The sequence below is a fragment of the Streptopelia decaocto genome (genome assembly GCF_964273445.1).
Source record: "Streptopelia decaocto genome assembly, chromosome: 1".
Taxonomy (NCBI): domain Eukaryota; kingdom Metazoa; phylum Chordata; class Aves; order Columbiformes; family Columbidae; genus Streptopelia; species Streptopelia decaocto.
The window spans coordinates 103,784,819-103,928,997 of NC_138663.1; the positions used below are offsets into that span (position 1 = coordinate 103,784,819).

A 144,179-nucleotide genomic window follows, 5' to 3' on the forward strand; every position below is an offset into this window, starting at 1 on the left:
TGCTTCATTTGGAATTTATTCTAAGCTAGATATCTAAGATATTTGCAACTTAGCAACACATGAGATGTTTACTAGAGTGTTCTTGCTTCCTTCTACAGTAAAAATGGATTAAAAAAAAATTATGCAGAATTCTATAGTCATTGCAAGAATAAATGGTCAATTTGCTGATCTCTACAAAACCTGAAGAGTGAAAATTATAAGAACTGAAAATGCTATCCTTATAATTGCTTAGCCAAATATTTTACTACTGAAGAACTGAAATTCAGCTCCTGATGTTAACACTGGGTTCTTGAATAAAAGCATGCAACATTTAAATGTATGTAGCAATACGCAAATTAATGCTAACTTCAGTAAGTCTAGAGATACCAAATATGTCTGAAGCTACATGAACTATATCTCTAAACTTAGACACTGATGTTTGTAAAATGCTGATCTGAAAAAAAATTCCTTTCCTCTCTCCTTATATTTGAGCTAGTTCAGTGGGTGATACCTCTAAGAGTCAAAGTGGCCTCTGCTCACCCTTCCCCTGGTGGAGCTGGCCCAGCCCGGGCAGGGACCCCTTTGCAGCTCTGGTTTGAGCTCAGCTGAACCTAAGGAGTAAGAAACGCAGGGTACAGGCATGTGGGATGAAGGTCTCTGGCCACCCAGAGGCTCTGGCACCTGCGCTTGCTGGTGTTGCCTGGTCCCAGCACTGGCAGCTGGTGAGCAGAGACCATACGACGAGGAGCAGCTGAGGGAACTGGGGCTGTTCAGCCTGGAGAAAAGGAGGCTGAGGGGAGACCTGATCTCTCCCTGCAACTACCTGAAAGGAGGTTGTAGCATGGAGGGGGTTGGTCTCTTCTCCCAAGTAGCAAGTGACAGGACAAGAGGAAATGGCCTCAAGTTGTGCCAGGAGAGGTTTAGATTGGATACTAGGAAAACCTTATTTACAGAAAATGTTGTCAGGCATTGGAACAGGCTGCCCAGGACAGTGGTGGAGTCACCATCCCTGGGGATGTTTAAAAGCCACATAGATACGGTTCTTAGGGACACGGTTTAGTGCCAGTGTTAGGTTAATGGCTGGACTCAATGATCTTAGAGGTCTTTTCCAACCAAAATTATTCTATGATTCCATGCCTGTCTATGTGCGGATCAGTGCACATGTTTGAGGGAAAGCAGCATTTGGGGTCATGCAAGTGACTATGGGAATCTACAAAGGCCTGGGAGGCTGCCCATGAAGGAGAGGGAGGGCATGGAATGATGTTGCCTGAGCATCAAGCTGGGGCAAGGAGTGCTGACCCAGATGCAGGGTCAGGAAGGAGTGCTGACCCAGATGCAGGGTCAGGAAGGAGTGCTGACATGGATAAAATATGAGAGGAGCGTGGGCACCCCAGCACAGAACATGTGAGGTATTGTTGGGGCTAATGCATGTGGCTGAATTTTTAATGTAAACATCATCTTTTTATTTTTGTTCTTCCAACATTTTGCTATATTTTTTTAGTGGCTTTATGTGTTGACAATTCTGAGTGGTATTTTTTGATTCATAGCACAGCTTCTCAAATTAATTGCTTTGAAATGAAAGCTTTGTCTTAATGGAAATGTTAATCTTAACAACAGATCCAAAGATGGGTGGCATGACTAATTACATTATTTGATTGTTTCCAGCTTTGCCATTCGCTTTTTCTGTTGCTGCACGGTGAGAAGACCACATTTAGTTGAATTATTTATCTTGAAAGTTCAGCTAAAGTATTAAGGTTTGGGGATGTTACGGTAATGGCATATGTGGTGTCGGTAGTCAACTTAAAGAAAAATTATTTTAATTCCTTTCTATTTCTGCCTAGTTTGCAGTTCGTCAGTATCATCTGCCTACCATTTGAACTGTCTTATTTAAAAGTCTTGTCTCTTCAATGCATAATGAGTGTGGAGCACTAGGGAAATGTTTTGTGAGCCCAGAGAGTCCAGCTGTATGCTTTCAGATATATGTTTGAATGCTTTTTACAGTTCCTGATTTTGGATGCCTATGAGAGTCCATGCATTTGCTGAGTATTTTTCATGTGGGCTTGGTTTGCTACCGGCTCTCTGTCAGAACACAGGACTGTGTAGACACTTCGTGCCTTTCAGTGACACTGGTGTGTACAGAACAACCGCACTGGCATGGTGGCAGGCATGGCACAGGACCTACAAGACACAGAATCATAGAAGTGCTGCCTGGAAGGGACCTCTGGAGATCATCTAGCCAAATGATTCACTCAGAGTGGGACTGTCCCCACCCCTCAATCAGCCATACCTTTGTCTACCTGAGTCTTCAGCACTCCTAAAAATGGAGATCCCACAGTCTCTCCCAGACCATGGAGTAGGCAACCTGTGCCAACGCTGCACTACCCTTCTTATGAACAGCTTTTCCAGGTGCAACCTGAGCCTCTCAAGCCTCAATCCACTGCCCCCTGTGCAATTTGTATTTGTAGTATGCAGGATTTATAATGGGAGTATTTGTTAAAGTGGAGGCAATGGTTAAAGTATTGGGAAAAAAAAAAAAAAAAAAAAAAAAAAAAGAAAAAGGACTTTGATTATTTAGTATTAAGGAAGTTTATTCCATTTTTAGATGACAATATAATGCAGAGTTGTTGGGTTTTGTTTTTGAGGGAGTCATGGGCTGTTTGGTCTCTACAATACTTAGCAGGTAAACAGTTAGAAAAATAACTTAAGTTACAACCTCCTAACAATGTTCTAGTGCTTGTTAGTCTTCATTCAGTATCCATTTTGCATTGATATAGATTTCCTGAAGGTGCAAAGATTGCAGTTATTTCATATCAACTTGAGTTCTTCATCATTAAAGTTCTTCTGGTGGTCAGGTTTTTCTCACTGTCTATTAGATTACACTTTTGAGGTCTCTGTTTGGAAAGATAAAGATGTTCTTCACGGGCATTAGGAGTATGTGAGTCATTCTTATGTCTGTCTTGATCTACACACAACTCTATACTTCCAAGTTTTTGTATCTCATTACAGAGGAAACAAAGAGAAGTTGGATGCAGCACACTCATGGAAAGCAATACAAATAGTATGTAATATTATGCGCATAATTCATGGAAAAGCCACAGGATATATATCTTCCATTTCTGCATGTTTTCTAGTTACCACATAAACAGCAGATTTAGTTGCTGTTGTCTGTGAACCAGTAGATTAATGGCCAACCAGAAGACATTGTGTTTGATGACATCTATAGTTTTTTGGTCCTTGGTAGGCACAATTGTTAAAAGTGAAATAAAAAAAAAACACCACCACCACATAAAACCTTAGTGTACCCACGTCTTCTAAAATGGTGTTTGTGTCTCTTCAGATGGCTCAAAACCCAGGTTGCTTTTTCCCTCTTCATTGTAAGGGTTCGCCACTTCGCAGTTTGATCCCACTTCACTCCTACTTTCCCTTGCTCTCCTGTAATGAAAATTCATTCTGTATTAGAAGCCCCTGTTCTGTTCAACCCCTTCTGAATCCCCAGAATCCCCTACCATAAATCGTACCATGCTCAACCAGGAATATTTCTATAAAAGGAATTGTGTTGGGTTTAAGGGGAACTATAGCAAACCTACCACATTCTTAGAAACTCCATTAATGGGGAGACATAGAAAACCAAACCAACTATATTGCTGTCAATGCAATAATATTTAAGGAAAATTACATTATTGGACAATGTCCAAAGAGGTTATTGAAAACTGCAGGTGCTGACGGATGTGGGCAAACCCTGCTGTTGGAGAAGTCACTGTACTCCCAGCAGGCCACTCCATCCACCTCACAGCAGAGCTGGCAGAAGCATGTCTATATTGCAGCTCCCCGCAGCCACCATAGTCCAGCTGCCTTGGTTAAACTGATGATGTTGGGGAAATTACATTGAGCTGTGAAAGCCGCCTTGCACTGAAAGGCAGGGAGCTGAACCTTTAGCGATCACTGTTGATGGGAGTGGGATAATAAGCTTTAATTCCTTAACTTGCTTCAGTTAGATGTGGCAGCCCATTTGTAAGCACCCTGATGATTCGATCATCGGGATGTCTCCCAACGGTCATGATCATAGTATCAAAAACATTACTCACTTTTTTCGATCTCTCTGCCCAGTGATGATCAAGACAATAACTCCAATGACAACTAGGCTAATGACCACCCCAAATACAATTAACCAGATGGTGACTGGTGGTTCATAAGGTGTGGCCAGGGTTGGAAGTATGCCCACAAACTCCAGCGTGTTATCGTCCAATCTGAAAGCCTCATTGATCCGTCCCCGAGACATCCTGACATCAAGACATCCGAGACATCAAGAACAAATTCAAAACGTTTCATACATTTATTGGAAGGAAATAAACAATTTACAGTTGTTTTATAAAACTCCAGTGTTCCAAGTTTCCCCTGAACTGCTCAGGTGAAAAGGCTGCACACAAGATACTGCTAAACTCATATTTATTCTGGCATGGCGTGGTGGGGGACAAGCACAGTAACTTAAGCCTTTAAACTGTTGCAGCTTATCTAACATGTTCAGACACTGCATGACCTCCTAAACCCAGTCTTAATGTTTATCAAAATGAGGCAAAAAGCCTTCTGATCTTCCTCTCTCTTTGCATTTTGCCCCTCATTCTCTTTACCCTAAGTTTTTTGGCTATTCATAAGCTTCTCAGTTATGCAGCTTTGACTTCTTACCTGTTTCCCCTCTACAGTCTTCCAAAGTTTTGATTCTTGTATTTTTCACTACCATGAAAACCGTTGCCCTGGTGTATTTTCTATGCCTTTTTTTTCCTGAACTTCTGCTGTTGAGTGCTAACCAGACAGTGACTTTCATAGCTCTATTCTTCTCACTTGGTTCATCAACTTCACTAACTGCTTTTTCAACCCCATCCCATGTTGCAGCTGCTTTTAGATTTGTGCCCTTTTCATTTCCCACTGTACATTACCCACGATCATCTGAAGAGCTGCAGTTCTACTTATCATTTTTATAGCAATGACTTACAGTGGTGTCATACTGTGCTATAAAAGAGCTCTTCATTGACCCGTAAGTGGGAACTAGCTCCTGCTCTGACCTCTTCTTTTCTGTATGATCAAATACATCTGGCTGTCTTTCTAATACATTATTCTGGAGTCCTTGCTATACAACAATTCTTGCACTGAACCTTAACTAATGAGAGGAAGAAAAGGCGCATGCATGCACATACAGTTACTGTGCCCTGGATTTCAGAATATTAGATAGTTCCTGTTAAAGCTTGAGCAATGATATTTCCTGGCAAGCTATGATGCAATTAGGTGTGTTATGGCAGTTTTACAAGCCCCCTGAAGCATTTTACGCTGGCTGTTGTCCAAGACACCATCGGATAGATGGACTGTTTTCATTCTATCGTAACAGTTTCTCTCTTCCCACTATTTCCACAGTAACTGCAGAACTGACTATCTTATCACCCCTTCTGCCTCAGCTGACTTGAGCACTGTTTTCCCTTCCACTCTTTCACCTGGTTATTGGGTTTGCTGTTGGTGGTGGGTTTTTTGTTTGTTGGGTTTTGTTTGTTCTGTTTTGGTTTGTTTTTTCCGGAGAGCAAAATCTCACCTGATGGCATTTTCCACGTCAGCTTTAGGCACAATATCACTGATATTACCTGGCATGCTGACAGTAAGGTAGAAGGAGATCCTCTGTGTCTGTTCCCCCACATGAATGTCTGTAATCCTGAATAAGAAAGATAAAAGGGTTTTTGATTGTTCAGATGACATTAGCTTTAAATTCAGGCAAGTGAACAGTTGTGTTTGATAGGAAATGCCAGGGAATGAGTTTATGCTGAGTGAATGCTTCCTAGTGACCTCAACTGAGAAATGAAATCAGTTTTCCTGTCAGAATTTCTTTTTTCCATGTGCTAATTGGTAACTTGAGATGCAGTCTTCCCTGCACCTAAGATAATCCTTTGTGTAATTTTCCAAATCACATCATCAACTGCAGAACAGTGAATGTTTGGGGCCTTTTGAGTGTTTGTGGCAGATCCCATTAATGAGGTGATGTATGAAGTGCCAAGTGAAAAAAAAAAAAAAAAAATCCTTCTTCCTTGTATTCTGCTGGGAATAGATCCTAGATGTTACATGACTGATATCCTATAAAGTAATACGAAAGTTTAAGTAGATAGCTTCTGAAAATTTTCAAGACACCTAATAAAAAGGTTGTTTCTCTTACCCAAATCAATTTCGGATGATAGATCTTATGTTTGTAAGTGAAACCAGACAATATTAGTGAGACTGCATGGAATTCTAGTGCTTTACAAACAACAAGTTTATCTTTCCTTGACCCAAAACCTCCTGGATATCCAGTATCATACACATATACTGTTATAAATTCTCATTTCACTTCCACCGCTAATAACCCATGGGAGACAAAGCCTTCTGCATCCACTGAAGTTACCTAATTTTAGCACATTACTCCTAAACTCTTGAGTGAAAAGGCAACATGTAACCAAGCTGGCATCTTGCCTTTTACAGCCAGCTGATGCTTTACATTGTTTGCTATCACCTTACATTTGACAGAAGGCACAATTAAACTCACCAACTCATGCCACTAGCAAACCAGAAGCAATATAGGTATAGCCAGCACAATTAAGCAAGCCACTCACTGGAAGTCAACTTCTTGTTTCTTCCTATCTGCAAAGTATTTTCTCATGGCATAGGCAACAGATGACTTGAAAAAGAAGAGCTCGTTTTCATCCCATTCATACTGGAAAAACAGCACAAGATAAATTAATCAGAGATGGTAATTGTATGCCAAATTATCTGACACTAAGAAGTCATTCTAAAAAGAAATAGGAATCGTAATGCTTGGCATGCATTTCAGTACAATTTATTTATGCCATGATAGCACTTCAGGAACATACTCAAATCTTTTAGCTCTGTTAATCTGGGCGCTCTAAAGGACACTAATGAAACAGTCATCCCTGCTGCCAGACAGTGCATTGTGCTGTCCCTCTGCAATCTCTGGTACCTTTATATGGGGCTGACAAAGGTGCGGCAGTCCCAGCACATCTCCCTGCCTTATGAGGGGCAAAGGCACGAGGAGCAACGTGACTCCTACTAAGTACTGTGCATTATGGTTGAAGTCTAAAGATTTCATAGTTTAGATTTTGTTTTAGGCACATAATTTTATTTGCAGACATGTTATTTTAAGGAGGAGAAACATTGGGGTTGGGTTGTTACATGAAAGTGGCTCATTTATTTGCTTTATGAGCAGGGATTTTTATTTCAGTAAAATAGTCTTTGCATGAGTATTTCTGCAGCAGGCATATATTTGTTTTTTTTCGCTGCAGAATAGATAAGTGATATAAAAAATGCACCACCTGCGTGCAGGCTCCTCCCTGTCTGCCTTATGAGTCCAAAGTTATTTGCAGTGGAAATCAAAACCAGCTTCTCTGGGGCAGAAACCATGAACTGTACAGGGGACAAAAAACACTTGATAACACAGCCTAGTCTGTTGTGCAACAGTGTGTGTGCATGAAGGAAAAATTCCCGTTTGAACTCTGTGGCAGTTTTTTTTATCCCCCGAAGGCCTGAGTTTGATTGCGTTTATGGTACCTCAGCAGGAATGAGTATAAATGCTGCCAGTGACAGTTTTACACAGTTCCTGACTTTCTCAAGTATCATTTGGGAAGGTGTGGTAGAAGGCAGATCTGTTGTCACAGGCTTTATGAAATCCAGCTACGTTTTTGAACCCTGTCCTCCTTTGACAACGATATAAAATGAAGAGAGACAAATGTCAAGCACAGAATTGCCAGCCGGCAAGGCAGGTGATTGTCCCGCTCTACTCTGCACTGATATGGCCTCACCTGGAGCACTGTGTGCAGTTCTAGGCAACACAGGATAAGAAAGTTATTAAGCTGCTAGAGAGTGTCCAGAAGAGGGCTACAAAGTTGGTGAAGGATTTGGAGGGGAAGCTGTATGAGGAGAGGCTAAAGTCACTTGGTTTGTTCAGCCTGGAGGAGATTGAGGGGAGACCTCATGGCAGCTACAGCTTCCTCACAAGGGGAGGAGGAGGAACAGGCACTGAACTCTCTGGCTACCAACCTGAAGGAATGTCAGGAAGATGTGCCAGGGGAGGTTTAGGTTGGACATGAGGAAAAGGTTCTTCCCCCAGAGGGTGGTGGAGCACTGGAACAGGCTCCCCAGGCAGGTGTCACGGCCCCAAGCCCAACAGTGTTCAAGAAGAAACTGGACAACACCCTCAGACACACGGTGTGAACTGTGGGGTTGTCATATGCAGGGATGGGAGTTGGACTCGATGATCCTTGTGGGTCCTCTCCAACTCAGGACATTCTATGATTCTATGATATACATGGGACGAATGAGCCAAAAGACCTCGTTTTTTTCAGTCTATGGAGGGTCAGGCCCCAGGAAAGATGCAGGTGACTCAGACCCTCCGCCAGCAGAGTGGCCCCCAGCCCCATCCAAGCAGTGCGTGGAGGGCAGGGGCTGTGCCAGCTCTGGCTGTTCCTGCCAGCAAGGGTGGAAGCTGTGAGTCCCTTTTTTTGCCTTAGCAAATGCCCCCAGCTTTCTCCTGTTTGCAGGGCAGCAGGCAAAGCCCTGAGCCAAAGCACTTCTTGTCACCACAGTTGTCTGTGGCAGCTGGCAGCGTTCACCGTCACAGCCTACAATGCTATTGTGACAGTTTTCTCAATTTTTAATTTATCCTAAACATCTTTAGGCTCTACAGTGCTTTATTTTTCTTTTTTTTCTTTACCCGGTGTTAATCGAGCATGATTCCTATACTGCTGCTTTCTGTAGTTTGCATCTCTGCTGCTTTTTGTACTTAGCATCTTAGCTTTTTAATAATTTATTCATTTCCATAGCATATATTTTGTCTTTTTCTGTCTAAGGCATTTTAATTGTCACCGTGCCGTTCAAACGTCTTCATAAATACCATTACTGGCTGTGTGGATGGGAAATTCCTGGCTTGCTTCTGATCTGTGTTTGAGTACTAACTACCCACACGCATTCCCTAAGCACCTCAGAAACCTACCTCGGTGCTCACTGTTCTTTACAAAGGCTGCTTTGCTTTCAGAGAGAAATTAACTCTGCCAAGTGCCTTTATTCTATTATAGCTTGTTACCTCCAAGATCCCACAGGTGACTTGAGAGACAGTGTAAGTCTAGCATCTGATTCAAAAAACTATTTTCCTTTGTGAAATACATCTAAATACCTGCAGGGTGACAGCTCTCTTTTGCCTAACACCACCTTGTGTGCCAACCTTTTACAGTGTCATCACATGTATGACATTTACCCAGTGGAGAATTTTGAACTAATGTCTGAAGAGCAACCTCATTTTCAAGTGTTGGTCAGGGGACTGACACGCCTGGAACCTTTTATTTTAAATAAGACAGACCCTTCGTGATTCGGCAGGGGGGTCTGTGGCAGTTTCCTTTGGGAGGGCACTTTCTTGAGGCCCCAGATGAAGTAAAGCTGTGGGAGTTGCAGCCTCATCAGCTACACTGGTGATCCAGTGATGCTAGGGCTGCAGCTTTAATCTCATCAACCTGAAAACAATTAGTAGGGTAATTGCAGCAGCACACACTCCGGCACAGCTGGTGTAAGCCCATCCGTGAGTCTGGGTGCATAATTTGCCAGAACTTTGGGCTATTGAAACCTCCCTGCTGGTAACAGTCGGGCTGTGTAGATGCTGCAGCTGCCAACCCTGCCCATGAATTTCTGCCTCTGCAAGAGAGGAGGGATCATTCACTTTCTGCTCTATCCAGTGCTAAAGAGCAGAAATATAAAAATATTTGCTGGCACACTCAGAATGCTTTCTGCTGTCCTAATGGAGCAAAGCAGCTCAAAATCCATCTTAAACCAACAGTTGTACTGGATTCCTGGCTTCTGTGCACTGTGAGCCACGTAAAGCAGCTAAAACATATTGGTCTGTGTAGTCAGGCTGAGATTCCTGTCTGAGTTTCCCCCACCTTTTCTCTGTGCTGGTTCATGCAGGTACCATTACCTACTGCTGGCATACCAGCATTCAGGGTCATGTCCCTGGAAGATCCTAGTTTCCTAGAAGGAAAATTTGTGGGGAGGCAGAAAGCTACTGAATGGGAAAGGTTTCTTGCAAGTTGGTGATGTGGATTCGTTTTGAGAGGAAAATGCATGGCTGGTTCTTCAGAGCTTAGGAACCCACCATTCTTAAAATAAAATCTGTATGAGATTGTTTTACAGCTGCTCAATTGCACACCATAAGACTATGATGGCAAAAGGAAGGCATACAAATGATATTAAGCTAAACATTAACCATAATGACTAATAAATGTGTTGTAATATGGAACCTTCTCATGCTGTTGATATCAGTTTCGAATTGTATCTAACTCGACTCAGCGATCTAGGAAGCTTGCGTTTGAGAGTGTGATAGAAGTGAGAGCATCAATTCATATGAAAAATGAGCCCACAGTATAGCGTCCTTCCTAGTCCAATAAGCTCCGACGCACAGGTCTAAATGATCTGCCTGATGACATACTCATTCTTAGAAAATTACTTATGTTCTGCAAGGTGAAAATGACTATAAGCAGGAATGAAGTGTCTGCACTTAAGCCTTCTGCACTGCCTCCCTGAGATTAGCATAAACAGGCAAAGCTAGAATAAGAAGCAAATCTTCCGCTGAGTGTCTGGGTTAAACAGATGGGCTAAGCCAGCACTCAGTTTAAAAACTTAAAAGCTGTCTTTGGCTTCAATGAGTTTTTTCAGTCACTGTAATACATTTTCCCGGACCAGCTGGTATAATCAGGAAAGCAGATGAGTTCTTGGGAATGAAAGCCCTTCCCCTCATCTGAAACAGAAGCAACTGCACTGCCCATCACAATCTTAATAACAAAGCTGTCTCTACATCAGGGTTGGAGGGCATGGAGGCAGCCAAATATATCAGGGCCTGGAAAGATTACAACAAACAGGCAAACAAAAATCTACAAACAAATGCTGTGAGCAGTATTTCAATATGAAATAAAGAGAATTTGAGAATAGAGAGTGGAATTTAACCCCTCTGCTTTAGCCCTACATTTAAATGGGAAGTAGTTACTCTAATAACAACTTCGGAAGTCATCCACCATAGCCACAATGATGGAAATTAGGAGAAAAGTGTGCATAGAGGCTTTATTTAGACACATCAGCATAGCTGAGAAAAATACAACCATTTTCAGGTATGGTTCCCCTATGCTAGCCCTCCAGGCCTGTCCTGTAGCAGGTAAAATACTATCTATAGCTCCACAGAAAAAGTCAAATCATCTAGCTGAGATGTCTTTCTTAATACAGGTGGGACCACTCCCTGGAGAGGTTTCTGCTGTAAGTGTAGAGGATGTCTTGACCACAAACTCAGATGAGACATCTTTTATGTGATAACCCTTTTGCCTGAGCTGATGCCACTCTTTAGACACAAAAATCAGATACACTCTGCCTTACTTTCTGAGAGCCATTCGCACACCATCTCTGTTACCTAAATAACACAAGGAGTGTCACAGCGCAAACACACTTACCGCCTGGGCCCCTAGTGCTGACTTCAGGCTGATGCGCACTTTGATGGCATTGTCAGAATCTGATTTAAAAAAAAAAAAAAAAACAACGGCCATGTCAGAGTTGCAATGGCAGCAAGACAGTCCCTGGGAAATGCTGGGATAGTTGAAGTTTCCTTACTGGTTTCCCAGCTCTCCCTGGCCAGCTTGGTGGGATAGATCTTGTTTCCCTTCAGCAAACTCCACTGCAAACGTCTGGATCTGAGCTGTCATTCACCCAAGTCTGGCTTTATAGTAGACAGAAAGAGTGAGCACATCCAGAGTACAGTTCTCTCGTCTTTTTCAGGCATTTCCAAAAGGAAATGCCCCTTTTCCTCCATGGAGAATAAGCAGCTCAGATGCAGATATTGGTGTATGGCTAGTTGAATCCCACCATTAGAGACTGGCACAGCACTGTAAGGGTTATGGGGCTCTACATTACTGACAGTGATTATACATATATAACCTGGGTGATTCAACACTCACTGTCACCACAATAGTCTGAAAAATGCATGTTCTCCTCTTTTTCCTCCCCTTCTTTAACTAGCATAAGACAGTAAACAAAATAATTGTAATTTTTCTGCCCTAGTTTGCCCCTTCACCCCCAGCTCAGGGTCCTCTGGCTCCCAGCACCAGTGGCTCCCAGCCCTGCAGAACAGGCGCATCACTCTCAGGCAAGCACCACACAAGTCCAAGCTTCTTTGTTCTGCGCAGCCAGAAACTCCATTTCTGAAAACTGTGACAAACTCCTTGTGTGCTAATTCCTCCAGCTTTGGCTATGAGGAAGCCCATCTGCCTTCCTATGAGTAAAACTTACTGCTTGATGTATATTTCCCACAACGCTGCTTCCCTAGGGAAAAGAGCCTTCAACAACTACAAGAGACAGGGACTTTGCTGGTCAAGGGCCGTGAGGACTAATTAGTGTCTTTAATTCACCCACAAGCCATACGTACATGGAGCCCAGTCTGTTTTCCAACCAACGTATCTGCCAGAATTGTTTTTTTGCAGCCACTCATATAGAGGTTCGAAGTAGTGGAGCAAGGGTGCCGCATTCATGTATTTCTCTCCTGTTGCAATTTCCAGTGCTTGAGTCCAGGGCTTAGATCTGCCTAATTCAAGCAATCCTCTGTGCATGTGGAAGGAAAGGTAATATACGTTATTGCCATGTTCCACCTAGACATATAGCGGAACAATTTGCAATTCGTATCAAAGCTTCCCCTTTTGCTTCTGAATTCCCTCCTTCCTCCCATCATTTCTATTAAGTAAATTAAAAAATTTCTCATTAACAGGCAATTAAACCTTGGATACTCGGCTTATATAAATTTAGGTAATTTGTCAAAATAAACTGAGTCGACATATGCTAGATTTTCAGGCTAAGTTAATTGTTGGTGCAACCTCATTGACCCCAGAAACTTTCAAAGGTAAACTAGGCTTTGTTTTATATTACATGTGAGAAATTTGCTTTGTTACCTCAAATTCTGCCCAGCTGCTGTGGAGTTGGTAATATCACATGTGTGAAGAGGGCCAGTATGGTTAGCTGCCTTGCAAAGTGCCTCCTGAAACTGGAACTGATAGATGGTCCGGGTGTAATACCTAAAGGAAGAGCAAGGAGAAGGAAGGCATAGGTTTCATCAGTCATCTGGCAAGGAAACCCCTGAGCCCTTGGCCTTTGGAAGTTGCTGTGTCAGCTGGTGCTCCTGCTCAGATGGCTGCACAGCAGGGAAGGAGGCCAGCTGGTATTTATAGGCTGCACTAATGCAGATTTAACAAAATTCCAAGATCAAATGCAGCAGAGGAGCCTCAAATCTGTGTGCTGGCACATCACCCAGGTGCAAGTAAGGTTTTTAAGGCCCAACTCTCTGCTCCAGCCGAGCCCTCTAAAATGAGGCAGCTGGGACTCGGAGGGATGTCCAAAGTTAGTTGCTTCAGGGCTGCATGTGCATGGTCCAAGTGACAGCGGTTCAGGGCTCACTGTCTCCCCAAGAGGCAAGCACTTCATACAGATGTGGTCTCACTAGTTTGATGGAAGCACAAAGCTCTTCTGGTCAACAGGAAGCTCAGCAGCCTCCTGGATGCTCAGAGATTGCTATGGGGCAGCCCCTGATGTCCAGAGAAAAACCTTCACTGAAATCAATGACCTTCAGTCAGGACTTTAAACAAAATAAGATTGTGTCCTGAGACTCTCCAGTAGGTGTTTTAGGTAGTCAGGGCTTGTTCTGTACCCAAAATATAAGCCATTAATTAAACACTGAGCAAGGATGGAGCTACCGTATGAAAGAGTAATCATTGGCCACATGAAACAGCGCCGCAGGGTCACAGTAGGTTTCATCATGAGGGACGGGTTCGACAACACCAACTATTTCTCTCCTGAGGATGAAGGAAAAACAGAAAATTTCCATTAATAGATATTAAGGAAAAATAATCTGACCCTGCTCTTCCTCTTTATTGTCTGATATAAATGGGCACCTCTCTCACTTCCAAGCACAAGAAGTATACACAGCTCCCCGTAACCCCAAATGGGCCCTGCTCCACATATGGAGACCCCAGAGAAGAATCTGCTTTGAGACTGATGGTGTCAGGAAGGGATTTATATGATAACAAGGTGTGCAGGCAGTAATTAGTGGTGTGAAATAATCTACAAGAAATGAACTTCACACACGCTTGTGCCCTGGCCCATCTGTAGGCAAGGGCATGCAGAGGTTGGGTGACCAGAAAGGCATCTGGCCTGCTGTGCCACTGGGTTGGAGATGAGGTTTCTCTTTATTTTCCTCTCCTGAAAGCATGTTTCCAGAGCAGTACTATGGAAACAAACCCATGCCCTAATTTCTAAAAATTATAATAAGCTTACATGGAAATATTTTCCATAAATCTGTAGTTCAAGTTCTTGTTCCAGCAGAGAGCTTTGCAGTGTCGCTACAAGAGATGTGATAAACTTCCCTGAACAATTTGTCATTCTCCATTTCTCGGACTTCTCTGCTACTTTTGAATAAATCAAAGCTGACTGATTTTTTTTCCAGTGGGACAGGAGGCTTGCTTGTATCAAGTTTTATTATAGACTTTGTTTGCTGGTGGAGGCTTACCATTTATGCTCATGTTAGAGTGCAGACTCCATTTTCAGTGCAGGCCTGGTTTGGTTTCTTTCTATTTTTCTGCCCCCACATAAGACACCCCAGGATATGACAATTTCCAGTCTGAATCAAACCACTTTTAATTTTGAGCTCCATGGATGTGAAAATAGATTGACTGGTGGAGATAATCTTAAAAGGCACCTCTGGATGTTACTTGCCATGGGAACTATATTTTCTTGACTAAGAAAGGTGGTATAAGGCTCAGTCTGGAGTCTTTCAGACAATTTACCTCCAAAACCACTCTAGAAAGGGTAGGAAATGTAAAGCAGAGAGGTGTGTGCAGATATTTGGTAGATTGAGATCTTTATGTTTTTGAGGCTGGCAAGTATAATGAAATCCACTTTCTACTTGTCCTTAAGGAGCTGAGGAGCACACCAGAGCATATGCCCAATGAGACTTAGGGAAGGGCTGTACTTAAGCTATGGAGATATCTTGGGGCATGTGTCAGAGGGACAGCAATGTTGATCCCGGGATCTGGAACATCTCGTGCAAAGGCCACGGACTGTCTTTATCAGAGAAGCTGATATTAGAAACGAGGAGAAAGTCTGCCAATCTGCAGGGTAAATTACCCAGGGCTGAACGCAGTGCTAATGGGGATACATTGCTTGTGAGACCTTGTCTGCACCATGTTGGGTGTTTCTATCTGACAGTCTACTGAGCTTTGCAGAGAGGCAGATCCTGCACTGTGCGGGGCACAGCACCACAGTATGTTGAGTAACTAGGAAAGGATGGTTTTTCAGGATCATTTGCAAAAAAAAAAATCCTCCTTGTTTCTCAAACTTACTTCATCTCCCACCACCGTTTTGTCCATTCCTGCTTTGTAATCTCACCCCTAAACACCATCCACCTCCACTTCTCCAGCATGTAAGTAAAAGGCATTGTTCCAATAATCGTTAGGGCTTGTTTGAGCAGAAAGTTGATTTCAGTTTCTGAAGAGAGAAGTAGTTAAGGTAATGGTTATGGTAGCAATTAGTATCTGATTCAGCAGCTCAAGTCACTTCCTTTTACAGCTAATGCTTACATCTGGCTTGAATTACAGATTTTCACTAAGGAAAAAGTGGAAGGAAGAATACTAATGAAAAAAACATGAGAAAAGATTGTTTAAGTATTTATTGCATATCGTTTTGTCTCTCTTTCTTTACCCTCAACCACTTAAATAACCTGATCCTTTGGCATCTACATGTCATTATCCTCCACTGAAAACTTACTCAGGCTCTGGGGAATTTTGACCTGAGGACTTTGGTACATCTCCATCCTTATAAGGGAATACTCAGAGAAGCCAGACAAACCACACTCAGTCACTCAATATTCACTTGGATGGGGGATGTAAATCTCAAGGCTTCAGTTTAGTTTGAACTGGTAAATACATACCTTGTTAGAGATACATACAAATTCATGCAAAAGAAATTGAGAACACTGTTAGAGGTTCATCCAAACAGACTGTGAAGATTTTGGGATAAGTTGTTCATTACGGAAGGTAATGAAGTGCTAGCTATTTGTTTCTAAATTATGTAGCAGCTTTATAAAGTAGTGTTCCTTGCTTCATGCTGTGATTTGGGAAAAAAAAATAGTATTTCTGGTAAGGTGGTCGTGAGATAGGATTTTCAGAAGCCTCTAAGTTGCTCACTCAGCTTGCAGGCACTACCTTCTGCCGCAAAATAAGGCCTGCAAGTTTTCACTTAAATATATAACATTTATGCATTTATTTACCTTCATCCTCTTGGAAATTTGGCTCTAGGAGGTCAAGAGATTTCAAGTGCTGAGGAGTGGCTGCAGAAAGTGACATAATTTCACCTACTGCTTCATGGAAGCCCTCATTGGCACCATCTCTGAGCAGGTAGGGCTGCACAGAGTATGCCATGTCGTATTCGATGTGGCCCATCTCATGGTGTGCAGTCAGGAAGTCATCCATGGTCACTTTGGTGCACATCTTGATCCTGCATGTCAGGGCAAAGTGTTTGTGGTTAGAGAGATGGTGATCCAGCCAGCTGCTGCCCGAGCTCTGCCCACCACGACCACAGGCAAATCAGCCTCCAGAGGTGGCAAATGCTCCTCGCAGAACCTGGGCAGCGACATCCTAGCATGGAGTGCAGTTCCTCCTGCACAAGCAAGGCTTGGAGGAGAACTCGACAAAACACTTTCAGCCACCTTGAAATTGAGCTGGGAGTAAGAGAAAGTTGCTGGTTTGTGAGAAACGCTGATGCATATATGGGGTTCTTGGGGACATGGTTCAGTGATGCTGTTAGGTTAATGGTTGGACTCAATGATCTTGAGGGTGTTTTCCAACAAAAATGGTTCTGTGATCCTATGAGTCTAAGCAGCTGCTCTTTGAAACTTGGTGATAAACTCACTGTATGTGTTGGAGTAAGTACCCACCATCCAACTTAAGCAAACGGTAGTATAGAAAAAAACCTTGTGTGTCAGTGACTTCTGCTAATTCATCCTCATGTAGGTACTATTTAATAATGGAATTTCTTCCAAATAGGGTTTCCTTTCACCTTCCCCAGACTGCTGACATGTGAGGCTGGCAGCTTTCATGAAGGCTCTGCTGACGACTAGACTCTTTCCCTGGGTAACTGCAGGGACTGCAAGAGGGGAGAGAATTTGCCCCAGAAGAGGGACTTGTTGTCCCTCTCCTTTCCCAAACACGGAAGAAACTGATGGATTTTTGTGAAACTCTGGAAGTCTGCCTACCACTTCTGACATATCTATTAAACATAGCTAGTGGGGTCTTGGGAGGTTTTCACTTGCTATCCAGGGACCTGTACCCTTGCTGCAGAGCATGCAGGTGTCCAGAAATCCCACTGGTATCCACAAGCACCTGCATTTGTGCTTATTCCTTAAGCCCTAGAACATAGTCATTACTTCTCTAATTCATATAAATAATATGCATATCTCTGCTTAAATTTGAGAGTAGTTTTTAAGTCGTCACAGGAAAAGTTACACAGAAACATTTACAGTCCCACAAGTACCCCTGCTTTCTTGTCTTCCCTCTTACCAGCCAGAAAAAAAAATAATAAATACGGAAAACTTATCACTCAAACCAGCACAGTGCACCTCTAGTGAAAATATGAATGTTCTAGGAGATGGTATAAAAAGGGGTCATAGGTATTGCCATACCTGTAGTCATTTTTCCCCAGATCCCATGCTGTAGGATGGCAGACAACCTTCCTGTTATCAGCCGGCTCTGTGAGCATGGAGTTGTTCCAGAAGCCCTCGGTCATTTCGAAGAGGCCAATGGAGACAAAGAAGGCCTCAGCAGCTTTGAATATTTTAATTGCATCCCATTTCTGAAAGAGACAATGCCAGCATTAACCACTGGTTCTGCACGGAGCCTGTTACAAACACACAGCTTAACACAGAGCAGCTGACTTCATATTTATCTCCCAGCAACTTCAAATCAGCACCTGACATACTGAGAGTAAGATGGTAGTGTCTGCCTTTGGCACTTCTGTAAATTCTGCCGGGAACTGGAATTAATGTTTTCCTCTTAAACAAAATAGGTTTCTGCACTCAGAAGTTCAGCCGATAGAACCTGACCCAAACTGGAGAAGCCCTCAATAAAAGATACAGTGGAGAAGATAAAAAAGATATTCCTGTCACTAGCATGTCAGCTCTGGGATCTGAACCTTCAGCGACTTCAGTCAGGGACAGCTTGTTTGAGGGAGTGGAACTGCATGTCTAGTATATGAGCATGAGAAGACATCTCGACCAGAACCATAAAACCTGGCAAATACATCTAGAGGACTTGCTTGTCAGAGCACATTAGCGTCCAGAATATTTTCGAACATCATTCAGCATTTTTATTATTCTGCATAGCAAGAGCTCTGAATTTACTGGTCTGTGTTTTCACAGAGATTTAGGTGGCAGACAGCTTGGTTGGATGGGAATCCTAAATTGGACACATCCACCAACAAGAGTGAGTCCAGCCTTTGCCCTGATGCTCTGTCAGTATTGCTTCCCTCCTCACGGTGGTGCTTCAGAATACACAAATTTAAGTCTACAAGGGGGTCAGTACTGTAAAATAGGGGTGAGATTAATGCAGCCCTGTGCAAACTGCTTATCAATCAAATTTAGCTATTCCTTCTCTTGCCAGCGTGACATTTGCATGGAGCACTCCCTGTGAGAGGAGGGTAGATTTTGGGTGAAAAGTCACATTTCAAAAAACAAATTCTACTGATCACCTTCTATTTTATAGAAGGAGTGAAGTTGAGGCAAGACTACAGAGACTTATCTTCACCCATGTTCTCGGCCCAGTAAAGGTGCTGTCATGTCTGTTAGCACTACAGATCTCAAATACAGACCTTATCATGCTATGCAGTTATCAAAAGATAACAGGCAGCATTGCAGTTTCCTAGCTGTATCCAAATAAACAAGACTGGCAAAAAAAAACCCTGCAATATGCAAACTATTTGATTATGGTGATGGATGGCAAAGGTCATATTTGATACCAGCCAACTACATGAGTCCTGAAATATTTATATGTACAAAAGATATCTCTTAATGGATGGGTGTCTCTGAGGAAAATAGACTTGGAGCCAAGATTAAGCCACTCAAAGAGGGTGGAGAATAACAGCTAAGGGAAGGTGACACTTTTCTGGCAGCGTGACTGCCTTAGGGCAGCTATGGTTTTCTAGAGAGCAGATGACATGTGGTGTGTAATTTTTCTGCCATCTAGTTTTGTTATATAATGCATATTGCATAAAGGCATGTCTTACCTTTTCGACCATTGCAGAAGTTACATCAATGTTTGGTTTGGCTGGATAAGGAACGGTCAAGGGATACAGATTTGTCCAAAATCTACCCCACATATCACCTTCATAAAAGGGAGAAACATAGAAATACTTTAAATAACTGACTATGTATTGTTCAAAATTGCCAGACAATTTTATAAATTGTGCGGTGTCATAAATAGGGACCTCAATATGCCCAAACAGGTCTGATCCAGATATGAAGTGGAAGGGAGCAATTCTGGGAGGTCATGCATAGGACAAACTCAGATCAAAGATCCTTTTATTTCCCCAAGATCAGCTATTATTGTACAATACAGTTTTGGGACTGATCAGCCCCCTAAAGGACTACTCAAAACTGCATGTCCTTGTTGTTAGTCCAGATGAACTCCATTGTGGTATTCATATACATTACCATTTTGGCAATTTGATGTTGCATGCTTTGAAAGCAAAGTCATGAAACGTAGGAGATTAGGACAAGTTTTGAAAGTGGAAAAAAATGTCATTTCTAAGGAAGACATGTGCTGCAGCAGGTAGGGCAATGTCCCAGCCCGGTGCTGGAGTTTTGAGCTGGGTGCCACCAGATCCAGTGAGGACAAAGACATGTGCTTCCTCACCTGCCTCTGCTGCTAAGCACCTATGTCACCTCTCCTTCTCTTATCTGTAGCCTGTTTCTTAATATCTTGATTAAACAGGCAGATTACTCTGTTCTCATGTGTCTTGAAAGTGACTGTCCTGTGTACAAAGTCAGGCCATGTTGACATACCCAGCAGGTGAGCAGGGAGGCATCCTGTGGAGCTGATGAGCTTGGGGCCGTAGACCTGCTCCAGCCGGTGCCTCACGTAGGCATGCAGCTGCTGGTACAGAGGTTTTATCTGAAAGCAGAGGAGGAGAAGGAAGCCAATTATTTTCTCTTTACCCCACCTGTCCCTCCAAAACAGAGAGCCTCAAAGTTGTCTCTGATGAAATTTTCCTGGCAGGTAAGTGCACCCCAAACCTGTAGCTGAGATTTGCCCCCTGCATCTGAGCTCAAGTGCCAAGTACAGATCCTAGCCTCAGAAGTCCTGCTCATTCAGATGTGAGTATCAAGGATGCCATCTACTCCATGGGAAACATACCTCCTTCCATGGGCCCTACCTGGAGGAGAAACATAGATCTGTAGAGCTCCCTCTTTCCTAGCCTTTGGCACAGTGCAACCTGAGGGGACCAACCTGGTCCTAGAATGGCTGCAGAGGTAAAAATGTCATGTATGCCCCCCAGTGTCTGTTACTGCATGTAGACCGAGATCAGCCACTTTAGAGCAGGTCTCATCTTCCTTCACAACATGTGAACACACCATCACAAAACACAACCCCATGGCCCAGGTGAGAGTTTTTCCTGCCTCTACCTGCTCAAATGTCTTCTCCACATCTTCAACCAGCTGGTCACGGCTGTATTTGTATTCTTCCGGATAGTCTGCTTCATAATTTGCTCTCCAGTAATCTCCGTAGTCAGAATAGCCTGTAAAGCATGGACACATCACACCAGGACATTGCACATGGCACTGCTTAGGTCTGCAGGAGCAGCGCAGCTCCTTGCTGGCCCCATGCAGACGTGCAGCCTTTTCCGCAAAACGCAGTGTCGCAGAGCAAGATGCTCTGGGTCTAGGAGGGCGAGAGCGCTCCTCCAAGGCTGTGTCCCATGGATGTGCAGGTATGGGGTATTTCAAAGAAATGAGGAACGTGCAGTCATGGTTATCTGCTAATTAGGGTAAGTAAGTTCAACCAGAAATGGAGGTCAAAGGAAAATGTCACTCTTGAAAGGAGCTCCTGCAGGCATGAGGGATGGCAGACTGAGCTCAGGCTGGATGCTAATGGGTTCTCACAGAAGGTACGTGCTGGTGGACATTTAATATGGGCCACTTCCTCCAGCAACAAAATTGCCAGGGCAGGTGTAGATACCAGGAGTGAAATTCAACTCCAGTTTTTACTGGGTCTTTCAGTCCACTGAGCTCCATCAAGCCTGGAATAGAAATGGCTCATACCTGAGGTCTCTTCCTTAGTGGTATGGAAGAAGGTCAGAATGACCATTCTTAATGTTCAGGTTTTTTCCTGTCTAACTATTTGGACTACAATTTCTTATACCTGGTGTCTAGCTCCAGCTTTACAGGAGTATAGGAAAGTAGGTGGTACAGATGTATATTGGCCAAGAGACAGATGAAACAGCTACTTCAGAAGCTATTTTAGAAGACCCCCAAAGAAAATTAGCAGCCACCCACCATTGTTCCTTAAAAAGACAGTTCCCTATGGTCTGTGTGGAGATCTCTGATGGGAAGCAGGCTTCCCTTGGTGCAAAATCCTTTCTAAGCACCTGGATGCATCTGCTGGCCCAGGCCTACCAAATCTGATAATTCTCATTAGAGAATAATACTTTTAAATGTATTATACCACTTCTTGTGGTTAGTGCAAGAAGGTCAAGGCCAACAGAAAAAAGGAGACCTTGCCAAGACTCAGCAGTACTCGAAAGTTTTCAAAATCGAGCATGCTTGCCCATAAGTCACAAGCAGTGCAGTTCTGAGTAAGGCATTATCTAACAAAGGGCACTGATACATCAGGGGATTTCAGAAAGGTGCCAGCAAAGACATCTCCCTTGTGCTCCAGGCTGGTGACAGGCCTCTGATCTAGTCATTGGCACCTGTCTGCACTGTCTCTGGCTTTGCAACGTGCACACCATGAGCAAATGATGTACAAAATGCTGCTCATCGATGTGTAAAAACGTATGGGTTTTGAATTCCTCTGCAAACTGTGCAAGACTGTGGTATGCTAGAAAAACAAAATATACAAAAAATGTGATTTACCATTAAGCGTTGCAACCTCGTTTTTAAGTTCAACATATTCTTCGTATAATGGTCTCATCATCCTGCCAACATCAGCTCTCCAGCCTTCCCAGGCCCACAGTCTTTCATGATAATCAGTGCTGTTAGCCATAATAGTGTCCAGACCTGACAGAACAAAAAAACAACAACAAAAAAAAGAAGTACTAGGCCTTGAAAAAGTGGTATCTCTTTATTTTGCTTTCAAAGCAGGCAAATGAGCCAAAGCAAAAGAAATTTTATTAACTCGGAAGAAAACACTTTGTGTTTGATATACTAAAATATCCTATTATTTTATTGCACCCTTTTCTGACTTAAGGTTTTCCCCTTCTTCTCTATAAGAGACACGGAGCAGATGCTGAGTCCTTTAAATCAACCATGCTCCATGCATTAGCTTAAGTTGATAGTGCTCTTGGGACTGGTCTCACTGCAACGTTGAGTGTGAAAGGACTTTGATGATAGCGCAAAAACTTAGACTTTCTGCAACGCAAGCAAACCATAGGTGACAACCAGTCTGTCACACAATGAGCAGCTCTCTCCAAATTTTGTCTCTTAAGGGTATGAGACATTATGTCTCATGGGCAGCAGGCCTGCTAGAGGTCCCAGAACAGCAAGGTGCAATTAGATTATGAGTAAGCTTTAGGTAGCAGAATATTTCTGCTGAAACTACAGCCAGTTCTCCTGCAGTTAGGAGCCACCCTTGGGCTTTTTCTTTTTGAACCCTCAGTATAAAGGACACAGGAGGGACAGTGGTTAGTACCGTACCTGGCTCCAGCACCAAACACTCTGACGGTTCGTTGATTTTACAGACAGTCCCGGTGCTGTAGATGGTACTCATAGTATTTAACACAGTGCTCAGCTGCAAGTTACATGTGAGATAGCCCGTTAGAAATGCACTCTGTACAAAATAACAGCCAATTATGCTAATTCCTTAAGTGCTCTATTCAACACTTCACCCACCAGCTTAACATTTAAGCATATGTTTAAACTCAGTCGAGATTAATGAAAGAATTTGTCTAAATGCATTACTGAGCCAGGACCTAGCCGGAAAAGACAGATAATCTCCCAAATATATGACATAATCTACAGGTCCTTAGTATCCAGTCAGACAAAGCTTGGGATTTAATAAGCATAGACTATCATGAGAGCAGCAATATAAATACAGAGCAGCAATAAAACTATAAAGTTTAGTAATGTGCTTCCGTAAGCATGGCTCCACCTAAACCTTCCAGGTAGGTCATGGTTTTGAATGGCACAAAAAGGGCCCCTTCTGCAGGTGCTCCCAGGGTGACTGTTGTGGATTTTTAACATAGCATCACACTGACTGCATAAATCTGCTTATATTCTGTTACAGAGAAGTTAAGGCTCATGTCTGGGTCAGCTGAAGGCCAAATGCATCTGAAACCATTTAGCTCTGTCTCAGAAGCTATGCTACATACCTCTGTTTTGGGGGTTTTTTGGTTGGTTGGTTTTAATATTTTGGGGTTTTTGCACCTTGAGAAAAACATGCACCACTTTTAGCTTTTGCTTTAGGACTATGCTATTTCTCATTTAAAGCTTTAAATCAGAACTATGTAGAGCTGTCAGTGGGAGGGGTAGTTAATGACTAGCTCCAACTTTATTCCTGTCAGCATTAAAATAAGTCAGCATCCAGAGAAATTTTTGTAGCAATGAAGAATACTTCAATATTATGGAATCCATCAGACTGCACAAAAAAAAAAAAAAAAGAAAAAAAATCACTTTTCAAGCAAGAATCAACAATTTCAGCCCTCAAGGCCCTTTATCTAGGAAACTGCAAGTGTCTAAACAGGCAGGATAATGAAGAAAATGCCTCCTCAACAGAGACAGCATTACCATCAGTGCACTGCTGTGCTCTAAAATAAATACATTTGTATGAACTGTCAGCATTCCCACCAAGGTAATCTGTGCTTCCAGGAACACATCTCATCTGGACCAGACAGGAGGTCCAGCCAGTCTGCTGCTTTTCTTGCACAGTGGTTAACACTACTGATCTTAGCAGAAAAATCTCACGATCCTTCTATAATCAGGACTGTAAGATCCCCTAACTCAACACTGTGTTTCCATTTGATCCTCAAGCAACAGGAAATTAATTTAACTCTCGGGTGTTCGGTTATACATCTCTTTTGAGTCTGCATAGCTGCTCACTGCAATTCTAAATGTAGTTGTTAACCATATATGCCTTTTACATGAACTTGTCAGTGGAAACATCAAATCTTGTTATGAGTCCTGCTAAATGCTGGCCTTCAGCAGCTTTCTGTGGAAGGAGGTCACCAACCCTTTCTGACTTCAGGCAACCCAGGGCACTTGCTGTATAGAAACACCCTCTCTTTTTCACAGTCTGATAATGCATCGTGTGCAGAGCAAGAAAGACTTCCTCCACCTCCACCTTTTTGATTCATTGAATGTCCTTTCACCTATCTCTGCCTGCTCATTGCCCTAGGTCAGGACTTAGCCAAGAACTTACCGCAAGTCCTCTTTTCCTCTGATGACTAATCCAGCCATTTATGCAAAGACAAGCCTGAGGCGTGTGTGTGCATCTGAAATTTGCTGCACAGATTACAGGGCAAAACTGCTGACTTGAGTGGGAACCAGCTTCCTAAGTCAGACACCCCTTCCAGTCCTGAACTGCCGTGATCACCTTGTATAGGTACCTTCTCCATGGCGATACTGGGGTACAGCATCATACCGAGACAAGCGCCGTGCCCTCCCTCAGACGTGTTGTGGAAGGCAGCTCAACTCACCTGGCAAAAATGAGCTACATCCAGCAACTTACTCTGCTATATTTTTCTGGTGACAGCACAGATGACCCTCTTTCTTGGAGAGTCTCGATCTGGAGCCTGGTGAGATCATCCTGGATGCTGGTTAACGGGAAGCTGCTGGCATTCCTGGAGGCCTCGTCGTAAAATGCAGACCATTTGGCCCCTGCCTCGTTCTGAAAGAGGTTTACACAAACCCTGAATTACTCTGTCAAAAGAGTGCAGCAGCCTGATGTACTCAGTGGGTGAAAATATTATTTCCGGGGAGAATTTCATTTGTGGGCACCACCTGTGAATTGTGGTTGAGCACTTGCACTGTGCAGTGAAACAGCTGGAGAACATTTTGGCTTTGGTTTATTCAGACATCCAGACAAACATTTTCCTTTGGAAATAAGAAAAAGCAGGACTGCCTCCTCACACTATGCTTGTTATAATTGATCCAGCATCACCTAGATGTGTTCCTTGCTACTCTAAATCACCAAGTATTCTTCCCTTAGTGCTTTCCTCAACCAGCCTGTGACTCACAAAAAACAGATACAAGCCAGGGTGCAAGAGGGCTGTGACCCAGATGCCATTCCCCAATTCTCCTTCAGCAGCAGTGACAGACAGCAGACAAGATATTGAGTCCTTTCATTATGCAATATGACTTTCTTCTGAAGTTTGGTAAATTAGACATTATGGTTGGGCACAAGAGGGTCTAAACAGGTGTCTAAATTGGGCATGCAAAACCTGAGTCTTCTGAATGAAATTGCTTTTACCACTGCTGCAATTACATACCTTGACACATGGAACTCCCAAATTTCAGTGCAAAAATGGAACCATAAGAACGCTATTTGGATTTGGGACTGTCTTATTCGTCTTTTTTTTCATGTCTTTGTACATATTTTAGCACATCAGCACCCATCCAAAATGACAACAAGAACAATACTAATTAACCTGGGTCCTTGGGACAGTTTAATTAATTGTGTTTGTCACAGAACTTCCCAGGTTGTGGAGAGGGTGTCTGTAACACCTGTTCCTCCCTGCTGAGGCATCAGGAAACATAGATGCCATTTTTATGTTGTGCCTGAAGCGCACTTTCAGGTGCACTTCCCCCTTGTGCAAACTCAGGGCAAGGTCAATGCTCCCAACAGAGCTGTGCCTGGGTTGTCTGGCCCCATGTGTGATGGACCCACGATACCTGATCAGGCTCTGGTGCAGAGAAGTGGTGGCAGATGTAAGCCCTTGGCAGTCCCATCCCTGCATCTCCCCCTGCCCATGCAGCCCCCCTGTGGGAGGGCAGCAATCCCTGGGTGGCTTTCGAACCTCTCACCTTCACAGGAGCAGAACAAACATTCAGCAACTTACTCTGCTATATTTCTGCTATATATCTGCCTCACTACTCATCTCTGGTGAGACCCCACCTGGAGTCCTGTGTTTGGCTGTGGAGCCCTCAGTACAAGAAAGACATGGACCTGTGGAAGAGGGGCCAGAGGAGGCCACAAAAATGGTCAGAGGGCTGGAACAGCTCTGCTGTGAGGACAGGCTGAGATAGTTGGGGTTGTTCAGCCTGGAGAAGAGAAGGCTCCAGAAAGATCTTATTGCAGCCTTTTAGTACTTATAAGAGGCCTGCAAGAAAGATGAGGACAGACTTCTGAGCAGGGCCTCTTATGATACAAGAAGGGGTAATGGTTTTAAACTAAAGGAGGGGAGATTCAGGCCAGACATGAGGAAGAAATTTTTTACAGTGAGGGTGGTGAGACACTGGCCCAGGTTGCCCAGAGAGGTGGTAGATGCCCCATCCCTGGAGACATTCCAGGCCAGGCTGGACGGGGCTCTGAGCAACCTGATCTAGTTGAAGATGTCCCTGCTCATTGCAGGGTGGGTGGACTAGATGACCTTTGAAGGTCCCTTCCAACCAAAACTACTCTATGATTCTATGAAATAGTCCTGCCACTGCCCAGGAGCTTGCAAAGCTCAGTGGGCAAGAGCTTGATAAGCACCCAGAAGAGCATCACTGTGTAAATCTGCTTCTGAACTCCTTGCCCTGAGCAGGGATGGAGAGGTGCCTTAGGAGCAGTGGGGCAGAAGAGGGGGCTCTTTGTCTACAAAAGCCAGGGGAAAGAAGTTAGCTTGCTATTTGATTTTTCCCCAATTAGAGGAATTGGTTGATAAGTCAGAGGACAGGGTTTGTGGCCTAATTTACAAGGAAAATGGATGGGAAGGAGACAGAAAGGACAGTATTCATTAACTCTGCTCCTCCAGCAGAAAGGGAGAAGGGTAAGCAGTAGGTTTATTACCAATGCTACTGAGGAGAGCAAGCGAGAGAAAACATTCTCTTTGAGCACTGGACTAATTGGTCTTTATTGCTGGTATCTCCTCACGTATTTTATTATCATCTCATTAATGCTAGAAGTATTATATGGGGCTTTCATTTCGCATGTTTGGAAACATTACAGTTTAAGTACCTGGTGCCTCAGAAAACATTCCAGATTGGCAATGGTTAGTCATTAGGATTTCTTCCAGCAACCAGTCTCCTTGCTTTAATTAAGAAATACAATAATTAACCCGTGTTTTAATTAAGCTATAAGGCCACAAAGTAGAAGACTTAAACCATTACTCAGAGGATGTTCGGCTTTTATTTATGCTCTGAATTGTTTTTCTCTAGAACTTGAGTTGACTTTAAAAGACACACAACTACAAAAATCAAGGTGTTTTTGTTCATTTTGGAAGGCTCCAAGGTTACCAGATGCTAGGCTGAGGCATGGCAGTATCAGTAACCAGCCAGGTCATGGCTGACTGCTCTTGGCAAACATGACACTTGCTTAGAGACCCCGGTGGCTGCGCCAGCTAGAAGCTGGTGTTTAGAAGAGGGGAGAACTGTGTTGCAAGATAGTGCAAGTACAAATGCTGTGGTCCTTCCCACAGACAGGCATTGACTTTCAAACCAACGTGCTAGACCACTGTACTACAAGTTTAATACCTCTACCAGCAGCCCTGACTATGAGAAGAGTGGTGGGGTTTGGGGAAGAAGGTCCCCCACTGGTAAAGGGTGTGGATCACTATATAAAACCATCAGCAAACATTTAATAGAATGTCTACACTCAGAAGATTGACAAGATTTGAATCCCCCTCCCTCATGTCACAGGGCAGCACCAAGCCCAGGTCCTGAGAGACCATCCCAGGAGGTGCTGGTGGTGTTGGACCCTGAGTGAAGGAAGGTGTCCCTCTCCATCCAGCTCAGATTTTAGGGCCGAACATGCAGTGCTCCCTTGCCTCTTCCCTCTGCTCACTGGGGTGACTCGAGGTGATGGCTAGGGACATGTCCAGCCTCTGGCCATCCCCATGCAGCGCAAGGGCATCCCAGGCACCAGCCCTGGGCTGTAGAGGCTGATAATGGCCCAGGAATCTCCAGTGAGGCATTGCTATGTCAAAGCAAGCCCCTCTATCCTCCTGAAACTAAACCACAGCCACCAAAAAAGTAGCAGCAGAATTTCAGCCAACTTTGGTGGAACCAAAATAAACTAGAAAGCAGCTGTCAGACTCCTAAAAGAACAGTAAAACCCACAGGACAGAGTACTTACCATTTTCCTGGCAGTCTCCTCAGTGATGTTGGTGTCGTAGTTCCATGAGGCAAGGGAGCTTTCATAGCTGATATCTTCTGCCCTCTTGTTAAACTCTTCCAGAAACATTTGGGCTTGTTGTGTGACAGTCTGTGGGCTCACAACAGCAATCAGACCACAGAGAAGCCAGATGCGGACCAACATATCCATGTTTAGGCTGAGAATCTCCCAACAAAGTAGTTTTCCTCACGTAAGCTTCTCTGTCAGGCTCTGTCTCATCAGCCTTCAAGCTTTTCAAGAAAAAAGGCTGAATCCAATCTGCCAGGCCTTTTATAGGTTTTATCTATTGTAAGAGAGAAAGGAAAATGTTTTTTATAAAAAGCCAAATAAACAAAAGTCAATTATTAACTTTGGAAAAACATAATTACTCCTGCCATTTTATGGCCTTCTTATGAAGGGCTTTTACTTTTAGTTAATGTTTCCCAAATGTGCTGTCAATGATACAGCTGGTCACTTTATCTGCAGTCTGCCTGTGTCTTTGGTAGCTCAGAATCTGTGAATCCTTTAACAGGTTAGTGATAAGCTGTAAAAATATTTAGAAACTTCACTGAAACACAAAGTCATGAACCTTATCTTCCAGGCAAGAAGAAACCCTGTTTAGCCTGATATGGGGTATCTGGTTGGGTATTTAGGCCCAAGTTTTAGAAGGCTTTGCAAAGCCCAAGTGATTTGCAGAATCTACCTCATTTTCAAAGTGACTGAGGGCATTTAAGGTCAGATTTCTAAGAGTATTTACTGAACTATCAAAACATAGCAAGACAGTTTGTGAGATCACAGCATCTTGCGTAGAAACCTAATCTTAACTATAAATCAACTGGATCTAAGTACTAAGATGACTAAGACTACTAAGATGAATCCAGTTTAATATCTAAATACCTTTACTAATCTAGCTAGGAACCTAGCATTTACTGCAAATCAATGGGAAAATCAATATCTGAATTTGTTCTGGAAATGTAGCTTGGGTTGAGTGCTATTGATGTGACAATACCTTAGAACATTTTAAATTAGTCTATTTTTGCTCAGGATCACTTGGTTGGGTTTTTTGGGGGTTTGATTGTTTGTTTTTTTGAGGAGAGGGAGCTTTTTGAGATGCAACTCTGCAGCCACATCCACGCAGTTGGTTTCCAGTTCCCGGCAGAGCTTCGCCAAAACCACTATGAGTCTACATGAAAGCAGCAGCAATCAGGCCCTTCACTGTCAAACCCCAAGAAAAGAACTCCAGCCTTCCCATCTGTGACAGGCTGAACATGGCACAGTCTCAGCAGGGCCACCAGCAGCAGGCGTTCTCAGCAAGCAGAACCAGAAACCAGGGACCTTGAGGAAGCACCTTGTTTCAATATCTTCTAATAGCCATGTTCTGTGAACCATGGACAGGAGATCTCTGTCATGCTTGTGCAGTCCTCTAACAATCTTTTTTTTTCCAAAAGAAGGTCAACAACATTCACTCAACCCTTCCCCAGAAGTCACGTTCCCTAAGCTCCATGTTACTTTTCTTGGTGTCATCCAGACTCACCACAATTTGTGCTTCTTCAGCAATGGTGTTGAAATCTGATCATAACAAAAACCTTATCAATGATCAGTGAGTACTGCAGTCACTGTCTGTATCATATGTGCTGTACCTTGTTGAAACACACCTTCTTTCTGGCAAAATTAGACAAGATTGACTCATATTCAGGTTGTGACCCACTCTGGTCCTTTCCCAGTAGCACTGCTACTGGCTCTTCCATTCCTCTTTTAGTCTCTGTACATCTGGTTCTAGGGTGGCACTCACTAAAGCATTTTTAATTTGCCTGGGCTGAAGTCCATCATCACACTGATTTCAGACCACTTTTCCAATTTTATATGCTCATTTGGAATTGTAATCCTTCAAAGGACTCCCAGCTTGGCAATACCCACAAATCTATTAAAAGGCTTTCTCTTCTGACATCCAGATCATATGGGCTACAGCAAGGCCCAGGAGAGCTATCACTTAAAATGGCCCCTCTCCTTGACTGAGAACCATGCAGCATGTTTTTTAAGTAATTATGTGCCTTTTGTAACTCTTGTCTAGCTCATCTAACCTTAATTTGCCAGTGAGACTGTCATGTGGTGAAACGTTGTATGGTTTTTGTGTCATTGTTTCATCTGTTGTCTGTCAGAGCAGAGAATGATGTCTCTTACCACCTTGATATGATGCCTTCTCCTCTGGTAGAGAACAGAGACTATGTTGACAATTTGCTTTAACTCTTATTTTCGTTTTTATGCTGGTAAGTTAATTGTAGAATGACGGGACCCATTACTTTTAGGGTACTAAAACAGGGCTGCCTGAGCCAAAATTCCCTTTTTACATACAGGTGTTCTTTTTTCCCCTTTTGCAGTACTCTGGTGCCTTCCCTGGGGGCAGCCCTGACAGCTGGTGTCTCCCTGCCTTGGTGCAGGAGTCACCTGTGCTCCCCTACTCCTGCCCACATACAGCCCTGAAGCCCCGAGGGGTGCCTGTGACACCCAGGGGCCTCCAAGCTCTGGGATACTTGAGGGATACCCGGAGGGGAGAGAACGGTGTCACTTCATTTCATACAGCAGAGTGCTTCTGCATCTGCGTTTAAGTGCGTATGCAAGCATCGTCAGCTGAAAATGTAGCACAGAGAACTACACTGCAAGTTTTTTGCCTTATTTCTAGGTTTTTTTCTATTGCATACCTAAATGCAATACTTGATATCATATCTGAGGAATAATATAAGAGTTACACTGCACTTTTCTTGCCATTGCCTTAACACGAGAAAAACCTTTAAGCACTGAGGTGAATTAGCACGAAGTTATGGTTTGAAAACCCATGTTACAACAGTGGGGAGCTACCAGACTCCACATACTTCATACTTTAAGGGATGGATTTGCTCCCATGGAGCAGACACATGGAAAACAACTGGATACAGTCTTGTTTGTGTCAGTCTTACTATATGGCAGGCTTTCTGCAGGATGTCTGGGCTCCGAGCTGGGAGTGATTTGTGTAGTCTGAGACAGTGACAGCAGGTCAGTGAGGAGAAGATACATGGATGAGCTGGAAGCACTTATGGGGGTGGACCTTCAGGCTGGTCTGGAAAGCTGGCAGGAACATGGAGACAGTTTGTGCCACAGCAAAAAGAAAACAGCAAACAACTGAGAAAAGGAAGAACCTTGAGCCTTTTCAAGAAATACAAACCTCCAGCAAGGGCAGGTAGGAGGCAGCCATTGGGCATGGGTGACAGGAGAGGAGCAACCAGGAGTTAAAATCTGGTCTTGATCAAATAGGTTGTTGTACGCAATGGCAGCCAGCCTGCTTGGCTCAGAGCAAAGACAACTATGTCAGTTTGCCACCATTACAGTGCAAAGGCTGTGGGTAACCTGACATAAAATCATAGATTCATAGAATAATTTGGCTTGGAAGGGACCTTCAAAGGACCTAGTCCAACCTCCTGCAACGAGCAGGGACATCTTCAACTGGATCAGGTTGCTCAGAGCCCCGTCCAGCCTGGCCTGGAATGTCTCCAGGGATGGGGCATCGACCATCTCTCTGGGCAACCTGGGCCACTGTTTCACCACCCTCCTTGTAAAAAATTTCTTCCCCATGTCTGGCCTGAATCTCCCCTCCTTTAGTTTAAAACCATTACCCCTCGTCCTGTCGCAACAGGCCCTGATAAAAAGTCTGTCCCCGTCTTTCTTATAGGCCCCTTTTAAGTACTGAAAGGCCACAATAAGGTCTCCCCAGAGCCTTCTCTTCTCCAGGATGAAAAACCCCAATTCTCTCAGCCTGTCCTCACAGCAGAGCTGTTCCAGCCCTCTGATCATTTTTGTGGCCTCCTCTGGCCCCTCTCCAACAGGTCCATGTCTTTGCTGTGCTGAGGACTCCAGAGCTGGACACAGGAATTGAGGTGGGGTCTCACCAAAGCGGAGTAGAAGGCCAGAATCACCTCCATCAACCCCGTGGCCATGCTGACCATGCTGGACATGATAGCACAGGCTCATTCTCCTCCAGTGTGCCAGTCCTCCCCTCCACCCTGTGGGTCTGCAGCCTGAGCTGTGGTTCCCAGCTCCTACCTGATACTCCCAGTCCAGCAGTCCCCAGGGTCTGAGTTGTCTGACATCTGCTTAAACAGCTGCCCACAAACATTCAGCTGTACCCTGGCTTTGTAAAAGCATTTTTCTGCCTCATCACTCATGTTGTTTGCTGAGCTGTGCTATGAAACTACAACTGTAATAACAGAGAATTGCATTTAGGGAATGCCTCAATAAGAAACCACCGTGTTGCGCATTGGGCACCACACATCCTTAAAATTGCTTAAAATATCATTATCAGGCTATTTTTTCCAGGCAGGAGCACTGCTTAAGCTCTCTGCTATACTTTGTCATACTGCCCAGCACATAAAAGATGGACAGAAGCATTATTCGGTGACCGATTTGCAGAGGGGGGATATGAGGGGCTGTGGCTGCACAGCAGTGGGGCTGCCTGGCCTGGAGCATCCCCAGGAAGGATGAGCTGCCCCAGGACAGCCACCCCACTACCTGCACAGGGCTGCAGCCGCGGCTCCTCTGCTGCTTGCCAAAGAGCAGCTCACATCAGTTAAATACCTGGCAAATCCTTGTTCTGAGGAGTCCCCACTCCAAAGTGGCTTTGTGGAGGCAGTGGACGGCTTGGGGGTGGCTTCAGCCCCTCTGTGCTTCACCCTGACACAGCAGTAGCACTTGGAGAAGGGCCACCCTGCCACAGCTGCACCTGGGCATGGCTGGGGGGGGGCAATCCCAGACCCTCTCCCTCTTCCTCGTGCTTTGAACTGGGGGCTGGGCAAATAGTCCTTTTAATCCCCAGAGCTGCCTTTTTTCCCACATGACTAACTCTTCTGCATGCGTGACAGCGGTCTCTTCTCAGACAAAAGCCCTCTCCGGTTCACCAGCTGCTCTCAGCCTGCACTGAGATCCCTCTCATAACAGGGGCATTTCAGGAGATCCCTGTGTCTCCTCTCCAGGTGTGGAGCAGAGCTGTGTGGCAGTGACAAGGACAGACATCTCTGCTCCTCTGCAGGCAGGCTCAGCCCATTCTGCTCGTCTTCTGAGCCACCCAGGAGCAGCTCCTTTGCAAAAGGCACGCACCAGCAGCCAGCCTCAGCTCAAGAATCAGCAGTTTGGGCTTAGCTGGCTCTTTCTCCGCAGCAATGAGACAGGGCAGAGCAGCAACTGGTCAGATTAATTCCCTGCTGCCCGGTGGGAACGGAGGTCAAGGCGGCAAGTCCAGAGCACAGAGACTCCCCACCCACTGCTCCACACTCAGGACATCCATCTCAGTGGGGAAGAAGTGAGGGGGTTGCTACCTGGCTTGCGCCCAGCTTCTGCAGCTGGCTTGGCCACGCAGCTGTCTCCCAGTGAGCCTCCCAGAGCAGGGAGAGGTTTGCACCCCACTGGCCCAAGTCTGGGGCCAGTGTCTTGGACGACCAATCCACATCCCTCCACAACCTCCTGTCCCAAGACAGGTTGCTTCACTCCCTGGATTTCAGACTAAAGAGAAGCTGTCAGCTCTGCACTGCTCCTTCGCGCTCCAAGGGAGGTGCAGACTGGTGGCTTTTCCCCAGGTCAAATTGTGTTCAGCATCACCAAGGAGGCAAGTATCCTGTAGATAGGGGCAAGCCCCAGATCTGAAGACCACATCAGGAGCTGTGAAAAGATGTTGACAGTTGCCTGAAGCATCAGGAAACCAAAGTGGTTTTGCAAGGTTTAGGAGAAAGCTTTGAAGCAGAATGATTTTCAGGAAGGCAGAGTAGTATACCAATCAGCAGGTTAAATTAGGATACCATAAAGTGTCATAGCTTGCATTGCTGAAGGCCACAGTCAAACTCAAGACCATATGTTATGGAGATAGAGGAGAGGGAACCATTCAGGGGCACAATATTCTGCATTCCTTGCACCTTGTTCATTACCAGAAGTCACCTTGTCCAACCAATGAAGGGAAAAGTATCAATCCTGTGAAATGCAGCTTTTCATCTAAGCAATCTGTGTTTCTCATTTTGTTTTTACTAAGGCAGGAGTGGGTGGTCCCAGTTCATTTTACAGCAACCATGTGTCTACGCATCAGCATCTACAATGTTGTTTAGATACAACATCATAGAGAACATTAGTCCAAAGTTTAAAATTCCTGTTGGTCCACAACTGATAAAAGCTACACACTGTAATTTGTAACAAATAGAATCTAAATTATAGGAGAGCAGCAGAAGCTGATAGAGAGATACTGCCAGAACACTCTCGCCATTTCTCTCAAGTTAAATGTTTTCTCTTTAGCTAATAAGATGCTCTGACAGCTTCAGATTGCCACCTCTAACACAGTAAGAAGGAAGAGGACAGGCTAGCAAAACAAAACTTTCCTTTTTGATCTTAAGTCAAATTCATTTCCTACTGAAGCTGCTGACTTTACTGAGAACAAAGTCAAACCTGTGCTATACAGGTGGAGTTCTCCTGCACCATTTTACATTGGAGTGAAATGCAAACATCAATCCAGCCACAGAATATCCAGTTAAAATGCAAATGCATTATGGTTAGTGCATCCACAGTGCTTAATGTATTCACAAAACTGAATATACTGACACGTTTGTGCTGGCAAGAATGTATCACTTATCACTGTCAATGTACTTTAGTTTTATGTGATTTGAAAATGAGCAAGTTCAGTCCATCAAATTAGGCATATCTAACGGTGCAAATTTTTCATTAGCAACTGTCCAGTAGCGTAGGAAGCTGCGGTGTCACTCGGTTGCACACATCCCTTCTTGCATGCCACATTAAAAGGAAACAAAAACTGTGTGAGTCCGAAAGGAACTGCTCATAGAAAACCAAGCACAGATTGCTCATCGGTAATGGATTGTGGACAGTTGGTCAACGCATTTTCTATAAAAACTTGGCGCATTGCATGAGTCACAGGTTACCACACCAATGAACTGACCAAATTTCTGAGGGCATTTGAGCCATATTTTTAAGGGTATCTAGAAACATAGACTCTCACTTTTCACTGGGAGTTATTTTAAGTCTTTGTTGCACTTCTGCCCTAAGCATTAAAGTAATTTCTTTTGTTTTCCCACATGTGGGAGGTTAAACATGACAAACTCTTTCTGTCAAGATGTGATAATGCTCCTTGCTTCGTCAAAAACTGACACCCAGTTCTTGGAACCAAATTATCAAACCAGAAGCTCTTGTGCTAATGCGGTGATTTGTATTAATTTAGGAATTACTTCATTCTAACAGTGATGAAGGAACAAGACCTGAATATTGCCGTGAGGCTCCCTGTGCCCATTTCACCCCTCTCTTCTTGTGAACAATTGCAGAAACAGTGAAGTGGCTTCAGCCAAGTCTTCCCTCAAAATGCAAATGAAAGGCGGCCCCTCAGGAAGGCATAGCCAGGAAAGTGTTCTCCATGAAGGTCAGCATGACAGTAGCAAATGTCATACCTGGACAAGCAAAAAGGAGCATATAGTCTTCAAGAGGACCATGAGGTCATCTCTCCAGGCTCTTCAGCACCGGCAGAGCTTTGGGGGAAATACTGGGGCCAGCTGCGAGTACCAGACTTTAAGATGGGCTAATCGGGAGATGTTTGGAGGAGAGTACCACAGACAGACCCTTTTAAGACTTTGTAAACTGTCCTGGAAGAGAAGAGGCAAATGTTGAAGTGACAGAACAAGTTTCCCTCCAGTTTTCTCCAACGCAGACTAAACAACAGCCTGCAACACAGAGTTGTCAGCTTTCCTTAAAGCAAGTGGCAGAATGGCTCAAGTAAAGACTTCAGCATCTGCCCATAGTTTGCAATCTTCCCCAAGTAAATGTTGATAAACAATGATTACTAATTTCATTTACAAAACCAGTTTACAATGCTGGAGGTTGTGCACAGCAAACAGTTGTGTCATGGCCAATGCGGTCCCTAATTTAAGGATGGCATGGCAGAGCTCCCGACATTCTCCACCACCCCAAATGTGTAGCTCATGACTGGCAGTGTAAGAACCTACTCATGCATGATTTGTGCTCATTCTAGCCTAGACATCAATAATCTCTCTCAGGTAAGCTGAACAGAACTGTAACGTCCTTCCTGAAATGTCTACTCGCTGCGGATGTGGAGCTACCAATAAAAGTTGTGGATTTTCTTCAAACAGAACTTCCTTGGCTTTATTGCTTCATTTAATTGGATTTCCTTTTCTCCTCTCTTTTCTCAAATGCAGGTCTTGAAGATGTAACAGTTCAGTCTCGAGCACATCACGTTCCTTTGTCAAAATTCATTGACACAACACTGAAAGCAGAACCAACTGTTTTAAGAAGTAGTTTACAGTATAGTCTATACTGCTTGTTACTCACTTTCCTGTTTATTATCAGGTCATTCGATGGCAGGTGGTTTAGAAAAAAAAAAAAAAAGTAAAAATTACAAGCCGTGAAAGTTACATAAAACATCTGGGCCAGATTCTCAAGGGCTATAAATTGTCGTTGTACCTTCTGCGGGCTCTGGAGGACAGGCTTTACCAAATCAAAGTGCTCTTTGTTTTCTAATAAGATCCTGCTGCACAAAGAGACTAGAAAAGAGATTAATTTCTCCTGTAGCATGGTGCCCTTGATTAACGTAGTTTCTGGCACCTGTTTCAGTGAAAGACCTAATACCAACACTGACTTCAAAGCATTGTTAATGTGATACCTGCCTGCTCATGTATCATTTGCTTCTCTCAAGCCATTTTCTGTCACCGCAGAGGCAAGTAAGATGTATGCTATGGGTGAATCCCACATCATTATTAGCAGAAAAGTACACCAAACTGCTGTAAACTAATTACGCTGCTAAAAGGTGAGCTGGGAGGAAGTCAGTGATTAAATACTTACCACCAGAGTCAGCTCACATCACATAATGTTTTGTTCAATGTCTTTCAATCTATTTTCAAATTGCTGGCCGGTGCTATGGGCTGAACTGAACCTCCACTCAGGCCTTGAGAAGTATGCTCGGCCCTTTTCATATCACGTTAATTTTATTTTGGTATCATATAGTACAATACAGGATAACAGAAATTTTTGATCGGTGGCTCAAGGTTGCTCTTGCACTGTCAAGCTATTCTCACTGAAATCTTTCACCGGTTAATGCCAAGGTGCTGCAGTTACAGCAATCCATGGTCATACTGCGGTGTAGCTATCTGTCATACAAAGAATGTGAAAAGTGTGAAGATTTAGAAATGATGGGATGTGAATTACCTCAGTAAAACTGTGCCTGAGTGAAAGACCTTGGAGCAATGACTGAGAAAGCAATAATAACACTGAACTCTAATCTTCCCTCCAAACGATCTTAAGCACTGGTAAGCTTAATCTTTGACATTCTGGTGAGAAATACATCTCCATGTTGTGGATGGTACTTTTGAAGCACTGAGATATTGTCATTAATAACTGACTTTATTAATCCTTTCCCAGAATGGAGCAGCACACCTTCTGGGATACAAAGAAGACACAGTCCTTGTCCAGATGGACTCACCATCAGGACATGAAAGACAACCATGACAGATGAGACCAACTGAGGCAAATGATCACTGGGTTCAAAAGTTTTATTTTGCATTTAGCCCTCCTCTCCCCCCATCTCCCCAGGCCTCAGGCTTCCCCCACTCAGCTTCCTCCCTTCACCCCACTGCTTCCCCATCATCTCCTCCTCATTCCTCCCCTTCTGTTCACCCCACACCCAAGAGGCAGTGCTGAGTCAAATGGACAGTCAAAAGTGCTCAATACAGCCAAAATCCTGAAGGATTTGTACCCTTGGAGACAAGAAACACTTCAGGACACTGGATGGTCCTTTACAAGCAGCTTTTACCCTGTTTGACCCTGTTCCTGTTGGTGAGGAGTCTGATGAAATAACCCAAATAAGTAAATGGGTTTTCTGATATTGCCTCCAAACATGACACTGGAAAAAAAGACGGCTAACGGTCAAATCCTGCCTCCAGTGACATGGGCGGCTGTTTGGTGACTGCCAATATCATAGTTGCCTTCAACACACTTCCATTCTCTGTGTTCAGATACCCACACATACAGTGCCCCTTTAATGGGGCCCAGTTCTTCTGAAATCAGTATGAATTGTATCACTGATTTAAATGGGAACAGGATTAGGGTACAGATAGCACAGTGTGTATGTACCGCTGATTTCAAAGTAATTCAACAATGCAGTTTGGGGTTTGGTACCATTTGGTACCCTGAACTTCCAGCCACATAAACAGGAAAGACACACAGGTCTGAATGGTCTCTGCTGACTTACCACTGTCTGCACATTCTTATCTGGGTCAGGTCCATCAAGCCCAGCAGCTGGTGTTTCAAACACAATCTTTTCAAAAGCTATCCAGCTGCCACATGAAGAGTTCAGATGACCCTGGGTTCACTATGTCTTAGAAATCTGCTCTAGTTTTATTATTTTAAAATGTCAGGAAGATTTTTTCAAAGAGCTGTGAAATTCCCTCCTAGGTTTAATGAGAGCTGGGCCACTAATCACAGACTGCACCTTTGGAAAATCTGCCCATTGTTGCAACTTTTAATTTCAACATATTTCAAACTTTTGCCGCTTTTAATTTCCAGGTCATGTAATCTGTGACTTTTACTGTTAAGTGAAAAACATTTTTAGTACCAGATTCTTGCTAGTCCTAAAACTACAGATTACCAGCCGCTTTTTAACCTGCTCTTACAGAGACTGTGAAAGCTTGCCTTTTTTCCCTTAATAAATTGAAACTTTCATGCACTAATCACTATTCCATGCAAAGGCATACTGCGTATCAGCAAACAGAGGTAATTTTACAGAGACACTTTTGCATATGGCTTGAAATAAAGCCTAGCAAGAATTGACAATGATAGATGATCTCCCCAGTGGCATTCAGGAATAATGAAATTTCACATTTATATCAGGGAAAAACAAGCAATAGGCATATATAAATAATCATTAAAAGTTAAACACCTGACACAACGCAGGTTTCAGCCCTGTTCTGCCACACATCTTCTGGAAATCTTCAATGGATATCACCTGACATCTTCTCATTTGCTTTGCTCATGAACAAAAGCTTTGTAATGGAGGTTTGAGTGTATGTGTTATCAGCAAAAGGTTCTCTCGAGGGAAATTAAGTGAAAGAACATTTTTCTTGTCTTCATGTTTGACATTCAGGAGTAGTGACGAGATAAGGTAGGCACAGGAGTCTTCAAAAAAACTACCAGATAGCAATGGCAGCATTTCATAAGGACGTGAACCGCTCATCATCTGCTGCAAACACTCCATTAATGTGGCCTGCTTTTAAATCCAGCGTTTCACAAGGAATCCCATTTTCTACTGTTACTGTCCCTTCACTTTTTTCTTCTAAATTTTCTCTCTCTGTTGAGTCTTTATTCTTTCTAAAAACAAGGAAGAGAACATCATTTTATTCTGTTGACCTGCAGCACTCCACCATGATTCCAGATAGAAAATTGCACCTTTAGCCAGAAGCTTATCACAGGTTATGTACTGAAAGGCATCACCTGGTGCACCTCTTTGCTGTTGTAAATACCCCACAGAAGGTGGGAGACCCACAGGTTGGATGGCCTGGTTTGAGTTCAGGATTGGGAATCAGAAAACCTAGAGTAAACATGTTGTATGTTATAAATATTACTTCATCTCCTTATTCTGCAAAATGACTGGAGGGTGCAGAGAGAAAAGTCAGTGCAAAGGAAAAATGTAAAAAATCTCTAAATTTATTTTTGCTTTACATCAGAAAGGACTGCACTAAACACCTAGTCTGACCCTGTTGTGTATGTCAGAGATTTCACCCTATGATGTGGACAAATTAAAACATACTTTTTTTAGAAACAGATCAGCTTTAGACTACAGCCTCCAAATGTGGAGACTTGAGTGTCCTCACTCTCCTCGATCTTCTCCAGAAGTTCAGTACTCTTAATGTTGCAAATGTGCATTTTTAGTTCAAGCTTCATTAACGGCCACCTTCCTACCCAGTATTTTATACTTTTGTTTTCTAGATCAAACAGCTGCACTTTTCCAGGCTCCAGTTCTCATCAAAAGCATGTTAAAACAGTTGCTGAATAAAATAATCTAAAAATACAACCACAAGAAGATGTAATACAGAAATATCAGTCAAGATGTCACGATGTCCCTTTAATCCCAGATTTTTTCTGGCCTTGAGATCTACTAGTTCATAGTTGAAAAACCTACTGTACTCTATAGCCAGCAGCATCAGCAGTTTCAGAGGATAAAAAACTCAAAGGTCAGATCCACTGCTTCCTCCTATCCCGCAACATGTATTGTAACAATCTGACTCAGGACAATCATAACAACCTGGCTCAGTGTAACTGCTAATGACAGCGATATTAACAATAATAAAATTTTATTGGCCTTTCGGAGATTCTTGGCATTACATACTTCCTGAAAATAAACATGGGAGGTAGTAGTGGAAACCTCTGACCCCTGGTTGCTGTATCTGCTCTTACAGTATAAAAAGAGTGTTCTTTAATACAAAAACTGTGGAGGCAGAACATTAAAAAATATACTAAGAAGCAGACTCAAAAGAAATGAGAGGAGTAGGAGATGTGTGGAACTCATTGCCATGGGAATTCAGAGACGCTAAAAATTTCTGAGTCCAAGGGGAGACTCAACAAGTTAAGGGGAGAGAAATTACTGTGGGTTACCCAATATATGAAGATCAAATCCAGCTCAGAAAGGCCCCCAGCTGCAAATTAGGTGCTAGTAGAGTAATAGGGGGAAGCAATGTGTGTGCTTACTCTGTTTCCACTCCTTCCAGAGCAAATGTTTATGGCCTCTGCTGCAGATGGGATTTTGGGGGGAGTGGACTTCAGTCTAGCCCAGCAGAGACAGCAGAGGATGGTCCTGCCCTGGGTATGTGACCAATCTGTTATCAGAGAGGGAGGTGTCATACTGCTGCGATGACAGGAGAACAAACATAAGGCTGGAAGATGTGTCTGATCCAGCTCACCCTAGAGTCTAGGGCTATGATTATATGGAGCTCTTTAAGCTGCAGGCAGCTGCGGCTCAGAATTTTATATGTTGGCAGAGATGCACAGTGAAGACCTCATTAAGAATTTTTTTCAGTTCACGAAATGACACATGAGTCTAACTCATTACTGAAACTCCATTATAGGCCAATCATGTGCTTCTCTACCACCCTGAATACAAAAGGCTTGAAGTACATGCTTTTGGCCTTATCTGAACTCAGGTATTTAACTGGTACTTTAAAGGCCAATAAAGACAAAATGCCAGATTTATGAGAAGTCAACACCATCCTTGAGGCCAGATTTCCAACACAGCTTACTAGGCAACAGAGCTGCTGTTATGTCAGCTCTGGACACTTTTCCAAGAAAAATCATTACAGGACATGCTGAAGTCTTTGACAACCTTGTCACATACTTTGGTGCCTAAAAAAGAGATAAGCACTTTTGAAACACTTTTCTCTGATGTCTGGCACTTCTGAGGAGTCAAATAGCTCAGACCATCCCTGTTACCTGTCCAGTTTTTGCAACAGTAGATGGCAGAAATACATGCTCGGTTTACTCTCTCACTCCTTCACCCCTGCCTGCAGATGCCATTGATAAGAAAAGACGGTTAGAGTTCAATGACAAATGAATCTGCTCTCAGGAAAAGTTAGAAACTGAGGGATAAGTGAAATAAAAGGACAACAAGAGCATGAGAGAGAGAGGATGCCAAGTGACTATAGGCAAGCAGCAACAAGCCACATTACTGGTGGTAGGACAGTAAGAACATGTAGTTTACACCATATTGAGGGCAACTGCTCAAGCTCAGCTGAGTTATTTGAAAATGGAGGGGGATAAATGCTGTCTTGTAGGCCAATATAAAACAGAAATTACTATTTTAGCTAGAAAACTCATAGCTATTAAGCACAACTTATTTGTATTGCATTTATTTGAAATGTTCAAAGACCCCTTTTGAGTTAGGGACTACACAGACACACGGAGATAAGATGCTGCAGAGAGAGCAGGTACAGGCTTCAGGTAGCAACGTTACTCTCCAGTTTTACAGAAGAGGTTGCCTAGGTTCAGCGGATGAAAAAACTCAGCCCATACCACATGGAAGCTTGTGACAGGGCTTAAACTATCCACAGATCTCAAGTACCTGCCCAGATTTTCCCCAACGACATCTCTCATCTATTGTTTGTTGAATTTTGTTTTTTGAAAATATAAAGGGGTTTTGCAAATTCATGGCACTCTTCTGAATGCAAAATATAACTGAAAGGATCCTGGCTAGACTACTAAGAGGTCTCTATGAGTACCACTTATCCTTCACAATGTGTTGTTTTTCTGAAGTCTTTTAACGCTGTTCTTCAAGGTGATAAGGAGGTAGAAAGAAAAAATCTCTGCAACACAACATGTTTTCATATATAAATCCATTGTTGATGTATTTGGGGATGAAGTCCACCATACGTTCAATATTTTTAACATCATCTAGTTGTCAGCGGAAACCTACACTGAAGTCATAATTTTGTGTTAACCTCAGTGGCAGCCTAAATCACGGCAGAAGCTGAACTTCTGTGGCAGAATCTCAGCTTAGCTGAGCAATTTCCACTACTTATGCTGAACTCCGAGCCAACAGAGACGGCAGGACCAAAACCTCACCTACTTTCTGGCCTGCTCCAATATGCTCACATTAGAGAAGCATGAATAGCTTTCTCTTTTTCACCACTGTCTCCACAGGGCAAAAACTGAGAGGAAAAGAGGGTATCTCTCTCCAACCCTACTGCCAAACAGCAAACACCTGGACTTGTGGTGAGATCTGGTCATGATTCTGTGAAGGGCTGGGTACTTTGGACTCATCAGGTCATGAATGGTAGGTGAGACCATGCACTGTTCCATTGAGAAGGCCCTCTTCAGACATGCATTAATCATTATTGTGTCCTCTACTGAGGCTTCTCAAACTGCCACAGAATTTTTGTTTTTAGCCCTGCCAGCCTTTGACACTACTGCCCTGGAAGGGGCACAGTCACTGCCAGCCTTCTCCCTCTTGGTAGCTATTTGGGTAGTCTGTGAGAGGAGGCTCACCTATGGCACACAAAACCTTGAGGAGAATGACAGCAAATGTCTTTGTAAAGCTATCACCTCTAACTAGGTGGCCTTCAGGATTGTATTCTTATAATTCCTATTTCCTCAGTACAGCCCAGCATTCTTATAGCATCTATACTTCACAGCTAAAAAATTTAACCCCTCTTCTCAGAAAAGGACACATGGGTTATCTTTACCTATGGAGGGAGGAGGGGAAGAGCTATACTTTCTCTGAGGCTGATCTGGAAAGCAAAACCAGCCCAGCTGAGTTAACTTGCCAGTATTCAGTTAAAACAGAAGAAAAGCTAAGCCGCTTACTTCTTGCGTTGCTGAATCCCTGCAACAACAAGGAAAAGAATTCCAGCCACAATGAGACAAAGAACAACACCAAATACGATAAGCCAGATAGGCGTGGAGGGCTCAACAGGAGGTGATAAGGTTGAGGTTATCTTCAGGAACTGCAGCGTTTGGTCACTCAGTAGGAAGGCATTGTTGATTCTGTTCCGGTTCATCCTTCATAAAAACACAAAGAACATTACAGCTCTCTATAGATAGATATTTTATAAGTAAAAAGAAGAAAAAAAATAATTGTAATGTATGTGCTGCAAGTCAGGCAGGGCTCAATTTGATCCAACATGATGTTGGTAGGATTACACAGACCTCCACTTTAACACAGACCCTGTCAGTAATTCATAAACACCGACATGCTTACAGGGTTTTGGACACCAGACTTTCATACACATTTATCTAAAAAACTGGGAAATACAGATGAGACTTTAAGTACATTATTATTATTATTTGTCTCTGGTTCGGACCATGTGCTGAATACATAGCAGGTTGTAATCTGGAAGGGTGGCTCTGTTGTACTACTCATGCAGCATTCAAGAGTAGTGGCAGATCTGCCATGCAATGCTCAGATTTACTTATCAATGCCCCTTGATTCCCCAAACTGAACTGTCCCACACGTGATGAGCAGAAACATTTGCTCTTGGTGCTGTAGATTTTCTAAGGCCCATGAGACACAGGATACTATGTGGTTCAGAAAAAGCCACATCTATTGCCAACATGCCCTTCTTCCCTGCAGGATGTAGCTAAAGGGATTTGTACTTAGCACATTTTTGTCTATTATGTGAATCTGTAAGTCTGAGAAATACACTTTTTCATATGAGTATACTTTTTCATATGAGTATACTTTTTCATATGAGTAATAAACCAGCTGCCCTTTAATGGCTATCTTCACCTCTTCACCCACAGTCACCACTTCTAAGCATTTGCAGGTATTTCTGGATCTGAATTTAAGCAGCCTTTAGAGGTTTTAGTAGTATCTTTCATTAGCTTTTTCAAAATGTCAGAAATTTTTGAGAAAATACTTTACACATATTGGTCTTGAGAGATTCTTTTTGATTGCAGTTGTATGATTTACAGCAGCTTTTCTGAGTATACAACTCGATTTATTTGCCATACCGCAAGTATTTCCTAAGAACAGATACATGGGAAATACAGGTAAGATTTTGCAAATTTATTTTCTTGGAAATTATAATGTTTGACTGTCCCTTAATCAGGAAGTTCTTAGCCTTAATGGAAAGCTGGCATTCCTGGAAAGGACAGAAAGCCATGACATATTATGAGACTCATTATATGGTAAGCCGTCTTTGATTTAGAAAAGATTTTCATCCTTACTGATGTGAAAGGATCATTATGAACAGCTGAAAGAAGCATTGTTCACCCTTATCTAATGGCTGGAGTTACAGAATTATGTGCTGAAACACATGCAGGTAACTACAGGTGTATTTTGTATTTGTATATGCATAAATATATCTTGTGTATATTTATGCAAGATCTTGGAACTCATACAGATCTCTGAGGAGGTTTGCCTTCCTCTTTACTCTAGTTTGTAGAGACCCTCTTACAATAAAATCCTGGTCCATGCATAACATTCTTATGTGCTACTATAGTATGAAGAATTAGAATAATGATTTAGTATGGAAACCTGCAATCAGAAGCAATTGAATAAAGTATTGTAGTCTTATAGATCATTTTATTTCTTGTTTATAAGTTAGGGAGGAATTAAAACTTTTCATAAATAGCATATTATTCTTTATGGGGTGACAAACAGCAGTTAAAAACCAAACATACTACAACAGCATCCAATTTCTGTGGCAAACAGGGCACACAAAAGACTCAAATAAATCAGCTTATGCTACTGAACATATCAAAGAATAACAGAAATGCAAAAACCCTGCATTCCAGCACTCTTACAGAAAGCTTCAATGAATAAATAATCTGCTTCGTCCACTAATGCTATGAAGCCATTGATTAGTGTCTCTGTAGGAAACAGTTTAATCTGCTCATAAGCTTAGAAGTTAATCTTTCCAAAAGAACACATACTCATTCATTGGGAATTAGGCATTACACGTCCATAGAGATAACACGAATTTTCCAGACAAAGTTCAGAAAGTCTGAAAACAAAGAGGTCTGTTTTCCACTCCACGCTTGAGAAATGTACATGAGTTATGCTGCTTGTGGGAGTCATTCCTATAGACCCTTTATGCAGGTTTGGTGGACCACTGAAGTCAGATTACCTATTCTTTTCTTTTTCCCTCTTCAACTCCACGATCTTGCTTTTATTGGCTACAGAATGCGATATTTAGTGGAGAGCAAACTGATTTATACCACCTGGTACTTTGTACCAGCCATGCTCAGCTACGCTATCAGCTGGCATTCTAGAAAGAGCTGGTATGAAAAGAATGCGAGTCTAAGATTGTTTAAGCCAAGCTGGGACATAGCCAGCTCTGCCCATGAAGCCTTCACATGAGTTTTTCTCATCTGAAAATTGACTTCTGAAGTCAGATGAACTGTACTTGAGCAGCACCGAAAGGGAGCCTATGGTCATTAGTCCAGGTGTAGACAGGCAAGTGGCACGCAAGGAAAAGTTAAATGATGTAAATCCCACCCAGAAAGAGTGAAATTCTGTCATCTGAGGAAGAAGGCTCTGGGAAATGTAGCAGCTGGGTGAGAGCAGTGTATGTGCCATGCACTGGACAGCAAATTACAGGTAGGGTTCTGGAAAAGGACTAGATTTCACCTCAGGCTCCAGCATTAAGACAGACTCCTTTCAAAGTTATCATCCCAAGGCTCACATGCTTTGCATTCCTTTGAAATTGTTAAAAATCCTTCTAACCTCACATGCATTAAAGAGTACTGACCCCTTGGTGTTTTAACTACTTGGATTAGTTTATCCTTAAACAGGCAGAGTGCTCATTCATGCAAGGCCCAGAGATATAAAGCATCCCCAGTCAGCAAGGAAGAAAAGGCTGCAGAAGCAGCGACTGTACCTGATGGCTGCCTCTACCTCACTTTCAGGAACAGTTGTCAAGTTTTTGGAAGAATCTGTGACCACAAACCAAAATGACACCCGATCTGTCACATTGCAGACCAGCACATTGGAAATTCTGTGGAAAGTTAAAATAAAAACCATAATTAAAGAAGCATGGAAGGAAGCATTAAAAATATTTTAGAATTTCTTAAAAGCTTTCATCTAAAGGGGGGAAAATTCTTACTTTTAAAAAAGTGAACAGTTAATGCTTAGGGAAGAAACAGTATTACCCACTTCCCAATATAATCATTTTAAAAAATCACGCTTAATGAGACCAAACTTGAGTTTTCAATGAATTTCTGAATCTCTTACAAATGTGCATGGTCTCACACATACATTTAGTGTAACCAAATGGAAAAATACGTATTTGCATCTTAATCATCGGGGCTGTGTCAAAGGCCATATAATGGGGCAAATGCATTGATGAACTTAGAATTTTGGGTTTGACAGCTAATACCACAAGAGCCAGGCATCGAGCATTCCCCACATGATTTTCGAGTGAGTGCAGCAGCCCTTCTGCAAGATGCCTTTGTTGGAGGGAAAAGCAATGAAATTGATGTTATTCTTTTTGACAACTTTCTGCACAGAGTTAGGCACAGAGTGGAGGCAACAGGCTAAATGTAGATGTCATACTGGCACTGGCCTATGCCCTTTAGCTTATGCTATGACAAACACTTAACTGTTTTAAAAGAAGATTGCTCAGCTTTATGTGAAGTTAATAGTGGAAGAGCACAGGTAGGCAGCTTCCAATGGCACCATGTAAAAAGTGAGCAAAATGTATTTTAAAAGCTTTTTTTTCCCGATTCTTACAGTTCTTACTAATACTAACGAATGGTGGCACCATCATTAGAAAATCTCATGGAATGGAGTATTTAAACTAAAGAAGTAAAGGCTAATATATTAGTATCATAACAGTGCCTGAGGATAGATGGTGACCCCATGTTCTTCTGTCTGTTCCTAGTTTATTCACACAACTAAGAAACAAACTTGGCAAACTCATGTAATATACAGGAATTGTATAAGGTGACATTTATTACAGCATGGCAACGAACATAGCATGTACCATAAAAGGACAAACAAAGCCTTCATGAATTCAATGACAGACCGAGAGATAAAAATGGGGGAAAAGAATCTGTATCATTAATAAATAACGCAAATAATTTGGCTCAGTATTTAGATTTACTACCCATGTCCAAGCAGTGAGCAGATATTCTGAAAGTCCAGGACCAAGGGTTAGGATCATTTTTATTTCTAGAGAGCAGCTTGGACTTGGTTCACCTTTGCACAAGGTTAACTTGGCCATAGGCACAACATAGCTGCCCTGTCCTGACAGGGCCTGCTTGGAATGATCAGTTTTCAGATACAACCTGCTGTTCTGGAGCAGGAAACCCTGCAGCGAGACAATGAAGAAGAATGCAGCTCCTCTTTTAATTAGCTACAGTGATGTTTGTAATGCTCATTACTAACTAGTACAATTGGTTTTCAAGTTTGGCCTGCCCATCATCACAATGCAAGTTTTACCATTTCCTTTCCAGCCTCTGCTGTTTCTCGGGACAAATCGCCGGCTGGAAGCAATCTCTCCTGCCGCAGAGCTCTGTTTTGCAGTGCCATCTGCTGGCTAATTACAAAGATAATTAAATGAGCTCTGCATTGGCCTGAAGAGCAGGAAGGAGGTAGAAAGGAATGTAAAGGAGCCAACATCGCCGATGAATGCATAGTTTTCATACAGAAAAGACCAAGTTCACTTTTAAGGCAGAACGATCACAGTAGTTCATTCTGGATATTTTGCAGAAATATTGTACTTATTGCTGAAAGCTTCCTTGGGTGGTGTTTTGGGTGGCTTGGGTAGGGCAACCTTTTATTTAACAGAAAACGTACATATTCCATAGAGATATGCAATAAAATGGAAAGCAATGACTTTGCAGAGCTGAAATACCCACTTTTACCTCTCTGAACAACATTAATTTTGTAAATAAACAGAATTTTTATGGATAAAAGAGGGAAGCCATCCTCTGGAATTTGAAGAGATATTCACATCAGTTTGCTAGCAAAAGTGAGAAGATCAAAGCAGATTTATTCCTCCCAAAACAAAAGCAAAGCACGAAATTTACAGGAGGTGGGGAAAGAGTCTACTTTTCGCTGGTGGCTGACAAACTCTTGCTGACTTCACAGAACATCTAAAACTGCACCTGCAGAGGAAGTTTTCCATCAGGAGAATTTATAACAGTAGGACCTAAAGCTTCATGTCACTGCAGTTCTTAAAGCTGGAATTTCTGTAGCACAATCAAAAACTGGTCGAGGTAGAAAACCTGGGTTCATTTTGCCCTACAGGTGCTCATTAAATGGAATGAGTGAGGAAAGCTTGATCCCCAAAGAGAAAAATAAATTTGGTAGAAAAAGACTGGCTGAACATCCTGACTTCCTCATTCTTGTTCAGAGAATCAGAGAAGATCCTAAACCTGGGCTCTTCCCTACAGTGCCAAGACTTTCAGCATGAGGAAGGGCAGTTGGTCATCATTAGGGGCAGTATCTCTCTCTCTCCCTAGAACAAACAGCACTGAATCAAACAGGCAGCAAGGCTCACACTAGGATATGCAAATTTTGCCTCCTTTCTGCTTCCTGTTGTGTCTAAAATCCTTGCGCAATTATACACCTCCAAAATCCGGCTTCACTGCCACCACTTTTGCACAGGTGGAATCTGAATGCTGTAAATACTTAGAGGCTCCAAAGAGAATACTGCTACTCATGAGAAGTTCAAAGGGGACCGAATAAACACCAAAACAGATTGGATCAGCAAGCACCAATGTGGCAATTTCTTTACAGCAGGTACACTTTTTTTTTTCCTGTGTTATTTGCACACAGATTGGATTCACAGCATGCAGAAGCATTATAAAACTATGCCCTTACATGGTATAGATTTGAGAAATGTGACTTCTACATGCACTGTGCTAATTAAGTGTATTTGTAAATAAATATGTAGACATATTTTTATTTCCTTAGCAGGTGACAGACTTTTGTCATGGCAATTATAGGAGACTGCTATCATCAAAACTACAAGATCCTGGTTCTGCCTTACAGCACTATGGCAACAGTCCAAAATTCCATTTCTTTCAATATATGCAAGTGAACACCAGTAAGTAAAGGAAACCCTGATGGCTCCTTGGCCTGAAACACCATCATTGTTCCCTATGGAGATTTAAAGGATTGTTTAGGGGTAAGAAAGAGCTGCCAGAGACCCAAAGGGAGCTGGGTGCCTACAGTGGTCAGCTTGTGGGAGAACCACAGCCCGAAGGTCCAAGTGCTCGTCTACAGCTCTCCTGAAGGCTTCAGGCCTCTTCCAAGCCAGCATGTGCAGCTGCTCCTGCAAAGGAACATTATTTTCTTCCTTCTGAGAACAGAAGTCGTGGGATCACCTTGACTTAACAGCTTTAACTCTAGAGGCTTATTTTGTTGTTCTAAACGGTCACAATATTTTTAGTATCAAAATAGCCTGTTTTTGGAAGATGGACAATGTTGATGAATTCTTTCTCTTGTCAATCCATGAGGAAAACTGCAGCTTGTTTATCTACAAAGGGGGGTAAAATGTACTAAAAACAGATTGTTACTTGACTGAAAATAAATGTGATTACATTCTTTCTGCTCTACAGATCAACTAGTCTCAGGCACAAAAGAGATTTATATTATTTCAAATGGGTCACAGATTAGAGAAATCAGGGTTACTAACACAGACTACAGACAATTTTTTAACACTGAAAGATCAAAGGTTGGCTTATGTAATTCACGAATGTATTTACTGAAAATCAATCAAAAGGTGATGGATAGAGAAGGAAATAAAAGATTTTTATTTCTCCACTGAAAAATAAGTTATTTATCTGTATGAATAATTACTGAGTCATTTGATGGATTGTGTCTATATTCCATTTCACACAAACCTGAAAATTCACTAAGCCTTTCAAACACTAAACACAGCTCCATGATTTATTAAATTTTAGTTTAGCAACCAACATTAGAGAATTTGCGATATAAGGTGCAATCCTGTCCATTCTGCATTGGATCTCCCAGTTACACGAGAGCAAAACCAGCATCAACTGCTGTTTCCAGCAGCACATTCAATTGGTTGTGATTACAGGCTGGCTTTTATGCAGTTTCAGAAGCCTAATAAAAGGTGACTTTGAATGTCAAAAATGATGGCACAGGCTGAAACAATGGTTATGCTTATCCACCAGACAAATTACCTGGGGCCCAATCCAACTTGCTGAAGTTAAAGGCATGTGGTCTCATGTGCGAGTTAGTTGTGGCTGTGAGTTACTGCAGAGCTCTGGGTGTGTTAGAAATTAATGGGATGTTAAAGGAGAGGTTTGTCACATCCTGGTTATGGCCTTGTGCAAAATACATACCATGGCAGAACCAGTATTTGGTTATGTAAAATACTGGTGAATTTTTCATAAGTCTTTATTTTGACAAAAATCTTTAATTAACCAGATGCACAATTTGGGTAAATGTAGATGCTACCACAATGCATTTTGGTTTTTCTTTTACGACAGAGTAATTGATCATTGATCTTTCACAGCTCCCAAAGAAAATCTGTTGGCATTTAACTGTAAAACCTGCAGTGTAATGTAATGTATTTGCCACAAGCTCCTGCTTCTGCCTCCTTCTTCACCACACTGCAAGCCCCTGCTACTATCCTTACCAGCTATGTGAGAGTGCCACTCCTGCGTGCATGGCATGTGGCACTGCCCTCCAGGATGGTGAGTTCTCCCACACCTCCCTACCCACTGCAGAGGGGATGGAGATGGACCACCCTCCTTCCTCTGTTCTCAGTTCCTTCCAGTTGCCTGCCCCGAGGGTGGGGAGAGGAGTGAATTATTTCCAGGACTTCTAGTAAGATGGATGGTTTCGTAGCTTTCCTGCTCTAACATCACAGGCAGGTTATTTGGGGTGTATTGGGAGGTTCATCTAGCTCTCCACCATAGAAGGGGGACCCTGAGGTCCCCTGGGATTTGGCAGAGATCTACAGATATGGAACTCCTCAGCCTGTTGCCTAGTAAGCCGTACCAGATCTCAGAGCTGTAGAGCTGCACTTTGGCTGACATCCTGTCTACACATCAACCCAAAGGTGTCTAGAAATCCTCAAAAAGTTATCAGTTACACCTACAACGTAAACTCCAACAAATTATACCCCATGAGGAAGTCCTACATCATCTTAAAAAGAGAAAAATATGTGCACACCCAGCTGTTTCCAAATATTATACTGATTTCTCCTTTGACAAACTTAACAGCAGGAAATTATTGATATGTGCAATCCCACCTCCAAGCCGGAACACTGACATTATTATTTTTGTCCATAGGAAAAGTTGTCTTGGTAGGGAAATGAATTAATTGAGCATAAATTCTGTGATTTCCCAGAGTGAACAGAGATAACTTCCATCAAAATTTTAACTCCTTTTGTAGTGGTTTGATTTTTTTCCCGTTCCTGCAACAAGTTTTCTAGTGTTAGTTGAGTCTGCAGAGAGCCACGGTGGTTGAAGAGGAAAAAGATCACTGGCTTCTGACACAGGTTTTTTGCCATGTGAAACCACCATGACTTTTTGGGAAGCAAGTAATTTTTAAAAATGACGTGGGACTAAAATAAGTATACATAAGCAAATCTTCATGGATCATATAGTGGATGAAAACTCAGCTAATTCACAAATCTGAGAAAAAACCCTGCATAATCACCTTTAATTAGCTTGTATCTTGAACTCATTTTTAGTGTAGTTATAATTGTGTGCAGTAGCATACTTGGCTGTTTTTGTTAAGCTTGGTGTAATGGCTGTCTTGGTCAAAGGAGACAACTTCTGAGGAATAAAAATAAATCAGCAAGGAACAAAACACTCCTGCTACATGGAAGGGGAAAGCACCTTCTATTTAAGACAAAGTGTGGCAGCCACAGTAACTCTCATGTGACTAAAGTTAACTAATATTATTTCAAATGTGGAATATGCTTCATATGATACTATGACAGTTTGAGGCAGGTGTTTTTTTTAAAGTAAATTAAGAACTTTCTCCTCATTGGCCCACCATAAATCTTTAAGACTGAAAAACAATGAAAAAATAATAGGCCTCCAGAAATACAAGTTTTCTTGTTTAAGAAAGATAAGAACACATTGAAAATACAGCTTACTAAATAGTCAGTCTAATCTGGTATCTAATTTCATAAGTAGCAAGGATCAGAGAAGCCTGCAAATATTCAATACCTCAGGGCAGATTTAATCCCAAAACCAATTAAAGGCTGATTTATGTCTGAACTGCAACATCTGAAACTTCTCGATGTTAGGTAACTCAACCGCTACAACCTTAGGGACAGATACCACCAAGAGAACACAGCACTAGCACAGTTATCCACCTTCCAGTTCTCTGAGTGAGCTCATCCTCAACATACTGCTGCAGCTGTGCTCTGAGAAAATGCTCAACAGAGCTGTTTATTCCAGGATCTGTACTGTGTTTCCTGACCTTGCCAATGTGTCCCTTCGCCTCCTCACAGTATGGTCTCCAGAAGGTATCGTGTCTTACTGCCAGATTCTGCTAGAGTGAATTAGCACAATCCCACTGAGATTCACAGCTGTGTCACTTCACATCAATAGGGACACTGGTCCAAAGATTGAACATTGCTTAAGACAGTGTGATGTTTAACATATATCTAGGTGTCAAAGAAATACACTGGAACTTTTTTTCAAAGGATCTTTTTTTCAGAGATGTGTATAATGATTTCAACATTTCAGTACAGCAGAGAATGGGCCAATACATGCAGCTTTGTTAATATGTATGAGGCAAATCAGAGCAGATGCTTACTGAGTTGTGCTCTTGCTGGAATACCTTCTCATTGCAAAAGCCACCATTGCTTTGAAGAGGTATTCTTCATTAGCATCCCAGGCATACTGTAAAGAGAGATGGAAAATGATCAGTTTCAACACCACTGCTGGCAGTACAAAGAGGGAAAAGAATCACTGAATTTGAAATGCCATACTAATCAAGAAAATAAATTCTCTGGTTGTCCTGAGAAAATAAATTGCTGCCCATTACTTAGTATGCACAAAGGACTTTTTCTAACAGCTGTTATAAAGCACAATATAAAGTGCAAAGAATATTTCCAAAAACTGAATGAATTGAATGTTTCAGAGTGCTGACGAAACTGGAGATGTAAAGTTTCTTGTAATAAAGAATAGGCATATTGCTAGAATTCTTCCCACACAGCTGCACACACAGCCTTGCCTCTTTCGCTGGATAAACCCTGTTAGAGTACAAAGTTTATATCCACTCACAAAGACCATTTGGATCTCCGTTGAAAGTAGTCTCTGGAAGATGGATGTCATGACACCAGGAAACAAAATGAGATTTTACCCTTATTGCTGCACACCATTCTTGCAACAAGAAGACAGATTTAACTATAGTACAAATTACTGCATCACATATGAGACAAAAGAAAGAAAATAGCATGCTTACTACTTCAGTAAGAAGTAAAATACAGGCTCCAAAAACTGTTCTCTGTTGTCTTGAAGAAAAATCGTGCTTCCACAAACTCAGTTTTCTGAGATAGCTTCACTAGATTCCCCTGGGCTTTCATTCACATACACAATTCTAATGACCTGTAAGAACTGCACCTATTACATTTTATAATGAGAGCCTTGACTGAGGCACACTGATTGAATTTCTCCTTTCAGCAGATTACAAAGATTAATAGCTTCTTGGAATTATATTAATGGAGGTTAGAGGCAGCTTTCTTCAGTCAGTCAGTCAGAACACAAATCTAAATTTTAACTTTCAGCATTAAAAAAATCTGCACTGTAATCATCCAAATCAGAAACCCAGCAGTGTGGATACTTAATCCTCTTGACAACTGGACCTCTTTCATGGCCCTTTATAACACATTCAAATACCAATGATGTAGATCAAAAGCAGTAAAGAACACTGAAAATGCCAAATCTTAATTCTGGATTTTAAAAGTCTTGATTTTAGATACATGGTGCTGCATCCCCTCCACAGAAAGAAGGAATCCAACTTCCAGGCATCAGTCCTTATTTTGCTCTGACATCCTGTGGACTGGGAATGTAAGCAAGGAAGAAGGCAGTCATTTAGAGGGCAGAAAGTCATACTGATCATATTTATCATCCCTAGACAAATGATGGGCTGTGAAACAGCCTCTCTGAGATGTGGCAGGACAGGGAAGACAAAGCTGAGCAACAGACAACTTGAGTAGCATTAAAATCCAGATGCAGTGCTGAAAATCCAGGTTCTGACCCACAACTCCTGCCTTGTGAATGAAGGGAGGTGTAAGCATACTGTGATAATGCATGACAGGCTGGGAACTTAAACTGAAAAAAAAAAAAAGAGAAGACTGACTCTTTGAAAAGAAATAATAAAAGCCTATATATTGATCCCACTGCACTGATGAAAACGTGACAGTAATGACAGCAACAAGTACAAAAATAAAAAGATGATGTAATAGAGGAATTAATATAGATGAGAGCCATAAAACTACTTATCATAATTTTAAAGATATCATGGAGTACACTGTCCAGCACTATAGGGAAAGATCTTGCATTTTCTATGCGTAGTACTATTGACTGAATCCTTACATGCCATCTGCAGTCTTTGAGAACAGGTCCAAAAGTACAGAAAAAAATAATTTGAATCCAGTGGATTAAACCAGCTATAGAGATAACTTAATCAGTTGTCTTGAAAATGAATAATGATGAAGTACACTCCATTTCATGCTTACATGGACACAAATGCAATGCAGCACTACCAAGTCTATGCACTTGATATGTTTCTGTTTAGTGCAGTACACGTACACATGCACATTTTGTCATATCTAGTATTCAGTTTTCATAAATAATGCAGTAACCTAGAGCTTCTTTAAGCCAGAGTAACAAAAAGAATATCTCAAAACAGAGAAAACAATTTGTTCTGAGGAACTCTAGCTGCTGAAAGAGTGAGCACTTTAAAAAAAGACAGAATAAACAGAAAGCCCCAAGAAATGGAAGAGGAGACTAGCAGAGAAAGCTCAGCAGAAATGAGGAGGTTGCTACAGTGAGAAGATGCTACAGACAACCTTCTGGGCAGAAGGACATGAAGCCCCAAGAAAATAGTGATGAGACAGAGGAGATAGAGATGGCTGTGGGCTCCATATGAACAAGAAGCTCTGTACATAACTGCATGCAGGAATATGCAGGGAGGAGGCAACACAATGAGGAAGAAAAGTATGGCAAGAATACCTTTAAGCTGATGAATTGTATCAACTCAGGACAAGTGGGCACCAAACTACCAGAAGCCAATTTCTAATCATCAGCTTTCTCCAGTCAGACACAGAGGTGCAAGGAAACCTGAATCATTCCACTACGGGGCTTTATCAGTTTCATCTTTACCCTCCAATTGCAAAGGCCTGGACTGCAACTGGTGACTGAGGATGCTGCTTCTGTTCTTATGTTCCTATGAAGTGCAGCTATTGATGCACATTTTGTGCTGCTATAGAGGAAATGTATTAAATATCATTTGCAACCACACATTATAAACATAAGATAGCTCTGTTATCAATGAAACTTTACATAATGGTACCAGAACTATTAATGTTTACCGTCTTTGCTCTAGAAAGGAATAAACACAAAGAGCTTGGCTAAGTTGTACTTGCCATCTTTTACATGTTAAGGAGGAGCAGAATGAGACACAGCTGGCTGTGGAAGCCAGTATTAAGTGTCTGTTACTGAAAAGAGGAGGTTTATGAGATAATGGGTAAAAGATTACAAGAGTAGATTGTTAGTGGGACAAAATGCTATAGTAGTACTCTAAGGAAGATAAAATTTAAGCTTACAGAACAAGATTATAATGTTACAAGATTGCCCTGAGCAACCTGATCTGATTTCAGCATTGTCATGGTTTTGAGCAGCAGGGCACTAGGGACCATCTAAGGTCCCTTCCCTCCTGAATGGTTCTCTGTATTAACTAGACAGCCATTCAGACTGCAGTGTGGCTATAGACACACACACTTCTGGGCCCCATTTGGTGGCAAGACACAACATGCACACCAGTTTTGCTCCCGTTCATCCTCTACCCTGGAAACAGTCTGAATACATGAGCCAGAGAGAAGTGCATCTTCTGCTTCACCTGGCTGAAGCCCTTAATGTCACAGCAATTTGAGTGGCGACACAGAGTTACATACATGTCTCAGTGCACATCACTTCTGCTCACTCCCTAGTTGTCTTTGGCCCTTTTGAATTAACTCTCTACCACTCTGCTATGTCCATGAGCAGGAATCAACTAGTGACTAGCAGCTATTCCAGAAGCCACTCCTAATGCTAGCACCATCCTCAGAGAGACTCATAAATCACTTTCCCTCCATGTAGGCTTACAGACACCATGCTTCATCCCACCAGTTGGCAAACAATATCTCTGTCAAGAACACCTATTATTTGCAAATAAAATGATAACAGCTAAATACCTGTTGTATCTTAGCTGCTCTTTCCAGCTCCACTGTGATAAGAACTGTATCAACAAACTAAATGGCACTCCCTGCCTCAAAGTACAGCCTACCTTGTGAACAAATTAAAAAATGGTGTCCTGTCTTTATCAGCCTCACACAAAGTGGACGGCATGCACTAAGCCATGTGGAAAACTACACTAACCTATTTCCTATGCCCTTAAACGTATACTGGAGTTACCCTGCCAGTCCTAGAGCAAAATGCCGACAATATCGGGGTTTTCTGTTATCATCTAGCTTGAAGTGTCTCGGAAATGAATGAAACAGAATTCTACAGCAGAGCATCATACCAAGATATTCTAAGCTGGCTGGGTGCTACCATGATACAATGACCATAATATGCTTTTCTTTGCTAAAATAAATAAATTAATTAAAAAGTGAAGTTTTGGTCATTCACAGAGAAGATTGCAATGGCTGTGAAAAGAAACTACTACCTGTGCACTTAATAAATTGTTCATTATTTGTGGGTAACTTGTATGGCATCATACCACTTTCAGTATGTTGTTCTAAAATGATGTTCTAGATTGCCCCATTCTTAGGGCTTTCACAGAGTTTGTAACCTGAATTAAACTACTACCTATCTACAAAAAAAAAATCAACAGACTCCTCAGTTATTGTTTCTTTCTTGTAATATAAAGTGTATTTAAGATTAATGATCTGTATCATACCCTATTTGGATGAAAAATATGATAAAAAATGATCAAATAAACCCCCCTTATTTTAATAAGCAAAAAATAGTAAACTATAGTTGGAGAAGTAAAAAGCCCTAAGAAAGAGCATTACTGGGAAGTGCAATTTTCATTGTTTGCTATTTTGAACAAAGATAAAATCAAAATATTAGCAGTTATCTCCAAGACAAGCTTCAATAATGATTTTGACATATTTTCAGCCATAGGAATACAGTATTTTTTATACATTTTTAAACAAACCAGGCTCGCACTACTGTTTAATTAAAGTCTCTCACCCAAGAGGATTGACTTAAATACAAATTTCCACAGACAAACAGTTTAGCATGTATTCTAAATATCTCTTCCCAGTTTGTCTGGTTTATGGAATTACCAGCAGAATTAGGTCCCTCCTAATATTAGTTTAAATTACCTGATATTTCAGGGTAATTTCAATATGACTCCTATGGGCATGGGAAGATTCTCATATCTCCAGTCTCTTATAACATTTAACCTACTGATTGTTGTTCCCCAGGACTCTGAGCAAAATCAGACACCAGACTTCCAGCAGAGATGACTGTCCAAGACATTTCATATCTAATTTTATGCTGAGCCCTGTAACACATTGCAGATTTGCTCTAAGCATTCAAAACTGCAAACAAAGTACTGAGCTCTGCCATTTTTCATAGTGCATTAGATCAGGAAGGACTATTTGGTCATCTAACATCCCAATCTCTGATTTATCACAGACCCTTATTGCTTACACCAGGACTTCTACATGAAGCCCAAAGACTTGAATTAAGCCAAAGCATTTCACTCTCAAGCAGAAGTGCTCTTCCCCAAATACAGTTAGATTTATGCAGCACTTCTCATGCATCAAGTGTAACATCTCCACTGTTTTTCCAGGAAAAAAAAAAAAATCTTTGACAGAAAATCACATTTATGAAAAGACAAGCTTTATACTTCTCTTAAAGGATGCCATTTTAAGAAGTGGACTAGTCAAAGGTCAAGAAATGGATGCCCGGATCATGACTCAAGTAAGTTATTACAACTAACACTTCAGAAGAAATTGCTTTTGCTGCCTTCAGAAATTTTCCAGTATGTATTACTTCTATTTTGGCAATTCAGTTAGGAAGAATATGTGAAGATGCTTTACTTACTGCATTGTCTCCCAAAGCTGTTTTGATACTAAGCCGTACTTTGAAAGCATTCTGTGCATCTGACACAAAGAGAAAAAAGTAAACATATATTGATACTCGGCCAAAATAGGATTTTAAATAATTTACTTTTCTAATTAGTCACAAACAGCAGCTTCTAATTGTGTCTTAACACAACTTGTTAGAAGAATTGAAGTTACTAGCATGAAAAATGCCACAGTCCTACAGAGTCTCAGTGAGGTTTGCCATGATCTCTTTAAGTGAGATCAACTTCTGTACTTAATTTGCAAAGTCATAAAAGAAGTGAACGCTCAGCATTTCAATCTTCAAACTAGAGACAACCAGTTAAAATATAACTCTGGGGACCTGGTGGCTTTGCAGGCATAACCTCATAGCTACATTTAGCTGGAGAAGGATGGGAATCATCTCTAAAACTTACCTGGCTTGCAGAGCTCAGCATGAACAACGGCAACTAGAGAGAGAGTAAGCAGCAAAACCCGTAACATCCTGTCAGTGTGGAAAGGTTGAGGCAAAAGAAGTGAGTCTGCCCTGTAAAGCACTCTTAAACTTTCTGTGACCCAGGATTAAAGCATCAGCAGCACAACTGAGCAACCAAGTAAAAGGCTGAATAATTAACCCCCATTATTATAGCTAAAACAGGCACTAGAAACAACTGTCTTCTGTTAGTTATTTACTACCTTTCTCTGTAAGTAAGAAGAAAAAAAAATAGAAGCTGTAACAAGTTTTTAATTTTCCTTCTTCCTCTTTTTAGAACAATACAAAACTTTACACGGTGCTCTAGACCAGCCATTTTTCCCCCCAAAAAAATGCAATGTCAGACAGGCACACAAGATGGCTGAGGGATGTCGCAGCAGAGTGGTGGTGGAACGCTGTGCTGTTACCCACCACAGGTGAACTTGAAGCTCAGCTGCCACCAGATCCCACAGGACACTTCCACCCAGGTTCTTTGGGAAACTGGCTGGTCGTGCAGAGGGCCCTTGAGGATAAGAGAGCACTGGGCATGCTTGTCATCCCTGCAAGAAAGAGTGGCGAACACGGAAGCCCTGGACCCACAAACCAGAGCTCCCGATTTGATCCCTTCATTTGCCTTTGAACTCACAGAACTTCTGAAGGTTCCAGCCTGATAGCCTCAGTGCTGTGTCCTTCCATGCCCACCCCAGTCCCATCACTCTCACATCCTGGCTCAGGAGCTTGCCTAACCCCAGCAGAGCAAACACCTCGTCCTACACAAAAACCTCCACATGAGGCATTGCTTTGCACAAGAAGAGCAGATATAAAGGTGGAGAACACTTCATTGCTGTTGGAGGATCAATAAAATAGCAACTGGACTAAGAAGAGGTGCAGTATCTTATAAGTATGTTGAATAAGGACATACTAGTTTTCTAGACTTGACACACCGTGTGTACATACAGGCACACATGCATGCAAATATTTTAACGATGCACTCTACACTATTAGTCAAACGTTGACCAAGACAAATAAATAAATACAGAGGAGAAAGAACTGAGAAACAGAAATGTATCCCAAGTACTTGAACATTCTTTGCAATCTGGGCAGCAAGACAGGTTTATTTTATTCCACTCTGCTGCTGTTCTCCCCCTGTGGTCACTCTGATTAATGGTTAGTTCCTAAATTGAAGATCACTTTGAAATTACTTTTCTGTTGGTCCTCTAGCAATGATAAGTGTGTCTTGAGACTGAAAACCCAAAGACCTTCACAAGAATGACTACCAGTGAGAAAGTTTTACTTAACTAGGGGACTGAATTTATGGAAAACAATAACCAGTATTTACTGTGCAAGAATACTTGGACTTTCAGGTAATGGAGAACTTATTGTTTCACTAATTTAATTTTATTTTTAGAGGCCACTGTTAAAGGACTTGATATCCCATCTTTAAAAATCATTAAATCAAGCTGATTCCCGGGTATCTGTTTACTCTCACTAGGCAATCAGTCCTGAGTACAAAACTATTGGACATGTTATTTGATTTGACATTCAATCTATGCCTATGAAAACAAAAAGCGATGTGTTCATTTCTGATCATTGGTAAATTAACACACTTATGTACACACATCAAAAGGAGTGCACTAAAATATGTACAGATGTACGGAAGACTATCAGTTTTCTGTGATGTTTGTAATTTAAAAAAAATCTCAAAAGAACACAAATGTAATCAGCTTCACGCTAAACTTCTGTGTGTTGCTTCAATAATGAATATTTGAATTTTGTTGTACCTTTGGGGAAAATATTAGGAAACTTAGGAAGAGAACGAGAAAGCCAAGTGTTTTCCCTGCTGCCAGAAGGCAAATAGAACTGAACATCAATACGCGGCATCACTTCTCCCCGCTGTAAATCACTGTAAATCCATTCTTTCCCTCAGAATCACACATAACCGGTGTCAAAGTACATTGATGCCCAGCAGGAACAACCTTAGACATGACTGGATTCCCTAATCAGGGCTGCTGACTTCCAGCCAGGATGGCTGATTTTCCCCAGTTTATCTTGCTGGCAAGCAGCAAGACAAATGATTTTTATGATGGAGGGGAGAGGAGGCCAGGAGGAGTAGTGTGATGAACACCCCAACTCAGAGCTCACAGGAAGAGCATCATGCAGTTGATATACATGTGCACAGCAACTTGGATGTGTGCCACAGACACCCAGCTGACTGCCCGTGTGTTTATCCAGTTGTATGTGCACAAAGCAATGCACATAAGCAACCAATTGCTGCACATCTATAAATCTTTTTCCAAAGCCAACATGTTTTTTTAAACAAGTCAGGTGGACAAGCAAGCCTAGACCAGGTACTGGTAGAAAGCTAATGTTTCTTCAAATCAATGACATTTTTTAATACTGTCTTAAAACACACCATAACATTCTGTCACTCCATTATCTCTGTAATAAATCTACATGCATGGATAACTTTCTGCCCAGCCTCTTTTCTCCCATTTTGGCCAGATATGTAGCACTATTTAAGCACGCCTGCATTTTGCCACTCAGGCATCTACATGCATAGATGCAAGGTACACCTTTAATTCAGTAATTTGTGAGGTACTGGATTTTTAAATAGTTCCTCTTTTATAGTACCTTTGTTTTTTCCTAACTACTGTTGAGCTACAAGTCAAGGCCATGCAGAATCTCACGGATGATCTGCATCCTAGAAATATCACTGAACTAGTGCAAAGAACTATCTCTCTTCTTGTACTAAATGAATTTGTCTGTCTGGTTGAAAAGAACAGTACCTCTAATTTTTTCAGTGCTTGTGGCCTCCAGGAGTTCATGTATTATCTGTATGTATATAATTAACAGTATACCGTAACTTGGACTTCCAAACAAATCAAGAGGACTGAAATTTCAAGAAAGCACATGACTTAGTAAAACAAACAAAACCCTTCCATCTTCTCAATGTGATTAGCAGCGTACTTTTCCGCTTCTTCCAATGTCTTTGAAATGGAAAAATCCCAGAAAAGTAAAATATTGATAGCTATCATATAAGTTAATTAACAGCTATGGCCAAACTTAACCTCAGTTTTCAAATTTGACGAATTAACAGTTTTAAACTCTGAGAAAGTTAATCTTTAGTCTTAAATAGTGGTGTTCAGCTCTTACAAGGAAAAAGTCAATGTGTTACTGTCAGCATTAGTCACTCATGGAAACGTACCTGGAGAACTGCAGGTCTAATTGTACATGGCGCTTTGCAGCTCCCCAGGTGCAACAGAACAATAAACACTGCACAACTTTTGCAGGCATCAGAAGTCTGTGAGATTAGGCTCAAGGGATACCAGAACCATCAAACAGACCAGTGCTGGCTGATCAAATGCAGCATTAGTCTCGTTAAATGGGAGGTTTTTTAGTAACTTCTAGGCAAATAGGGTGTTGAATGAGGCCTGCCACCACCATCACCATTGTAATAATGCAAACGTGACTTACATTGTCACAAAGTTTTGATCCACGCTCACAGAAGGAGACAGTATGTGAGAAACTGTTTACCCTCTGAGACAGTAGCGCAGCCATTAGGCAGCAGGTGGCGGAAGGATGTACTCTCTGGAGTTCACATATATTGACTTGAAACATGCACTTTGCAGTGGAAAGCACCAAGGATCACCCACAATGGGGCTGGCACAGAGAGCAAACAAACAGCAACATCCAGCACAGAGGGGAAGGACAGCACTGCTGCAACTTCACTAGTGCGTTCATGGCACAGCCTAAGCCCTGAAGTGCCAAGGAAAACTGAGCACATCCCATCTCAAACCCACACTTCTGAATGTCTCCTCATCAACATGAATTTTCAGAGTCAACCAAATCTACAATTATAAGGAATTCTGCACCTGTACTTGAATATCAAGCTGCTGCTACATGTATAAATTAATGACAATAAACAAAATGGAGAAAAACACAATTATTGTATTCCTCTTTCAAAGAAGTATGATAGCTTTTTCTAGAATTATTATGAGTATCTGTAACAACTGATGTATTTTGTGTTTTCTTATAAAGAGATCTTCCTTTTTGCTACTCAGACATATAAGCTTAAGATGGTTCTTTCCCCAAGTACGCTGGCAAAATACCAAAATGACATGCACCATACTAATGAAAGAAATTATTGAATTTCTCAATTGTTACTTATAAATACTTTAAAGGAAGGTTGTTGTTATGGCAATTGCTCTGTTAAAAGGAGGACAAAAATTACAGTTGGAATAATTCTTTAATGAAATAAGATTTGAAAAAACACAACCAAATGTGTTTCATAAAACTATCGCTGGTGTCAACAGTCCATCAGTTGTAAAATGCACAATACTGCCATCTTCTGTATGCAGCACATTATGTGTTATTTTACATGTATGTTCTGCACAAGCGAACAGTAAAAGTAACAGTGATGTCAATGCCTTCATTTTAAAAGACAATTTAGAATCTGAAATGTGGCTAAGTAACAGCACAGAGGTCATGGTCTGAATGTTAATTGGTCAAATTGCAAATGTAACTGCTGACTATAGCAGTCACCTGCTTGCTTTGAATAACTTCGCTGAGTGTTAGAATAAATAAGAGGAGACTCATTATGCTGTTCATGGACAGAACAGTCAATTAGCCTGATTTTGACAAAGATTGCCCTGGTATACTTCACTGCCAGCAGTTCAGGCTATTTATGCAATACACTACCCCTAGGATTTACAAACCAAGCTCCCACATTGTGGCTTTTGACAATAATCTAGATCTTAATCAACAATGCATATTATTAACAGCTATGCAAAACATACTCAAATAAAACCTACAAATTCATTGCCTCTGAAAGCTGCAATCTATAACACGTTGCTGAGGAACTAATTACTGACAAATTGCGTATACCCCTGATGGTCTGTGTGTTGTAACTCACTTCCTGCCACAAAATATGTTCATAATCAAGACAGGTAGCATGCCTCAGAGATTACAATGATAATATATCAGCAGTGTCACCTAAATTCACCACTATACCTGTCTGGTATGCCCCAGCTATACTGGCACTCTGACTTCTCTCAACTCTTTGAGAGGCTTAGGCCAGGTCAGCCGTTTATCACTCATGTTCACAGCAGCCAAGAGACACACAAGGAGCTCGCCCCATGGCAGGCGTCACACATCTCACGTTTCCACACATATTTCACAAAAGAGCACAAGTTGTCAACAGCTACTTACTACAGCTGGGGAGCATCCACACAGCATAGATGCTGCCATGGGCAAAAAATGCCAGACTGTGACACCGCACACCATATGCACTGCTCTGCGCAGCAGGGCTGGGAAAATTATAGATACCATAACGGAAGATTCATTGGAATGATTTTCTTTTTTTCAAGAGAGTTTAGTAAACTGAAATTTAAAATGCTACTTCTCAGTGCATTCGCTAAATTCTAAAAGCTCTTGACAGGAAGAATAAAACTAACTCCACCTCATCTTTAAAGGATGAGGTGTGAATTGCTCTGGTCTTGTTTTCCAAATTTTGCAAAGGCAGCTCTAAAAATGTATGAAAACACCAAAAGCATCTGTGCCAGCCAGTGACATGTAAACCACCCAAAGCTGCTCCTCTTTCCCTCCGCACTCACTACCCAGCCGGTTCGGCCTACTGTAACTTCGGGTGGTTACTGTTAACACAACCGGCTAGAAAATCGTAACCCCAGCCCATCAGCCCCGGCGCCTCCCGATTCTGTCCTTAGCGGCCCGTCTCGCCGTTAAGGTGCCCCTGCCCGTCCGGAACAACGACCAAGCCCCGGAACGCTCCCCTATGAGCCGTTGCGCTGCCCAACCCCGGGACACAAGCGCCCTTTGCGAGACGTGCTCGCGAGCACGGGAGCCCGCGCACCACAACAGCTCCCTAACGGCTGCCCAGGGCGCGTGCGTGCACACACTCGCACCGCCCGCCCACCACTGCCACCCACCGCCACCCACCCACCACTGCCACCGCCCCAACCATTCCCCGCTCGGCTGCCGGAAGGGATTTTGCGCCCTTCCGCCGCAGGGTCACGTGACATCCCCTTGGTAACGCAAGATGGCGGCGCCCATGTTGCTGCCCGAGTCCCCTCTGGGGAAGTTGAGGTGAGACTGAGGCCGGTGCTGGCGCTGGGTCCTCCCTGCCGCCTCCAGAGGGAAGGGGAAGACACCGGGGATCCATAAGGAGGGTCGCGGCCCAGCCCCGCCTGCGACCCCCCGGCCGCATGACAGCCGAGATGGAGGCCGCCTCGCGGCCGGGCCTGGGAGTGGCGCAGCTACGTGCAGCAGCGGCCATGGCCGACCGGCCGCCGCCGCGCGCGGGGGGGCGGGCGGTAACTGGCGCCCGTCGAGGGCGGCGGTTGGGAGCGCGGCCTGGCACGGGGGAGCGGCGAACGGGGCCGCGGGGGGCGGAGCTGATGGGGCGTTGGGGCGCAGCGGCGCGGGGCGCTCGGCGCTGCCCGGCGGCGGGGGGAACCGGCGATGCTGCGCCCCGGCCGAGCGCGTTCGGGCGGCCGCCGCCGGGCCTCTGCTGCTGCCCAGCGGGGCGGGGGTCAGCCTCCCGCGCTCCGAGGCTGGGCGACGGCCGGGGCGCGGCGAGGCAGCCGTCGTGTGCATGCCCGGGCTGGGCCTTGTCCCGTTCCCTCTTCAGGTGGCGGATCCCTTGGCCAGGCCTCATAGTTCTCGCAAGCACCTACGCTTCCCTGTTGTTGGAGTGGCCGCGTTCTCCAGTGTTGTGTGGCTGGAAAGGGAGGCGAGCCCCAGCCCAGCAGTGGTTCCTTGCACATCAGCACTTTGCCCACCTCCATGTGTGCTGCTGTGGCCTAGGAGTGAGGAGAGTTCCTCTCTCTCTGTTCCATTCTTGGGCATAAAGAACATCTAAGAAAGCCTGGAAAGTGGGAAGGTGGTGACCTCGCTTGCCAGCCCTAGGCACCTGCTGAGCAGATGAGGTTGGTTTCAGGCAGGTGATATTACAGGAGGCATTGCCAGGCTCAGTCAAAGGTGGAAGGCTCAGAGCATGCAGTCAGGGTTTGGTCTTCGAGGGAAAGCACTCTGCTGCCAGGGCAACAACCACCATGGTGTTACTGATAGCATGCACAGGTGTGCAGATGGTGAGGTTATGAGCAACCCTGAACAGAAGGGTTAGAGATGTGGGTGAGGTTTTGGCTGTCTGAGTTAGATCTGTGGAATTTTTTAAAATTACCTGTTCTGAAAATGGAAGATTTGATCTGTCAATATTTGGCTTGGCAGAATGACAAGACTTGAAGGGCATCCCTCCCTCCTATTTTTCCATTACATACTGGCTAGAAAGAAGAGAGCTAGAATGAAAAATGACAGAAAAAGGGCTTGATGCAAAAAGACTTAGATATTTACAGGCTTTTTAACCATAATGGAATAATGGTGCTGTTTGCAGGCAGCCTTGCAGAGCTGTCAGATAAACAAGGATGAGTCTGGCCAAGCTTCAGTTGCAGAAGAGTAGACCTGAGCATTATCTGTGGTGGTTGCTAAGTGTGCTTTTGTTATCAATACACTAAGACTGCTGCCTGTGAAGAATATCAAGGGAGAAGGGAAGGGACTTAAAATTTCATACCCTGTAAAATAGAGGAAGACTAGAATGTCTTGAAAGGCATGCCAAAATTATGGGATAGGAGATCTCCAAATTTTTCTTCCTTAATCTTATCTAGTGACCAAGTTTCAGGAACTAAAGGAGATTTCATGGAGTTGGTGATAATGTCAAATACTGCAGAGCTCAAAAAGGATGAGACCATCTGTGTTGTGTCTGAATGTGATCGCTGCTGCTGTCTACATGCACCTTTAACAGCATAGCTACAGATTTCATTGTCATGTCAGGTGTCCCCGCAGACTTACTGTTTCGTATTAATAGCTGTTAAATTTGCAGTTTGCGGGGTTTTGTACTACTGATGTAAATCATGTTGATGTATGACAGTAAAAATCCTTTGTTGGACTATTTTAATGTAAATAATAATCTCTTATCTCCAGCCATCAAAAATACAGAGCTATTCTGAAGAAAGAAAAGCGAAAAAAAAAGCGGCAGGCTCTTGCAAAACTAAGAGACTCAGGTAACCATGAAGTGTTTTTTATTGTCAATGGAACTAGTACTGATTTTTTTTTTTTTTTTGTTCTTTTCAATTTTTAAAAGGATATAATTTTGTGTTTCTTTGCTGACTGTAACATGTAGTTATTTAGATGCCTTCTTCTGTGTTTTTCTCAGAAGCTACAGAAAAAGATGAATCTGTGTCTGAGGAGGAAGAGGAGGAACTGGAAGAAGAGGAAGAAGAAGAGGAAGAAAAGAAACTTGAGGCAGAAAGGTGAAAAATTTAGAAAGTGGCATTTATGCAGTTATAGATACATTTGTAGTTGATTTCATTTTGATACCTTGAAAAATTTCAATATATCCTGTGAAAGTGAATAATTTTTGTATATTTCAGGCTACACAGTTTTTCTATAAAGCCTGAATGATTCCTATGGACTTTTCTCATTTAAAGAAGATTTGATAAGCTGTAGTTATTGCTGAACTAATAACTTTGAATTATCTGTATGACAAATGCATCGGTTGTAGATAGTCATTAAATTTTGTCTAAGTGTTATCTGGTTCCCTTGATAGACAACAACTACATGAGCAGTGGTTGCTGAGAGAAGAAAAGGCCCAAGAAGAGTTCAAGCTTAAGAAAGAAAAAGAAGAGGCTGCAAGAAAACGTCAAGAAGAAGAAGAGGTGACGTATAAACTGAGTGTTACAGTTGTGTCTGGCAGTAAGGTAGACTTAGTGTAACACCTTTTACTGTTTCATAGTGGACCCAGTTTTCTTGATGTTGGTATGTTTGAAAGCATAAGCTCTTCTTTCTTCCATTCTAAAAGAGTAAACTTAAAAAGAAAGAAATGGAAGAATCTTTTAAAAGGGTTTTTGTCTAGAAGTTTAGTTGCTTATGGCTGGATGAAAGCTTAGTGGTCAAGGAGTTGTAGTCCAACATGATAGTTTTGAATTTGAATGATTGTAAAGCATTTGTTTCCTTTTTTTGTTGTTTTTATTTTGTTTTGTTTGTTTGTTTGTTTTTAATCATAAAGAGGAAGATCAAAGAAGAATGGGAAGAGCAGCAAAGAAAAGAGAGAGAAGCGGCACAGCAGAAGCAACAGGAGAAGAGAGAGAGAGAGGTGATTCCTGGAAGTGGGAGGATAAACATGTTACATATCCTCTTACATTATCAGATGCAACAATCTTTGCATGTTGAGGAGTGATTTTATTACAACTAGCAAACATACAAATATGTTAGTTACTTCTTCTTTACATTCTGTCTAAATTCCTGAAACTATTAATCGATGTCAAAGAAGATCTAGTGAATCCATATACCTAGAAGGGTAACTACTCTTAATGCATCTGGCTGTTCATGGTATGTAATTTTTTGCATCAGTTAAATACAAAGCCACGCTGTGAATGTATGTTCTGATATGTGCACCTTTTGCATTGTGCAAAGATAATCCTTACTTATGACCCAGTTGAACACAGCCAGTGTTGAAGAAAATGCCCAATGTGAATATGGAATTACATTGCTGCTGTTCCTTAACACAGTTGTTAATCAAAAGACATATTACAGCTCTTCTTTACCTGACTGATCCAACAGGACGTATTTTTTTTTTTTTTTTAGAGCTCCTTGAGTGGAGAAAAAAATGATGCTGAAGATTCTAGTCATGATAACATTTCTGTTAACGATACATTCTTCTTAAGTTTTAGAAGTTGAATGACCTACATGTAAGCTGTCCTGTACAGAAATCCAACATGATGACTAGCATGTCACCAGTGAAGGGTGATTGCAGCTTTTTAGGATCTGGTCTTTTTAGCCTCTCCACAATAGTAGAAAATTCCAGTCATTTTACCGGGAGATGTCTTGCTACTGTGTCTGGTAGCGACAGGAACAAGTAGTATTGTCTCCTGCATTTAATAGTTGGTTGTGTCACTGATTGCATAACACTTGCCTGAGGAATTAAAAATAACAGCAGTTGTTGTATTTCCTGTCTTATTTCCTCTTGTGTTAAGTGTCCATTTCTCTCTTTGCAAAATAAGAGAGAAAATGATAGTCATGTCCTTCATTTAAGGTTGAGATATTGTTCTAAGAGAGCTGAACCATGATAACAGTGGGATTTTGTTCCTTCCCTCTCTTTGTGTCTAGGTTAGTCCAAGCCCTCAGTGGGCTGATTTGTTTCCCTGTAGTAGGTGGAACTTTTTTGTGGGCTATTGGTTTGTTTAATTTTTTTTTTCTGTGTTACTATTTTACTGGTTTAGTGAGTTAAATTGGCTCATAGAGGGCACTGACAAGCACCCAGAAGGAAACTTGAGTACACATCTGGGTGTGGAGCCATCCTTTTCTGCAGAGGAAAGTTGTTCACTTGATTTGGCCTGTCTCTTGAAACAGCAGTTTATTCAAATTCTGACTTACTGATTAAAATTTTCTTTTTCCTCTCTCAGATGAGAAAATAGATTTTTCTGGTTTTGATTGGCGATTTTTGTTTTAATTTTTAATATTTATTTAATTGGGTGGATAATAACTGACATACTTGGCTAGTACCAGATGCTGTCTGGGTTCTCACTTGGATTGCATTTTAAATTTTTTATTTGCTCTTTCTCTTTTTAAATTTAATAATTCTCTTCCAAACTAGAACAATGCTGGCATATTTTCTTGTATTGGTCATGTTTAAATATCTTTTTTTCTTGGAACTTTATTCTAGAATAATGTGTTAGAACGGATTTTTCAGCCAGTTTTGGAGAACAACTTTTTCGTTTTTCTCAGCCCACTTAGAAGAAGGAAGGGAAGGAATATCCTTATTGATTTCCTGTTATTGGAAGGCTAGATACAGTGAATTTATGATATTAAAGTTTCTTAACAGTTACATGTTTTGCTTTAACAGAGCCTCACTAAGAAATGGGTTTTTCTGTGTGTTATGTAAAAAGTTCTAAGTTTAAAAGTTTAGTGCAACTAAATGATTATGAATTTAACTGTAATCAGATTGAGTATTAGAGCAGGAGATAGTTTAAGTGCTCAGTAGTTCAGTGATAGTTTTAAAAAATAAGAAGATGAAACTTTTCAGGTTTTCCAGCATTAAGATTAGAATATCATCTGCCTGAGGGTCTTGTCTGATGTATCCTTTAATGGCTTTGTAGTACAGGTATTGCTACAGAGCAAAAGTAAAACTTTGTTTTTTAAAGCCACCCCCAATCAAACTTTTATTACGCATAATCATTGAGTATTGTAAATTAGGTTCTTAACTGAAGAAATCAGATGTTTTGTGTGTCTTCAGGGTTTTCACTAGTCCTGTGTTTGCACCATTTATAGGCAGCTGTGCAGAGGATGCTGGATCAAGCTGAAAGCCAGGTATGCTCAAGAGACGTTTTGAAAAAGAACTGAGAAGTAATTTAATTGCCATCCGGTGTTTACCTTCTAGCATGTTGTCCATCTGTTTCAGGAACCTGATGTCCTGAATAAATTTAATAGGTAGTGGCTTGCATGAGCTGTAAACAATTATTTACTGTGTGGAACATAATTAAGTATATTTCTGGCTGGTTGGTGGCAGTGCAGTTGTGCATGCTTATTCCTGTTCAGGAGATCTGAGTCAAAATGAAGCTGGACATACTGCTGTGTGCTGTTAAAAGCCACTGTCCATAATGGTTTATTTGTGAATTAGAATTCTAAATAAATCTGTCAGTCTTTCTGGGTGGCAGGACAAACTTGTCTTTTTAAGAAGATGGCAGGCTCTAAATAAAAGGATTCAGCAGTTGAGGAGGGAACAGATCCTTAAGAAAAAAAAAGAAGAGGTGGGGGAGGGAGGGAGGGAGGTAGGTTGAAGCTGACTGCTTGGGTTCCTGGAAGCGCACACATCTCAAGCTGAAAGTGTGTAGTAAAGAAAACTGCAGTCTTCATTTGAATCTTAGAGAGGATTAATTCAGTCTTTCCTTAAATAAAATTTGGCTTTTTGTCCCTGTCATACAGTTAAATTTGTGAAGATTCTTGCTTTGCTTAAATCACTGCCTGAATCTGAAAAATAAGTTTTAACCTAATTAACCCATTGTACGTTGATTGCCATAGCTACATTGGAGTTATATTCAGTTCCGAATGATGTATAAACAGTTTTTTAGGTAGGGAATCTTTTATTTCTTAATATGGGTAGAAAAATGCTCTGAACTACTACCTGCCCGGAGCTGAAGAAGTATTAGCAGCCCTTTCTGCAAAGGAATAGGCAGAAATGTGGTATGTTACAGACTCCATTATAGTATCAGTTCAGGGTTCAGTTACTTGCTGTTAACACTGTTGAAGTGACAGTGCTGTTTTGTTGAAAGAAAATTATGGCTGAGAGTCATGAACAGAACTGGTAGCAGGGTCAAATGATGCTTATAAATAGAGTTTTCAGTTGATTTAAAGGAAGAACTTATGCTAGTCTGCTTTACAGATCTTTTGGCTAACAAAATGAAAATTCCCTTTTTAAAATGTGTGTTTTGTTTTTAGTCAGTCAACACTTGCAACTTGATAATTCCGTTTTGAATTAAAGAAATCTTAATGGCTTGATATGAGCAGTATGGAGGCTTTTAATTTGATTGTTAACTATGAATTTAATTTGCTTTAATTCTGGTTTTTGGGATGCTTCTTTTGTTTCAGACTTTTCTAGCTGCATAAAAAGCCACAGTGATAACCTTACTGAGCTTTGAGCTGTTGCAAAGATAAATAAGTGAATAGTCCTGGCTTTCTAACTCCCAGGTGTATAAAGTACTGTTCAGTGGGTCCTGGAATGATGTAGTTAACGGGCTTACCTGAATTGAAAGAATCTATCTCAATATTTGGAATTCTCATAGATGACAAATTATTGTTTGAGAAGCAAATATTATTGTACCTTTTGGTTATAAAATCTTAAGAAGCTTTTCCTTTAGTAAAAGAAAACATCTGGTTTAGTGATTTTAAAAACAAACAACAAACCCCACACACCTAAAAAACCCAACACATCGTGAATATAGAGTTAAAACTGAACAGTTATCACAAAAAGAGGTTTGTGTCATCAGAGACCTAAGGCACTTGGCAGCTTTATAAAACAATGCCTAAAATAGGTTCAGCTTACCTTGTAGTAATGCCGTGCTCATAATTGCACACGGATTTAATTGGTAGTTTTATTTTGATATTACATCTCTTTATTCTTTTCTGACTTCTGTGTATTTTAATTGATTTTTTTTTTCCACAGCTGGAGAATGGTGTGACCTGGCATAACCCAGAGCCCCCAGAGAATATAGGAACAGAGAAGGACAGAGCGAATTGCCCATTCTATATTAAAACTGGTTCCTGCCGATTTGGAGACAGGTAATCAATTGAATATTTACCAGCATAGAAGTGTTTTGGAGAGATGAAAGGGAAGCATAGGTCATATGCAAACAGAAGAAAAATTGCTATATAAATTACTTTCATTTATTCAGATCTGATTCTGTTATTCATGAGGGAACTAGACATTGAGAGCAAAAGTATTGCCTGGCTGGAACTGAACTATTTATTGTTATGGCATATTACTGATGGTGCATTCTGGTTATATTGGTCAGACTGACTTTTACTTAGCTCTGACACACGCACAGATACATTCAGACAGAATATATTTGATTTCTGCTATTAGTAAAGTCATGATATGTCAGAGATTGTCTTTTGTCTTGTAAATTTGCATATGCTGCATGTTTTAAAAAATTAAAATCTCAAATGGACTAAAGCAAGTTAAGGTTCACCTGCACAGTTGGGAAAGCTGCTGTGTAGCTTCCAGAATTCTCCTGTTTGTATACTGTTTAATTACATGATACATATATTCTTGATTATTTTTTTTAATATACTGTCATGGGTGCCCTATTTCAAAAAGAAGTGAAGTAAAAGGCAAGAAGAGAGAAGGGCAACAAGAAGGTCAGAGGTGAGGAACAGCTTCCGTAGGAACAGTGGCTAACATTGAACTATAGAGTAGGATGGGAAGGATTATTTGCTTTTATTGTGAAATAGTTTAATTAGGTGTCCCTGAGTGTTTACCAGCTTTCAAAAAAAAAAAAAAAAAAGCACTTTCTCATATGAAACAAAAGGCAAAATTTATTCCCAGAGGACACAGAGGAAGCCAGAAGTATAAATGGGTTCATAGAGTACAGGTTCATTGGCAATGATTAAAGATGATGACCCACATGCAGCATCTGGCTAGAAAATCCCTGAATTTTTGTGTGCGTTAAGGAGGAAAAACAGCTCAACAGGGAAGGACTCTGAAAGCTATTATGTGAATCTTCAGCATAAACTAGTAAGGCCATTTTACTAACTTGTATCACCAAAATATGTGTGCACCATCTATTGGAGTTTTCTTTATCCTAGAAGTAATTTGCTTCACTCTGGTGTGTCTTGTGGATAATTATGTGATAATTCAACTCTGTGGAATCTTAAAGTCCACATCTTTTTTTCTATTCTGAAATATGTTGAATTCCTAAATAAAACTTTGGCCAGCTATTTCACTGCAGACAGCATTTTTGCTTTTCAAACATTTAGTTCTTTGCAGTCTTTGCTGTATTTTTGTTTCAGTGGTATTTAATGGAGGGTGACCTCCTTGGATTAATTATATATTGGATAAAAATCAGGTTTGCTTTGAACTATGAGTAGGCTTGGTAAATAAATACTGAGAAGTATCATATTCTGCCTTTCTCTCGCGTGTTGATCTCGGCTACCTCTCCTTCATTTCCCTTCCTCCTCCTCACATACCTGCTTCCTTCATATGCTGGTCTTTTTTAACTTCTGGTGTTAACCATAAGTTGAAGGACTGAGATCCAGCTAGGATAAGGACTGGAAGAATGGGTTGGGAGCTGTTTTTGAAAATTGGCAAAGCTCACTCTGTCTTGAATAAGCTAAAACTGGCCGAGTTCAGTGTTATTAATTTCCCCAGTAATTCAAACCCTAGTATTTTGTAATAATACTGGATTTTGGGTCATTAATTTTCCTTGGGATTCCTTTTGTTCTGTCATGTGCTATATGCGTTTTGTGTACAGAAAATATTGGTTTGGTATAATATTATGAGTTCTATCATTCAAACAGAACAGCAAAGGGAGACAGCTTCTCAACTATTAAAAAAATCCAATTAATTGTCTCCAGTTTTAATTTTGGTTTTGGAGGCTGTTTTTTGTTGTTTGGTTTTTTTTTTTTAATTCTTTGGTTTTTGAAGTCTAAGGTGTCAACCAGAAAGTGAGAGTCAATTTCTGGCTGACTGGATGTGGAAAGAAACTTCGTATCTGAAGACTAGGTGGTAATTGCCCATTTTGAGACCTGACCTCCCTCCAATTTGTCCGGGCTTTGCCAGTGCTAGATGAAGCCAGTAGACTAGTCTGATTATTTTTTTGATGATGCCATGAAAAGGAGAAATGTGTTGCAGAGTGCATGACCCAGTTGCTTGGGGAAGCATTTGAAATGGAGATCATAAAGCACAATGAAATAAACATGGAGGCTAACATCTAGCATCCGTCTAAAGGTTAGTGGGGAAGATTGTAAAGGTTTGTAGGGGAGAACTGTATTTCTGCATTTGAAGGAGGTAGCCTGAATGTGATGGATCGTGAGGGAGAATCTAATAATTTTACAGCTGCCAAGAAGATGCAGATTAAGATAAAATTTACTGGGAAGAATCATTTTTTTACAAGTGGAAAAACACCAGTCTTGTACTCCTCTCATTTCAGGTCTAAACATGTTTTTCTTCCCTCACTCCTCTCCCTGCCCCCCATATGATGAGAACAACTTCAGTAAAAGTTGTTCAGTTTGCAAAAAGAGTGGCAGGGACTTGCTTCAAAATGTCTTAAAAGATTGTCCATTATCTTTCTATAAAGCCCTTCAGAAATGGGGAACAAATGTAACCCTAGTAGTCTAGAGGAAAATACTTTAACTCTTCTTATGTTAGTGGTATCTATAGATTTTGCAGACATACTTTTTTAAGCAATAATGTGTTTACACATGGCAGAAAGCATTAAGATCATACTCAAACTCACTTCTGAAAGATTTAATAATTGAAATATGCTGATTTTATGAAATATGTTCATCTAAAGGATTTTATTTTGTAATAACTGTTACCCCAAATGGCAAGTGTTTGAAGTTTCGGCAAGTGCGTCTTCTGCTGAAAGTGCTGATCTTTTCTCTTTTGTTTCATCACTACAAATGGTCCAGGTGTTCTCGCAAGCATAACTATCCAACATCTAGTAAGACACTACTTGTTCGAGGGATGTTCATTACTTTTGGCATGGAGCAGTGCCGGAGGGATGACTATGACACAGACGCGAGTCTTGAGTACAGTGACGAAGAGACCTACCAGCAGTTCCTGGAGTTCTATGAGGACGTGCTCCCTGAGTTTCAGAACGTGGGGAAGGTTGTTCAATTCAAGGTATGCATCTGAGTGTAATAGCTTGTTAAATATGTAACATATACGACATAAGTTGTGTTTTACTGGCCTTAACAGGAATTCTCTCCAGCATGCCCCAGCTTAATCACATGTACATTAGAGAACTATACGGTGTCCTTACACCAAATCATGCATCTCTCATGTCACTTGTAAATTTGTCACTGCAGTTACAGAGCATTGCTTTAGTCTGGGTCAATCTTCTCTACCATTCCCCTGAGCTGTTATAAAAGCTTGTGCTTTTGTACTGCAAGTTATTCATACTGCTCAACAGTCCCTTCTCTTCTTAGCCCGTGATAAGTCCCAGAGGCTCCACCAAGACTGTTAGACAATATAAATATATCTGGGCTGTTTTATTTGTGCCTAAGGACACAGTGGGGGTATAAAATGTATTTGGAGCATACACCCAATGTCATTTTAGGACTGGTTGGATAAAATCAAATGACAGTGAACTAAATAGGTAGAGTAGGTATTTCAGTGGGAGGAATTATAAAAAGGTAAATTACATAAATGGTGTTGAGATTTGTCATCCATCCTTAGTTTCTGCATTTGGTATGCTGAATGTTCTTTCCTGAATTTTTCCCATTATATTATTATTTCTTATGGGGGCAAAAGAGAGATTTGTAAATGGAGACCTCAGAGATGAGTAATGTAACAGTCCCATATTGCCCCAAAATATGCAGTTTGGATGGTGAAATCTCCTTGTAGCAAAACCCACTGCAGCATCCCTTTCTGCTTGCCATTTCCTGCAGTCACCAGGAGGCACGCAGTGCCTTTTCTCCTTTTGTTTCCATCCACTGACAGCTGCCTCGGATCTGAGATTGCATTAACATTTCAAGCAAGAGGAAAGTAGAAAAAGAGAATTTTCCATAGCTCTATAATGAGCTTTATAGGTCAGAAACCTTAACTTCTTTGGAGGAGTATCCCCTCCATATTTTGACTCATGGGATATTAGGAGGTTGTGCTCCATTCCTGAAGATGGGATGTAGATTCCCGGTGGGGTGTGGGTTGAAATGCTGCCTTACCATCAAACTTGGATTCTCAAATTTGTAATGTTGTTATATGCAACTGTGTTAAGTTGCATATACTAGGGTCCCTATGACTGATAACGGGGTAAGAGCTTTTAGTGTGGCATTTCTGAGCTTCTGAAGTAATTATGCAACCATAATATGATTCTTACATGCATTTTGATTATATTAGAGATGCTTAGATATTATGTGTTTGCTGCAGGGATCTTAGCTGTGATTGAATTGAGTCTCTACTACCATTTAGAATCAGATTATACATGCCCCTCTTCCAGGTGGCTTCCCTTTCCAGTGTAACCTAAGGTTTTGTTCTTGCTCTTTGCTCTTGGAAGCTACTCCAGAATCTGGCAGATCCTTACAAAACACATTTCCCACCCAAAAGTGTCTGTGGTGAAATCATTCCTGCTTGTTCTTGTGTTGGTGGTGTTTATCTCAAATAGTTTGACTGCTTATTCTGTAATAATTATACAACTGCTTGTTGTTGTGTCTGAAGCCCCTACCTAACCCAGTGCTCCTGAGGTTTTCTCCGAGGGTCAGTCAGGCTTCAATGACAAATGGAGCCATGTGCCTCGAATGGAGCCACGTGCTCCGTTCCGGGATATCAGAAGAGGCCTGGGCGCAAAAGAGGCTGGGCTCACACTTCTGACCTGAAGAAAGAGATTCTAGCATGCTTGGGCCTGTCTGTCTCAGAATCCTTTGTAACAGCAAGCTTGCTTGCAGCAATCTTTTTGGAAGTTAAATTGTGTAATTTTGAGAGCTTTGAGTATACTTTGAATGCTAAATTATTATGAAAAGAAAAGGTGTTTCAGAACTGTTCGGTGAAAGCGAGTGACATCAGCTTTTCTAACTCATCTTACAGGGATGCCATGAAGCAAAATTGCTCTAAACATTCTGTTACCATGATGAAGCCCACATTTCCACATGAGGATACTACTAATTGTTTTCAGAGCAGGATTTGGCTGTTACACAGTAGGGCTGGCCCAGACAGGTGTGAGACAGTTGAGTACAAGCTGTTCTGTGGGCTAAGTGAAGCAGAGGTCCCAGTGTTAATAAAAGCATAATGCTGGAAACAGTCAAAAATAAGCCAGAAGGACTTTTTTTTTTTTCTTCGAGACCTCTTATTTGACTAAATCTAAGTGTTCACAAGAAAATCACATTTAAGTTCATATTGATGAGCTGTCATAAATCAGAATGGCTGCCATCTCAACATGCGTGAGCCACTGTATAGCATAAACCTTCTGCTGCCCTAACTTAATGTTTCCATCCCCTTAGGTCAGTTGCAACTATGAGCCTCACCTGCGAGGAAATGTGTATGTCCAGTATCAGTCGTAAGTACTCGAAATCTTAGTAAGTTTTAGAACTAAGCTCCATTAATGAACACTGTATAATCCAAGTGATTCATTCTCATACTGTAATGGGAGCCTAAAATTGGTAAGTAACATCTTAAATTATTGCATCATGATAATGCTATGTGTGATTTTTGCTTTGTAAAGGGAGAAGGACTGTCAGGCAGCTCTTGCTCTATTCAGTGGACGATGGTATGCAGGCCGACAGCTTCATTGTGAATTTTGTCCTGTGACAAGGTGGAAGACTGCTATATGTGGTGAGTCACATGAACAGTGGGAAAAGAGAATGTGTTTTATTGAAAGAGTGCTTATGGAAGCGATAATGAGGGAATTAGCCTGTAGCTTTCAGATCTGCCTAATGTTGCATTTCATTTCTGTTTGGAAGAAAAACATGCTAACTTGCTTGGGTAGATCTAGGAAAGAAAGGGAATATTCATACTATGTCATGCAAGTGTCTGAATCACTCTATGGGATTTACCTTGGACTGGAAAAGACAGTTTGGATCCTAGCTTTGGAAATAATAATCTTAAGGTGGAACTACAGGAAGTACTAATTTATCTCTTTAAAAAGCAGCAGCGGTTTTTGAACCATCAACAGTTTTTAGCAGTAACTATCACATTTGACTTATCTATAATTACATTCTTAGATTGAGGTAGTAAAATTATTTATGAAAATCATTTTAAGCTAAAACTTTCATAGCTGTTAATGATTTAATTCCAAGAAAAGTACACATTGAAAAATAATCTTGTGTGAATTGATAGGTGGTCATATGCATGTTTTTCTGTTTGAAGAAGCAAAATTGAGTTTAATAAAGTTTCTTTCCAGTAGGTACATAATGAAGAAAGAGATTTAACAGGTCTCGTTCATAAAAAAGCAAACCCTAATCTGTTGCAGGCTTATTTGAAAGGCAGAAGTGTCCAAGAGGGAAGCACTGCAACTTTCTGCATGTATTCAAAAATCCAAGCAATGATCTTTGGGATGCCAGTAGAGACATACGTATTTCTCCTGAACGGACTAATCAGTTGTCTAAAAACTCTGAAAGGAGAAACAGATCGAGCCATCGTGATGACTATTACAGCCGGTCAAGGAGAAGGGGCAGCCCAAGCCCTGATCATTCCTATCGGAGAAATGGAGAATCTGAGAGAAAAAAGAATCGCCGCAAAAACAAGAGAAGGCGCCGGTCTGGCAGGTCAAGAAGTCGAGAAAGGAGGAGGTCTCACAGCAGGGGGAGAAAGAGGAGGGGCCGCAGTCGCAGCAGAAGTCATAGTCGAACACGCAGCAGGAGCAGAAGTCGGAGTTCGTCTCGATCGAGGAGCAGGGGTAAAAAGAGATCAAGCAGCAGAGGAAAAAATAGTTAAACTCCCAAAACAAAGAGAGAATTACTTTTAGAATTTGCTAATTGATCAAACATAGAGCTGACAAATCTTTCCAGTAGGGCACCAGATATATTTGAGTTTCAAATAAAAAATGTTCTTGCACATTAAAATGTTTCTTCCTAATAAAGGAACCTAGTTCATTGTGTGCAAAGCTTCAGAAAAGTATAAGTCCTATATAAGGTGTGAATGTCAAGTACTCTAGCTACTCTGTCCCTCTGAACTGCTTTAACATCTGGATGCATACTGAGTACAAATAGAAAGAGAAGTAAAGCTTATTTGGTATATGCTTATTTCTGTGTTATGTGTGTGTTAAGTGTTTACTGTCCCTGTAAGGAGTTAGTACAGAACAGCCAGTGTGCTGTAAATTCACACCACAGCATACTGCAAATTGAAGTCTGTGTAGCAGACTGCCATTTATATTTTCCGTCTGTTTATGGGAAATCTCTTTTCTAGACAAAGTAAATATAATCATGTTATGAGTTGGAGAAAAGGGATCTAAAAGACATCACTGTTTGGTTGTACAATACTTGCCCAGTAGGAGCTTTGTGGTCATAAGTGTCAGATTTTTCTCTCTCCCCTGACTGAGCTGCTGAGCTAATTGCCTGCAGGGATTGCAGTAGGCTAAAACCAAGTAGGAAGTACACAGAAAAACAATCAATTTATTCAGTACCTTAATCCCTACATAAGAGTGGAGACCATGCACTTGTAATCCTTAAGTGAGGATAGGAAATACTTTGCATACCTCTTGGTTGCATACCATTTGTAGTTGAAAACAACCTGCCTAGCCTGCGATGGAGTGGTGGAAAAGTGTACATCTGGTAACCAAACACACGTATGTCATTGTGAAGCCCCACGATGGTTGAAGAGTGGCTAAAGAAATGGAAGGGTTTTATACCTGAAACAATACTTTAAGTTGTTTTGGAGAGGAGAACATGATGTAAAGTCTTTTTAGGCTTATTGTACAGTTTAAGGCATCCTACTGCCTGGCTTCCCTATGGTTAAGGTGGAAAGTAGGATACATAAAAATGAAGTTATCAGGACAAAACCTTTTTTAAATGACAGCTATGTTTGCAAAGTACCTGTAATTAGATAAATCCTTACAAATATTGCTTCAGTTCTAAATGAAAGACTTGTGCTGTTAGATGGACTGTACTTCACACTGCTTAACTTAAGGTATTTACCTTGGGCACCCAGGTGTCCTTTGGCGCTTGGAGAGAGCAGTTTGTGGCACTGAAGGTGCAGGTGGCCTGAATGGTCTGCAGAGACACCTCCCTCTCTTTAGCCTCTCCAGAGAACTTGGGCTCCTGCCTGTGGAGTACAGTTCACACCACCTAAGTTAGAAGCCTAAAGTAGACATGAAATGCTCCCAAATAGATAGTTGTTATGACTTCAACAATACAACAAAGTCCTGTAGAAGATCTGGATATCCAAACTTTGTGATAGCATTCCTCACAGCAAGAAGAGTTTTCCTCCAGGATAGTTAAGAGTGAATGAACATTGCTTCTGGATATAATATATATATTTTTGTTTTTCTAAATGCATACTGCACCTAGCATGCTGATTATACATTTTCCTTCTTTCATGTGTAACTGTTGTCCAATATGGAGTAATACAGCAAAAGTGCTATATATTGATGTTCAGTTCAAACCCGACTTTCACTATATATTGTCATAACTGTAGGCAGAATTGTAGCTTAGTTGATTTGATTAAATGTTTTAGTTATTAACAGATGTAGGAGTTGTAATTTAATAGCATAACTTTTGAAATAATAACAACTTTGTTTGAAAGGCATATTTCAAAGGATAGACGGCACTAAGTTTTAAGTTATGTTTGAGGAATTTGTGACCATCAGTTTCTCATAGTGTATGTTCTTCTGACTAGACCTTACAGACAGATTTTCCCTGAGGTTTCTGTTTTTCATAGATGCTCACTTGTCTAGTTGGGTCACTTGTGCAGAATATGGCAAACTCTTGTTCAGTTCCATGGAGCAGAATCAAATTGGCATTTCCTACTTGCTGAGATGCACCAACAGGGCAATGACATCTTCCTTTCACTGGTGCTGACTTGCCTCCAGTGACTCGTGCTGGTCAGCCAAGCCTACCGTTTACAGCCCTTGGGTGGAAGAGTTGACTTATGCCATCTGTATGTAGCACATTGTACATCCAGTGTTGTGCAGCAGGCTGTTGCTGATCATTATCTGGGCAAAATCCATCCCTGAGCTTAGTGGAATGCATGGTGGGAACCTTGTGACCAGTCAGGTGAAGCAAGCAAAGCCGGCCTCCGTAGGATTAGAAACCAAGTGCCAACTAAGACCCGTGTGAGAATTCCACAGGTAATTAGGCTCCATGTCCCCATGGTTTTGTAATGGGATTTGGGAAGCTGAGCTGCTGTATTTTTTTAAAAAAGGTTCTTAAAGACTGACTAAGAAATGCATGTAAAAGTTTAAATACACTTATTTCTGCTACTATAATGGCTGAAGATTCAGCTGTTTTTCTTGAGGTCTGGACCCAAACTTACTGGCTGTACCTGTGCATTGTAGGACTGGTAGATGTAATTATCATTCACTTTCACATGCAGCCTGTCTGTTACACAGAAATGGAGTGCTGTAGATCTGACATTTAGTTTGCATTTGTTAGCATGAAACCTGGACTTCAACTTCAGAGTTCATATATTATTTCAGTGTTATTTCCCTACTTCATAATCTTAAGTAGTGTTATATGCATGGTTTTGTGTTTCTTTATTAGCCAAGTGAGCTATTTATTCTGAAGAAACAGAGTAGAAGTTTTTAAATGTTAAGCTTAATTGTTTTTCTGAAGGGGAGAAGCCCCAGAAGAACATAGAAAGGATTTACATTTGCAAAGCACAGCTTGTTCGCACTGTGTGTTATTCTGTGTATTCCACATACAAGGACCTTATGAAGTGAACTAATATTGGCCAAGTTTTGTTTTGAATGACTGCTTAGAAGCAGTAGCTTTCAGAATTCTTTTTTTTTTTTTTCAATTATGAATTCTGTGAGGATCACTGAGGTGCTTTAGAGCGATGATGAAAGCAGGGTTCGCACAGAGCTGCAAGGGCTCTTTCTGACAGGGTACCAGGCAGCTCACAGGGCAGCTGGGCTGGGGAGCAGGCGCCACTCCTGCCCTTCTCCCTTGGAAGCAGGAACAAGCCCAAGTTGGGCAGCCAGTGGATCCAGTAGCAGAGAGTCCCAGCAGGCACAGGCAGTAGGTGTTACTGCCCAGCAGCATCTCAGCATCAGGGAACTGGGCTCCCCCCTCCCAGCAGCCTACTCCAAGGTCTGGCTGGCAGCTCCTCCCATGTGACTTCCCTTCCTACCTGGCCGCAGCAGCTGCCCACTGCCACTGCCGGGTGGGAAGGGCAGCAGACCTTCACATGCTGAATGCCAGGCTTGCTTTTTAAACAGGGGGATCAAGCACACCCAAAAAGGCCTTCCCTCTTCAGCCCTTCCCTTGCTTATAGGGCAGGTGGACTGAAATGCATCCTACATAACTTCTCAGCTCTGCATCCTTTGATAATAGCATGTCTCTCAGATTCAGTGTTGCATTGCTGCAGTGACATTCCTGTGTGCTAAGTAACTTTTTTCAGAAGAAATGCAAGAGCCTGCTTAAGATATGCTATTGCTTCCTGTCCTGGATCAGTGCTTCTTAGAAAACATGAAAGTTTATGCTAGTTAATACCTTTAAAGCTTAATTTACTTTCTTATATCATCTAAACAGCACAGCTCATTTTGCTTTCACTGAAAGTTTGTTGCAATTAAAATAAACCCCTACTATTCCACATATCCTTCTATTCAGCACTGATGTATCAGCTGAATTCACTGTCTCTAATAAAAGAGAGAGAACATTGATAAGTTCCACTTTGGTAACCTACAAGGCTGATCACAAAGGAAGCTGTGCAGGCATAGCCCATGGCACATGCTAACTTAACAAAGGCAGCCACAGGGTGACAGCCACAGCAGATGTTTAGGAAGGCCTCTTCAAATTAAAGATGGGTTCAGTGATGAAGACACTCAAGCCAACAATTGCTTGCCTAAGCAATCCAAAAATTCTGATTCTTTAGCTTCCTTCCACCCCCTCTCCATGAGATAGGAAATTTAAGAAACAAAACTTTAATTTCACATTAGATTTAAGAAATGCCCCAACATGGTAAGTTTTCACCATGGTTTTGCTGATAACATCAACCAGTTCAGTTCTTTTAGAAGGGTGGAGAACAGATTAATCTGAGAAATTCTTGGTTGCAACTAGGATTGTGAATGTTGCATTGACTTGCTTGTAATTCCATGTAAGGAACTGAACACTGAGTCTGTATGATCCAGAACCCTCTCTCAATCAACATGTGGTTTGTTTTCATTTTCAAATCAAGTGGCACTACCACATCAATTTAACATCCACTTCAATAAATTTCACGTTTAATGTGGTAAGCCTTCCAAAAACTTGCTAATTTATCGCTTTCTGTACAATTTAAATGGATGTAAATAACTAATCTTGGACACAGTATACTCGCACATTTTTTAATAAAGTGCTCAAGAACAGGTTAAGCACTGTAATAAAATTTCCCTTTTTTAAGCTAGCACTGAGTAGCCTCTTCTTTCCTCTGCAAAAAAACAGAACTAATTACATATAAACACACAGCAGTGGTGTAAAAATGAACATTTATTACAACTAAACCAATGTGACAGACAGAGATCAAACAGTTTATTCATCACAATCACAACAAAGCTTAATCCAGCCAAGCACATACAAGTGACAGTGTAAACTTTTAAAAACATGTTTAATACATATAAAATTGCTTCAGGTTTACTTAAGGTCATTTTACTACTTTTGTAAGTAGTAAAAAATCTTCAAAAATCTCACACACAGGGCTATTCTGCTACCACTTTAACCTCATCGATCCCTGCACGTTGTGCGCTGGACACGCACACTGCTGCTTTTGAGTGCCCTGGGTTAAAAACAGTCTCTAGCAACCTGATACATTTAAATCCCAGAAAGGGCCTAAGGAACCGAATTTTAACACTGTGAGAGTTCAGGGGTTTCACACTGGCACTGCCCCCAAAGCTTGCAGACCCACCTATGCCCCAGCTGGACCTTCTGCTGCTACAAGCATTTATACCAGGGATCTGGATTGGGGGGCTGGCAAGTGGCAACCCTGTCCTGGTGGGTTCAGTTTGAGCAACACCACACCAAGGCCCAAGCCAGCTCCCCAGCTGGCTACCTAAATGCTTAGGTCAACAGCAACACCAAAGCCCAGTTCTGAAAACGTGGCACTGCTTACTTGAGTGAACAAGCCAAAACGCTGACTCCTAGAGCAAAGTCACTGGGGAAGGAGAGGAGAACAGCCCCACCTTCTCAGGGACTATGCAGACACCCAGAACTCGGCTACTCCAAAGCGGGGCACTAGTTATCTCCTCAGCACTCAAAAGCACACACAAATCAGTTTTCCTCAAGTGAAACAGGTTTAGTTTATAATTACCAAAGGTCTGCTACATGTGTCAAAATATTACTTGATACCACTTTACATGATTTGCAGTGAATCTAGCATACAAATCTAATATTTAAAAGCTCTCACTGCAAACTAGTTGGTTTGACTGTACATCACGCAGAAGTTTCATAAGGGATGTGCCACATGTTCAAGGTGTAAGTCAAGAAAAGCAGTTGAAATGACACTGACAGTTACTATGTGTGGGGTTTTTTTTAAAGGTACCTACACACCCATTAAAGCATAACTATAAAACACCAATAAATACAAATTAATCTGTAGAGTCAGAAAATAATAAAAAGTCCCTTCTTTTAAAGCTCCTCCTTTCCCCTCTTCAAAAGTATCCAATTTTCATTATGAACCTCTCTATACAGTCAGAATGCCTACCTCCTTTTTGTGTTTATGTTCACAGAAAGCTAACATCAGACCAAAAAATAGTTTCCTTATTTGGATTTTTATTTTTTAATATTTTATTTTTTACTACATGCATTCCCTTTGTAGTATAGTAACTTGCACAGTTTTGCTCAAGGTAGCTACACCTAAATACACCTTCATTTCTAGTGAGTTGATCAGTTTGCAAATTTCTTGCAAAAAGCAATATCACCTTAACAGTTTTTACCAGTTTGATATGCAGATCCTAACAGGATTCTTTGGTATAATGACAAATTCAGTAGTAAACAGGTACTTCCAATTTTGATGCATCAACTGAAACAAGCAGAATTATCACAAGTGGTGACTAAAATGTAGATGAACAAAAGTCTTTGGTTGCATGAACACAATTTCTACACCATAACATTTTGCATCTGGAGTTGTCCATGGAGTTTTTCTTCACTTAGATATGCTATGTCATGATGATACACTTATTTCCTGAAGTCAAGTCTGCTTATAAAAAACAGTACACTTATTGAAGGCAAATGCAATCTTCCTGTAAATGCAGTGAAGGGAGACACTGAGTCAATTGAAATCTAATTCCCTTTCATTTATGATTTTTTTAACTTTAGTTTCTTGTTCCCTTTTCAAAGGAGTATTTTTCTTGTAGGCCTGAATGAAGCAGCTTAGCAAAACAGTAATACTGACAAACAGCATCTTACATCATTAGCTAAACATTACAATGAAGGCAGTGAACATTTACAGTATGAAGCACTGAGATGTCATCAGCTGAAGTGAAGATTTATGTCAATCCAATTTCTTCAAGTACACTACGAGGGGTCTCTGCTTCCTATGGAGGGAAAATGTGAGACAGCTGTAAATAGACCCTGTGCTTCTATTGAACAGTACCATACATGAGTTAGTATGAAAGATGCTTAATTAAAAAAGAAAAGCTGAAAGACAGGAACATACAAGAGTACTGCAGTTTGCAAACATGGTACTAGCCATCCTTCTCAAAGAGCTGTTAATTAGATTGTCGTGGTTCACAGGAATAGCTGGTAGATTTTATTGCCCTTAAGCGCAATAAAAATAAAGCAATTCAGATGTACCAGCAGGGAACAAATCACAACCCAGTAATAGAGATATGAATTGGGGAGGGATGGGGAAGCATCTTGCAATGGAGTCAGTGATTTTTGTGGTAAATTGTTTCATGGGTCTCAATCTGTTAGGGAAGAATGAATAAATGGATGGAGTGACTGATGCATCTAAGATACAGTATCCCTTAAGCTCTTCTTATAAAAACGCTAGATATCTTTTTTTGAACACCAGTCCCATGCTTAGTTCATAAAACCAGCTTGAAGTACCTTGGTACACCTGGTGTCAATAAATTGACCCCTACAGAAGTGAAGAAGTTGCCAGGATAGGAATTATATTATTCCACACCAGATGAAGTTTTAGGTTGATTCTAATCTTAAAAAGCTTTGTTTATATTCAGAGCAAGCCCTTTAATACAAAATTCCAAAGGGTTATCACCAGTTTTATATTCATTATTCTTATAGCATCTGAAAATAAACTAATTTAATTAGAAACCTTAGCCTGTCCTTTTCCATAATTATTAACAATACCATTGTAAACAAAAAGGGATACTGTGTCCTTAAGCAAACAAACTTTTAGTACACACCATAAGAATAAACTTACTTTAGCATCCTAAAACAAGACATGTCATGAAGCAGGAAAAAAAGCAGATAATAGTTAAGACAGCAAGCAAATTTTTTCGACTGGTTGCTAAATATTTATTAAAAAAAAATCTGTCAGTAAAATACATAAATGCCGTAAATACTGCAAATATCAGCAGAATATTGTCTCTATCAACACTGACTATGTAACACAGAACGATCAAGTTTACAAGGTGATTTAGTATTGAAGAAACAAACTGGTATTTTAAAGGCAACTTCATTTGAAAGTATGTCAGTGCTTAGAACAGGCCACCTCAGAGCACTTGGAGATGGCTTCCAAAATACAGCAGCAAATAACAAATTGGAAAAAAAAAGGCAAGTTAAAAACAAACAAGATACTCTGTGTATTAAAGACACAGTGGGTTTTTTTTTTTCTCCCACTGGTGCAATATTTAATATTCTTTGAACTGCAGTGACCTTGATAAAGCCTGACAGGATGGCAGAATGAAAGATTTAAGTGTGTTTTAACACTAAATCCCCCCCGCAAAAGAAACACTGATTGAAGAAAAGGCTACATAGCATTTTTAATACAATCTGTCGCATTATATTCCAAGATTACTTTGTTTAATTCATACTAGAGGACATGTGTCTCCCCTCTCCACTAACTTAAAGCATTTTACTCAAGAAGATCCTACATTCTTAATTACATCAACAGAATTCAGAGTATACTAACTGAATATAACTGAATATGAACATTTTAGGATCTCAAAATTATTTGTCATAAAACAACTTCTCAGATTTAAACTGATTAGACAGCAGCGGACACTTGCATTTACTCAGTGGTGAAACAGGATATTTACTAAATTACCTGAAAAAAAGTTGCTCAATAGCTATGAAGAAACACAGTGCACTGCTGCTACTATCTTTAGAGCAGTTTAGCATTACCGTCTCCACTGCCAATTCAAAGTCATAGATAATTTTCAGCAGGCATATACTTAAATACGATTAGATTTATTCCAGTAAATCAAGGTCATTGGTTAACTATGATTTAAAGCAATGTATCTCAAGGACATTGGCTACTTCTCCACAGATACCTCCCCAGTAAAACTCTGTAAGATTTTAATTTTTTAATAGTACAGCAGTAACCTTGAGGCAGACATGCCCTCTTATGTGTACATCAAAAATACAAACTCAAAAACAGAGCACCTAAAGGCTAATGTGTTTTGCTAAAGGAATAATTTCATCAACTCTGACTTTTAAGAAACAAATAGAATGAATGATATCATGTTTTGTTCACATTATTTGTTTCAGGAAGTGTCAAACACTTTATCCAATTGTTATGGAAAACATTCTGCAGTATTATACACTACCTGCAGCTCAGCATCACCCAAGGCAAATATGCAAATTTGAAATATATCAGAACACAGATGAGGAAAAAAAGTCATTCACATGAGACAAAAGTGCATGCAATACTTTATTTCAAACATGCCAGGAAAGCTAATTCATTACCTAGTCATTTAGAAGCAAGCAGCTGTATACAGATAACAAGAAAAACAGCATCTCATTACAGCTCAATGCACAGCATTTTAAGCCAACAGGCATGAAATAATGCAGGCTAAAGCAGCGTTAACCAGACATTTGAACACATTGTTAATGTCTTACAGAAAAAAAAGGCAAACTTGGAAACAGAAAACCACTCCTATGATCTTGTTTTCTAAGATTTCAGAATGCTGCAAATCCAATCCAAATCTTTTCTCTAATCCCCTAAATCTCCCATTTTTATGTCAGTTTAACATTTGAAAGGTAGTGCATTACCACATATATAGTGTACACAGAACTAGCTGTTTGTGGTTAATCTCAGTAACCACATCCTTTCTAATTACATTTAAATAATTTTCAAAAAAAGCATTGATTTTAGGTTACAAATTATTCTACTAGGCAAACAGATAATGTAATACATGCCCTCTCACTCTGCCCACACCTTTTAAATGAATGGCACTCATCATATTCATCCTCATGGCAGTTCTCTGATGTATAAAGTAGTCTGCACTTAAAACTGGAAATGCCAATTGAAGGAGACATATTTCAAGTATGATGTTAATGGACTTAAAAAAAAAAATCTTTCCACCCCTAATAATTTGTAAAGCAATGAACTTGCTCTCTTCTTCAGTAGCAGCAATTGTTCAACTACTCACAAGAGCGTTTTGAACATTTAAATACAAATGCTGTAACTTCAGTTTCACATAAGTCATTCTCTTTGCCTTAATCAATTCTGCACTCCTCCTCTTTATAAGGAAAGTGACATTGTGGTGCCAGTCTCAGAAAAGGATACTGGTATGCACATCTCTAATTAAGATGCAAGGTCTCTGTAGAATTGTGTGTAACATCATTTAATACTTATGTGTATACACATTTCACATACTACTGCTCCTTCCTTATTTTTTCTGTAAATAACTTCATCTACAGGTTTTAAGTGTATGTTTAAATACCACTATAAATTATTTAAAAGATAAACACAGGTCAAGTAGTGTTACAGTACAGGTTTTGCAGTATATAGATGTTTAGCTCAGAAATTTCTACAGAACTTAAGCATAAGACTTAAGCTTACACATAATAAAAAAGTTATACCATATGCCAACAAGCACAAGTTTTGCTGAAATGAGACGTGTAGAGACAACACTGTAAAACAGAGGGGTAAGAGGAAAGTACAACAGCAGAGAATGGCTGTGGTATTCTATTAGATTGAAGATGACTGGATTCACCAAGATGATGATAATGTTCTGTCATGAGTAAGTCACAGGTCTATCTCCTCTGAAATTCTGCATGCATGATGAATGAAGCCATTTAATACACAGGGACATTAAAGTATTCATGACGTGGCTACAAAAGAAATGTACATATTCTTATATATAACAGAAAGGTGGACATATATGCAAGAAAACAAAAAGATTAACTATTGTATCTCTGACATAAAAAAGGATATTGATACAGAAATATGATTTTGTATTTTTGACTACTCTAGACTTTGGGGGAGGGAGAATCATTGTTTTGTTTTACCCCCCCTATACTTGCACACTGGGTCCAACAACATACAGGACAACTTCACATGACTATAACTGTATTATGTAAGCTCAGTTTCCTCTCAGCCAAAACGTGTTTGAAGCTGAGATATTGTTTGAGAGATGGACCACCCTATCCATTTGCTCCATTCTAGCCTCTTCAGCTGACATCAACTATTGGCTGCTGTCAAACAGGGGATTGGGCTAAGTGAACTTGGGACACCACCAACCACATCTGCTCTGATAAACATACACCGGTAACAGGCCTCTAGAACATTGTTGTGAGCAGTACCAGGCCAGGGTAGTACAGCCCTGGCATTGAGACAAAAATTATCTATCAAAGGGTGCCTGTCTAAAAAAATGGTAGGTATCCAAGACACCTCTCACAGCAGGCCAAGTTTTCTTTGCTTTTCAATTATGCCACTCAACTTAATACTCTTATAATATTATTAGCATGACTGTTGGCATACAATTTGTTGAAAGACACATTAGAAAGCAAGAAATACTATTTTTTTTTAATTCAGTTCCCTGAAGACAGATGAGGACATTCTTAATGGAGTAATAGCAATTTAGGAGCATCAGCCACACGTATGTCCACTACACATCTTCTGGGAGGGAAAAAGAGGGAGAAAATAAAAACCCACACCACCACAAAAAGAAACCACACGAAACACCACACCAACAAAAAAAAAAAAAAAAAAAAGGCACAAAACACAACTCTGTATCAGTTACAATCTTTCACAATGTATCAATTAAAATCTTCAATCTATTTAAGTATCCCATGCCCCAAAATTACAGTAGTCTTACAAGAATCACAAAATATAACTGAGAAAGTTCCCATGACTTCTAAACCTAAAGATTTCTTCTGTGCCATCTCAGTTTATTCACATGTTCGAGTTCGTATATTTAAAATTCCAATCTCCAATTACAAAAAAGCACAACAAAAATATCCTAGAAGCTTTATGGGATTTATACTGCTTTTCAGTGTCAGTAATCTGAACATTATTCTATGGTATTTAAAATTATTCTGAATAAGCAAACTACAAATCCAGTAGTTCTCAAAATAACAGCACATATAGCTCAGTGATAGTTGCAAATAAGTTGTGTGAGGTCCACTGTGACGTTTGGTAGAACTCAAAAGAATCTGGTATATAACAGATAATTACAAACGTGAATTTTAACTCTTAAAACCTCTATTGCTTAAGTCAAGTGTCAGCCTACATGAAAAGAAAATGCTGAGGCATATTCCTAACTGGAAAAGGAATTGCGTGATGGATACAGCACTAGCCCCAATAAGTAGGAGCTTTGACAAAAGAAAATATTAACTGTGGAACTGCTGGAGCCTCCACAGACAAAAAATTCCCAGAGAGGTACTTGTGGAAAACTTGTGCTTTACTTTGCTGGCATGATATAGATTCATGAAGACAACTGAAAGACATATTGTAAGTCTCAAATATCTAATTTTTACATTTAATGTTTTCAGTTTTCACCTGGAACATACATGCACACATGTGACTGTGATTCTCCTCCTCCTCGTGGAAAAAAAAAAACCTTGCATCCCCAGCATTTCCCCATTGGAAACCTGGAGCCAAAGCTGATGTCTTCATCAAAATGCTTGTCAGATCTAACAGATTTCTCCTTAATTTTACAATAGCTCTCTGGGCAGAAATTAGGATGAGAACAGTTCATTTTCTAGCACTCTTATGAAACTGATTACCATTCACTGTTGCTGTGTTCAAAGATTATCCCAGGCTGCACACATTTTTTTTGACCTGGAAGTGATGACCATGGTCCCTTTTACACAACTGGTACAAACTAATAAGAACATGGAACGTTCATTTCATATTTATCCACTTGTTACCTTTCCATACTTTCCAAACCTCTACTCTCTCCTGTACTCCTGGGTATTCCCCACCCTGTTAATATTTTCAGTGATTTACAACTTGAGGAATTCGTTGCCTTTGTGAAAATCCTGGTACACAAAATTAAGTGATTGACTCAAATTACTGTTATGGACTTCATGTCTCAACTTGACTTAAACTTATTATCTACTGATAACACAAGAAATATTGTCAGATAACAACAGAAACAAAGTGGTTATTTTGCTCCTGGCAGTTTTTTAGCTTACAGACATGTAAACACCAACTGCAACTAGACTAGCCATAAACTGGGATTGTAGAGGCCAATTTAAAGATTAAATGGAAGACAACAGAAACCAAGATATGATGTCTTAACACAGCAATATTGTAAAGATGGAAAACACTGCAGTTTCAGTGAGATTTCTGTACCCCACTGAAGATGTCCAAGAGCACCACACACTGAAAATGTGGCATTGTGGGCAGTCTGACAAACAACAGAAAAGAAAAAGTTTCGACTAATTACTTGCCATCACAGAACTACAGTGTCTCACAAGCTGCAGCTATGATTTTTTTTTTCTCTGTGTTCCCTGCCACATTGTCTCCAGAGCAGTTAGGCTGCCAGTCAGAATACCAGAAAAGATAATTTGGGGTAAAGGATAGATGACAACTTCTACAATCAGGATCTAAACTCCCTTGCCTTCCTTGTGTGGGACTCAGCAGACAGCAGACAATGATAGCTGAGCCTGTGAAGCGTATCCTTAAATAGCCAGCTATCTGGATCTAATGAGTTTATAAATGAGTTGATCTAGCAGCTAAGGAAGAAGCAATGGTATCCTTGCAACACAACATAACGGCAAGCTAAAAATGAAATGAAATCTGAAAAAAACCCCACTTATTTAATAAATTCGGATGTAAATTGTTTATCTGACTTTAACATGTCTTAGATCCTAGTTTTGCCAAAGCAAAACTAGCTCTACATAGCTCTACAACAGAAGCTGCACATTGGGATTCCGTAACGTTTTAAAGTTACTAGAATCCATCTTCTTCAAACTGACATCTGTGTTTACAACTCATTTTAAAAAGCTAATAATACTCTCTGAAATTTTCAGCCTGAGTCATTAGAGATTTTAAAATTAGAAAAATTGTAGAGTTGATTTGAGTCAGAACTATTTAGCTAGAGAACCATTTAGCTAGCCCAACCCAACTGACATTTTTCTCAGCCAACTTTTTCATGACCCAAACTAATTAAAAATCATAAACAAACTAAAATTAGAAAGGACTTCATCTAATCCAGTCCCCCAATCAGCAAACCTGTAATATTCCTGAGGGATACTTAATCTGGTAGAGGCATCCAGTGATGGAAAGTTTTTAATGCCCCCCAGGCAATCTACTTAAATGCTTCATTATCATCACTACTGGAAAATCTGCCTAACACCTACTTTGAAATTATTTTCTTGCTGCAATTTAAGATATTTTATGTCTGCAGTGGACAAGAAAAAAAAAAACATTTTCCTCAGGCAAGAGAGAAACAATAAATTATTTATGCCTATACCAAACTGACTCAAGTTCAGTGTTTCGCAGTTCTGCCGTTTTACTGACAACATCACACAGTGACACAGACTTCATGAATACTTGGCACATGTTCTTTTTTCAGGCAAAGTTTGCTTAGGCTTTTAACTGCTTTCCAATCAAAACCAGCACAAAGCCTGCAGAGGTAAGCCATGTTATACTACAGGCAAAAATTACAACTGCTGCCTTTTGATAAAGGTGTGGCTTTTTTTTTCCCTTCAGCATCTAAAACCCCAAGCTAGAACAACTGACAAGATGCAGGACCATGGAGTGCACAGCAGTTTGGGAACAGTTCTACAGAAACACACTATGGGAAAAAGAGATAGGAAGGATGAGGGTTTCTGTTTAGAAACATGATGTTTTTATGGTAGTAAAAGATTAATATTAAACAAGCACTTCTTTAAGCAATGCTTCAGAAGCAATTACTTTTACACTCTACTTCTGAATCCTTATTAGAAAATATTTTTAATGAAAGGCTACTTTAGGTAATTGCTGCTGTTCACTTGCATTTTCAGGGATTTCAAAACAGTAGAGCATCTGTTTCCTAATCTTCAGTTAGCTAGTATTTGGAAACTCACACTACATGGTTATTGGGAAAATTCTACTTTCAAAGGAGAGCAAAGTGTTTTCTCAGAGAACCTAGAAACATCCATGAGGTCTTGAATATGTTCAAGGACAAATATTAACTATGATGTTGTTCAAAAACAAAATGATCCTATATCAATGCCGAGTTCAAGTCAAGATCTTGTCTGCAACTTCCTATACTGACAGGACAAAAAAAAATAATCTTCAGGATTAGTGCAAATTAGTCAACACAATACTCAACTAGAGTCTGAAAAAGCATCAATACTCATCACTCAGCAATACATCCTAGCATATGCACACACTTCAGTTCTAAAACATTGCCTCAACAGACCAGAACAGAAGAGTATGACATAAGATCAGCAGCGGCCTGCCTGCCACCATCTCAAAAGCAGAAGTAAAAAACATCAGTGGAAACTTCATGTACTGTAACTGGATAACAGTGGGTGCTTCCTGCTTCTTAGTTGCTATTCTGATCTGCTGGATCAGAGGTGATAATCGCTCTTGGAGGCAATGCTTTACACCTGTCAATCATTTGCTACACAGTAAGCTACGAAGAATCAACATGCTAATCTTTAAGGGTAAGGATTTTTTTAAGCATCCACTGGAGGGTCCACTTCCCCACCACAGAAACACAAATGCTTTAAGCAAATATTGCTGCTGAATACTTTGTATTGAGAAGCTAGAGCCAAAATTACTACAAAAATCACTAAGCTGTCTACCAGATAATCCCACAGTCTCTGTACATTTGGCAGTTTGTCAAACTATGAACATAAGGATTCATTAATGTTTTCTTCCATTTTCTTCCAGCACTGCACTGCAGCTACAGGTTTGCATTACTTATTCCCCTTTGCTTAAGGCAACTGTTTTTTTAAACTGCAGGGCTGTATCTTTGAAGGGATGACCAGAATATACTGCTGTAACAAGCCATGTCACGTCCAATATCATTCAGCTTCCATGGCAATGGCATTTAAACATTCCCCTTCCTTCCTGTTCCTGCAGCACTTTGCCGCCTTATAAGTTGCTTGGACAAATGCTTGCAGGGCCAAGTTGTAAACACAGAAAAGCTGCTGACTATATGTTTTCATAAATGAGCAATTTAAATGGGATTAGCTTAAATGGATCTGAAATCATCGTAGAACTGCCAGTGAGGGAAAGGACAACTGAAAACTGCCTGCATAAGTCAATAGCGCTGCTGAAGCTCTTTGCCACACTTTGACTCCAGACAACAGCAGGAGTGAAGCATAAAGACAGGTAAATTATAACTTACCTAACTGTGCTAGCTGATTTGGGGGCTCACAGCAGGCATGAGTTAAAACAAGAGACATGGGAAACACTGGCTTATTAGAACACTTAGATACACTGAGAATTGTTAAAAAAAAAAAAAGTAACTTAAGTTTCACTATTAGTTTTAGCAAAAGTCCTGGCTGCCATCAAAAGCAACTGCCTTTTACTTTCCTTTTCAATGCCACTGCTTTCCTCCTCCTGGCCCTTCCCTCATGCTTCCCTACACATTCTTAGGTTTCAGCTAACAAGCTAGGACCCACAATTACAGGGCAAGTGGATCAAGAGAAGTGCCACCACAAAGGTGGCAACAGAAATGGACTACTTCTAAATATGTGGCTTATTACACTTGCCATACAGCACACGTAGAACTCAACATCCTAATTTACAAGCAAATCTCTCTGAAACAGCCCTCAAAAAAACCCAAATTCTACTCATTTACTGCTTGTTTATGCTTGACAGAGTAACACAGATTAAGTAATTTGAAGTTGTTCAACCTATTAGCTAAATATTGGGCTAATCCGAGCACAAAACCTATAATGAGTCAAACTCCTCCCCTTGCCCAAAGACAACCTTCTTAACCTCAGATGATCTTCATTCCTATATACAAGCTGCAGTTCTTTCTGGCAGGCAAACCATCCCTATCTCTTATTACGTGCAACCATCTATCTGTCCCTCTCCACTCACTCTAGCAGATGCCATCCCCATTTCTCCATATTCTGTGGAGTCATGACAACTATGTAAATTAAGCTTTATACACAGCAACAATTCCTTCACTCCTTCCAGGGAACAGTACCAGGCAGGAAGAAGCATCTCAGCGAATCTGATAATCCCACTGTTTAAATTAATGGGGACAAAGCACATTTCTTAACTAAAACTGTGCTCATACATAAAATTAATCAGGGACATACTGTAGACAAGTAAACTGGAGTCACACAGAATTCTCTAAGGCTGAGATTGCATATTCCAGAACTGGCCTTTGTAGCCATCTAAGACAATAAAAAAAGATTAAGACTCCCTAAGTAAAAGCTCTACGCTTACCATAGGTCCCCATACAATATAAATACTTTTTAAAGCTTTTAATCACAAGGAAGCTTCTACAGTCACAGTATTAATACTAACTGCACGAGAATCACACTCCTTCATACATGAACTTCTTATCATGGAGAGAAAAAGCAATAAACATCGGGGAAAAAAATGGAAAAAATCAAACTTGAGCATTCAGATTTTCTTACAGTTTTAGAATTTCTTCTTTGAGTTTGGGCATATTCTGTTTTGAACAAAAGACTCATTGGTTGACCTAACTCTACAGGTCTAATGCATAAGCAGGTTATTAGCTAGTCCCCACTCCCCAAAGATCAACACCTGTATCATATGCTAGGTAACTTCCAAATCGTAAAACTACCCACACACCAACAGTGACCTTGACTTTTGAACAAGTTAAAAATATTTTTGCCTATTATAATAATTTTCTTTTGTCTGGAGACTGAATCTTGATACTTACAAAACTACATACGAAGTTAGATGTATTACTACAGTTCCACATTACAAAAGCCAATTTGTTTACTGAACTACTTGTTTATAAAGATATCAAATAAGCAGCAAACTAATTAAGTTTTCTCCAGCAAATCATTTTGATGTGTGTTTTAAACTTGCCTTATGTAAAATAAAATCTTACCTTTATTAGTAGGACTGCCACAACGTATTCCACTTAGGCTTTGGACAAAAATATGTTGCAATGCACTATATATGCAAATAAGCTTTGTTCTGTCATGCAGCATCCGGCACTTGATATACAGTCAATTGCAGCAGCACCCAGTCTTTTTAGGGCCCATTTTCTTTGCACAGCAGATGTAAACAGCTCATTTTCCAGTAAATACACAATTACAGAGATTGATTGTAAGTAAACAAAGCCAAACATCTGTTTAGTTATTAGTTTTGGTATCCATTTCTCTAACTTGCATTATCCCACTTAATTATCAGCACCAAAGAAAGCCAGTAGAAGTCAGACACTTCAAGTTGATGCAGTTAGTACAAAAAAAGGAAAATAACAGGGATCACTCAAAGCACTCTTCAAAGACCATCATGCAAGTGTTGCAGAAAGTTAAGCCCATCACCCATTTTCTGTTTACCCTTGCAAGGACTTAATTAGACGTGCAGCAGTCTTTCCATAGCACCCATTTAATCCATGCCACCAAAACGGTTAACTTGGTATTTACCAATCATTTAGATGGGGGTCAAAAGGGCTAATGCCTTAGATTGCTCTTAATCATAAGATATCCTCAGACAAACCTCCCCAGTCTTCGTTCTGGCTCTACAAACACAAAATCAAGCAGCAGTGAAAATGTAATACCAACTACTTAATTGAAGAAAAAACAAAACAAAACACGCTGAACACTCAGCCCATTATTTACACCTTATTTACATTTAAAACAAAAGTTACAAAATATTCAAAACCATATACAAAAGTAATGTGTTTCAGCTATTATTATTTAGGTTAACACAATTTTATTAGGTCCCACCAAAAGTCCAGTGTTAAAAAAGCAAACAACAGAAATGCATGAGTAAAAAAAACTCCATTCAAAAACTCCAAGCAGATGGATTAAAAGAACCTTGTAAGCTTATTTTTCACGTCTTAACAAGATAAAGGATATTAGTACCTTAAAAGAATAAGTGCTAGAGAATTGTTCAGAAAGCTTCACCTGTGCTTGAACAAATATTAATTCAAAGGGTGTTTTTTTTAAGAGAACTTAAGATCATTTATTCATCATTATAATAGATTGAAAGTGTAATAGAATAGGATGCTACCCAATTTACATACATATATATAAAATTTGGTGACAGTCTTATTACTTATTACACAGTCTTATTACTAACACTGATATTAAAGCATGATTTGTTTCACAAAGGAAAATAATTGTTTCATTCCACTTATCTACCTACCATCCCTGGAGTATTTTAGACATTAAGTCAAGAGCTATGTAACAATATTTACTATTAAGTCATTGTTACTTGCTGAGCTGTATGTGATAAGCCAGTCATTTTCAGGTAGTAATGCTTTAATCCATCTGTTAATCAAACATACTTAGATTTCTCACAGAACTGTGATGATTACGTCTTCTCAGACTTTTTGCCTTTTTAAAATCAAGTTTTTAGATAAAGATTTAAAATACATATACACACTTTTCATGCATCTTGATATCCATCACCACAACTTCTACTGTTGCTAGACAGCTTGGCAACAAAAAACAGTTTCTCTCTTAAAAATAATAAATAAAAGCCCCAAAACCCATAACAGCAATGGACCTGACATCTGTACAACATACAGATAAGATGACAAAGAAATGAGAATCTAAAAACCAAACACAACGGGATGCCTCCTGGAGGCATTCATATTTTTTACACCTACTGCTCTGATCTTCACAGGTAGTGAGGATTTTAGGAAAAGGTAGTAGCACTGCAACATGACACATCTCAGACAATTCTCAGGCACCACAGTAAAAATGGACTTTTCTCCACACTATCTCAAGGTTCAGACGTCAACATTGCTCTTTTCAGCATTCTGCCAGATTCATAGAACATGTTCCATTAAAATGCAGATTAATGTGCTCATTCAGGAAGAGCACCTAATTCTGAAGATAAGATACTCCTTACTGTCAAGCAGTCCTCTGCAGTTGTTCACTGAATTTACTGTGTTTATTGACCGAAAGCATGAAACTAAGTCATGAAACTAAGCGCCTGACAACAGCTATGGCAAGTGCAGCAGTGCTAAAGTTTTCACAGTATTGCCCTGATGCAGTACTTCTACAGATGGCAACAGACGAGTATCTCTGGAGAAAAAAATCAGTTCAGTGTACAGATAATAAATATACTCTTAATAGAATTATGGTCTATGAGGAGTTCAGTGTACTGTTAATATACCCTCAACAGTTCTACAAGGATTGCTTATAGCAATGAATGATCAACTTCACAGGCAGTTTTGCAAGGTGGCTGTTGTTGATTACTATTGGAAGTCACATCAGAGAAGGTACTGACAGCAAGGGCTTCACTTACACTAATTTTTCTTACTTATAATTGAAACTTCCTAATCTTTCAATTTCCAAAACTGACTGAATGCACACTTAATACTTACATGAAATACTCCTTCCTCACAACTGGTCTATTCTTAAGAACTTCTAATAAGTATTTTGATTTCTCCAACAGAGTAAGATTACTCCCATCTTACATGCATACACACTAGATAAAACACTCAGGGAAAAAAGGAGAATATTATGGTGACAGATTTACTAAAATGGTATTTTAAAGGTCTGCACAAAAGCTGCTCAGGTGGAAAGTAGACTGCTTTTTATCATTTTCAGTTCATAAAGATGAAGATAGATTGAGATCTGACAACATGTTTCTGGAAAGACAACTGGGTCTCTAAAGCATTTAGAAATCACAGCCTGCAAAACTACGATAAATCCTAAACATCATGACACATCCAGAAAAGCAAGAAACTTCACAAAGAACATAGGACACTGAACTGCATTTTTCTAAACAAGAACACAAAGCATACACAAAGAACAGATGCTAGCATGACAAGGCTCAGAAGTTTAACTGACATGTTTGGAAATAGATACTTGCACATTTCCACATAATCAAACACTTCATAACTTCAGTATCGCCTTGGTCTCCATCCTGTGAACTCCGAATTTAAAAATCAATGTAGTTTTTATAACTCATATCATAACTGAACAACAAATAAGTAAACTTTCCTAAGACAGGTGCAAATGAATTCTTCCAAAGTGAAGCATATTATATACACAATGCTACAGAGCACCACTGTAGTCAAGCACTTACACATGGCCTACTTCATTCAAAAATAATAACCTTCTATTCAACTGATGTGGGAAAACACACACAAGAGCAACTGATCTCTTCACTTAGGCCCAATATACTTTTATCTTGTTTTTGAATAATAGGTTTCGTGATAAATTATGCCAGTCTTTAAGAACAAGCAATTCAACATTTTATTTTACAAAAGTGTCATGTACCAAAACAGTACCACAAGTTACTGTTTCTTCTATGAGGTGGAGGGATTTGTATCTATTTCCTAATCCTTCAACAATGAAATAACATATCCTTTTCTCATTCATGGTAATTATCATAGCTGTCCATATATATTTTCTAAAAATGTAATTACAGATCATTATCTGTGTCTAAAATCAAGAACTGCAGTCTTACACTGGTCAAGCAAGCTGACTATCTGAAACTGAGCCAAAAGTTACGGATGAAGAACAGACTGTAATCAAGGCAGTCAGATGTCCATTATAATAAAGATTTCATTATTCATTCTTATTTCACATTGAGAGGAATACAGGTATAGTTGAGACAAATAATGTCACCGCTGGCTTAGGAAGCCAGTCTATTTCAGTACTCTATATTTAAGAGCTAACATTAAGTGAAGACTGAATTAATTGCAGTAATTATGGTAAGTTTCTCAGCAGACTTGTAAGAAACAGGTGCTTACAAAGGCTTCTTCCTAAACCAGACAAAAATCTTATACTCCTACCCACTCCAGGCTTAAGCACCAGGGATTTTCTTTTCTCATTGCAAATGCTAACATTCCTTTATTTTGTCATATCTCAAGGACAACCTAATACCTTCTCTCCACTATTAAGCACACCTTCAAACCTGCAGTTCCCAATTAGCACATTTCATCTCCAAGAAGAAAACTCTCATGGCATATGTAGGAAATTCACCAAATTCTTTTCCAAAGATGTTCATTCTAAAATGAAAAGCTTTCATCTACATAAAAACGCTAAGCATCTAGCACAAGTCAGCTGACATTAACAACTTAAGCACCCTTCTGGATATAGGATGATGAGAGGGCTTGAAATAGTGAAGGAAATAAGGTTAATTGATAACATGTCTTATTTTTCATGAGGAAGGACTAGTAGATACTACCCAAGACTAGACTGCAAGAGCCTAGCAATAGGTTTACAACAAAGAATGGAAACATGGAATAATTAGTTTTTACCACCATTCATATGGATAACACAGCCAGTCTTAACAACTGACCATTGATAAATTATCAGATGGTAATAAATGGGGGTGGGTAGGGAATGAATATTGGAACTGAGCACATCATTGAAGAGCTAACAAGAAAGTGAAGGTGAAAAAGGCTTTAAAAGTTAGTATGTTTCAGGCACAGGAACTGTAGTAGTTAGTAACTCAGCTGCACAGCACCAAGAACTTAATGACAACTGAAGTAGGTGCTCAGAAACAGAAGTATGTCCTGGAAAATTGCCACAGAAAATACAAGTAGGCAAGGCTATCAAGAACTAATTCACTACTCAGCAATTTATGTCTCTACATATTTTCTTTTAACATCACACAAATAGCCACTTAATGTATTTGTAATGATTTTCCTTTGTATTCTGTACGGCTTTTAATATTTAAGGTGCCTAATACATTAATGTAGCGTTACTATTTAATAATGTTGCATATTCAACACTGATTAATAATTTTTAAATTAGGCCATATCACTATTCAGGGCCAAATAAAAGTCCTTTTGTTACACATAATTAGAATCTGACATGGTCAAATACAAACACACAACAATCCTGCTACAAATGGTTTGCATTTGGAATCAAACCAAAGCTACTGGAATGAAGTATGAAGTATTCTGGGAAGCAGAAATCAACTAAAAGTAGCAAAAAGTCTCCAGTTGTGACCAACTTATTTTAACAACCCTCTTTATCAAACTCAGCATGCACATAGTAGCAGTTCACACAAAAACTTATGCAGAAAGAGCCCAACTTTTTCGGAAGCTAAATTTAAATATGAACTCAGACTTCTATGAGTTTTATAAAGTAAAAAGCAGATATGAAGTAGTTTTATACTTGATCAACAACCATATAACTAAGAATAAAAAACAAAAATCAAACAGACTACAGTGGTGCTGTGATAAACAGTTACATTCCAGTTTAATAATCTTTGACAGAACAGAAAATCTCAGAGATGAGGAAAGGAAGGGTAGTCAGAGTAAAGCTATCAGGGCGAGGGAAAAGTCCCACATTGAAAAAGCAATACTTCCTTTCCAGTAAAATTTTTAATTTGAAATGATACTAAGTGTAAAAAGAGAATGCTACTTGTTTGGATAGAAAAATCAGTAACTAATTCCTAGAGGTAGAATACATTTTCGCTTTAGAAGAGCCCGAAGAAAATGGTGAAAATAAAATTCAAAACTAGTGGGAATGAGAACAAACACAGTAATTCTATTTTATGTAGAATTAAACACGCATTTGCAGGAGACAGACTAGAATGGATAACTAATCTGTTACTTCTGTTTTCGTATTAAGAAAAGCAAAAGATTAAGAGAAAAAATTCTTTTTCCTCCCTCTTTGTAAACTGCAACAGGACTTCTGGTTAAGACTCTTACCAGTGAACCTCAGTATATTTAAAAAAAATTAAGGTGGTTCATCCCTGTTAAATCATTTGTTCCACTGACCAGCAAACAAGACTGATTCCCTCAGCATAACAGAATTTTGTGACTACCATTTAGACATTCAAGGACCTTAACAATGACCTCAAGACTATGCAATTAAGTAAAAAACAAAACAAACAAACAAAAAACCACACAAACAACACCAAACAACCAGCACAGGATGGAGAAACATGGGGAAATGACATGTTTTTCTATACCATTGAACCCCTTCCCACAAAACGTTTTTCCAAGAAGAATGGTAGAGATGCAATCTGTCTTCAAAGTTAGCAATGAACAACAAAACCATGCAAAGTAAAAATCAAACATTTTCATATTTCATTCTGTATGTTTTTGTGGCACTACTATTAGTGCTTTGTCAACTTAAAAGACAGAAATGTGCCAGAGTAAGCAACCTATAGCATAAAGGCAGGTCTTTAGAATTAGAACTATACCTGAATGAGTCTCAAAGAAGAGAGTCTAGCTTCTGGATTTCAGCAATGAAACAGTAAAGAAGTGAACATGCATCAGGTATGAAAAAAAACTAATGGCTGATTAATATAAAGATGAAAGACATAAGAACAACACTAAGTTAAAGCAGCATGAACTATAGTTATCTAGGTTTACACATAAAACAGCCACTTGCATTTCTAGCAAAATGAAAAATCACAGTACATTACAGTATACACATGCCAAACTAATTACAAGAGCAGATAACGTCATATTACACAACTAGGACAACTAACTAGAAACTACATGCTAAGCATGCTAAAAAGCACCTTCTCCAAGCTTAGAGAAACAGAAGCTTTTTCTAGTCACAGTCTACCATGCTGGTTCTTTGGCCAGAAAAGTTTAATTTGCTTACCTCCTGTAAGAGATCTGCCTGTTCAATGGCTTTGAGAACATTTTTCTTGGAAGTCTCCTGAACTTCCCCTCCTAAAAGGAACTCATCCAGAATGAAATAGGCTTTTTCAAAATTGAAGATGATATCAAGTTCACATACCTAAAAAGAACATCAAGTGTTACTCCAAAATGAGAGGATACTATCTATTGAGATACATTCTCTCACAAAACTCATTCACAGCTACAGCCAACTTCTAGATCTTAGACTGAGGCTCTAACATTTTAAGCAGTGGGGCAAGCAAAAAAAAAACCACCACCACACAAAACAAACACACAAAACACCAAAACAACATCACAAAACCAAAAAAAACTAAACAAAAAAACCCAAACACAACATCACCACCACAACAGTCCTTTGAGAAAAAAAAATAAAAACTTTTTTATTGCTTGAGTTAAAAACAGTTATAGCAACCCTCCTGAAAAGCATTTTCATTGTTAAATAGGGTTCAATTCACAACTGACAGTCTGACATGGTTCTTCATGAGGCAAAGGAGTATGCCTAATAAAAGTTCTCTTCTTGCCTGCGCTATTCAAAAGCAGATCACACAGTCTCACAGAAAAATTTAAAAATACAATAACATTTAATTTCTTATTCATCCTGTTGATTTCTTAGTCAGGACTATGAAGGCAGAAGGATAAGCAGCAGTTTTTTTAGAAGAGTGCTAACATATATTACTACAGTAGTTTGTGTTTGCTATTTGAGGGAGCAGATGTCTGTCTTTTCTTTCCTTCCTCCTCCTGCTAGTTCATGACCAGCTGCCTTCTTCAGAAGCAGATATAAGAGCTGCTCACACCCTAGAGCAGCACCAGGGAGAAGAAAGGTGGGTGCCTAAGCAGAAAGCTAAGGACAAGATTTCATCTGACCTCAAGTGACACTACTACAAAACAGGAAATTAACATCAGATTAACAACAGTTCTCCAAAATTAATAATTTAATTTTGTATTTTAACAGTTATACAGGCAACTATCAGTTTTGTTAGGCTGAGTAAGCAATATAAAATGTTAGACACAGTTTTGCAACAACTAGTTGATCATCCTTCTTAAAAGTGCTGTGGACATAAACCAAAATGACATAATGTAAAGAGACTGTGAATCTATAAAAATTAAAAAGAAATTACTAACTCACACTGCCAAAATACTTGTCAAGAAGTTCTACATAGCGATGAATTATTTCCAGTGTTATTAGTTCATTGTCCTGATCTTCAATAGCACAGCAGAAATAGAGACTTGCATATCTGTAATAACAAAGTAATCATGATGTTAACATAACAACATGAGGGAAATGAATGTACTTCAGATGTATTATGTTCTCAGTAGTCCTTCATACTTAAGTTTACCATACTGTTGCTCTAAACGAACAGCCACGCAAGTTCTACCAAAGAAAGGCTGAAAGACCAGCAGACATATGCATGTACAAAAGGGATCTGCCTCCTTGAGTCAAGCAAGACTTCAGTCTTTACCATCCTTTAGCTGATGGAATTAAATTAGCCTAAGAAGCAGCTAGAAAAGGAAATGTGTTTGATTTTTTTGGCCTCCTGGGAGAGTTCTGAGGCAAGATATTTTCTCTACTATCTGTAACATCCAAATACTGTCATACTAATCAACAGATTCAGTCTTAAGTCACACAAGCTATACACAGAGATATTAAAAACTATAGAAAATTCCTTGGGAAAGATAAATTGACTTAGCAATTAGGATTTGGTCTTTACAGAGAATTTAACAAATGTCCAAAAACCACCAAAACTAACACTGATGTCATATACCCCAATTGCTATTAAGTCAACAACTCAATCACTACTAACTCTTCTGGTATCAGACTAGCAAGAGGCCAGTTTCTAGCAACCCACTTCCACCCTGGAAGACAGGGAATTCTTCATCTATGAGCTAAGCTTGAGTTCCACTTTAAAAAAGGCCATCCAATTCTACTATGCACTACCATATACTTGTTCAACTCACATTGAAAAAAGATGATGCAAAACCGAAACAGGAACAAAAGCTGAAAAATCCATTAAGTCTTTTCTAAAGTGCCAACACCATATGCCATACAGACACACATGGCACAAATGAGATTTCAAATAACACCTGTTGTAACTGATAATTTACATGAACCTGAAACAGCTGTTGTTCGCCCGCTCAGGGAGGACAACTGGCCACATTAAGCACTCTTTGAGTAGCCAGCCCTACTGAAAAAGAAGTCATTCAGATGTGAATGCCAAGTTTAAGATGCATTTTGGTTTCCCTGTACACAGTAACACATACACCTTGTAAATGGTAATCATATTTTATCAGCTGGGACTTTGTAAGCTCTCAAAGAAACAGTAAGGGGTTTTGGCTACAAGTCCTGCAAAAATAAAAGTCGTATTTTGTAGTTATGTTCACATTTGTCTCCCAGTCACCTAGCTAGTGTCATTTATGACCTGGAAGCCCCCCTGCACTCTGCTCTAGCTGAGTCAAATTGCTATGGCTTCATCATGAACAACTTATCAGAGTAGCTTTTGTTCAAATGTTTTAAACTATTATAAAAAAGTTACTGCCTACAACTTCTTTCCATCCTACCACAAAACATGATGGGGGGAAGACAGGAAGACATTCCCATTGAAGCAGCTAAGACTTCAATTCCCTTGCTCTTTCATCTCCTCACCACGGTGACTTGTCATCTCATCAGAAGTTCTATCCGAGCAGAGCTCTTTTGAACTGTTTGTGCCTCACTAATTCTTAAAGGATATTTGCAGTCAACGTAGTAGCTTGCAAGATTCAATCTGTGTAAGGCAACTTTTAGACAAAGCTATTTTAAAACTATTGGAAAGTGATACTACAAAGAAAAAGACATGTTTTCAAAGCTATTGAGGAACTTTTGAGTAAAATTCTGTTATAGTTCATGGTAGAAAAAAAAGAGCCATGCACATTAGTTGACATTTATGCTAATTATGAGCACTCAGGCCAAATCCATCTAAGCAAAGCTTTCTTCATATTCAGATGAGCAGCACTGATATGATAGTGTATTAATAGTTAAACTGTTCCCTTACAGTGCTTAAAACACAAGTTGAATCACATACTAGCAGACTTTATCAAGTCAAATTTGACTCAAATATTTGAAGTTTATCCACATGGGACAGTCCTTTTGTGCTTCCCTACTAATTAAGAGTCTCTTTTGATACACACAACTATTTTATACAAATACCTCAAAAAAAGAGGAGGGTGGGGAGGGAGAAAGGGACACTAAATAACAGAAAATACTTTCCCCAAAAACATGGTTTGCTTTCAGGATCCTCATTTAAAAGAAAATACAACATACTCTGGAAAGACTTGATTTGGCAGCTAGTGAGTAGACTACACAATCAAGTTCTGCCAACTGCAACTCTGGAGAAAAAATACCAAGAAACAAAAACTACTCAGTGGACATCTTAACACAAAATAGAGGCCTGGGTATCTATCATTATATGCAGAGAATATTTTTTGAAGTATTTTTCAAGTTGCAATCATGACAAATCACTACTCAATAAAAGAAAACGAATGCAGATTCAATAAGCCTACGTGGCAAATAGTGGAAAAGTATAAACAAGTTGAACATCTTTGCAAAGAGCATAAATGTATTACAAAGGCATACCTTTCTTCAGACCCAAATTCTCAAAGGCAATAGTTTATTGTAATTTTTTTCTCTGCAGACCAGGGCTTCAGAAGAGTGTCCAAATACAGTCTACAACAGATAAACTACAGGTTTTGCCAAGTGTAGAAGCTTACAGAACAAAGATGAGCAGATTACTATACTCAGGCTGAACAATATTTCTGTTCTGCAGAAGCGTCATTTCTTCCTAATGAGCCTGACAGAAACCTGGCTTTCGCATGCATCCAATGAAAAGACAAATCTTGATAGTGAAGTATGCCACCTCACACAAAAGCACACGTAGTACAGTTTAGAAGAAACATTCTGCTATTTTGATACATATTAAAATTATGCATTGGTTGCATTGGTTGGGTTTTGTTTGTTTATGGGTTTTTTTTGTTTGTTTGGTGTTGAGGGGTTTTTTGTTTTGTTTTTTTTGTTTGTTTGTTTGTTTGGGTTTTTTTGTTTGGCTTTGTTTGGGGTTTTTTTGTGGTGTTTTGTTTTGGTTTTGTTTGGGTTGGTTTGTTTTTGTGGGCATTCCCTGCCCCTTCCCCAGTAGGTACTGGTAGCAGAATCTTCAGCCCCAATCAACTGCTTTACACTCATTTAGGGAAACACTTTACAATAAACATCCTCCACCTGCCAGAAGGGGGACCAAATAAAGAGACACCAAAACAGTTGGGAAAAATCACCTAAGAACACAACATGGAACATAAGAACAAAAAGGAAACACAGAAGGTACAAATACTCACACAAACTCCAGCCTTCAGGTAGATGATGTTGGCATTTTTTGTGGAAGGAAACAGAACTCATGCACCTCCACCCCCTCCCAACAGTTGCACCAGTTCAGTAGTGGGAAGCCTCACAATCAGCAGGCAATCCTTCAGCAGAGCTCTCCACTACTATGCTCGCAGCCAGGTTCAGTAATTCTGTAGGGGGATCAGGTCACTGTGGGCAGAGCATAACTTGCAAATTCTACCAGTTCTGTGGTGTTCTCCTACTAGGTGAGAGAACACCTGTTTGAAGTCATCCCTGGAAGTTTGTCCTGAGATAAAACTCCAAGCCATAAGACTGTCATCATCTAAGTCACATTGCCTGTAAATTCTAACTGCAGAAATGTAAAGCCTACAGAGTTTGGCAGGAGCAGAGCTGAATTGTAAATGAAAACCAAGCCACCTTTAAGAGGCAGGCAGGTGCCTAAGGGACCCCAAGAATCTGGGGTTTGATGATAGTTCACCTTAGATGATGAGTGAAATCTGAGACCACTGAAGTTGTGCTTGGCAAAATGTATTTTTTCCTCCCACAAAAAACTTCTACACTTCTTTAATAAAATAAGTTCTGAGAATCTAGGACAGGCAGATCAGTCACTATTCAGTCAAAGATACAGAAATCAACAATAATAACACTACCCAAGATAAGTATTTCGTTTTCAGCTTCTAACTTCAGCAGTTATATCCCCCTGTAGTTTTAGAAACGAACAAAAGCTTGGTAGTGGTAATCATCTAAGAAAAAGCTGCTGCTTCTTGATGCCAAGGTCCTCTTAGTGCCACATGAACTAGAATCCTGTACACAGAGGACCTTGGTTAGGGAATAGACTGCCTTAGCTTAGTGATTGAATTAAAATAACCAAACCCAAGTACTTAATTCATTATAATAATTGCATTAAGTCAGTTTTACAGAATCACCTAGTCAACATGACAGTAACATTTTCAACAGACAAAACTGGCAGTTAAGATGAACATAAAGACAGGGATCATGTCAACTGCTGGCCGCATACCACTAGCCACGTGACTGCACCTTAGATTCAAAATACTTTGAGCTAAAAGACATACAACTTGCAGAATGAGCTCTTTCATTGTTTCTTTCAGTAGGGGAAGTACAATAATAAAGTTTAAAAAATTATTTTTTCATAAGTCTTTTAACTTAACCTAATTTTATGTTAAAGTAAAAGATGATTGCCACAACATTCAGGGCAGCACAAGTTTCATAACTTCATACTGCAAATATAGTTCCAAACTGACACATAAAAGCAAAGCTACAATCCTTAATTGAATTACCAATCAAAATAACAAAGGCCCACAATCTCAGTTAACCAAATGCTAACAAAGTAAAATTTACATAAAAATAAGTGATTCTGCAATTTCTGATTTTGACCACAATATGCTACACAAGGAAAATAACTATAACTGCCAGGAACTACAATAGTGAACAGCTGAGATCTTAAAAAACAAAACAAAAAAAAAAAATCACATCCTATGTAAAGTTCAATTTTTTAGTAACATTAGAAATGTTAACATTTAACACATTTCTGTGTCACAAGTGGAAAGCTGCATGAACTTCTATCCTATATGCTCCAATACTACTACAATTAATTTTTAAAATGACAAAATATGAAGAGCGATCATTAATTTTGTTTGCTAAGTTTCTAATCAACTGTCTGCAGATGACTCCCTCTCTATTTTAATAAAGTGCAATTGTTGTTGACTTCCCATATTTGAATTTCTTATTTTCCCTCCAGCAAGTCACTTCAAATCTCTGCCTCTTGAAGTTAGAAGCTCACATGCTTTTTCAATTTTCTAGTGTCTACCAGCCTGAAAAACTCTCTTCCAAAACAATCACAGAAGACATACATCCCAATTCATGAACTATGTCAAAAGCAGAGCACATTTTCATCTGTTTTGTAGCTCTAAAGAAAAAATTAAGGCAGCAACCCTGACTGACCCTATTTTGCAACAATTACCAATGCCACATGTATGAATCCAAGGAAAATAAGAGTTATTCACACACATTCAGATGAATTTTAAAGACACCGTGTTCTATTTTCTTCAAGTTTCATTCAGAAAGCATCATATAAGGATGAAATACTACAGAGCTACGGAGTCTAATCAAAATAGTTCCACTTTCTTGATAAATGTTCAGAAGGCAGAAGGCAGCAAAAGCTACTGGCTTGCCAATCTTGCATTTGAGTTCATTTTGTTCTCACAAAAAGGTATATCAATGAGACCCTTGAGCATACTTCTAATAATGCCAGCCATTCTTTGAGTCGCTATCTAGGTCAATTCTCTCTTACAGCTGAAATGTTGACAGTAAATACACTCTAAAAACAAGAATAGCACATCAATTTCAGCAATTTAATATTCATAAATAGCAATATGCACATGCACTATGTACACACTTTTATAGCTTATATTGAAAAGCATTTGTGCCAGGAGGTTCAGAACCTTACCAATAATAGATCAGACAAGAACAGATCTTAGGAGAGATGCTCAAAAGCCTTTTGTCTGCAAGCAACTGGAATCACCTTTTGCAATTTCACAAACCACACAAAGTTCCTGCAGTTGTTTTGCTCTTTTAGTCACCCACCTTTCAGAAAGTATTACACTTTAACTACTATGGCTCTCTTCTTGGGATTATTTACTTTTGACTTACAACAGATTTCCCTTTTCAAAAAAATTATACCAGTTGGTACTCATCAACTTTAATTACAACTTGATCATTGGAAAAAGTCTGTTCCACAAACCTAAAAGGAACTTAATCACCTCCCATGCCCAGTCCTTCTGGTGATGTTTTAGCCTAATGAGACTTGCCAAAAAAAGGAAAAGTAAAACAATATTCAAGATGTTCATTAGCTTGATACAAGCTAATTTTAAGCAAGATTTCATAGGCTAACTGTGCCAGATTGGTTTGCAGATAGTGAAATAAGCTGCCACAGTCAGATGTACACACTAGCAGTCTAGCAGATGGACTGCAGTCTACACCCAGCCCCAAACGGTCTAGATACATCTCCAAGCAGATTTCTTCATTCTCCTTGACCACAGGACCCACAGCACACTATTGACATGCATGAGCACAACAACATTCAGCAACTCAGTCATATCCAAATTTCCACCAGTCCCCCAGACACCAAAGTACATGGCAAGTAGTTGTTAAGGGCAATGAACAGACAGGGAGGGAAAGCAGCTGTGTGGAATCAACTCACCCCCAGAACATCTATTGCTGTTCAAGACTGGGCAAGGAACAGAACAGACTGGTCTACTCATGTCTAATTTTTCTGATCTAGTCCCATAAATGCCCAGCTGAAAGAGCACTTGCAGGCATTATTGCTTAAATCAGCACAGAAAGCATTTGACCAAGCTCGTCTACGGATAACATAGTTTTGTGAGGAAATCAAGAGGCAGAAGAAAAAAATGTGTATCCTTTCTTTAAGCACAGCCTTATGCATTGTTCCTCCTACCTGTGTTAAAGAGCTACATGTGTTGGATAAACTGGTAGCATTCACATGCATGATGTTACATGCACCAATGTATATATAGAACCAGGACTTAAAACATCTAAACCTTCTTGAGTTCTATCCATTTGGTACACTGGAAAAGAGTTAAACACTCTTCATTTCAGCTCCAGTTCTCTCTGCCCTTCCTACAGAGAGAATGCAACAATATTTATTGTAGGGCATAAATTATTTACCATCTCAAAGAGAAAATAAAAATGCATAAACCTTCTGAAGTTTATAAGTAACTAGGGAAAACAGATAACTCACTACAGAAAGGAGATAACTCAAAGTTTTGTAGCACCAGATTTAGCTGGAAAAGATGCAGCCTACCAAATCAGGATAAGGATTACTGTTATTCATTGAGAAAATTATTTTCACACTTCTCTGTTGTAATGCATTCTAAAGATCAGCACAAAGCTAAAAAATACTTGTCAAATATTCCTAGAAAAGTTAAGTACAACTAAGAAACGAAACTATTGCAAAGAAACTTATACAGTACTTCCACCAAAAAAAGCTAGCCATGATTTCTTCACTTAGGAGAAATGCCTTTTTGTAGTCATAGCAAAAAAAAATAGTGGTGATAATAATTAAAAAAAAAAAAAAAAAACAACAAAAAACACAAACAAACAAACAAACAAAAAAACAAAACAAAAAAAACACACCACGAAAACCAAATTAGATGGTCTGAAAGAATTATTTCCTTACGAGCCCTGAAAAGCAAGTTACATTTTCAGGTGATTTAAGAAGTCACTGCCTGAGGTAAATGTTTATAAAATTAAGTTTTTCTTTATCGCCTATTAAATCTTACATGCTTCATATTTGTATGCATTTATGTGTGAATCTACTAAGAACCACCACTCCTTATGAAAGTAGAGGGAAACCTCATTTCTTTTCTTCAGTACATTTCTAAACGCATGAGCGATTTTCCACACATGAATGATTCCTACTTGGTTATCGAATTAGATACAAAGGAAAAGTCAGTCTTCTCCATAACCAGCAGAGGGAAGGAAAAAAAACAGCAACAACAACAACAAAATCAACCTTCATTATTTTCTTGCTATTTATTACGCTATTAATGATATATGGCAATTATGAGGTTAGTGAGACAGAACAACCTTTTGTAGACAATCTTCAGGTCTCTCCATTCCAGGAAGCTGCACATTTTCGGCTTGCGGGCTAAAACTGTTTGAACAAGTTCCCTTGTGATTTTCTTCTTTTCTTTGTCTGATAATGGGACATACCACTTCTGGAGTCTCAGTTTTCCCTGGCGACTAAAAAGCAACATAAACTGCATCTGTTGAATTAGAAGGAGGGGAAAAAATCTATTAATCTCAGTTTCTTAGTTCTAAAAGATACCTAGATATCTATGATGAAAACCAAACAGGAAGCAAGACAGCCATCCAACACCCCAACTACATTATGTATTTCTTTAGCAGTGGCAGATGTTACACAAGATTTGGAAGTACCAATAATACAAAGGATTCCACTGAACAAGGTCAGTCAAAGCAAAGATAGTAGAAAGCATACACAGGTTTCAGAAACAGATAACAGAACTATATGGTAGCAAGTAAATATGCGCAAATTTCAGGCAAACTATGCTCAGCACTAGTATGGTTGTATTTGTGTTTACTACAGAAAATGAGAAAAACACAGCACAGCAGTCTCCCCAAATACTCAAACTCGTTTTCAATTCACCGGATTAGAGCCTTACAACAGGAGCAATTTGCACTTAAGATCTTTCTGAAAAGCTCAGAATACTTTAAAAGGCATTAAATCTCCCAATGGAGAGTCCTACGGAACAGAAAAGCCTGGGTTTTTTTCACATTACACAAAAGGAGTTGAGATTAAGTGCTTTCCCTGCGGTCCTATGTTCCAGGTCTCGCTTCCTCTAAAGAACTGATGTTGCAATTATATTTTAAGAACTTGTCGGCTGTGTTTTCCAGCAGCTGTAACATTAAAGGAAATAGCTTTTCTTTTTTTTTTTCCCTTTTCTTCCCCACCCCCCCCCCCTCTATTTTTGCTCAAAGTTGTATTGGGCTGAGGAAGTTTCCCAGGCAATATGACAGACGTGAAATACGACGAGAAAGCCCAGCCTAGTCCCGGGTGACAAGTCGCACCAGCACACACAAGAAGCGGCAGCAGCCGCGGCTCCGAAGCCCGGCGGTGGCGGGGCGCTCTCTCCGTGGGGCCAGCCCTCCGGCCAGGATCACCGCCACAACATCCCCTTGCTGTCCCCTGCTTCCAGGCGAGCCCCCCGGCTCCCCACCGTCCCCAAGCGGCCGCCGCGTCTCCCCCCCACGCGGGAGCGGTCGCGGGCGACCCGAGACGCGCCGTCAGCCGGCGCGGACAAGGGGTGACCGCAGAGGTGTGGGCCCGCCCCGACCCGTGAAGAGCTGCAGCCGCCCGCTCCGCCGGGCCAGGCGCAGCCGCCGCCCGTCCCAGCCCGGGCTGCGGGGAAGCATTGCCGCCGGGGGTGCGCCCCGCTCGCCACAACGTGTATGTCAGGCGGGGGGGAGGGCAAGAGGGAAACCCGTCAGCCGGCTGCCCCCTCCTTCGGCCGCAAACAGCCGCTCCCCAGAGCGGGCTCGAGAGAAGGAGTCCCGTAGCCCGGGTCAGGGAGAACATCCCCGTCCCGTCGCACCCCGCGGCGGGCTCCGCATCCCGGCGCGGTGAGGGAGGCGAGCCCGTCTCCACGCGGCTGTGCTCACCGTGCCCCCGGGGAAGAGAACGAGAGGGAGGACGCGGCACCACTACCCGGGCTGCTCCTGCTGCTGCCGCCGCCGAGCGGGACTGAGGGGAGGAGAGATGCCGCCGGCTCGAGCCCGGCGCGAGCGCGCGCGCGCCTCAACAGCCACCACCCTCCCCCTTCCCCGCCCGCCCGGGCGGGCAGGTCGGGGCGGAGCCGGGCTCGCGGACACCGCTCCCAGGCGGGGGGCGGGGAAGGAAGGGGGCGGGGCTCGAAGGCACCGCTGTTTCCCCCCCTTCTTCTCCCAACAAAACTTTATTAGCTCGCTGGCTGACGGAGGGGCGGGAGTTGCCGGCCGGGCTCTAAGCGAGCGCATGCGCAGTTTGGCAAGGAGTGGGAGACCTGAGGGAGCTCGCCGACACCCAATGGGGGAACTCAGAGCTGCGGCGGGCGGGAGGAGCTAAGCACGATATTGACCAATAAGAGGGAGGAAAAGACGGCGAAGGAGGAGCTGGCGGCGGCGGTGGGAGGGGCTGGGGCCGGAGGCGGGGTTAGAGAACCTAATCCTTGTGGCCTGAATTAGGATAGGACAACTGCCGGCCCGGCAACAGCCAACCAGAAAGCGTAAAGCAGATAGCGGTACTCAAGTAGCCAATGGGCTGGCGAGGCACGGAGTTGGGGAAATGACATCAGTCAATCAGGCGCCCGGAGACTGAGACTCCTCCTTCAACCTCCCCACCCTCGAGGCGCAGGGCGGGGAGAAGAAGGGCGGGGTCGCAGGATGGCGTCTGCGCGGCGCGGTGTTTCCCTCTAGCACGTGCGCTCCCCGCGTGGGGGCGTGGAGGCGGAGGTGCGCGCGGGGCGGGTCCCGCGCGGCGCCGTTGGGCGGGAGGAGCCGTTGGGCGGCGGGAGCCGTTCCGGGGCGGGAGGCGGGGCTTCCCCGTGAGTAGACTCTCCCTGTGAGGAGACGCGGCCGGGGTTGGGGTGAGCTCTGTTGGCCGCGGTATGTGGGGAGCCGGACAGGGGCAGGCTGGCACCGCGCTTGCCCGGAAAGTTTTCCCCCAAAGTCACCTTGATTGCGAGCGGTAATTAGATTCGCAGGTTTAACAGGGGTCGTGTATTTGGCAGTGTCATGTTTCGTGCTTTTTTTGTTGGTTTTTTTTTTTTTTTTAATTTTTAATTCGTGTGCAGCTAAAGAGGTTTTCCGTGCCAAAACAGGTTGATTGGTGTTTGGGGATTTTTTTTTTTTACAGGGTTTCTTGTGGTTTTGATTTTTTTTCGTTTCTTTTTTTTGGGCTTTTTGTGGATTTTCTTGTTTTGTCTTTTTTCGGTTTGGGGTGGGGTTTGTTTGTTTGTTTGTTTTTCTGATTTCTGATGGAGTTAGGCTGAAAACACTCGGTGCAATTTTAGTTGAAAGGAATATAGAGAATTGTATCTTCAAGCCAAAGTTGGATTATTAAAAAAAAAAAAAAAAGAAAAAAGAAAAGTAAAATCTTCTAAGGACCTTAGGCTCTCATTATCATTGGTACTCTTTGCTACTCTTCCCCCCACCAGCATTAAAGGTGGCAATAATCAGAAAAAAAACGAATTTAACCAGGTGATCTCTTAATGGCTTAACACAGTGATTGACAGGACTAGGTCAAAAGATTCTGCTTCTATCTGTACTTCTCTGTTAAAAGTAGCTCCAAGTGCTTTGGAATGTGTCACACTTTTATTACTCTTTTATTATTGACACTTAAAAAAAGCCTATTCTTCTGGCTACAAAACAGCTCTGGCAGCAGAATACCAGTGCTGGTAATGCTTTTGTGTAAAAATGTGGATGGTCTGAAAAGAAAGCCAATTTTCTGGTATTTCAGGAATGCTATAATCAATTGTACTTACGGAAAACTGCAAACATATTTCCCATTTTGTAGTAGAGGCTCTAATTGTAAGAGAAAAGTGACGTGGGGACAAGGGGGTGTGCACGAAACCAAACTGGATGGATAAGGCAATTACAATGTTACAGGTCAGGTAGAAAGTGAGAACTACTGTTGCAGGGGTATGTTCCCATCATATTTCATGTTTGTTTAGCAGAAATCCCATTCTCGTTTGAACTTGCCTTTTATCAAGCACAGGAACAGATGTATGTGGGTCTGTTATCTCATAGTCTTCCTCTATACCATTGTATTATTTTGTCCTCAGCAGTTGCCACGCATTGCAGTTCACTTGTTTCTGGTGAGGTTATTCCTTTGTCTAAAATAGCTTGTTCAGAAAGTTTTACATATGATCTCTTTCCTAATCTGCACTTCACTGGTCTTGAATTTAGCTTCCCAAATCCCAGAAATTCTTCATTATGAGTGCAGGCACACTTCTGGTGCTTCTAGATCTGCTAAAGCATTTTTTAAGCCAGCAACCAATTTTTGTTTCTCTTCATTGGATTTACTTCCAGTATATTAGCAGCATTATGGTAATGGGAGCTCAGAAACGAATTTCTGAAGAAGTCACACCAGACCTGTATTATGATTTGTCACTTCCCAGCTCAGTGAAATATTTCTGCATATGGATCTAACCACACATTCTACAAATGCTTAGTTGATTGAAATCAGATGAACTGCTTCAGATGAAATGCTTCAAGCAATGTATTTTTGTGGAGCAAAGACAAAGTCTCAAAGCTCCACTGGTTCTTTTTTTCTTTGTGCTGTATCTTTGTTTTAATATTTTGTCAGACTTCCTACTCAGTTTCAGTTTATGGTTTCATCCAGTGATAAAAGGGCGTTGTTCCACTGTTCTTCTCCCTCCTTTCTGTTACTTGGCTGTATTTCTTCAGACTTTAAGCTAGAGTTTCTTAATTAAATCTCCTGGTCAGAATCACTCTGCTATATGCAGTTTCAGGTGGTACGATAAGGCATGCGAGACCAGTGGTATGTCAGGCATGGTGGGAACTGTGTCTAGCCAGGTCTAGCTCAGCTTTCTGTCTTCCTCAGCCTATCCTGCCTCCTCATCACTGTTCTAGCTGGTGGATGCAGTTTTTTCAAGCCTGCCTGGATTGCCACTCATATGAGCATGCTTTAACTCATTTCTCTCAAAATGAGCCAGCATATTTTAAGCAGCTTATGGTGCGATTCCATGGCAGTTTCAGATTATCTCAATCCCCACTTCTTCCACTCCCTCCTCCCATTCCCAACTCTGTGTTCCCATCTTTTTTACTGTGCTGGCACTTTGCTGTGTCTCACACAGAGCGTTGCCATCAAGGCTGCTTTTGGCTGTACAGGTGAGGGTAAAGTAACTGAGTGAGTCTGTTTCAGGATTAAGTACCTTTGTCGAGAGGGTAGTGACAGAGTTAATGTTGTATTTTTTTTGTGCTGTTTCTTTCTGAAACTTAAGAAGGCTTGCTGTTTGCATTTTTTTAGTGTTGCAATTTGTACTAATTACACCTCTTTATACCAACTTCATAGTTTATTCCTGTAAGAAGTTGTCCTCTCACTAGCAATATAGTGAACTAGCTGTAATTTTTAAATTGATAAAGATAATACAATAGCCTTTGAGTATTCCACAAACCCATGACAATGCAAATGTCATGCAGTCTAATTTTAGACAACACAGTGAGTCTTCTGTTTGTTGGGCTTTGTTTGTTGTCCTATAACCAGCTTTAACAAGATGGATTTTAAAGAATGAGCTCAGTATTTTGGTTTCTAAACCATGAATTATAACCTCATGGTTTATTGTGGATGAATTTTTCAACTGGTATAGTTGTAAAATCCTTGGTATTCCATTTTAGATGTGAGACAAGTCTTCAGGGGATATATCCGTTGACCATAAGATATTTGGGGTCTCCAGCCAAGAGTTTGTGCTCTAGGTTATTTCCAGCATGACTTCAGGCACGGGCGAGAACTGCCGGAATCTGGGGAGAGAGGCAGGGTAGGAGGAAGGAAGCTTACATCAATGAGATTAAATTTGCTTGGGTTTGCCTGGTATAGTTTATGTAAGTTCTTGAGGTTTTTTGTTTGATTGGTTGCTTGGGGTTTGTTTTATGTGTTTTTTTGTTTGTTTTTTGTGGTGGTTTTTTTCTTTGTTTGGTTTATTAATTAATTAGAATATAGTAGGTTTGTCTGGAGTATTTGGTCTCATACCAAAATTCATAAGGCAAACATCCTGGCATTTGGCACTTCATGCAGGGTGTTAGTGTCAAATCTGAAGCCCATGGAAGAATTTTGTTGTGTTTTCACTGTTGTCCAAAATGACAAGTAAACTAAAACGCCTTTATAGCATGAACCATTTATTAATTCCAATGGAAAATTTCTTTATTAAATTTTAACAGCTTTTTTTTTTTTTTCTTCAGGAAAAGAAACCAATATTTAGTAAAAAAAAGTGTTTGCTCCTGCCTCCCTTTCAACCATCTCAGCACCTTAAAGAGGAGGGCAAGATACTTTAAAAGTGCATACTGTATCTGTGCAGGTCTCCACTAAAGTAAGCAGTGGATGTATGAGTGAGACTCATTTTATTGTTAATTTGTCTTCTTCATGCTCAATATCAGACTGCATTTTCATTGACTGAATAACTGTGGGGTCATTATGAAGGCAATAAGTACTGAGTTACTAGCCTTGGAAGTGATTACTGCTAGATTTTTGCCTCTTAAGCCTCCAAACAGGATGTTGCGTTATTACATGCAATTCTCTTCCCTGATGTACTGGCTGGGCATTGGCCAAACTATCAGTTTACCACTATGATTCATGCCAGAACACTTAATCTCAGTGGAGCCAAAGTAAGTATACATGAGACTGTAAATGACACTTTTCATTTCTGTGCTCCTTCTTTTTTACATGGAGCTCTCCCTCTTGATAAAATACTGTTTACTGCAATCTAGTAGCCTAATTGCTAGATGCTAGTAAATCATCAGATGATGCCTGGAATCCTTACATGCCTGTCTTTTCTGTGTGGCTGTTACAGGCTTGCTTTTGAGAGACTTCTTGACATTGAAATTCTTTGAAGTATGATTGGTTTCTAACAGTCATGTATGGCTCTCCCTCAGGATCATGGATCTCAGGCCACAAATGTGGTAGGCACAGCTACAAAATGAACATTGCAGATGTTTGTCCTTGAAGTTGGGTTTTCAGCTGAAGGAATAGTTTGAAGTGTGGTATTCCATCCCAGTTATGAGAATTACAGAACCTAAACCGTGGCTTAGACATGTCATTTGCTTTGGAAAAGAAAAACCTGCTTTTGAAAGTATATGCATATGCAAAAATGAGGTAAGGGAACGTGGTAGTTGCCGGTCAGGAAGGGCTTCCTCTTATTTACTATGTTTGTTAGCCTGAGCCTGTGCAAGACACAGCAGCTGTTTCAACGACAAGCACAGGCCAGCTTGTAGCCTTGTATATGTTGGGCTAGTAAGCAGCAGGCTTCTCTCTTTTTTACTTAAGTAATATTCTTCCATTTTTCAGTGTTTATGTTGGAGTAGAGCTCAAAGACCCTAAAATTGAAGAAAGGAACTGCTCTGCAGATGTTTACAAAGAAGTTGTCACAACTCCTAATGCTCCTTCCTGCTCCAGTGCTATAAACTATGCCAGAGTGCAGCAAAGAATTGAATGTTTTTTGAAGCAAGTGTGCGAGGAGACCTGGCTTTTGAGCCTCACAAGGTAGTTGCTGGGAGGAAGGGAGAGAGCAGGAGAGAGGAAGGGCAATAGAGGAGTCTGGGATTTCTGAGGCTGCATCATTACTTTAAGAAGTAGTTGGATAAAACATCTCACATATATCTTGCTCATTCTCTGGCACTCCTAAGAAAGTAGTAGCTGCCACTGCAGTTTCTGAAGTGGCTGATGCTGCAGGTTAAGCAGTTTGTACTTACTGGATCTGTCCCCTGAGATGAAGAAGTACTTGGACAGGCTTGTGCAGAGCTGCTCGGTTTTGCCTAGGATGAGGAATTTTTTACAGTATACCAGAGCACAATTCTGGATAGGGCGGCTGTGAAGTCAGACATATACAGAGTAAGGCAGTGTGTATGTTTTCTGAAACACAGTTTGATCACCCTAAATCCGCCAAAATCCTCATTTAGGTTTATGTGTCCTCTTCTGTCCTTACTGTGAGACATGCCCAACTGATGATCCTGTAAAGCCATAGCTTAGAAGGTACTGCCTTTTGCACCAAGGGGTTAATCTAGCTTCCAGCTCCCGACTTTCCCAGATTGTTATGTTGCTTTGTGTAACCAGAACACAAGATACAGACTTGCATAGCACGTGTCCTAAGTTTCAGCAGGTAGAAACTTTTAATGGAAACTTGGAAACGGATCTGAATACGAAATAGTAACCCAAAACTAAAATGTTCCATGTTATAATCAGACTCCTAAATCTTCCAAGCTTCCACACTGATCCTACAGTATTATACTAAGCTTTCATTTCAAATCCTTCTGGAAAACTCAGTACAACTTCTTCTGTCGTTGTAAAGAAAATATATTATGTGATCTGTCTAGTTCTTGACGTTACTGTAAAGGGACAACACAGTCTGTAAGACCTTCATTTATTGCCATTTTCTTTTCGGACAAAGTGTTTTAAGAGAATGAAACTGGACTAGCCAAAGGCCTATAAACCATTTACTCCCTAATTTTAAATGCTTAAGAAGAATTTAAATTATGTGTAGATTTTGTGCTGACTGTATCCACATATGAGAACATTTTATCCGTATGAATTCTCATTCAAGCTGTCTAGACAGCCTCTGTTGCCATTACTGTGTAAATCTCTTATCTTTGCAGGGCCACCCTCATCCTACCTTAAAGCTGCTAAACAACAATTACAGCAAACATCTTTGCCAAGGAGACATGCAACCTTTGAAAGAGTGTGTACCTGGGATCTCTAGGTTTCAAAGGATTTTGAAGAACTAAAGAAATGAGTGTGATAAAGCTCACCATGAGATCTTACAGAAGGGGAATGTGATTTTATAAACAAAATCTCTGGAAACAATTGACTTTCATATCCACATACTCAGAAGTGCCAGAATCTGTTCAAATGATCTGGCCAAGATCACGTGTGTGGTCACACACAGGATGCTGTCAAGTCCTCATTGTGCATCTTTGTTTCTTGATTGGCAAATGAACTGATTAGGGGCTTTTGATGCTCTCTACGAGGGAATGGTGTTTAGGATACTTTGCCTCGCTATTTTGTTTCACCCTTCACAAATTCATGAATGTCATTAATGCCTTGCTTTCTTGGGGTATTTTAATGCTCTGGACTTGTTCTTCATCATGTTTGTCACCTTATCTACACCTTATCTATAGATCAGTTTGTTCCTTCTCTTCATTCACGTATCTTTAATATGTGTTCTAGCACAGGCATACACATACTCTTCTACTCACACTCCATCAATACCAGTCTTAATATTTGTTACAAATCACTGCAAGTGAACCAAGTAGCTTCTCCTTTTTGTTCCTTAGGTGCAAGCCTCACTTTTTATTTCTGTCTGTACAGTAGCGTATCAAATACAGTTGGAAGCCTGTCCCAGTAAGAAGACCCCATTTACTCCTTTGGTTTAGGATTCTGCCCTATTCCAATGGGTCATTAGTGGAACAAAGCCAAAAGGACATTCAATTATTTGCTCAAGTCTGAAAGGCCACTGTTTCAAAAACTGCAGAGTATGCTGTTAACAAGGATGAATCCTTTGGCAATGTGTCCTTTCTACTGCAAAATACTTGCTGTGTGGAACCCAAGACCCTTATTACAAATTCATGAATGATTTTAATCTATCCTGGCAGCTTTCATAAGCATTGCAGTCATCTGGAAGCAAAAGAGATCATTGGTTTGCACAAAATAATACAGCTATGCTCATATTTGATCTGCCTCTCTAGTGGTAAAGGAATACTTAAACTAAAAAAAAATAATCAAGAGACATTTCTAATGTATTACATCTCACCAAACTATTCAGAGGTCATGTTCAATAAGAGATAATAACTCAATGCAGAACATAAACAAAAGAAAAAAAAACCTTCTAAAATGTGCACAGTTCTTGATGTGTTGGAGGAGTTGTAAAATCATGTTGTAAAACTTAACTACCAGTTGTCAGAAAGTACACTCTATTAGGAAAATCTGGCTATCAAGAAGTCACTTCATCATAATTTTTTTAAATGCTTTTTCCAAAATGTGAGTTTCCCTCTGAGCACTCTTAACTTAAAGGCACTGATTGCAGAGACAAAGCTGTCAGAAAGGAAATAATATCTTAGAGTGAGCAGCTTTTATTTCCCTGGGGCACTATGGTACAGAATAATAGCAACAGTCAACAAGTAACATTTATTGTGGTAGCTGCTTGAAGAAGGACCCAATGACTGATTTCTAGTACAATTTTCTTAGTATCATTTTTTCCCAGTAAGCAGCTGTTGTGGAAACAAAAGACATTGTATGATTACAAGTCAGAGAGGAAGCATGCATGGGAGAATATGCACTGAAATAAATAGTGTTACAGAGCTGCTGTGTATAATGCAGCTGACCCTGATGTAAGGCCAAAGCTGAAGAGTCAAACTTTCAAAATTCTGACTCCTATTTCTATAGAGCCAAACACGGCTGAGTTTTGGTTAGGGCTCCTAAATGCCATGAAATATCTTCCTTCTGTAAGTAGAACAGGTTTGTCCCACTTGCTCAGATTTGCAAAAGGAACTCATGTAAAGAAAGCTTATAATTAATCTCTCTTCCCAGTCTGCCATGAAGAAATTGCAGTTTTATAGTTTGCTTTGCCACTGAATAATCAGAATTGGGCATCCTTCCTCTTTGTTCAGTCATGAGTAATTTGCATTGATGGGTACCAAAGAGCAGCATAGTAAAATCACCCCCAGGCAGCTAAACAGTCTGAAGAAATTAAGTCTATGCATAAAGTACATATACACTTCAAAAAAAAAAAACCAAAAAAAACAAAAACCCATGCCTGAAATAGAGCAACAAGCCAGGGAATATTTAGGTTGGTTTATATTTATTTACAAATGTTGGTAGCAGATGGTTACCAACATTTCAGCAGTATGGCTGTTTAAGCAACTTAAAAGCTGTAACAAACAGCACAATTTATGTAGCAGCTTGCCTTCTTTAGCCCACTCTTACTTGTGTTACCCAGAACAACTCCTATCACAATTCATCACAAAGCTAAGTAGCTAAAAAAGAATTAGATGCAAGTGCACAACCAGGGAAATGGCATGGTTGTCCAAAACTAGAAATCAGTGGTTTTCTCCATCATGGATGTCTGCTTTGAGTGATAGTTCTGTCCACAAAATATCATTTTCTGAAGGTTTCTTCCTCTCCCAAGTACAGAGTGTACCTTGGTTATTAAAGCTTATAGAGGCTACAAATGCAGATGCTGCCTTAGCTACTAGATAGGCATATTTTATCTTGCTGCACTCTTTTTAAGTGAGCATATTTAGCAGACAAACTGAACTAGTCTGCTTTCTTTCCCATATTACCCTTTTCATGCAATATACCATCTGGCTAAGATGAGGTGATGACCAACACATGAAGGTAGCTAGTCAGATGAATGGCTATTATACATATTGGTTAAATAGTTTCTAAAGAAAATAAATACAAATGGAGATCTCAGCTGAATTTCGCAAAAAGAAGACTTCACACCTAAGCATATTGAATCTAGAGTTGTCATACAGATACAGAGTTTTTGTATACCTCCCACTGAAACAGTTTCATTCAGTTGGGCTCCTCTCTTTTAGATACCTTATTCACTGACAAATTCAAGAAGATTATGTCTTCATAGGCAGCTGGATGGAACTATTTGTGATACCAAGGCAGAGACAGCAGAAAACATCTATGGTAACACCATAAAAGGGATGGGCAATATAGTGATCAAACAGTGATTTAAAAATGGAAACATGAACGCTTGCTTTGTAAATATTTTAAGTGAAGCTGACTTTCCTGCTCCTGTTAGAGCAAGTGCCAAGGAACAGAGTCATGACTTGTTAAGGAGCATGCTGCTGTAGATGGCCCAGAGGAGAGGGTACCACCACTGTCATTCCACTGTCTGACTTGGCCCTACAGCCTGCCTGGCATCAGAAACCTTCATTCAGCAAGAGCCCAAAGTGTGTGTTTCCATGTGTGCGTGCATGTTTGTGTCTGCAAAAGAATTACTGATTGTACACTGGCAAATTGAAAGAGGTACTGACTATGCCTGTGTGGTCCTTGCTGGGAAAATTCTGTATACAGTGGCAATACAACAACGTAAAAAACAGGTGGAGTCTGAACTGGATATGGGTGTAGCATAAACCTGATTTAATTGATTACATTAAGAATATTAAGAAGCTGAGGAAAAAAAAGTTTTTCCTGTCTTTCATTTATGTATAGTAAATGCTCAAAACAATCTTTAGGAGAGTATTTCCTTAATTAGGAGTAATGTGCTTTTAAAAGATTATTTCTGTGTAACTTGACATGTTCAACACTAAGTTTCATTTAAGACCAGGATGTGCATGTTGAGATCCAATGCTTGCAGGGTATATGCCCACAATACATTTTGCTGAGGGCCTCTCTCAGAGGTGAGCAGCTCTGAGCTTATACATCAGCCCGATGTGCAACCATTTCCATGCCACTCCCATTTCCTCATTGTCTCTGTACCACTCATGTGTAGCAGAGCATGAATTAGGTGGTACTCTGTGCACAGGAACTTGTCCTTGTGCCACCTGTGGGAGCCCTGGCATGGCCAGGGGTGGCAGGGCTGGGGGACAGGGATGCAGGGCCACCAGTGCTCCGGCTTGCCTGCAGCCTGGATGCAGATCTGCCGAGTCCTAGGACCAGACAGGCGCTGTTGGTTTGGGGCCTTAAAGCAGCACCAGACTGAAATCACCAGACTGAGGAGCAGAAGATGGATGGGTGCAGGCTAAAAACTGGCTGAGAGCCCTGAATAACTCTTTAGTTTAGACATTGCCACACTGGAGGAGACTTTGGCAGCATCTACACTTACCTTACTCCAAGTGCTGAATCATCCTCTCAGCTGGGGTGAGCAGCACCTGTCCAGGGAACAGATGCCAGGGAAGGGTGCTGCCATGTCACAGGGCCATGTCTGGCTGGGGCTTGGGGTGAGCTTTGGGGCTCAGGATGAGCTTTGGGGCTTGGAGTGCTCCTGGTTCCTTGGTGCAGGCACAGCTATGCTCCCACACAGGGTGGATGCCTCCGAGGCCAGACAGAGCCAGATGTGCAGGGTCCATCTCTGAGAAAAAGGCAGATTCACCAGATACCAGGCAGGCAGATTTATGTAGCTGGTCTTTCCCTCTCTGCTGCAGAGTGGAGCCAGTGCCTCTCTATCTCTCAGGAAGCAGCAGCTGTGGGTCATGCCAGCGGTGAGTGCGGCCAGTGCTGTTGGACTTGTCTTAGAAGTTGCTGGTAATGACATATTTAGGTTACAGCAGATCACATTTTTGTTAGCGGTGCTGCTTCTGGCGGGTGGCATCAAGGAGTAATCATTGTTATTGCTTCAACAGATTGTATCTGTGCACGGCTGCCACCTGCCAGTCTCAGTACTGCACTGTAGAGACAGCCCTGCTTTTAAATCCTAGTGGGTGACCTTATTATCAGTTCCATGTTTTCAAAGCCCATGGAAGCCTGCCCCCAAATTATACAGCTTAGAAATAAATACATTAGGGGGTCCCTTTTCCTTGCTGCTTGGCTTCTGCATCTTTAACATCCATACAGGTAATTTTTTATTTTTCTCTCTACAGCAGGCTAAGATTTTAGGTGAGGGAAGGAAGTGGGGAAGAGGGGCCCAAGGACAGAAGAAAGGAAAGAAAGGAGGGGAAAAAAGAAGGGAGAGAATGGAAGGGGAAAGGGCAGAATAGCAAGCAAGAAGAAAAATAAAAAATAATTTCTACAAAACAGCAACAGGAACTGTGCCTTTAAGAAAAATAATAGGTAAAATAAGTTTCACATAAAAACAGACAATAGCTCTGTCAAGACTTGGCTTGCTGAACAAGAGTGAAAGGCAAAGTAAATGTATATATTTTATCTAGCAATAGCTTGTCAGCTCAAAATTATTCATGCCAGCACAGACATTAACAGGGTTGTAAAGATACCCCATTCCCTTCTCATAAATTCCCCAGCTTGAATTAGTGAACTTGAGATTTCTTGTACCCTCATTATTTGTGAATCTTGGGACTCTTAACCCACAGCAGTCCAGGTAATGGATTATCTTGGTGCTTTATTTTATTTTCTGAAGTGAGAGGGCTGGAATTTCAGGCTTTTACACATTAATGCTACCTTTACTTTCTGGGCTATTGAGTATGTAGATGCAGAAGGACAGAGTAATTCGGGATCTCTGGTTTCTCTAGCTGGCTGAGGGTCACAGAGGTGATATTTCAGAACAGGAATTAAGGTAGTGGGGGATCCATGTATAATTGCTTGGATGATGCTATGAAAGTGCAAAATGATTTTGAGGAAAACAGCACTCTCAGCTCTGTCTGGAGTGCCAACCTCCCTAAGACCTGTCTAGGCAGCCACCTGGGTCAGCAAGAAATATGATACAGATTGTTTGGAAAGTGTGACTTTGGATCCTTGTGCTGTATAAATCCCTACATCCACTGATTTGATAAAGATATAGGAGTTTACACCATTGACAAGTTTGGTCATGTCTTTAATTTATAACCCAAAGCCTTTGTTGCGAATCTGGAGGAAATTACTCCAAAATGTGATCCTTGACACTGGGAACAGTGTCATTTAAATACAAACTATGGTTTGGCCACAGTCAAAGGTTTGTGGTGTGCATTGCTTCCATTTCAAATGTGTGTAGAAAGAATGGATTTTGTAGTCAAAAGCCTGATAATGCTGTTATCCTTGTTCAATTTTTTAGCACCATCTGTTCTTCCCAAGTAGAAATTCCTGACAAATCATATGAGCAAAAACTTACTTCATTTCTCTATGCAGCAGATGAACCATTAGAGTTACAGAAATCTGGTTGGGCAAAGAAATATGTTTATAAAATGATTGGTTTAAGTCTTTGTTGTCTGAGAAAATGACTTTTTAATGTACTGACAGCTGTCTCCCTCTGGCATGTTTTCAGTTTAACAGTTTATGTTGGAGCCAGATCATTTGTTTCATAACTGGCTGTAGCATAACAAACAGCACTTCTAAATCTTCAGTCAGCCCACGTATCACATAAATGTTATCTGTCCCAATCGGGATACTTTTCCAATCACTGTTTTCTTAATCATGTCTGAAAAATACGTAAATAATATGGCCACATGATAATCCTCTCTTAAGTCACATAGATAAAAAATGTGAGTTGACTCAAACATTTGGATATTTTTATTAGGTCATTTTAATTTAGAGTTGAGGAAGCTAACCTGCACGTTAATGCTTATTTATTTATTTGCTAAAATAGTTCTATAGTCCTTATTTAAATTCTGTCTAAAAAACAAATATTATTATTTTCTGATCCCTAGAGCTTGCAGAGCCCAGTGTGCTGTGCACCATGCAAATACACTCAAGATGCTTACAAGCTCAATCAGGGTTTCATTGAAATGTCTTCATACCACTCTTTCAGATATGAAAGCACTGAGCTTTGTGCTCCAATCCCTCCATCTGCATCCAGTGGTGTCCAATGGACCCAGGTTGGTTTTGCATGGTGAGTGCAGAAGTCTGCACACAATTTGTTGTCACCACTCCCATCTCTTGAGCATTGTACAGGACATCATCACCACCACTTTGGAGCAGCGCCTTCACCTTGGATTGAAAACTGCCATCTGAACACAGAAATCACATCGTAGCAGGGGCAGCTGGAAGTGAAACAGAGAAGTTCTCTTAATTTCCGTCTAAAGTGGTCTTTTGACATCATCATATCTCTTTAATAGTATGTGATAGACATGACATAGAAATGGCAATATCAAAGTATTATTTTTTTTATTGGCACTGTGATGCTACCTTTCCCTGTTTTCATAGGGAGAAGACAACATTATAGGCCAATCGATCTTGCACATGTACCACATGTATTCTGCGTACCATGATGTCACCAATACTCATTTGATAAGGATTCCTTAACATTGTTTTGAGGAGATGTTACTGATTTTGCTAATTGATTCGACCATGGAACCAGAGGAATGTTCAAGGCTTAAATTTGGGGTTTGTTCCTGAACCGTAGCATCTGTACCCTCTCCTAAACCCCATTCTTCAAATAAATTTTGCAGCCAAGGTTGAAAAGATCTGCTGTAAGAAGAAAATTTTCTTGCTAACTGAACAGTGAATGTTACCAGTCTCTTGTGTATTTCTGAGGCACATCTGTGTCTGTGATCTGTCCCTAGGCTGTATACATTCTGAACTGAAACATTTATTTTGTGTCACAATAATGCACTTATGGACCATGTAAAAACAGAACAAATATTAAAACCTTTGCAAGCCATATACCACAAATGAATAGATGCATCAGGAATGAAAAATACAAGCTCTCTGTAGAAATAAGTGTCTGGATAAAACATGCAAGGGGAAGTGCATCTGGAGGATGGCTTTTTAGATGTAAAAAACAAGCACCATTAAATAAACATTGTTGGCAGTCTGGTGGAGGTTGTAGCCATGGGTAGGAAAGGTGGTCTTCTGACACGTCTTCCAAGGTTTTCACTATAATCTGTGACTACTAGTATGACACAAATATGAAACCTGGAGCTACAAAAGCAGCATTACCAAGGTCATAAAGACTGTGTCTTTCATGGCTTCCTTTCTCTTCCTTTCCCTGTCATGACTGGCAAATCTGAATTAACTCTGATTCAATGTGAAGCTTGGATGTCATGACTGTGTTGGACCCTGGGAGGTCTTGCTGAATAGAGTATTCACTTTGTGCTGGTGGATTTTACCATATGGAGCCCTCTGAGCAGTTTGGGGGTAAATGGGGGAAGAGAATCAGGAGGCCTCTTTTTGTACGAGGTATGATGAATGGGAACATCTTTTAACCACAGGACTTGCCACGTTAGGTATGCTGACCTTCAGTGGCAAAAGAAACATAATGGTCAGAAAGGGACTATTGGACTTGTGCAAATATCTTCGATGATCCAATTCCAACTTAAAGGAATACTAAGTGAATGAAGTACATGTTGTATTTATTATTTAATCGATCTCTTTGTACTATTTGCATAACCTTAGTGAAGATCCACTCATTTTGGAAACGAGAAGCCTGCATGTATTATATGCTATGTACGCCATGTCATTTAGGACATAGACTCATTTTACTGAAACTCTGGGAAAACCTGCAGTTTAAGCAATTTAAACTGAAGCTGCACCTGTACTTACCTGCAGATACATTGCAGCTCTCATCTGATCATCCTGCCTGTGGGAACCAGAGTGGAGGAGAGAGACCAATTCATAGTTGATTCTTGCTCTAGTTCAGGTACCAGAACTCAAATGTGCTCCCAGATTTTGTCACAGAGGTGTAAGTGGGGTAATCTTCAGAGCTGAACAGTTTCATTGTGAAGCCCCCGCTCTCAGGTGTTAGTAAATGAAGGAGCTGGTCCCAAGACTATGTGGGAAGATCTGAAATCCGTGTCAGTCTTGTTCCCTCTCTGACTTGGGATGCTCAGACTCATGGTATGTAGGCAAAGCAGTCAAGTCTGCCCGAGTTATATTCAGTTCCAGGGAGCTTGCTGGCACAGTGGCATTCAAGGCGGGCTTTTCTCCAAGTGCCAGGAGTTTGGCACAGCAGTAATAGGTCTCCTGAATGACAACAATGCAGAGGAGAAAAGCTGAAATTAAGACACAGTAGTAGAAACCAAATATTAATAAGTGCAAATTTCTCAATAAATTGTATCCAAAAAACTTAAAAAACAAAAACAAACAAAAAAAACCAACCAAGCAAACAAAAAACAACCCTGATTCTGTGTTTTAAATTGTGTACGCTCTTGCAAGATGCTCTCAGCTTTGAAGTGTGTCCTAAAGTATATGTTTTTTGCAGCTATTCAGCAGATGATGCAGTGTCAGGAATGCCACATTAGGTGTGTGTGGATATGTAGTAACATTATGAGCTTCCATGATGACACAGGCTTTGTTGAAGCTCTCTGACTGTAACAGATCTCAAACAAGTGACTGTTCTGAATAAATTGTCTATGCTATTGTTTTCCCTCTGCAAACAGAACAAAGCCATTTTTAAACAGGCTGGATAAAAATGTCACCAAATTCAACTTGTGAAAGAAAAGGACAATTTCAACTATATTTTCCTTAATATCTGAATACTTCTCATAATGTTTGGGTTTGTTTGGTTTGGTTTGGTTTGGCTTTTTTGCACAGTTCTTTAAGTACAAGAACAGACAAGACTTTGAAAAATGTTGCCTCCCACTAATAAATGTGGGAGTAGAACACAATCATTCACTTAATGTTTTGGAACAAGGACTCTCTTATGCAGCTACAAAAGGAGCAGAGCTTGGGAAAACTTTGATATGGCATTTCTCCAAGCCACAGCTGAAGAGAGCTGCGCTTTTGTTTCTTAGATTTCAGATGCTAATTGCAGCAGGATACTTGTCCAATGCATTAGTGAAAGCCTTCAATAAGACAAAGGTGCTGCAGCAGTCAATATTCATGGTTCAGCAGATGAGCTGAAGCCTCAGTATTTTACTGGGGAACGTGGTGCTGTCTTCCTGATGAGCCATTGTGGTGGGTTCATGACCTCTCATGGTCATTATGGAGCCCACATTGAATTTTGTGAAGAGATGCTGTCAATCCAGTATAGATGATAGCAGCCCAACTCCTGAAACTCTCACTGCAGTTTCAGCCAGATGCAGCATTTTTGCTGTCTTAGGTTGTGATTTACAGAACATTTACAAGATATTTCACTTCAGAGCAAGCAGAACAGGGGCAATGAGCAGGGCAGCGTGTCTGAGCAAGGACTGATGTACACACACGCCCTTAGAGGAACAGCCTTCAGTAGGACTGTGATTTACAAGACACTCTCTTGTCCAAATAGACTGATATTTTGGGGGATTGCCCAGGTCACTCTACCTGCCTCACTTCACATCTGCTTTCTGCCTGCTTGTCCCCACTCCCCTGCTCGCAGGGCTGCCTGCAATCCCAGCCTCCTGAGAGCCATGACTCAGACCCAGAGGGGGATTTCAGGCAGCTTCTTGCTCTTAGGCAACCGTTTTTTCCCTGCCATGTCACATTGCCATCACACAGCTCCTGTATAAACTCTAGACAAAAGCAGATGGTGGTGAATGCACTGATGATGCCATGGAGCAGAGGGCAGCTTGGAGCCCTGGCTGCTACTCCTCTCCCTCCATTCTGGGACAAGTCCCCCACGTTGCTGGGGTCCCTGGGGCACTGCTGCTGGTGCAGAGGGACATAGTGTTACTGGCGGAAATGAAATCCCTGAGGTTGGAGGGGACCCACACTCATGTAGGGGCTCCTTAATTAACACAGTGCTTAGAGATTGGAAAGGTTTTATTTAATAGGGCACATAAGAAATAAAAGACATTTAATTTCTGAAGGCTTCTGTTTTAAACAGCAGTGTCAGCTAAAATGTGTGTATTTTTAAATTTAGCTTTCATATTACATCAATCCCACAGTCCCATTTTCCCTGTGGTAATGTTACTAAAGTAATTCTCAGCTGAGTCCATAGCCTTATTTTGTGTCTCATCACTCTTTGATAACTGGAAACATAACATAGATACTAGGCATGTACTGCAAATGAAGAATTACAGAAAACAGTTGTCTCATCCTTGAGCATGACAAAGTATTTTATTGTCACAGATTGTCTTTTGGAGTAAATCACTATCAAAAGGTTCTCAAATCTGTTTTAATGATCAGCCTTCCCTTAAGGCCTCCAAGTGCCTCCATTATACTCACAGTGGATTCAGGTTATTATTATTTTTTAATTACAGCAATTAAAAACACTAAGTGAAAATTTTCTGTTAGGACTTCTGAATGGAAGAAACTGCAGTTTGGGTGGGATAAGAGGAGGAGATGCTCATTGCTCCGTGTTTTGCTGCTCCAGTCCTGTGGCACACTGGGCAGCACTATGAGCAAGTGCCCTGTGTAAAATGGTTTTGGTTTACTGAAATGCCCATCGCTGCTTCATTTTCTTTTCAGAAATATTCCTGCCTATTAGTGAATGTTACTGTGAGAACGAGATGCCATCTTGTGGTCGGTTTTCTATCTCACAAACCTGAGCTTGCTTTTCTGAGAAAGTAGTTCAATTATCCCTCCACCTTGGGGCTGCAAAATAACTAAACAAGCATTTTCAGATTTCATTATAAACTCAAGTCCTCCACTAAGACTTACGAGCTTTTTAAATAAAAACTGGACAGTTTTGAAGTAAAATTGTCTGCTTTTAATCATAACCTAGAAATTGGCATTTGGATATAATAATTTTTTTAAGTTAGAAAAACAAAATGCTGACAGATGTGCAATTTATTTTTTCCAAAGTCAAGCAAACATATTCATTTTGTGAAGTGTAAGGTTTTTGTGCAGCTGCTTGGAAAAAGGTGGTGCAAGCATTATTCAAGGGAAAGCTCATGTTTTCTGTAATTTAGGGTGATATTATAGCTGTGAGGACTACCTCCTACCTCCTATTTTCCATATTTACTTACTTCTCAACCTCAAGTACAAAGCTGAGTAATAAGAATACCAAAATGCAAAATCTGGCTGGAGTACAAAGCTTATAGACTTTGGCAGCACTTAAATGTAGATTTTTGTCCAGTTGGTTATTCAATAATTACCTGTGAAGTTAAGATACAGCTTTTGATATGCTGATCCCAATGCTGTGTTGTGTTTTGTCCAACATGGAGATCCACTTTCTTATTCCAGCCTCTTCATTAAATGAAGGAAAAGCCAAGGGTATGATTGCAGAAATATTTTAGCAATAGAGGATAACTGCCATCAAGGGTTCTTCACAAGGACTGTACCTACCACAAGCTCTGTTGTAGGGCACGTTATAGGCAGAGCAGTAGAGTCCTAATTATGTCAGAGACAGCCCCGGTCTCTGGAACAGCTGAGGAATGAAAGCAATAAAATGAATATGAAGCTGCTTTACCTCCCACGCCTTTTGGGCTATGAGTTCAGTCCAGCTTTGTTTTAGAAAAGCATTTGCATCTTTGGGTACAGCTCTGCACTGTCTGTATATAGACACTGGCTGTGTTGGTGCTGTATGGACTCACGGGAATGCTGGACATGTTTACACTCATAAATGAAGCATGTCCAGAAGCTTCTCTGGGCATCGAGAGTGAGTGCTGTGGGACAGCCCATGTCTGTGCCAGTTCACCATCTGGCTTGCAGATGGAGGCAGCTGTAGGCACACTGCCTGCTAGCGATAGCCATCCTGCTGCCTTTGCTGCAGATTCTGCCTGGAAGCTGCTCTGGGGGAGCATAAGTTCTGCCAAAATGAGGGTCAGGAAGCAGTTAAGGGTAGACACTTGTGTTCAGGAACCTGCTTGCATTGACTAGGATGGGTGAGCATTGAGTAACAGAGGTGAAACATATGGCCCTGGGGGAGGAACAAAGCAACATAGACTGTTACAGGTTATTTATTTGTTATTTGTTTTTATATTATATATTACCCATCAAAAGAAAAGAGCCCCAGACCTGTGAAGCTTACAAGAGGAGGGAGAGGAGGAAAGCAAAGGCACAATGATAGGAAACGCCTGGCCAAAGCTGCCGAGCCAGCTAGCGGCTATGCTGTGACCAAAACCCACCCAGGGAAGGGGAACCCTTAGCCAGGTCCCCATGGTGCTGTGGATGCTGTGGGCTCTGCCCCTGCTCGAGGCCGTGCCGCTGGCCTGGCTGGCACGTGGCCTCACACCCTGGTCAAGCAGAGGGATGTGGAGAGGTCTTGCCATCCCTGTGCTGTATACCCCTCCGTGCTGGAAGACAGGTGATCAAGGGGAGTTGTGAGAAGAAAGGAGCAGGAATCTCCCCCCAGCCAGCCATGTAATAGCTCCAGACGATCTGTGCTCCTGCATCTTGTGTCAGTTTGTGGAACAGCCTAATGGAGTAAAGGTGTGAGTGCAAGCAGGGGATACAGTGAAAAGAGAGGCTGTACCACTGCCAATTGATTTTTTTTTTTTGGCAGCAAAGAGGCTTTTATTCTCACTGCATCACAGTGAGGGCTTCAAAACCCATTAAAGTGCCTGTTTGCCTTTCCTTTTACTCTGCATTGCAGCTGGCATGCCCAAGAAAGAGAGCTTGCTCTGAATGCACATTAAAGCTTGGCCAGCATGTGTGTAAAGCAGAAGTGAGACACCACCATTTCATAGCCCACAGGCATCGGGATCAGAGAAGAAACCAGGGGCATGACGGTGTTCCCATTCCTCCCAGGTGCATCCTCATCCATGACAGCCAAAGTACAGCCATCAGCACTGTGGGCTTCACTCAGACATGCCACACCAAAAGGGACAGAGTGGAAGAAAGTGCGAACTGCTGGTTATTGAGATCTGAGTGACCTGTTTCTGCATGGGTACTTCTGCCTACAAAGGTGGAATTTCTCTACATCCACACATTTATTTTTAAAATTTGACCAAAGAGGCATGACATTTTGTACTGGATGTTGGGTCTTTTCTCCCTGCCTGTATTTTTTTTTCTTTTTTTGCTTGTTTGTTTGTTGTTCTTGTTTTTTTAAATTCTGTGGGGTTTTTTGGTTGGTTGGTTGGTTTTGTTTTTGTTGGTGTTTTTTTTTTTTTTTTAATCAGTTGCTACAGTGATTGACGTTAGGGAAAAAAAAAGTGAGGAAAATACATTTTTGCTTTTTTTGCAAGTGATTCATATCCCTCCTCCCCGTATCTGTTGAATTTGACAAGCAGCAAATAGAGCAGCACCACATCTGCCTCAGATCAGGTCAGAACACACACTACTGCAAAGTCAGTATGATCAGGAACCAAAGTGTCTATAAATGTCAGGTGTATCTTTCATAGATTGTAGAGGTGAAAGAAACCCCTGTGTTCATGTGCTCTGGTCTTCTGTATAAACAGGACCTAGAGCTGTTCTCTGTAACTGGATGACAGCCAGTTTAGGAAGACACTTAATTGCATTTTAAGAGCCTGTGCAATTCCCCTGGTAAATCAGCCCAGCTGTTAATTTCCTTACTTCAAGGAAATTGTGTCCTATTTCAAGGCTGAGTTTATCTGGCAGAGTTCAGCTTCTAGCTACTGAATCTTGGTAAGCTGCTGTCTGCAGGATGGAGGAGCTGGGGCTGGAGGAGCTGTACAGCTTTTGGGGGGAGGAAGGGGGGATGGGTGGGTGTTGCTCCTGTATCACTAACAAAGCAAATGCACAGCCTTGGCCAGTGCTGACAGTAAATTGCAACCCTGTTAAGGTCCTCCTCCTCCCTCTTTCCCATGAGTTCATACCCCCAAGTAACCCCCAAGCCAGTGTTTGTTCACAAGTAAATACCCATCTAAAATGATTGTAAGACCTCTCACTCTTGAACAAGGTGAATAACTCAATACTTCAGCATTCTAAAAATCCCCTCCCCCTTCTCAATCCTTTTCTGTGTCCTTTGAATTCCCCCTCTCCAACATCCTCCCGGGCAGCACACTAATCCAGTAGCAGTTTTAAAAATGATGCATGTGAAGGCAAGTCCCTTTCCAGCTATAGCCTGATATTCGTTTTTATGTATCGATTTTCCTGTGTTAATAGTGATCTCCAAGCCCTTTTCAGACTCATTGCCCTCTGTGAGAAACAGCCCATTCCCTCAGCTGACACAGATACATGGATATACTTCCAACAGGGTGGCTGAAAATTCTCTCCAAAGACAGAGTTGCCTTCAGCAGGGTGATTGTCCCCAGGCCAGGCCTGGAGCTTATCTCCTGCTCTAAAGTCCTCAGTCCTCCTTTGGCTGGTCACCCAGAACAGTCAGCACAGGTCTTGATTTCAGGTGATCTGTCTAACAGGTTAAGCTCCTCACATGTTACTGCTGAAGTTTAAGTTTTTACTTATCCCTGGATTGCTGTAATCCTTCACTGACTACAAGTACATACTTCAATATTGACATCAGGAAGAAAGTTTTTATGGTGAGGGTGATGAGACACTGGAACAGACTGCCCACTGAAGTTGTGGATGCCCTGTCATTAGAAGTGTACAAAGGTAGGCTAAATGAGCTTTGAGTAACTTGGTCTAGTGGAAGGTGTCCCTGCCCATGGCAGGAGGTTTGGATTAGATGATCTTTAAATATCCCTTCCAACCCAACCCCTTCTGTGATTCTATGATTTATGAAAATTTGCGTGACCCATATTTAGTCACCCAGGAAGCTTTTAGCAGTCTGAAAATGGAGAAAAATATTTAAATCAGAGTGCCACCAGGACAGAGCAGCCTAGAGAACCATCAGCCTTTTGCACTCGGGCACCAATCACAGTTCCTAAGGGAGATTTCTGTGGCAAAATAACCCAAGTATAGTCACTGATCTACTGGATCTAGCCCTGGTTACAGTTTAGAAGCTGGTCAGGATTATTTTGCATCTCTAACAGCATGGATGATACTAACAAGACCCTGCCTGAAATCACACTCCTGGGAAAATCAAAACAGCAGACAAAGCTTAATTGAAAACTCACAAGGCCATCACCATCCTCCCACATGCTAGAACCTACTTCTTGTTCATACTAGTTAGATTTCCTGGGTAAACAGCCATCACAAAGTCGTTTTCAGATTTTTTAGCCAAGTAAAATGAAACAAGTTTATGTTTTAAAAATTGTATTAAATAATGTTTATCTACAATGTTTTATAACTGACAAATGGGTAAAAAGTGCTAAGAATGCAAAAAAATCCTGTTTCAACTTCCTTTATGTTCTGACAAAAAGAAAATCTGTCTATTTAGAATACCAAATAGGCACTCACTTCCCTACCCTCACCTCAGAGGCAGTGAAAAATACAGCACTGTCAGATCTGCTCAGAGCCAGCAGGAAGGGATTGCCTCTCAACGTACCTGCTCACAGTCCAAGTTAATCCTTTTGTAGCGCTTGTCTGTTAGTATTTAATAGGCTCCAACACGCTCAGATTCAATGGCCAGAAACGTCGCTTATAAAGTAATCCTGTATTTGTATTCTTTTTTAATTTCTAAGACTTAATTATTGCCTTTGTGAAATACTTTTGATTACTTAGAAATCCTGACGTGACCTTAATACATCTTTCATAAAGAATTACTGCAGAAGTGACAAGTTAATTTCATAGTGCAAAATATGAAGACAGCAGTAATATATTATTGGCAGAATTTAGTCACAAATAGAAGATAATTTTTCTACTAATGTAAATATAATTTTATCTCTTCAGTTATTATTAATTTATTTAATTTGCAGTTATTCAGATTTTTCTGTGTATTTAATTATTGCTCTCCACTAAATCCTGAATAAATTTAATATATATTTATCTATAAATAAAATATTATCTATATTCAGCAATTAAAGGAAAGCAACACCATTAGGATTGTAAATAATTGAACAGCAGAATTTATTTCTTACAATAAGCCATGAACTAAAACTGAGGTAAAGAAGGTCTCAAGCTCCTTTTCTAATGTTAAATATGCTTAAATAGTGTATTTCTGTCAAGCAGATAAATTAAATGCACCATCTTTATTCTCATCATCCATGGTAAAAATGGTAATCTCAGTAAATTCACTTGGTAATTCTGTAGAAGCTCCCATGTAGCTGTAGTGTAGGAACCGCACAGTGTCCAAAAATGTGACAATGAAAGCAGAATCTCTCTGCTCTTCAATGCATTTTTACAAAAACAAAAGACACTTTAGTTTATGTGTTTGTCATTTATGATTCTTCTATTATTCTTTGTCCTATGGAAAAGAAGGAAAAGGAAAAGGAAAAAGGAAGGGGAAGGGGAAGGGAAAGGGAAAGGGAAAGGGAAAGGGAAAAAGGAGAAAAGAGAGGGGAGGGGAGGGGAGGGGAGGGGAGGGGAGGGGAGGGGAGGGGAGGGGAGGGGAGGGGAGGGGAGGGGAGTGTCTTGGAAGTGAATGAACTGAACATGTTCCTGTCACTCTGACAAGAAAGTGTAACCTACTTCCAGAACACTTTTCCTACATCAACATCCGTTCCCTTATTTAGGCCAATTAGTAGGAGTTTTTGAGGTCAAGTCAGTCAATTCAGGAAAAATACAAACACCATTGACAGCTGGCGCTTGAAACTCAATAGTTGTGCAAAGGTTGCTCAGTAAAAGTAGACATTGTATTGCTCATGATTATTCTATGCCCTGGCCCAATGATCCATTCATGAAGGCAAAAGTATTTCACTACATTAACTGGAACCTCTACCAGCTTTCGGACCGATAAAATTTGTGGCCAATGAATTCTTGTAGTCTGTTATTAAATTCCTTAATAGGTTCTTTCACAGGCTGCTGTTGAGGAAAGCTTGCCAAGTTTGAATAATTTTTGCTGAGGGCTTTTCCGTATGCTTCCAAACCCCTGGATGAAGCCGGCAAGGTTAACAGAGAAATCTCAGGAAATAATTATTATTCCTCAGTGGGCAACTTCTGCATGACATCTTCCTGAGTTACTCAGTGAAACTATTGAAGGCATAAGGTCAAACTGTTTTAAATTATCTACTAATAGTAGATTCTACACACTATAATTATGAACCGAGGTAAAAAAAGCTGTCTGTTACAGTGATTAATTTGCCTACTTGACTGAAGCTACTTATTTGCTTTTAAATTATTGTTTGATTATTAAATTTTTTGATGCAGAGATCAGGATTGAAATATTTCTCTACCATTTTCTGTAAATCAGGCAAAATCGCATCTTGCCAGCACGGATGGACACAAAATAGGGAGGATATGAAAAATTACATAACTAAAGGTCTTTCTAGAAATGTTTCATAGAAATAAAGGGCTATTTACCAAGTCATATTTGTCTAGAAATTAGAAATGCCATTGGAAATGGCAGCAATGATAATTAGAGGACACCAAGGTTTCTAAGAGCTCCACTTGTTTCTAGATACATGTACAATCTTTCTATGTCTCCCTCTTCCCCTAAGAAACAGAATGGAGGTTTGTTCTGGTTCTTATAACTCCCTTCGTAGCATTTGGGGTTCCTGAAACTGTGGCTTCCTGGTTGGTCACTGCCTAATGTCTGTCAGGAGGGCCTGAGTCTTCAGAACACAAGAACTTAAGAACAAAACAGCAAGTTTATTCTAGAAAGGAAAATAACTATGTCATTTGATTACAGACATTGGAATTAGAAACACATAAAAGGAAAATAGATCTATGAAGTGCAGTTCTCCATGATGTTTAGCAATTGCAGCTGCTCCCACATCTCAGATAACATAAGGGCCTGACAGTCTTGTCGTGTCATACAGAGGGATATCTTTTCTGGCTGTATATTCTCTTTTTGTCCTTCTCCCTACCTGTCTTTGTCAGTCTGCAGGATGCCCTTCAAACCTTTTCTTCAATTCTTCAGCACAGTTTTAGTGTCATTGAGCTCTTCTATCCCACCTGCTTGTGATCATTTATGGATGGACCCATCCTCCTCCGCACTCCCCTGGAACTGGGTTCTGATATTCAAGCTACAAAGGCTTTAAATGGGACACAACCCAGTCCTGGCAGCTCCTCTGTGCATGCACTGATGTTGCAGTCATTACCAAGCAGACCTTTTCTAGCTTAAAGAGCATTCTTGCTTTTCATATCATTTTCAGGATTGCTACAGAGCTTTATAAAGCCTGTGCTATGAGAAAAGATTCACAGTGCTGATACCTGATTATATCCACAATCTCTGGGTTTTCTCAGTGGTAATGCTTTGCCAAGACTGCAGGTGACAAATTAATGACTGAGGTGACAGGCTTGGAAGTATCCAGCTTTTCCAGCATGTCCTTTTTTCCCCTTCACCTTTTATTGGTTTTAATGGTTCTGCTTATGTTTTATAATTGGACAATGCAAGTACAGCTTCAGTGGCTGGGCAGAGTAGAACTAGGGCTCTGGGGCACTGGAGATCTGTTTAAGCACTGAAACTACTGCCTGCTGGCAAAACTGTTGCTGAGCAGAAGCTTCCTGGAGGTGCAAAGTCCTGTGTTATGAGAAAGGGGTTTCTGGTGACCCCGAACAGGGACTCTGCAAGACATGGGAGTCAGGAGTGCCATGTCATAGAATCATAGAATGTCCTGGGTTGGAAGGAACCAACAAGGATCATCAGGTCCAACTCACGTCCACCATGTGTCTGAGGATGATGTCCAATTGCTTCTTGAATACTGTCAGGGTTGGTGCCATGACTACCTCCCTGGGGAGCCTGTCTCAGTACTCCACCACCTTCTGGGTGAAGAACCTGCAACTCAGAAACCCTACTGCTCCTGGGGGAAGGATGGAGGCACCTTCCTGTGGCAAGTACACCCCCTGCCCGCCGCCTCTTTGACAACACCAGAAACTTCTTGACTGGTGGACTCTTGACCATGGTGCTGACCATCACATATGCACCTTGGTCAACAGACTGGGCCCTTAGCCAATGGAATACCTGGGTCAAGAGAAATTTCTAGACCATTGGCCATGTATGACCACAGAGCAGGTTCAGGTAGGGTATAAATAGAGCCCCACTGGAGATTCCATTTGAATTAGTTCTCCTCAGAGCAGCAGATCTGCAGTTGAGGGTCTCACCTTGAGTTGGGATGCTGCCTAAGGAAACTCGTTAGGGTTGAGAGCCCGCCTCTTATTTGTGTGATCTTATGTTCTACATCACCTTGGAGTGTCCTTATCTTGTTAACATAAGTGGTTGTGCATATTATCCCTCTAAATCTTAGGAATTCCTGAGCCAGTTGTGTAGTAACATATTCCATTCAACATCCCAAATCTGTAATTAGTTAATGTTAAAGGAACTATAGTTTGGTTAACAAGTAAATCTTGAGGACAGAACTTGACTTTACCCAGTTAATTAGTGTTCCATGACACTTCCCCTGTCAAATCCTGGCACCAGTCTTGGCCACATGAGAGGAGGTTTTGTGCCCTGCAGAACTCCGGGCAAGGTGTGCTTGAGGAACCGAGCTCCAACAGGGCAGAGGTACCAAGGGACTCTCCAGTTGGTAATATCCTGACGCTGCAAGAAGCAGAGACATTTTGGCCAGCTTTGCTCCATCACACTTGCAAGAAGTCAGGTTCAACAGCAGAGTTCCTGGAGGCTTTCTGAAAACTGGAGGTGTCATTACGATAAACATTGAAAAGGAAAAGTGTGGCTGTGGATGTTGTTTGTTCAGGTTACACCTTACATCCAGCATGTGCTAGCTGCCTTGACTCTTTCTCAACCTGTGCCACTGGGTGTACACATTACTTGGTTTCAGTGCTACCTGATGCTCTGGCAAGAGGTTGGCCCCTGCCTCCTGTTTGAATTTGTTTGGTTCACAAACATAAATGAGCTTGGGGATATTATATTTAGCAGTGGTCTGGGAAAAGCTGATGACAAATTGTGCAAATCTGGTGTCTCCTAGCAAATGCAGATCAACCAAGAGAATAGCAGCTGGAAAAACTGTTCATTTCACACTGTCAAGATTGTCCTGGCAAGACTTACCAGGGAACGCAGTGGCTGCAGAGCATCAATCCAACCTCATCCCGCATGGAGGAGAGTGTTGTGATCGAAGAATTTACATCCTCAGCAGGAGTTAGAAAATCAGTTCTCAAGGGAGAAAAGAAATCACTCTGCTCTCAGTGAATAATTCAACTAAGGAGTTTTGTTTTGGGCAACTTGTGGAAGTAGAAGAGCTTCATGTATAAAAATGTATTTCTGAAAGCTTTATCCATTAATTTAACATGGCTTAGCTCAATTCCAGCCTTCCTTCTACAGTACAGTCCATCTTCTGCTTTGCTAGTCAGGACTGATGTATTCCTCTGTGAAGTGAACCAGCTGCTTGCAGATCTCAATCACTCTTTTCCATGGCAAAGCAAAAGGGGAGTTGTAGAACAGCAAAGGAAATCACAGAGATTTTCCAGTATACTCAGCAATTATTAATTTTGTCCTGTGCAATATTAATTTATGGATAAAGATGTTATAAGAGACATTTAAATATATGTTTGTAATAAATATTCATAACTCCTTTTGTGAGATTTTTTTAGAAATGTACAGAAAACCAGCAAAGGTATTTGAGGGCTTCCTGTCTACGGTTCTTGTGAAAAATAAAGGGACAAGGGAACTGCGTAATCATGAGTCACAGTCATGTAATATAATATTAGTTCAAATTGGACTTCAAAGCCAGTATACTAGAACATTGAACACGTGCATGGATGTATCAAGTAAACTGGGGCTTGTATTTAAAGAAATACAAGCTGTTTTCTTAACTAAATTTCAAACATAACCATCTTAACTTCACTGACTAATATTGAGATGTTCAGTTCCAACATAAAAGGAGACATATAGAAATCTAAGGAAAGAGTAATTCTTGGAAAAGGATAATGGATAGTACAAAATCCAGGGCCTATTGCAGCTTTACAACTGGCATGGATGTTACATTGTCCTGCTGTTTACATATAGTTTCAGTGTACCTGCTGAATGTTTTCAGGATGGTTAGGTGTTTAGGCTTGGTATTTGGGAGTGTGGGAGGGGAATGGAGAGCCCAGGGAAAAGGAATTTTCAGTAGAAGTGGTCTGGCCATTTTCAGGACTGAAATTGGAAGAGAACAGATTGCTCTACTAAGTTCAAACCATTTTATGAGCGTTTTCTTTCAGCAGTGTAATCAGGCATCTTCCTGCTTTGGAGCAGGAACTCAGGCTTTTTCAAGAGCAGAGAGCTACCACTGGGTTTGGAGGGATACCTTTTTCTTTCTCTTTGAAAAGTCACCCACATTTACCAAGTTGTGACATTTAAACTAGTATAAATTTGCAAATGCTGAAGGCTTTCCAAATCTATCCTCTGAAATCTGTTTAGCCCAAGTGTGTTCCAGCTGGAGTGGGCCTGGAATCACAAGAGCTGTTGCCCTCACTTCATCCAGTAGCAGAAACAGAATTTCCCTCTTTTTTTTTTCTTTTTTTCCAGCAAAGAGACTTTGAGAGCAAGAACATGTAGCAAGGGAAGCTGGAGGACAGAAGAGAAGGGAAAAGAGAGAAGCTTTTTGAATCTGGAGAAAATGTGGCTTAATGAGAGGCTTAAATTTTTCAGCCTATTTATCTTATTTAAAAGCAATTTCATGAGTGATGTGATTTCTTTGGTTATTTCCACAAGAGATACTAAAGCAGTCTTTGATCCTTGAGAGGAAGATTCAATGGTGTACTGTAACAACATCTCAGGAAGCTGGAATCCAATAGAAAATTAGGCAAAGATGTTGAGAAAGGAAGTGAAAATACTGGAACAAATTCCTAAAAGAACCAATCATTTTACTGTTTTTGATATCTTATCCAGGCTTGCTTTCTCTAAAGAGCATCCTTTGACTGCTACAGCATTTCGTGCTTAGTATATTTTTTTTTCAGGTGACAGTCTATAGCTAGTTTTATACATTAAATAAGAATAGGTGAGGAATTGGTGCCTTTTAGTCCTGAACTCTTCAAACATAACAAGTGGAGAAGTGGCAGGGCAAGGATGAAGA

At 40.8% G+C, this 144,179-nt stretch overlaps 4 protein-coding genes across 10 annotated transcripts; 1 reads left to right on the forward strand and 3 right to left on the reverse strand.

The window, feature by feature from the left end:
* Positions 1-3,030: 3,030 nt before the first annotated feature.
* Positions 3,031-28,739, reverse strand: ACE2 (angiotensin converting enzyme 2; the record flags this gene model as incomplete). The annotated part of the gene is made up of 18 exons (XM_082070814.1): positions 3,031-3,411; positions 4,065-4,259; positions 5,558-5,674; positions 6,603-6,703; positions 11,487-11,545; positions 12,455-12,627; positions 12,972-13,094; positions 13,770-13,868; positions 15,414-15,558; positions 16,340-16,566; positions 17,750-17,919; positions 19,348-19,445; positions 20,126-20,234; positions 20,747-20,859; positions 22,196-22,339; positions 22,976-23,069; positions 25,005-25,163; positions 28,551-28,739. 18 exons carry the CDS (start codon positions 28,737-28,739, stop codon positions 3,291-3,293), a joined length of 2,436 nt encoding a protein of 811 aa, XP_081926940.1. The 3' UTR covers positions 3,031-3,290.
* A 9,505-nt stretch (positions 28,740-38,244) lies between these two features.
* Positions 38,245-65,792, reverse strand: CLTRN (collectrin, amino acid transport regulator). Of its 4 annotated transcripts, XM_082049778.1 has the most exons (9): positions 65,767-65,792; positions 65,016-65,113; positions 63,013-63,160; positions 59,773-59,840; positions 59,337-59,395; positions 53,830-53,915; positions 46,955-47,071; positions 43,938-44,132; positions 38,245-39,953 (listed from the first exon to the last, which is right to left on the reverse strand). In XM_082049778.1, exons 3-9 carry the CDS (start codon positions 63,099-63,101, stop codon positions 39,797-39,799), a joined length of 771 nt encoding a protein of 256 aa, XP_081905904.1. In that variant the 5' UTR covers positions 63,102-63,160; positions 65,016-65,113; positions 65,767-65,792; the 3' UTR covers positions 38,245-39,796. The 4 variants fall into 4 exon arrangements, with proteins under 4 accessions (XP_081905904.1, XP_081905906.1, XP_081905905.1 ...); XM_082049780.1 differs by lacking the exon at positions 63,013-63,160; XM_082049779.1 differs by lacking the exons at positions 65,016-65,113; positions 65,767-65,792 and having other exon boundaries at positions 63,013-63,683.
* A 16-nt stretch (positions 65,793-65,808) lies between these two features.
* ZRSR2 (zinc finger CCCH-type, RNA binding motif and serine/arginine rich 2) lies at positions 65,809-84,567 on the forward strand. Its single transcript, XM_082049819.1, has 11 exons — positions 65,809-65,909; positions 67,803-67,882; positions 68,035-68,131; positions 68,428-68,536; positions 68,887-68,973; positions 71,148-71,186; positions 73,039-73,154; positions 76,005-76,218; positions 78,531-78,586; positions 78,752-78,861; positions 79,499-84,567. The coding sequence occupies exons 1-11, from the start codon at positions 65,863-65,865 to the stop codon at positions 79,960-79,962; spliced, it is 1,419 nt and encodes a 472-aa protein (XP_081905945.1). The 5' UTR covers positions 65,809-65,862; the 3' UTR covers positions 79,963-84,567.
* A 108-nt stretch (positions 84,568-84,675) lies between these two features.
* AP1S2 (adaptor related protein complex 1 subunit sigma 2) lies at positions 84,676-115,112 on the reverse strand. 4 transcript variants are annotated; one of them, XR_014183799.1, is made up of 6 exons: positions 114,822-115,112; positions 113,229-113,407; positions 105,366-105,474; positions 104,202-104,339; positions 98,091-98,185; positions 84,676-86,692 (listed from the first exon to the last, which is right to left on the reverse strand). XR_014183799.1 is itself a non-coding variant. In XM_082049831.1 (5 exons), exons 2-5 carry the CDS (start codon positions 113,405-113,407, stop codon positions 86,645-86,647), a joined length of 474 nt encoding a protein of 157 aa, XP_081905957.1. In that variant the 5' UTR covers positions 114,822-115,108; the 3' UTR covers positions 84,676-86,644. The 4 variants fall into 4 exon arrangements, 2 of the variants coding, with proteins under 2 accessions (XP_081905957.1, XP_081905958.1); XR_014183800.1 differs by lacking the exon at positions 84,676-86,692 and adding an exon at positions 88,980-90,398; XM_082049831.1 differs by lacking the exon at positions 98,091-98,185 and having other exon boundaries at positions 114,822-115,108.
* Positions 115,113-144,179: the final 29,067 nt, after the last annotated feature.

Coding starts and splice junctions, on each gene's coding strand:
- CLTRN (XM_082049778.1), bottom strand. CDS start 63,101: ATGCCTGCAAAAGTTGTGCAGTGTTTATTGTTCTGTTGCACCTGGGGA. Junction 44,133..46,954: donor GAGGTAGAGGCAGCCATCAG/GTACAGTCGCTG, acceptor GTTTTTATGAAG/GATGAACCGGAACAGAATCA. Junction 39,954..43,937: donor GGGATTCAGCAACGCAAGAA/GTAAGCGGCTTA, acceptor CCTTGTTTTTAG/AAAGAATAAAGACTCAACAG.
- ZRSR2 (XM_082049819.1), top strand. CDS start 65,863: ATGGCGGCGCCCATGTTGCTGCCCGAGTCCCCTCTGGGGAAGTTGAG. Junction 68,974..71,147: donor AGGAGAAGAGAGAGAGAGAG/GTGATTCCTGGA, acceptor CACCATTTATAG/GCAGCTGTGCAGAGGATGCT. Junction 71,187..73,038: donor TGGATCAAGCTGAAAGCCAG/GTATGCTCAAGA, acceptor TTTTTTCCACAG/CTGGAGAATGGTGTGACCTG.
- AP1S2 (XM_082049831.1), bottom strand. CDS start 113,407: ATGCAGTTTATGTTGCTTTTTAGTCGCCAGGGAAAACTGAGACTCCAG. Junction 105,475..113,228: donor CTGAAGATTGTCTACAAAAG/GTTGTTCTGTCT, acceptor TTGTTATTACAG/ATATGCAAGTCTCTATTTCT. Junction 104,340..105,365: donor TTGACAAGTATTTTGGCAGT/GTGAGTTAGTAA, acceptor TGTTCTTTTTAG/GTATGTGAACTTGATATCAT.